The sequence below is a fragment of the Poeciliopsis prolifica genome, unplaced genomic scaffold (genome assembly GCF_027474105.1).
Source record: "Poeciliopsis prolifica strain line A6 unplaced genomic scaffold, Auburn_PproV2 SCAFFOLD009, whole genome shotgun sequence".
Classification (NCBI taxonomy): domain Eukaryota; kingdom Metazoa; phylum Chordata; class Actinopteri; order Cyprinodontiformes; family Poeciliidae; genus Poeciliopsis; species Poeciliopsis prolifica.
The window spans coordinates 5,860,072-5,992,905 of NW_026562384.1; the positions used below are offsets into that span (position 1 = coordinate 5,860,072).

Here is a 132,834-nt window from a genome sequence, read left to right on the forward strand (position 1 = left end):
GCTCTAATCTGAACTCTTGTGTTGTGGCTCCTGTGACGGACGCCCCGCTGGGAGGTTAATCTCTGTCACAGGCTCAGGTTTTCTACGCCCCTCTCAGGTTTTCTTCCAGGAATAGCCTGTTTTCAGCTCTGTCCGTTTTCCGTTCAACTGTGACCGACTTCCCTCTGCCTCCGGTTAGATTGCAGCCCACAGTATGATGCTGCCATCCTTCCAGTGAGGGTGAAATGTTGAGTTAAATTCTTTTAAGTTTAACGTTTGTGCGTACAGACATTTCCCACATCCCCGTTATGCCTTACGAAAAACAACAAATTCTATTTCTTTTTGTTGCTTTTGCATAAAATTAATATGTGTGGCATTAGTGACCATTTAAACTGTGGATCTCTGTTGACTAATCTCTAAAACAATCACCTAGTAGACATTTATACAAAGGAGAACTCGACTTACCGACTGCTGGAGACTGCACTGGATTTTATTTTATTTGGTGGTGTCAAAGATAAAGGAACTGAATAAAAAATGTCAGTCAAAAAATTATTCGAAAACCAGACAATGCACGAGAAGTGGCGTTTTTGACGCTGTACACCGGGTACCTCCTTTGCTCCCTCCTTCCTGTTGGCCTACTTTCAAAAAATACAAACAAAAATCATCTGAGGAAAAAAATTACAAAAAAAAAAAACAAGTAAAAGATTCTCCTTAGCATACGAATAGCCTATCAAATGCAAAGGCGCTTCAGCAGATCAATGTATATTCTCAGTCATCGGATGAAAAACAGTGACATCACAATTCATCACTGACATGCAATTGGTTGGTTGATGTGTCCCTATTTGACAGCACACGTCTTTCTAAATAAACATCTCCATAAAGAATACACACTGTATTAAAATATATTAACATGATATTGCTTATATGCAACATGTTCAGATGTGAAATCCATAAATGAGGCACAGGATTTTTTCCTCTTTATTACATTTGATTTTTTTCACTGTTTCCACACAAAAGAAAACATAAATGCTTGTCCACTTCTGGACCGTCTGGTGGTGTTTTCAACCAATCAATCTAATCAATCAAATTTTGTATTTCGTTTTGTCCAAACATGATCCATCTTTGTGGTGCGTTCGAGGCCCGGCGTCTCTCCTAGTGTAGACCTGAGGTCACTGAGCTCCTGGATGGGGAAACTTGGGGTTGCCACCTGACTCCCTCCTCATAGGTACCATCATCGCAGAATGCCACCTCCTCTGCTGCCGGCGCTCTGCCTTTTTCCTCCATCAGCTGTTAACACAGAACAATCATGATGAGATGAGCTACAGCCATCTTTGTTGTCATTATGAAACCACGGAAAAATTTGGTGGCAACTCCCAGCTTTGAATGCACACAAAAGACAATAAAAACTGTTAAAAAACAAACAAACATCCTTTTACTAAATTCTTACAGAAAATAATCTTCACAACAGTCCACTGCTATTTTTTTTGTCTAGCACATAAAATCCCAATGAACACTTTGAAGTTTGCGGTCGCAACGTGACGAAACGACACGATGTTCGTGGATTATGGATTCTTTTGCAAAACGCTGTTTTCATTTCTGACCGTGTTTCCTCCACGTTTATCTGAGTGCAAAGCATTGTGACAAACACTCTCTGCAGCGCTGCCTCTCATCGTTTCACAAACTAAATAACGTCTTTTTTCCTTCTCTGCTCTGCAGGCATTATAGGCACATTAAAATTTTCCAGAATTGCTTTGGGCAAGTTGTATTCTAATTCATCCAGCTTAAACAAACAGGCTATTTAAAGGACATCAGCCTAACATAAGCTGCTTTATTTTGAGTGAACGAAGACGGTATAAATAGACTTTGAATAGTGCAACAAGTAAATGCTTCATGTGAAATGGCTGGCGTTACATCATTGCCTGTGAGAGTAAAGTTCTGGAGAGGCACTGGGTCTCTTTGGGCCAGCCATTATGGTTTGTACTAATGTTCTGGTTTCACAATCCAAACATTCTCAGAGCTGTTATTTGGTCTCGTTCCCCCCCCCCCTCTCTTGCTCAGTAATTTGCCTTTTTTTCTCTCTCTTCTTTTTTAGCAGAGAAAAGCTGTCAATGTGAAGCAGAATCTGCTTAAACATAAAAGGGATAAAGAGGAGAAAATGAACTATGGACGACTAATGCCCCCCCGTAGGTGGACAATTTCAACAATAATGAGATTTTATATGATAGACAAATGCATCGCTGCTGCTCTACAACTTGTCTTTTAGCGTCTGGAAAGGAAAAAAGAAACAAAAAAAACAAAAAAGAAAAAACAAGATGTTTGTTTCAACCAGAAAAATCAGTGTAATAGTAAGGTGTTTCTCCACAGAGATAGCCAGAGGTCTGTGTGGATCCTGCCGGTAATGTAGCGTCCACCGTGCGGTTTGCACTGCAACTCATCATTACTGCTGGCTGGAGTTGGCGCTGCCGAAACGACTTGTATAAAATATCTGTCCTGCTCTAAGTGCTTCCAACTGGTAGCTTAATCATGGGTCAAACCATCATGCGTCTCTTCTGCATTTATCTTCTGTCAGGAAGAGTTCCTTCTCTCTCTCTCTCTCTCTTTTTTTTTCTTTTCAGATGCAGGCCAGTATGAGCAGAATCAGCATCTTTCTAAAGCCAGGGTTGAGTATCTTAAGTTTTCCAGGGCTGGGACATTTGCAGCCTTTTTTCTTATTTTTTTTTTTTCAAACAAAGTGACAGGGATCAATGAGCTGGTCTCCTAACCTGAGAAATCTGAAGCTCGAGAGAATCAGAAGGGATTGTCGTTGTCCTGTGAACATGTGACACGGACCTGGAGCGACTCTGAGCATCTGCAGTTGTTTACAGAGAAGAGGGAGTGTCATGGAGCAAAGTTTTCGGTTCGTTGCAACCTGTTAAGAATCCACAGCGTAGCGTTCCCTTCGCTGGCCATCGCAATTTTAGAGTCTGAGTTGGTCCGCGGTAATGACCTCTTGATGTAAAACACAAGCAGCAAAACAGGAACGGCCCCGTGTATTTGCCCTCACGGGGAATCTGATGAAACAGTGAAATAGCTTGAATCTTGATAGCAAGCTCTAAGGCCAAGCCTCTTCCATTTCGTTTTTATGTTCCACACCAGCAAATCATTTGACCAACAGCAACCTCAGGTTTTTTGTGAATAAATACCTTGTAATGTTTTTTTACACTAATTGCTGTGATGTGTTTGAGATTGGAGTATTTCTGACATAAGCCTGCTCTTTTTTTTTTTTTTCTAAACCCTGCTCTGGTTAGCCGTTAGCTCTGTAGCTAATCCAGGTTTCATTAAAGTTAAGCAACTGACTGCTGCAAGTAGTAAGATATTACTTTGAAAAAAAAAAGAAAAATCCCACTAAATGTCTGAACTTTATTTTAATGGCCTAACAGTAGAGTTCACCAAAAAATACACAAAAGCTCCACATGAGTTGACATCATTGAAGTGATAGTTTCCATCCATTTCATTGAAAGTAGCAGCTCTGAGGCCGCATGCACAGTCTGCTGACGTTGTGATGCTGCATTTGGGTTTTGTTAAAAAAAAAAATAAAATAAACAGCACTCACTGAGCAAATAAAAAGGTAAGATTGCGACTTGGGTTGTTCCCGTTTATAAGGGAACGTGGAACCACCTCCGAGCATCATCTGTGTGAGCCCGGTACAAGAGAAGCGTGTCGGAAAGGCGAAAGCTAGAAAAAGCAGTCGGGGTGGCTGTGTTCGTTTATTGCTGTTCTTTAATCAAAGCTGGGTGCTCTTAGTTGTTAATTAATCTGCAGTTGTACCGCACTTGTAAAATTAGCTTGTTTGCGAAGGCATGAGTGTGATTTATTTAATTTTATTTTTTTCCTTTTTATTAGGTGTGGTTGTAAGAAGCAGAAACAACATGCTAGCTATCCCTGCATCTGTAATCTGACTGTTTTAACATCCTGGGCGGCGCTCAGAGTAAAGAGTGACACTTTTCTCATTAAGAAAACGAAGATAGCTCTGAATCTATTATCTCACTAATAAAGCTTTGGCTTTGAGTCCGCTTGCAGAGCCGAACCGGTTCTTGATCTGCATTCCAGTGAAAACAGCTCATTTGATAATTGTCCTGCAACTCTTGTCTTTTTTTTTTTTTTTTTTTTGTCTTTTCCTAAAGCCTTCCCAATGGCTGTGTTTTCCAACAAGACACAGCCCATCTGAAGAAGAAGAAAAAAAGATCAAATAAAACAACAAAAAGGAACAAGTAATGACAAGGAGAGAGAGATGCAGATAAACAGGTCTTCCAGTTTATCAAGCAAGGCACGAAAGTGTAGCAAATCCGGCACGCTGCACGAAGATCCAGGCGTGAGTGCCTGGCATGGTTGGCATGGTGCCACGGCAGAGTGTGTGTGGGGGTCTGAGGGTGGGGGGAGGAAGCCTGACGCATGCCACACATTTCTGTGTGTAGCTGATTGCTGTCGCCACATGGGCAGCTGCACAATGCAAACTTCCAAATCCCTCTCCACGGTTAATAAGTTATAGATGCTAAAAGTCCACAGACCTGCATCGATTCATCCCTTTTCAATCAAAACCAAAGGACGTTTGTGTGAATACCAAGAAGCTGACCTTAGAGCCGGTGAGTGGAAAAAAAATCACACCCTCCGGCGCTTGACGGCGGTGCAACAGGACTGTCCCGAGTTAAGATGAGCCTGCTTTCAATCACCGCACATCAGGCTTTATAACAGGTCTAATTAGCGCATGTGGGTCTGCAACACAGAGCTTGGTTGGAGACATGAGTTTTCGTGCGCCGCTAAAGTTCCCCCCACACGGCACCAGCAGACCTTATGCTTACATGGCATGCATTGCGTGGGACGTGACGCACAACGTTTTATGGGTTCTCCATTTCTCATCTTAAAAGCACATGTGTCACACTGTGTATAAAATTCCACAAGATCAAAAGCACAACATGCACAGATATCCATTTCCGTGTGACCCCGGCACAAACAAAGCGGCGCTTATCGCCGCCAAAAGTCGTCCGACTTTTCTGTGTTTTTTTTTTTCTTTTTCTTTTTGTCTCGTCTCGGCCTGAGTTGGTCCGAAATCTACGAGACGAGAATCGAGGATGATGAAGGGGAAAAAATGAAGGTGAGACAACTTAAACGCCCTCTACAGAAGGGAGACGTGTGGCAATCAAAAGACCAAATTACAGAAAAAAATTCTTAATTTTAAAATGATTTTTAAAAGAACATTTAAAAAAAAGACTGCCTTTTTTTAAAATGTTCTTTTCGTTTTGGAAACCATGAATCCATGTCATTCCAGCATCTCAGAGCCGTACCTGGCACCGCTCTCACCTCATCATGAAATGCCAGGAGGGTGCAGTGTTTGGAAGGCTGTATTTTACACCAAGCAGTGATCCTGCTCTAACCAAAATGAAATATTTTTGGCTCCTAAACGCAATGATACTTTAGCAATGGGACCAAACCTCCTCCAGCCCTGAAAGTCCTCCAACATATGGCCTCTTGCCGGACCAGCAAGGGCATTGTATGTGTCTATAAAAAGTCAGAGTCAGAAACATTCGAAGAAGATACAAAAGAGGCAAACAAATGAATACTGCTGACTCAAGTGACTGCAGTAATGGAGGATATTACAGTCTGCACATGCAGTGAGGTTGTTATTATCAGGTATAGAAGCAAAACCTACCAAAGATTTAGTCATTGCTTTCGAACCCGATCCGAGCCCAGACACCACTGAGGGATTACTGTGACTTTTGACCTGCCTAGCAGCGTTACACAAGAACCCCTAAAGCTGAGGATAAGACATCTTCCATTTCTGAACAGAGAATTGTAATCTGCAAGATATGAGAAAAGAGTCATGTCTAGGTTCTTTGTGAAAATGCCTCCAGGTTCTAAATGCTTTACAAAGAAAGAAAAGCGGCGTCGTGAGTTTAGGACTTTCATCCTACGCAGCTTCGTTTCGCATCTCCTCTGGTTATCTTCACCCGTCTTATCTCTCCGGTCTGCAACTTGCAAGTGTGACGAAAATGCCAGAAGAGAAGGAGGCAGTGAGGAGGCAAGTACTCTGTCAGAAGAATGGGACAGTCAGAGGCTTCAGCATCAGGACAAAATAAAGTTTTACAGCCACTGTCTGGGCCCCTAAAGTTAACTGACCTCAGATGAAAAATCCCTTGTTAAACATGATTTGATTTATACAAATTAAACTAAAATGTCAAAGCAGCTTTCAAGCTTCCTTCCAAATTAAATGCGAAGCACATGTGAACCACTAATCAAGCATTCCCGAGTCATTGATTAATAAGACGAGGAACAACCTTTTGCATAAGCAGGCTGGTCCGGAAGCCTGATGCGTTGGCATCATGGCTGACGCATCAGCCTACCTCCCCGTCCAAGCATTCAGGAACATTAAAAGGTCGTTTGCGAATAACACAGCATCAATCATTTTACACTTAGAGAAATTATTCAGAAATGGACAGTTTTCAGGACAGCTGCAAGTTCTCCGAGGAGCGATCACCACTTCCAGTTCACTCTGAGGTCACATGCTGCAGTGTGATAAAAAAAAAAAAAAAAAGTCAAGAGCAATATCGCAGACGCCTCGGGCCTCACTCAGCATGTCAAATGTTTTATTTCATGACTCTACACTTGGAGGGGGGGAGAGCATGATTTCCAGAAGAAGTTCTGAAAGAAAAGTTGTTGCACAGTTTGTCTGCAAAAAAGCGCTCAAAGAAAAAAAAAAAAAGAAAAAGAAAAACTTGAATGGACGAATTTGGTACCAAAAGCTAAAGTCACAATATTAACACGAACACTAAACACATGTCAAACAGAGTTGGTGGGCTGATGATTTGGGTTTGCGTTGCCTGCTTCCAGAATGCGAACATTTAAAATTGTTCCTGCATGTCACAGTCTTCCAGGGGAGTGGTTCTCCGGTTCCGGTCCCCCGGGTCCATTGCATGACTTAGAACAAGCCCTGCCCCAACACATCTGATGCTAATGATTGCATTACCTTCTCAGCATGCAATAAAACATTGCACCTTGCATTGACCCCCGTTTCTGTTTTTTTGTTTTTGTTTTTGTAAATCAACACGGTAACAACTCCTCCATGCAGTAAAGTCCTGCCCTTAGAATCAGAGGCCACTGTTCACGGGTCACACGGCAACAGCGGCTGAAACTGGGTCACATGGCAGGGCCGCGATCCCAACCACACTTGAAACTGTTGGACAGAATTGCCTGGGAAATCGAAGCATCAGTATGTTGAAATGTCCCGCTCAGACTCGAGACCTAAACCAGATTGAAATTCCGTGGTATTTTAAAAGACCTGTGAAAAGAAGAAATGCCAACAAGCCTCATTAAAGTGAAGCAACGCTGTAAAGTGAAGTAGAGCACAGAATGATGTGAGGGAGCAGCAAGGTCATAGGGAAGGTAAAGATGCTGCTGCAAACGACTTACTTTTTGGTTAGACGTGGCTGTCGCTGTTCAGAAGACCTGAGACAGGCTAATTATTGCTTTGCTAAGATTTGAGCAATCAGCTGCTAGGAACATTCTTCTGCAGGTTTATTTGTCATTTATCAGGGTTTTATAAATATTCATAAAACTTTTTTACATTTTTTTTTATTTCTTGGAAATCTATGTGACAGACCAACACAAAACAATGCGCAATTGTATCCACTGCAGTTCTGCTCAATTCTCATCGCCCATCAGCGCTCCACCCGGGATTTGAGCTGAATTTCAAAAACGGCCAATCGGCGAACAGAACGAGGAGTCGTGAGCGACTTTCCTCCGTTTCCCATGCCGGTTTTGGGGATTGTAGTCTGCCTTTGGTTATAGTTTGGCAACGGCAGTGGAGGAAGTGAACGAAGCCATTCAAGTCCGGTGACTACGCATCAAACATTTTGAGAAAATAAAGTGGGAGCCAGAGGAATGCATGAGACATTTTTCATTTGCTGGCAAAGATGCTATGGTCGTACTCCGCACGACGTTCCAGTAACGTTCCAGTAAAGCTACGATGTACATCGAGCCGGTACATCACACACACATCACAGGTAAACATAGACAATTTTGTAAAATCAGATCAGATCATTTCTTGCAACACCTCCAGAAAGAAGTAATTTCTCAATAGCAGAGAGTCTAGACCCTCTGAACGATTCTCGAGCTCTAGGGGTCATTTTCTTGCTGGAAGGTAAATTTCCACATCTCCAGTCTTTTTTACTGTCTTAACGCTCTTTTCCCGGTGTTGCCCTCTACTTACAGCCCCTACCATCTTCCTATTAATTTTGACAAGCTTTTCTGCCACTTCTGAAGAAAAGAATCCCCACATCATAATACTGCCACCACCATGTTTTGAAGTGTGTTTGAAACATGGTTCTGAGTAGCATCACTCTTAGCCAGATTTCTGGCCTAGATTATCCCAGAAAGCAACATTTGTGTCCTATCTGATCAGAGACCTTCTTCCTCGTGTTTGCTCTCTCCCCAAGCAGGAATTCTGATTGCCCTTTTTCTTTTTTCTTTTTTTTTTTGCAACAAATTACAGCCAGACTCAAGGAGGACTAATGTTTCCCACCGAGGGTCGGAGATCTCTGCATATTCTCCAGAGTTGCAAGCCTGTCCGTCAGAGTTTTCCTGCGCACTAATTCCTCTGGCCTTCTTGAAGCTGATCGACCTTCTTTCCATTTTCACACGGCAGATTGACCAGCATTCTGAGATGTTCACATCTCGGGTTATTGTTTTACAGATTAACCCCGCAGCCTCAAACTTTGCCACAAGTGAATCGCGGCTTCCTCATGTGTGTCTCTCGGACTTCGTGATACTGTGTGTTCACTTTTTGTTTCCCATCGCAACTTCTGTAGCTTTGACAACTGCATTCATGCTGAGATTCAATTGCAAACAGGCAAAGTTATCAAAAAACTAAGTGGTGGCGCAGAACTTTTCAGGCGTTATTTGTTTTTGTAAAAAAAGCAAAAAAGACGAACAAGAAGAAGAAGAAAGTCATGCATCATTTTTCTTTACAATTCCATTGAAATATTCTGAAGCCTGCGGTCGTAATGTGTCAAAATGTGTAAAATGTAAGGAGGCTAACACGGTATGAATACTTTTGCAAGGCACCGTAAATAAGACTGGCTTGTCAAGCGTATTTCATATGATGGCAGACCAACCGCATGGTGCATGCAAGTGAGAGCGCATTACAATGGAAATGTTTGTGTGGGTCTGGTCTTTGAACCAAACCGCTCACCATCATATTGTCTATAAAACGTTTCTTTTTTTTCTTTTTTGAGTAGATCCTGGCTGGAGGGCAGAGACTGGCTGAACTGTGTGACTTTATTGGGAAAATTAGAGTAAGTGGTGCGGTGTACAGCATGTGTTACTGACAGCGGAATTTATTTACTGGCCTTGGGGAGACGTTCCTCAGTTACGTTGTGGCTGCTGAAAAGCTAATCCTCGTAGTAAATCATGACATTATGCATTCACGCAGCTAAAATTATCCTCTGAAGGTCGGACACTAATTGTCGCCGGGGTTTGGCTGAATCCTGACAAAAGTCCTAGCAATCCACAGGCGGACAAACATCCAGAAAAACATAGTTCCATTACTCTGACCACTTCACACGGCCCCTTGACAATGTCCAAACGTTGCAATTTCAATTTGCATGCTCTGAATCATTACACAAAATGCAGGTATTTTAGGTAGGTTGAGATTGTTTTATTATTTTTAACGCAGTAATTGCAAGGCAAATGATCTTAATTGTAACCCCAGCCTCTGAAATAAACAAGGCTAAAAAAACGAAAGTGGTGATTATGGTTTTCTTCGGGCCTGATGTGGGATTTGTGAAGCCGCTGCCAGCTGCCTTTTCATGTCACTGTTTTCGAGCTCCTGCTCAATATAGACACACTGAATCACTCATCAGAGCACATGCCTTAATGGAGGACAGTTCTGTGCAGCTCAGGAGAGATGCTGGATCCATCTACCCCTGCCTCTCCCCCCTCCAGTCCCCCGTGGAATGTTTCCTAGGCTGCGCGCGCCGCAATTACCCAAAGTACGGTGATGAATAGTGGAAAAACTGGTTTTAACAAATTATATTTATCAGTGCTTCTTTTTTTTCTTCTTCCACCCCACAAAACAGTTAAATCACAGCAGCGAACCAGGAGACATGCATAAATGCCATTATACGACATAAAGTGCTTGGGCTGGTTCGTACTCAGTAGAAAGCAAAGCCAGCGGTCTCAGATCGCTGCTTCTCCTGATAGGAATCTTAAATGCCTTGAGGTCCTTTAAAGTGTTTACTTTTCTTGAGAAATTAGACCTAATTGGATGATATGAGCATAAAAGTAGTGCAATTGGACATTGACTAAGTTTATGGACAGGACTTGGATACCAGGCCAGGATTTTAATGCCTTCAACATTAAGATGTTTATCTGTCAGTCAAGTCAGAGTTTGATGGATTATAGAGGAAAAGTGAAGTTAAAGCTCTCTAATTAGGGGAATGCAGTTGCTTGGACCAATGGCTCCTGAACCAATGTAATACTATGGCAAGGCTGAGGAAGAGCTTGGCTGATGGAAGTAAAATACATTATTTGTTCCACTTAATAAGCAGCAAGAATACATGATGGCACATATGTTGTACCTGAAACCTGAAAGAAAGACATATTTCAATTCACAGTCCATTTCTAGTCATCCATTTTTATTCAATCATATTTGTCATTTTTATGTATCTCTAATAAATTGGTAAATGGCCTGTACTTTTATGTACGTTGCGTACAGTTATTCACAGATACACTCTGCAAAATTGCAAAATTTTACCAAGTAATTTTTTCTGTCTTGCTTCTAGTGCAAACAATATCATATTGGGAGCCTGCACTACCTTAACTATTGGCTACGACACTTGAAATAAGACAAAACTATCTCACAATGAAGTTTTCAGCAAGGTACGGGACATTCCAATTCCTTAATACTGATTTTTGTTTAGCAGGGTTTTTTTTTTTTACATATAAAATGGAAAAAAAAAAATCTGAAAAACAATGAGACAGACCGATCCATGGCTTCACATTGAATCTTTCAGGATCACAGTGCTAATTTTGAGGGTGGCGTTTGTCGCAGGGTGCACAGAATGACCAATTCTTTGTTTTTGTTAAAGGTACTATCAATTTGGTTGGAAATAGAGATGGTGGCAATAAGACTCACCAGGACATTCCAGGAAACCCCTCTTCCTGCAGAAAACTGGTGTTGCTCGCACAGTCAAAACCAGAATACTTTAATTTGTGAAATATCTGCTTTTTATCTAGACCTGGAATGAATCTGTTATCCGTTTGAACAACATCCAAGACATATTTTTTTTTGTGTGTGTGTGCAAAGGATTTGAATACATTTTCTTTTATTATTTAGCATAGCACTCTATATTCCTTGAGCGCCAAAATAGGAAGCCAAATTATCACAAGCTGATCCCATTTCCTGAGGTCCAATTAATAGTCTGTGACATCCTTCGGTTTTAAAACACACTCGACTGAATGTGAAATACCTGGCCTGACAACTCATATTTGCACGCACTGGAAGCTGAGTAACTGGCATGTTAAAGCTCATATTCTTTAATTACCCTAGGACTTCTGGTTCTGACAGTACGTACCGATCTCTCTGTCAGGCGCAATCTCATCAAAACGAATCTGTTAAAACACGCTGAAGTTCATAAAATGCTATGCCAACAAAACTGGGGAACCTTGGCAAACCAGTGCAGATTTTCTAAAAATACCAACTGCATTGGTTTGAGTACCAACACTGAAATGATTGAAGCGTCATAGTTGTGGGTAACGAGAGTCCGTTCAAGTAAGCATGCGCTACCGTTTTTGGTAACCACCTCAACTTTTCATAAATACTCTAGTCACTGTCAGAGTGGCGAGTAAAAGCCAAAGGTAAAGTTAGCATTTCTTTATTGTTTACAAAAGAAAACTGGTATATTGAGCACATGTTGCTTTATCAAAGAATAAGCAGAAGCAGAGCGGCCTGGCTGTGGTGATTCAGGTCTTTGGATTCCCTCCTGTAAAGATTACCTTTCCTGAACTAAAAACTAAGATTTTAAACCCTTAATCAGCCACATATTTTCCTGAAATAATGACAAAACTCGCAGTAATAAGCACACATTACCAATTGGCTCCACTGTATAATTTGAAGAGAGATGGATATAAATACACAATAAGTGTGTTCTCGTAAACTACAAGTTTACAGTTTATTTTATAGTGTACTTCCAATTATGTGCCGCTATTGCATTCAATGTGAACTTGAACTTCCTTCGAGTAGTCATGTTATGCATGGCTTTATTGGTTCACATCATTTGTCTTTACAACATCGTCTTACCACAACATTTAGGATTGACTCAACCAGGACAATTTCAACAACCCAGTTGTATTTTGCAGCCATGATTTTCTGTTGCGTTTGGTCCTGCACAGAACCCACTTCAGACTGAGCTAAGTTGTCAGAGAGATGACCCAAATTTGACTCCAGAATACTTTTCATATGTAGTTCATTGTTTGTGTGTGATGTAAGATGTTTAGGCTCTTTGTCTGAAACTCAAAGCATCAGTTCTCCACCACTATGCTTGACAAATGGTAAGTGGTGTTTGCGATGAAAGGTTGCGCTGAAGTTTGTTTACATCCGACATGATGTTGTACAGTATTTCCAAACATCTCCGCATTGGCCCTGGTCTTGTGGTTCATTGGGAGGAAGTGTGAGGTCTGTTCTATGGGAGTCCACCGTCATCTCAAGAAGTCTCAAGGAGACCCCCCGCGGACACCGGCGTCCTCATGGACCCGTAAGATAACATGCAGGTGTTTTCGTGATGAGAGTCAATTAAACTCTCATGCCAGAATCACGTGGTCCGGAGCAGCGGAGCATCTGATTCTCCTCCTGCCTGTACGCAGACTCAACATTGTCCCAAACAGCAGTGGTGTCATCTGCCAATTTCAAGAGTTTCAGAGAGAGAAGAGGAGCAGAGAAAGGACACACACCTGGGGGGAACCGCTGCTGATGGAGAAGATGCTCGGCAGCCTCACCAGCTCCTGCTGGTCAGTCAGGAAGTTGGTGATCCACTATCAGATGGCACTGTGATTTCGGGGAGCTTCTGGTGGAGGATGTTTGAGTTTTAGCTAAAGTCCATGAACAGGATCCTGACGCACATCTCTAGGTAATCAAGCTGGTGCAGGATGAAGTGTAGTAACAGGTTGGTTGGTTGGTTCTATCAGCCAGCGACCTGCTTGTTCAGTAAAGAGATTGCAGAAGTGACCGGGTGGAGAGCGGGTCAGTGATGTCCTTCAAATGGTTTGGCAGCCGTCGCTTATAGGATTTCATGACCTCAAAGGTCAGGGTTAATGAGCAGGGCTAGTGACCTCATTTAATCTTGTAATGCTGTTTCTTGGGTGATGGTGGAGCATTTCAAGCAGGAAAGAAATCTCAAAACGCTCAAGAGAGTTGGGAAAGATCTGAGTAAGGATGGAGACAAGACATTTGGCTCTGAAAGAGCCTATTCAGGTTTTCCTCAGAGATCCTCAGCGCAGTCTGGGAGTCTGAAGAGAGGAGATTGGTTGGTGTATGTATAGACGTGAACGAGTTTGTGGGAAGAGTAAAAAAAAAGAAATACTAGAAGTTGTTGAGGTCATCTGTCAGGTGAAGAAAACAGAAATCGTTCTCCTGGAAACGCTTAACAGCAAACCAGGTTTAATTGTCCAGTTATGAACATTAAGTTAAGTTTATAGAGTAAAAGACTTCAGAGGAGATAACCTCTGTCTTAAGCAATTTCCATATGTTAATATTTTAATTTTTTTTACCATTTCATTAATGGACTTCCGATTAGTTGGAAAAGCCCTGATTGTTATTTAGATTTCTGACTTCTGGTGAATACAAGATAGTTTACAGTCGGGAGGACTGTCGTTCATCGTCTAGAGCATTAAGTGTGAGGTAAGATTAAAAACCAAATCTGAACCTTACATTCTTATTTAAGTTGAAGGTCCCCCCAAAAAGTGGCAAATTTATTTATTTTTTTTCCACTAGCTTTTAACTTCCATATGCAAATACGTAAATTCAACCACAGCTAGTGATACAAAAACACCTCCATTGACTGAATTGGTCATTTCAGGATCGCTTAGCAGCACAGCAGACTCCGCTTCCAGGAACCCAAGTCTAATCTGGATTATGTTTAGCAGTGTTTCCAGTAACTTGAAGCAAAAATAATAATGAAAAAAAAAAAAATTACCTCCCAATGTAAGTTAAATTTGCTTTTCATTCACTCCTCTAAACAAAGAGTGCATACAGCAGTTTAACTCTCTCTGGTCCTATTGAGACAGGGGAAATGTAAGATTAATGGCTTCGCGATTCTGTTGAGGAGGCTGCTTTTCGTCATTCAGACGGCTCCTTTTTTTTATCTCACGGCTTCATTCAAACACTTTATGAGTGACAGAGATTCAGAAATCAATGCGGGAGCCTTTAAATTTAATACAGAAGCTGTCTGGGCTAAATTAAAAGCAACTTAATTTAAATCCATTCGCTTTATGTTCAAGCTAGTACTTATTGCCACATAAAACGTAAACCAATTCGTAGGATTTAATTACAGTAGTGGAAATCTGATTTTGGTTCAGATGTCTTTTTGAGCAAATAAACAAAAAATGTTGGCTGTGTCATTTCATGTTGAAAATCTCATACCACTTCACAGCAGCCATTTTTGCTCCTCTAGTGCAATTATTTCTGGCTACAAGAACCCAACGTGGCTATTTTTTAGTTGGTCTTTGATCAGCCATAACCTTTGATAATGTATGGACCATAAAAGACAGTGAACGCAGCGAGTCCTCGGGATCCGTGGGGGTAACAGCAAAACTCCACAGCTACTGCCCATTTTAACAGTTCAAACACTAAATGTATCCGGACATACTTTAACACACACACACACACACCCCCACACACACACACACACACACACACACACACACACACACACACACACACACGCACACACACCCCCACACACCCCACACACACACACACACACACACAGTGAAAACCATATCTACTGTTCAACTTTGCCAATCAGCACCTGTGAAAATCAATGGCTCCCCTGGATTGGCTGCTTTTCACGTCTCATCCAACAGCTTAACTAGCATCAATTAGCATTGTGTGCAGACATTCCAGCTTCCTCACTTTCTTTTTTTCTTTATACTTTTGTCGTGCGCTACAAAATTATTTGCAAACAGGCGGATTTTCAGCAACTTAAACTGGAATTTTGTTCCACAGAAAAATCTGTGAATAGGTGAATCTGCAAACCATGAAATAGGAAGTGTCCGCTCGCTAAAGCACAGCCATTTGTTTAAAGGGCAGACTCCGAATCAAGTGGGAAGGCATAAAATGTAGAGAGCAGAATATTCAGTCGAGCTTAACTTGAAACGATTGCACCGCCTCTTATTTCTGCCAGTTATCTTCATTTTAATAGAAAGGATGAACAGAAGAGAATGATGATCATTTACTGCTTCAGATGAGGTTGTAGCATTTGAATTAGAGCATAGCTGTGTTTTTTGTTTTTTTTTTCACTGGCTTCACAGCAACGTCTTTGAAATCAAAGGGACAATTTAGCAGCACTGGTAGCTGGGATCCATCTGTGCTGATGAAAATACACCGAGTCGTTGTCTTACATCTAAGTGTCCTGGATCTGTGACGAATCTTTGGGAAAAAAAATCAGAAGAGGTTATGAAATGGACGGGGGTTACCATAACACGTTTCGCTACGGCAGGCTGGAGGAATCACTGATTTTTTTTCTTTCTTTCTTTCTTTTTGGTAAGTTATGTTAATAAAAGAGATGTCATTATTACATAATGACTCCCAAAAAAGAAACTAAATAAAACATATGTTTTATGACACACTCCTTTCATGTGTTTAGTAACAACAAATTGATCATAAAATAAAAATAATGTCTTTGTTGTATTTATTTTCTGTCAGCTGACCTCCATTCACCTGGTGAAAAAATTAGGAAAATTTAGAAGCCAATGAATGACAGAAACGGTCGGAGCTGCGATACGTTCTGATGTGAACCAGGAGCTCAGATCCAGGTAAGGTTAGACGAAAGGTAGCGAGGTCATCCTGGACCAACAATTAGAAAAAGACCGAGAGCATTTGAGGGCTGTCCCCTAAATGAACTTTATTCAATCAATTAACTCTATTATGTTCATCTGGGATTCGCTCCATGTTCCCTGTGGCTCAGGAATAAAGCAATCGGCCAAAACACCAGGAAAACTGGGAGACACATTCATTTCCTGCTGACCAGAGAGACTTTGTCCTCAGCTGGGAAGCCCAGAGGCCAGAGATTAACTAATTATTTGACCACAACAATAAGTGACCACATATAAGATAGATACTTTTAATACAAAATATGTTAGTATTCCTTTTCCTGGCCAGGCTATGCAAGTGGATTGTCCTTAGCAAAAAAGTCTAAAATCGTACATTCAAACAGACCCTTACCCAGTTTTATCTGGGACAAATAAGCATTGAATCATTGCATTCTTGCTTATCAAGAACACAGTAAAAAAACAAAAGTATGCTTAGGGACACCTTTTTCTCATCTGACCAAAAAAAAAAAAAAAATGAACAAAACAACTCAATGACAAATTTTGAAATTGAATTCCGATGACAGGTTTTAAGAGACATTTATTTTTAAGATATTTTGGTATTAATGTGCAGAAAAGTGACTTTATGATCTGTAAAGAAACCTTTGTGATGCTATAAAACTATTAATGTTCAGATAACAAGGATACTTACTAATCTAACCGGGATTTTTTTTGTTTTTCCTGCCATATCCAAATGACACCGCTTGCATCGAGTGACATCACAATATCCACAATGTTTTCATTTTGAAATTCCAAATCAAAAAGTAATGGAAAGCTTCCTTGTTTAAAAATGTTCTAATAATATTGACAACTATGGATGATCTCACTTTCTTTATTTACAGCGTTTTATTTTCTAAATTCCACATCAGCAACGTTTGAAACTTGAGCGATTTTCACTTGGGGGTGTCCCGCATTAAACTGCTTTTGGATGCAGCTTCGCTCTTCTGCTTTTTCTGCAAGCCTGCAGTAACCACAGAGCTGCGGTGCAGAAAACAGGAAACCATCTTCTATAAGCTGCGATGATTGCACTATTTGTATTGAAAGCAGGGGCCTTTGGGGACTGCGCATGATTTGGGAGGAAAACCGCTTTCTCGGACTGTAACTACCTTTTGTCAGGTAGATGCATTTAGAGGATTTCCTCGACTCGTGGTCCATGTAGGAGGCAGAGTCTCAAGAGATTCAGTGAAGGTGAATCCATTAATATGCCAGATATTAGTGAGATAGTTAAAAAAAATAAATAAATACTCCCTTGTGGCAGAGTGATATAGGCAGACTTTGAAAGCTGATTAGACTCAGGCAAAGGAATATGGTGAGGACCTCCATGGAAGACCAAGACAGACCTTGAACTTGAACTTCTTGTGTGCATAATACATTACAACTTGATTCACCGTAAGGCCGATATCAGTGCACCTTAAGAGAAACTATTCCCCCCCTCCCGCCGCCCATCGCATTCAGGTGAGCATCAACATCTGGTGCTTTTAAGAGCAACTTGAAGCAGTTTTTGTTTTGCCCAGAGAAGATTGTAAGTGCAGTGAAGTACGCATACCAGAGGTGATTCACGACAGCTCAGAACGGCGGGTCCACTGCTTCAAGCTAACATGCCACATCAAGGCCAGTTAAATGACCCAGAGAAGTTGCCCTATCTAAAAATAAAGAGACAGTGAGGCCAAGAATAGCCTTGGCATGAGACGAGAGAGTGAATTACGGCTGCAATAAGCCATGATGCCTACACATGCAGTTGGATCGCAATGTGGCGAGGGAGCGCAAATTGGTACCAGCTGTGTGGCCTTGGAGTATGCCGCTGCACAGACAGGAGACAAGCATCCAGCTATGCGGATTAATCATTTACTCATATAACACAGCCACGTTGGTAACCTCAGGCACTCAGTGCATTTATCTCCATTCTTGTGTGGTGGCACTCAAGCTCGAGGCGGTGTGCGCCTGTGTTATGAGAGTGTGCGCGACTAAAGAAAACAACTCGCCCCATCCAGTCTGTTCATGTTGAAGTAGGGAAAACTGCTCACTCATCTGAGAACTCCAGACCACGGGCAACATAATTGTTTCGTGACACCTCCTTCTTCCTTTACACATTTCCTACCATGATATCCTCAGCCGAGACAATCGAAAACGCCTCGGCGTTGGTCTGTTTCCGCGTTTGACTTTCGCACAAACCATCTGGCCCACATTTGGTTTCAGCAGCATTTCTGAGATTTAGCAATAGGTTTTCTAGGAACGACATATTCTGGGAAAGTTCAACCATAAGATATTTCAGAGAATTATATTTCACTAGAGGCTTCTTGGTTTTCAGGAAAGTGTGATTTCGACTCTCGAGCCAGCTGGAGATCAGGCCAAGCAACTAACGTTTAATACCCTCAAAAAACGCAGCCCTTGAACAAAAAAGTTGAGATGTCAGTAAAGTTACCACAGACGCAGTGTTTAAAAGACTCCGCCCACCGGCTGTGGGAGTGCACCACATACGGCAATTCCTTATGACTGTTGACTTCACATTCATTAAATCACACACCTAATTTTACACAGCGAGGATTATGCACCCTGCGTCATGCGACAGCATGTTAAAGGCTAAAGACACGCACCCACTAAAGCCTATGCCTTGATGAGTTGTTGGTTTACAGGACAAGACCCCCAAGAATTAGTGAAGCCTCTGTTTATGGTGCTGTTTTTATAGGTCTGTAAAATATTAGTCTGAACTGCTAGGCACTTGTGTGTGTGTGTGTGTGTGTGTGTGTGTGTGTGTGTGTGTGTGTGTGTGTGTGTGTGTGTGTGAAATAAGCCACATGTGTAACCTGCTGGTCTGTCATGAGTGGCTGTGGGGAATAAGAGCTAATGGTGTGGCTTGGGTGCCTTCCTATGACAACTCTCGCCTGGCATCACAACACATCTCATCAACCATGGAGTTGTGCCATAAAAGTGAAGAAAAACACCAAAGAAAATGCATGAGATACGTGTGTGTCTTGAGGCCCTACCTGTGGTATTTTGCAAAAACCTTTCTACAGCCTTTGCACCTGTCAGTAATTTTGAACTCATGTTTTTGGAGAGAAAAACTGAACAAAATGCTGTTTTGATTAAGTTTTTTTTTTTTTTTCAATGAAGAAACTGGCCAAATCAAATCAAATCAAATCCACATCACATCACATGGAGTTCATCTATAAAACACAACATGCCTCAATTTATTTTACTGCTTCTTTGTAAATTGTCATTCAACTGGCTATTTATGCTTGCAACATCCAGTCTTGCACATTTCGTAGGGACTTGTAGAACGTTAGAAAACAGGTTAGATTAGATTCAAATGGATTCCCGGACAATTCAGGGAAAAAACTATATGAAATGGCCAAATTTGATATTCAAACAACTACCGTATATTTCAGTCTAATCTGCAAAACAATGGCATTATCTGCCACAACTTCCAGAAATCATTGGCAAGCTTTGCCTAATCCCACATGAAACATCATCCAAGGTATATTCTTGACTTCAACATCAATATTTTCGGTACATTGTAGCAACTGAACGATCAAACATTAAAGCAGGACTTTTTTCAATTTGTGCGCAGAATTACATTTTCTCTGCTTGCTCAGAACAATGCTCTTTGTAGTGCACAGGTGTCCAACTCCAGCCCTCAGGGGCTGGTGTCCTGCTTCTTCCGGATATGTTTCTGTTTCAGCACACCTGGATCAAATAATTAGGCCATTAGCAGGTCTGTAGAATATGACTGCATGCTGAGGAGGTGATCCAGTCATATGGACCAGAAACACATCTAAAGGTGTCTAAACGATTACTCTGCAGAGGACTGGAGTTCAACAATCCCGGATTGTTTTGTATTCTTTCCAAAACCGAGGCAATAGAAGCCAACTTCACAATTTACATAGTAGTGAATATGTAAAATATGTGGAAATAAATTCCTTCAGGAAGGGAATGAGTTTTATCCTCTCCAGCCCATGTTTTAGCCTCGGCATCCTGGCTCCAACATATAGATAAAGTTGCAGTTCTTTTAGCTGGGATGTTCTCTATATTGTCATTGCATTTGTCAGGGAACATGTCTCTGGATGCAAATGATTCACAGAATTTTCTGGAATAGTTCGAAGATATTACTAAATATAACAAAATTTAATCTAAAGCCAGCAAATCACCTAAAATTCTTGTCTGCTAAGTCTTGTTGTTTGCAATTGTTCTCTCCCTCTTTTGTTAAAAAAACACAAACAAACAAAAACTATCATTGGTGACCTGGATGTTTACGAAGCGGAAACACTGTTATTATTTTTAGCGCTTTTTAAAGGCAAGATAATTAAATCTAGTTTAGTTAAAAATGGTGTCTGATTTTGTTCAACCTGCTGATTCGTTTTCTTTTCATTATGATCGTGAGGTAGCAGAGAAGGAAACAAACTCCTGGTTTTCTCCGTGAATATGGCGACTGCTGTTTTTTTTTTCTTTTCTTTTCTGTTCAGTTCCCCATCTCTCGGTATTGGTAAATTGAAACCGCATCTTTATTGCTGTCAGGAACTGGAAAGGTCAAAGATGAGAAAGTAGGGAAAATAAGCGGGGTTTATTCACCTCAGAATTGCAAAAGATATTAAACAATTAAACTCGAGCAGAGCTTTGAAAAGGTCAAGTGAATTGAATTAAAGCCAACCACGAGCAGCAACTTTGCATGAGTCCAAACCGAACCAAGCTGAACTCACACCCCAGAAACAAAGCAGACCTGAAAGCTGACTGTGACACAGAGTTGTCACATATTATCAAACAGCAGATAATAACGTAAAAGTTACATTGGACCAAACTTAAGGCAAAACAAATAAGCGACCTTTTAATCATTTATGTGATATGTTTAAATGACACTCAAGTCGTCCCAGTTAGATAATGAATTAATTAGAATGACCAAAAACTAGCTCAATTTGCTCAAATTATTTAGAGAATCTTTTAATATTCTCTCCAAATTTGAAAATTTACATGCTTATGGACTGCTCTGCCTTCAAACGTTTTTGGAAATCTCACATATGACATGGCTATTTTTAAACTTTTGATTCGTGGGATTCCTCAAGGAGTATGTTTTAAGGAAACACACACAAAAAAATTACAAAGAAATCAGGCAGAATAAATTTATTTAATGTCAGAAAGAAAATAGTGTTCCTCTATAGTTCTGGTTCATTTAAGTACAGTGTCCAGATGCCTCAAAGTGCCGCGTTTGTCCGTTCAACCAACTATAAATATAAAAGTCATGTGGATTTTCAGACATTACGTTGCTCTTTTGGTGGAAGCTGCCGATAAAGAAATGTTCAATGTTGGGTGAGCTGGCAAAGGACTGAAATATAGGTTCAAAGGTCACTTGAAGAGGAAGAAGCTAGAACATAAAAAAAAGCCCAGTTATAGATACGAATGCACCCAGTGAAAAAAAAAAAAAAAAAAAAAAAAACTAAATTTTGGAGATATCTTGTGTTGGTTTGATGAAAATAAAATGTTTTTACAAAACAAAACCCGCAGTGCAAAAGGTTCCAGCAAAAGTTTAGCTTTTCCAGAGCTGACTTCTCCTTTTGCAGGTAAGACACTGCCTACAACATCTGCCTTCTTTGGTGCACAGCTGGCAGCAACCTAAATGTCATTTATGTATGGCAACAAAACGTCTACATTTTCTCCAAAGACAGACACAGCAAATATTATTTATTTTATTTCCTAAACATTTGAGGGGGTACACTGCAAATCTTCCATACACTCAACATATAAACATAGTAAGTTGTATTTGTATGTCCAATAGATAAATGTATCTCTAAAAAATGTAAGCAACTCAGAAAGACAAATTGAATCTGTAGACGGGGTATAAACATGGACAAAATAAGAAACCAAGGGGAAAGGGATGCAATTGGACAATAAGTTACAACAATGGAAGATTGCCCAAGGCTTTGAATCTGGTGTGCACACCATATGCATGCCTTTGTGCTCTGGATACATGCATTTATACGAACACACAAATTCTCACACTCGCTACAAAGTGCATCTAATCCAATAGGGGGGGACGCAGGTCCAGGAAATATCTAGAAGGTTACAGAGTTGACAGATGGCAGTGCTGAACACAATAATTACCACATACTTCCCACCGCTGTGCTTGTCTGCTGTATCCTCTGCAACTTGGGCCGACTCCCTCAAACCCACAATGCGCATAAAACCGCCAAACAACTCGCAACGCAACGGCATCCAATTCATCTCACAAAAACTGGTGGTTGTTGGGGTTAGCGTCTCGACACAAGCCGCAGCACACATTGTCAGCCGAGCTACTAACCAAAGGCATTAGCCCAAAGACGTATAGGTTTAAGCTAATTTGAATCATGTGGTATGGCTCCTGAATATATCTCTAACCACCGAAGCCTTGAACCACAGCAGCACCAGAGGAGCCATTGTCTGCCTGGCTCACCAAAGCTACCGTGACAGACTCCACTAAGACCACTTTCAGACCCGGGCTTGCTTCTCACACCATAAACGCTCAATTCACTGGCTGCCTGAATTTTTCGCCCAACCCACAGGTATGACTGGACACACTGGAATGGCCAAGACAGTATAATCACCAGATTGAGGTTCTGAGTCCACAACCATGAAGATGAGTGGCGCCCACCAGCGCAACATCCTGAAAGCTTAGATGTACAACAAGAAGGCTCCCTGATCTTTGGTGTTCAGTGTTGTCTCCCTTAGTAGACAGTTGAAAGCCACAAATCAGGTCCGCTGTGACGGAAAACATCAGCAAGTACTTATGTTTTCAATTTACTTCAACTTTGTGCCCAAGAGCGTGTTGCTGAAATAGCGTCTCATTTGTAAGGGATTGAGTTTAATTAATGCATGAAAAGAACATGAAAATTTGTCAATTTACTAGACTTTGAAAACTACGTTGAAGGTTTTCACTAAGGACTGGCAGCTCTTGCATAACGTGGCTTCTGAAGGCAATCGTTTTCATCTAATATCATTAAGGGCTATCAGAATAAAAGGAAATGAATCCAAATGCACAAAACACCTCGGATTTATATTTGTCAGAATAAAAATGGAAAATGTGTCACTTTCATAACCACACAATACTTTGTGACAGTTGATCTATTTCCATTTTTTTGGAAAATAAAGTTACACACATGCACACGCTCAAACGTGGCCTGCAGACAAGATGCGGGTTATGAGACATTTCTGTCCAGAACATGTATAATATGGGGAGGAATATGTAAGATGTTAAAAATAAAATAAAATAAAACTCACTCAAATTGTCTATGTTTAGATTTTCTGATGTATAACATTTTTGTTTTGCTGCTGGTTATTCTTTGCAGGCACAAAAATCACAAAAGCATCATTCTTAATTTGATAGGTTTTAGTGACACATTCACTGTATGTGTGTACAGATGTAACCTACGTGTTTTGGCATCATCAGTTCAGTCAAGAAGTATGAATGCTTTTGCAAGGGAATGTGTGAACCTTCTTTGTTCATTAAGAGGTTAATCTTATATGTAATCTAATTGTGTGCCTCAGATTATTGGGTTTTCTGTAGATGTGATGAACCAACCGGCTATCAAAGGACATAAGAGAAGATCTAAAGACGTGTGTTTTAAATGGAAAAATGCAGCTTCAGTCGTGAGTTTACCCAGTTTATGACTGATGTAAAAACTGCAATTAGTTCATTTCCTTAATATTTGGAGATTAGGAAATTGTTGCGAAAATCCATTTTTCAAAATGATGTGCATCATGCAATCTTCCTTTAGGGTGGAAGAAGCAGAAAATATGTGTGAAAAGAATTGTGGAGTTGCTTAGTGCAGCAAGTCATAAAGCCAACCTTTACTGCACGTTGGCTAAGAATAGACGTTTCTTCATTTCTTTGTCCAAACACCCCCCTTGTGAACTTTTATATGAATTTCATGGTCTGTATCCAACTGCTTCTGTGCGATTTTGGTCCAGGATAACATTTTCTTTTCTCCCTTCATTCTCAGTCTTCAAGTTCTGCGTTTCTTGTTCCATTATTTTGAAGGGAAATATAGAGTAGGGTGGGGTGGGGGAGACTAACCCTGCTAACCCCGTGAGATTGGACCCCGTCACCTATGAAATGTCAGTAATGGAACCATAAGCGCCGGTAACCTCAATGACAAATACTTATGTCAGATGTTAAAAAGTTGTCTATGTGGGCCTCATGAAGGATCCCTGTGTGCCATCTCTAATGAAGGGCCTTTTTATTCCCATGGCTGCTCACAGACCGGTCTGGGAAAGGAGTCCTATAAATAAAGCCATGCATATGCAATTCAGGGGATAGGTATATTTTTATCATGGAGAGGTTATGCACACACATTTTATGTTGAACCAAATATTTGGAAGAGAACAATTTTCTTTTTTTTTTTTTTTTAGAAAAAAAAGGAACCATTTCATGACTTTTAGTCGAATCTATTCAACACAAAATGTATGTAATATATATAAATTTAAAACAAGTCCTCTGACCCCATTTCACAGACAGCACTTTGGGAGAAGTGGGGAATAAGTTGGTTAGCAAAGCTGTTTACAGAACAGCCAAGGACATAAATTCATCTTCCCTCCCAGTGAGTTGACATATTGTCAAAATAGTAGCACTTAATCAGTGAGATTTCCCCAAGGAACAAAATGTACAGAGCAAACAGAAACACCAAGGCTCAGCTCATACCTCCCACGATTCACACCAAAGAATCTGTGTCCAAAAGTATTTTTGGCACTATAAATGAGGGGGTTGTGTATGGAGCCAGGTTTATAACACAGAAGAATGGTCCTATCTTGAACATTGATTTTGTGTCCCATTTTAATTTCTCTTCTCTCAGACGGAGGGATTTCGAGAAATTACATGTTCTCACGTGAAGAAAATGAATCCAGATCCAAGTGGAAAACAAATTGCGCCTCTTTGTATCAGAGCCCAAACATTGCTTTGATCAAATAAAATGGAAATAGTTGAACATGTGGACATTTTCAGGGCTTCATACTTTAGATGCCATTGTCTGGGAGCAGTGCCAACAAACCTTTAGCTTAGTGCTTTTGCAATGCTTTAACACCCTCTCCTCGGTTTCTATTTTTTGTTTCTGTGTAGTCCAGCTAAGACTGAAGCTGCTTCTGCTGGATATTTCTTACAGTTACCTCAGAGTTGTTTCTCTCCACTGACGCCACATGCTTGCTCACAAAGAGCGATTGCTGTGGCTTGCCTGTCTGCCAAGAGGTCGGATATGAACAACTTCCCCTTGATTGTAATGTGTCATAGGAACGAATTGTATCGAACTGGATTAGAGCATGACACCATGAATTCAACTGATATGAAGTGGACATCAAGCAAGAATGTTAAGAAACACCAAAAAAAGAAAATTTTTAGATGTATGAGTTGACGTCAGTCATTAATGCTGATGCTCAGCTCTGTTTAATTTGGATTCAGTTCGACAAGTACCCAATGAAAGCATTTAATGCAAAGCAACAATAACTTCCTGAATAAGTGCAGTAAATGATGCCGCAACACAGCATGCCGTGTGGGACCCAACACACAACGTCAAACGAAAGCTAACATTGTTCCTGATTCTCACCCTCATCATAACATATGCATCCTTATCAGTTTCATGATGTCATCATAAATGCCTGAACAAACTTAAGTTTTTATCTCCATCTACAATGCGAACAATTCTTGCTCAAATCATGCTAAGTGAAAAATCTGGAAGCCTTTTAAAGTATTATTCTAAAATGTTTCTTTTGGTAAGATCACCTGGTTTTCAGCTCGGTGTCGAGTCATAAACCAACCATATGAAGCAGGTCATTATGGCTCTTTGTTCCTAATTTAGCCTGTAGAAACAAGCCCTGTGCAGACTTGGAGACATGAAAAGAAAAACAGAAATGATCACAAGGACTTTTGCTTTTCTTCTGAAGATGATTTGTACACATCACCTTTGGGTCACAGAACTCCTCTCCTTTATGAACAATACAATGACTGGACATGCCTGGACTGGACTCTGTGAATAAATCAGTCTAATCAAAGTCCACAATTCTCTCCCTGATACTAGCTGATTTATTTTTATGTTTCATTCCACTAAAGACATCAGTATATCTGAAGCATGGATCTGTTTAATTCAAATGAAGTGAATAAACCAGACCCAACAGGGCCATAAAATCCTCATTTGGACTTCCCCAAACTAGTTACGTAGTCATCTTGCAAACTACTAAATGTGAAGAAAATTGAAGAGTTAATTAAAAAAATTTACTCTACCATTTTATTAGGCCAGTTATGATCATCAAAAATATTACTTACTAAATGCCAAAGTCTGAAAATTAGAAGAAAAAAAAGGTTAAATTACTTTTATCTCAGTGTGTATGAATATCTGCTTCAAACTGTAAAAACATGTAGAGTACAGTTATGGATATACACATAAAGAAAATATATTCTAAAAACGATAAATAGCTCCAATTATTAAAAAAAAAAAGTAACAATCCATAAATTGCTAGGCTGACTTAATGGTTTCCTGAAGATCTACAGCTTAAACCAGCAGACCTTCAGGAGTGAGAGCCTCGGCTTGATTGTTTCACTTTTCTGTTTCCATTTCTGCATTTCTTCTCATTTGACGTCTGTGACGATGGCATCGCGGCAGTGCAAGGAATGTACATGTATGTGTGTGCGCACACGTGTGTTGCGGCGCTGCGGCTGTTCAGTCTCTGCTGCACGGATGTCATAATTAGGGAGCCGGAATTCTGAAAATTCCTGGGACGTTTAGACAGTACAGAGGCTTTTCATCTGTTGCATCGGCCCTGCCCCCGCTAAGCCGCTGGCCTTACGGAAAAATACAATGTGTTCCAACACACACCATCACAACAATCAATTACCTCTAACTGCACAACACACATCGTAAACAACAAATATCCCCAAACATCCTACAATTGTAACCTCATGGCACTGAGGTTCACAAGCATCAGTGACATGTTGGATTAATCTCGGCCCAACCACTAATTCAAGAGCTGGCTAATTAACCTCAACTATTCTAAATATATCGTGTGCTTATTTATACCCCCATCAGAAAACAGTTCCTTTCTTGGGTGTTTTTGTTTTCCAAACAAGGGGGCAGAAAAAAAAAAAGTAGTGAATGCATATGGAACTTCTCAGCTGCACGATGAAAGGTTTTCTCCACAGACAGGTAGTCGCGCAACACTTGTTTTTATCGAGCAAACCGGGGATAATTATAACTCACCATTCGATTTTGTGCACGGTTCGATATTTCTACTCTGACTCGTCAAATAGAAGCCTGGATATTTCTGCCTATTTCTGCATACCAGTAAATCTAAATTAAGGAGCTTGTGGAATGTACATGTAATGGTGTTATTGTGAGAGCTGAGACGCAGCGGGGAGTTGGCCGTGCGCGATACTTTAAACATCTGCTTTGCAAACCATGATTAAAATTCTTGAAATAGGTTGGTAGTGGTGTAAAGTTTGTCTAATTTCTTTTTGGAATATTTTGTTGTCCTTCTGAATGTTTAAAATTTTACATGGTGCCTGGAAGCTGGAAGATCTTCCGGTTATCATGACTGTTCAGACAATGCCTCAACAATCCATTGTAAAAGTGAAAAACCACCATAAACTTTCATGTATTTTATAGGGGCTTTGTTTTCTGTCTTGCACACTTCATACACAAAGTTGTGGATTACAGTGAAGTGGAAGGAGAAGTATTTCTGACAGATGCATTTCAATAAGTGTTGCATACATTTGTTTCCAGAGTGCTCAGTCCACCAACACTTTGCAACTCGTGTTTTACTGCAGCTGGTTGTTTTGAGTATGTTTGAGAGTTTGACCTTTTCGGAAATGCAAATAGTTCGAGCATTGTCGTACCGGATGGAAAGAATCTGCTTGTGTTCATTTTCAATCAACTTGACAACTTTTACAAATTTTCCTGCCCCTTTGCATGACTTTCACAGGCAGATTTCTTTGTCCTGCTTTTTGCATTTCTTTGATATATCTCATATCTGTGGAGTTCTTTCTTTTGTCAAGATTGTCTGCACTACTCTGGAGTTACTATGGGAGTCTTGGTTGCTTCTCTCAATGAGGCTCTCCTCGCCAGGTCAGATTAGGTCAGCGGTCTCACACTGCAGGAGTCGGGGGCTGGTGTCCTGCAACTTTTAGATGCCTCTCTGCTTCAGCACACCTGGCTCCAATATTAGCTCATTAGCAGAGCTCTGTAGAGCTGGACTCCATAATGGTGAGGCAGTCTGGCCATTTAATTCAAGTGTGGAGGACAAAAGTTGCAGGACTCTGTTCCTTGAGGGCCGCAATTTGAGACCACAGGTTTAGGTGAAAAAGCATGTCTTTGTTGCTTTACAGTTGCCATGCTGTTTTTGTTTCCTGATGAAGGGATTTAAGAGTACTCTATGAGTTATCCAAAGCATAGGGAAACATTTCACAAGCTGAGCCTGCCTTTAACTCCCAAATAACTTTCTTTCTGATCAGTGAGGTGTGTTCACTAGTCTTAATGACGCCGTTTGTTCACCAATGTTTTCAAGCATTACAGAACAACTGCATTTATACTTAGATTAAATTCCAAGTAGACAGATTGTACCTTTGCAACAACCTTTGCCGCCATCCCCTGCACCTAGCAATGATACTGCACTTTTTCTTTCCGCCGCATTATGCAGAAAAGTTCATAAACACATAAACGTATATGTTTTCTTTCCATTTGTGTGCTATGGAAACAGATGGCAATATTGTTTATTGCTGGTGGCAATAAGCAATATTCTCACCAGCTGAACAGTTAATAAAGATACATGTGAATTTTAAAACGTGAAGTATGAGACTGCTATATACCATCCTAAGTACACCTTAGTACCAGAGTTAAGGTTTTGGTCGTACAAAGGGATGATGTATTGTTCCACTACAAGAATACTGTGAGCCAGCTTGTCTTCTAACACAGTCTAATGAGGCAGGAACAAAAGAGTATCCACTCTAACACTCTTTCTGTACGTGCACTTCTCTGAATTTTGTCAATTATCCCCCATGTCTTGGCTGACCTGACTCTGAATATGGGTCATGAGCGACACAATCACCTGGTAATTACCAGAGAGTAAACAAGCCAAGCCAGGGGAGAAGTTTTAATGATTGTCAAGCTGCCACAAAGAACCCTTCAACTCTAATGAGGGATAAGTGTGTCATATCATCTTGCACAATTGTTGGACCTGATGAGCTTGATAAATATAACATCCCTGGTTGCGGTATTCCAAGAAAAATAAATAAATAAATAAATAAAAAAAACTTGTGTGTGATCAAATAAAGGCATTACCTAGAAACAACACTTTTGCTTGAACGATGATGTCAAAGATGACCTTACATAATAGGCACTTTGGCCAGTTCTTGAATGTGACGATTAATTGTCCGGTGGTCTTTTCAGTGGCTATGACACTATGTGCCACCCAGGGAGTCCACGCTGGCCTCATGTCTCACCCTCATTAAAAGGGGCCTTTGTGTCCCGGTTGCTCTCGTTTGTCCCAGCATCTCAATCTACCACAGAGGTCGACCCCTGTGTCTCCGGCCACTATGACATCACCTCGGACCTCATGGAAGCGGCCAAGGTGAGGGCTCTTGGGGACAACTACGTTCCATCTCTTTCCCCTTGTCACTCAATGACTCCTTTGTCTTACGAGGCCCGCAAGCGTATATGGACAGTAATGAGACGGATCTGCAATCTGCCGGCGCTGTAGCAATATAACCCATACGGAGTAAAGTCTATAATAGCACATTGTTCAAGCTGAGTTAAGTCTGACATGTGGCGCTTTCACACCAGTTGGAATCAGAGCCCAGAGTTGGCCTGCTGAGCTGGGCCAGTAAAACCTCTCTTTTCACGAGTCAGGTGAGTTAACACACCAAGGAGTGCATTAATGTTCAAGGCAGAGAGGAGCCATACACCCCCTTCCTCACCTCGCTCCGTCCCCTACACCCAGCAATGAGTCTGCACTTTTTCTTCCTGCCGCATTATGCAGAAAGGTTCATAAAAACATATTTAACAGTTCGACATTTTCAAATCGCAATTTTGTTTAAAGGCCCATAAATGCCCAGTTGTTTTGCATCTACACTGAGCACACTGTGCATGCAGATCTTGGCTGAGTCAAATTTAGAAGCTAAGATGTCGTCTTCATGTTCCTCGAAGACTGTGGTATTTGATATTTCGCAGCTTCTGCTTCTCAGAAGCCAACACTGCTGCCGTCTCATGCTCATTCTCTCCTCTCCTCTGTGGGACTTTTTAAGTTACAGTGTGTTTACACAGCAAGACCCAGAACTCGGCCGGGATTTACTGCACTGATATTTTCTCTTCACATTATGTTTTTATGGCTTTTTCCAACACCGTTTGAAACTGGTCAGGATTTTGTGATGACCCTCTAAAAACACTGCGGAGACTAAACATCTGTCATACTTAGAAATGTCCAACTGCAAGGGAGGCTGTATGCATTTCACAACTCCAGTAGGTTGTATGCTTCAGGCTAAAAAGACATATTTCACATTTGTTTTTGCCTGCATATAATCTTAGAGATAAAGAAGTGACCTTCTTCTTTTTGGTGGCAAACCAGTGGCTCAAGTTTTACTACAAAATACGAATTAAATTGAGAAAAAAGTACATACAATGCATTGCAAAGATTATTATTATTATTTTTTTTTTTTGGACTTGTGTTTTTTTCCTGATATTTTATGATAGATAACACAAAGTGGTTTCTATTTTTTTCAGTGGAATGGAAGTGCATGGTTGTACAAGTTAATTGTAGCCCGACATATCATTCTCTGGAGGAGATGCAGCGATCCAAAGCTCAGGTGGAGCAATATGTTGAGAATCTATCGACGGGACACGTAAATCTGGTGTCTATGGAAGAGTGACAAAAAGAATACTGTATTTAAAGAACTCCTTAAGGTGCCACAAGTCAAGTAGCACTTGTTTGCCCCAGGTGAAGTAAGGTACGCCCAAACCCAAAAGAAGTGGCTTCGGTCACATCAGAACCAAACTGAATTTTTGGTCTTCATGCTAAAAGTGATTCTGACAACTAACACAGCAAACATGGTGGTGGCAACATAATGTTGTGGAAAGAATTCCTTAAGCAGAAACAGGGAAGCTGGTCAGAGTCTATGGAAAAATGAACGAGCTCAATAAAGGGAAACCCTTCAAGAAAAGTTATTAGGAGTTACAAATCACTTAACAAAGAAGTGGAGGTTCACCTTTTAAGACGAGGGGCCTATGCAATCAGAGCGACAACTTACTAGTAGTACAAGATAGCTGTGGTAGGAAAAGTAACATGCTTTATTCTTGACTGTAGTGACCGCTTTTCTGTTTCAATGTAAAGCCACTATATTGCTCAGTGAGTGTCAGTGACCTTTTGTTAACCTTTGTTAGCTCGGGTTTCAGCTAACTTTCTGTTCCTCAATACGCTCCGGTGCATCTCTTAAACCTATTTACAATAATTCACACAAAATCTGATGAACGGCAAACTTTACTTTTCTTTGAGGAGATATCAAAAAATAATTGTCCCACATATGACAGTCAAAAAAAAAAAAAAAAAAATGCGTAGAGCCAAGCTAAACACGTGACACAGCACTTTTCATTTATTTTCAAGCACTTCCACTAGGTGGCGCTTTTCCACAAACACATACTAAAAGAGAATTTCACTGTTAAGAAAATATCTAAATATACAAAAGGCATACACAACAATAAACAATGACACAAATTGTCAGTTTTGGCTCTTGCACTGACAGAAGCACTGAAAAACATGCATCCAATTTAATATTCGACTGGCGAGTCTTTAATTCCCTTAGTGTCCACTAGAGAGCGTAGTTTTTCTAACAACCCAAAACATAAATGATTAAAAATAGGAATATGCCTACAATGTCCCTGTGAAAGTCAAGAGAAACAATTCATCCTCATGACTGAACTTGAGCTATTTTGAAGGAAAAAAAAGTGAAAAAACAAACGAAAAAAAAAACCAAACAAAAAAACAGAATTACCAGCAATTCCAGTCGCAGGATGTGCAGCTGTATTGCAGTGAAAGGTGGTTTTGCAAAGCCCCAGGGGCGGAAAATGTTTTCAAATTATATGACAGGGTTCTGTTCTGGAAATGGCTTTAAATATGCTTTATGGACTTCTTTGTTTTCTTGTTGGTAGTTACATAAGAAAAAAAAACTGATTCTATTTATGCTCATGTTTGCTCTGGGCAGGAAGGAATAAATAAATGAATTAATGTAGTCAAGACACACTTACTGTATATAGATTCTGAACACTACAACCACACAATAGCCTTTTCTGAACAACAAGAAAAAAACTCAACAACAAACATATTGTTTGCAAATATACTTTCCCTTTTGCCTTTTTACACATAAAAGTGGTTGCAATATTAGTGTGGTATTTTTAGAAAAGCTGCATGTGGGGTCACTCGCCAGTTGTTTTACTGCTGCTTTGTACTACAAAGTCTTCACTTGTAACTAAATTACACCCACATACTTCCCGTAAAGCGAAATAAGAAGTCTGTAAATTGGTAACATTAATAGCTGTTACAGAAGCCTCCCTCCAGGAGAAGCGTCTCCCCTCCCACCCACAATTTACACACAAACATGCCAGCACACACCCCAGGCTGGCCTCTCTGTTGTGGTTTCATTGGTCCATCACTTGCCAGATCCCCAGGGGTCCCAACTCAGAACACATGTCTGCTTTCTGTATGTTTACAATGCAGCAGTCAATGGGAACAAACTTTATGCCAGTCAAAGCTTTGTTCCTGCAACGATGTCCCTGAAAAGTGGATAACACCGACTTGCTTTGTATGCACAATATATATTTTTAACAGGAGCAACATTTGATCCATTGAAGGGACTGTTCCAATATTTTGTAGTAGTATTTTCTAGAGTTGTCATTAATTAATTGGGTACTTGACAGCGCAAGTACCCAATAGTATTGCATAGTATTGCAAAGCTTTAGAAGACCATCAGCTTGCATGAAGGGGTCAATTACACAAATGTCTACAGACCAGGTTGGTTTGCAATCAGTTGAATATATACCAGATTATTTGACCAGGAGTCACCAGGGCCTGGTGCCTATTACCAGCTGTCATTGGGCGAGAGACAGGCATACCTGCCGTGTGTAAGTGAATCAAAGGGCAGCACAGAGATTCATAACAATGCATGCTTATTAAACTGACATCTAACAGCAATTTAGAGATCTATGTAGACAGTGGAGGAAGCTGTCATATCTGGAGAAAACCCACTCAACTTCATGCAAGAAGAACAAATGCCAAGATTGAACACACAATATTTTTTGCTCCAAAGCACCACTAATAACCTCTGTCCCTCTGTGGCAGTAAAATTAACTCAACTATGAGTCATAGTTGAGTTCAGATGGTCACTGAAACCGAAAAGGGCAGAGGATGCTGTGGATTTATGGGTGGCCCAGGCGGACCATAGAAAGTCGTTACACTTGCTGATCCCCAGTGACTCTGGCCGCAGTTGAAAGGCTGGTGAGGTACAATGTCAAGATAATGATAGGTAATCAAAATAAGATCAAACTAGAAGATCTCGATTGGAAGAGGGAGAAACATTGACGAAGGTTCTCTGGGTGAGCATTGCAGCTGAGTATCAAATCAGGAAGAACCTTGAGGACGACTCTAGTGGAAGCTTGAGGTCAGAGCCACATAGGCTCACCTAGACAACTATTGTTGCCTATTGCATAACAAGCATAACAGATAAGAGGTTCCTGAGTAGTTAGTCTGACTAACTGGTGACGTGTCTCGCAAGTTAAAATAAGATTACCTATCAAAACTACACAGATGATACACAGTTCTACATTATGATGTTACCAGGTGACGCTGAACTCATCCGTGCAGCAAACAGATGCTTAGACAACAGAGTATGGATGAGCCATAACTTGATTGGTTGATTGATATCTTTGCACTTTCCAAACAGAGATTGCTCAGAAAACTGCATCCTAGAGGTAAGTCATTGACTGATGATGACCTCACTGTTTGGTTTTAATAAAAGTGTCGGGAGGTGGCGTGGTGGACCCAAAAGCAGCAGTTTAGTGGTGCGGTTTAGAAAATGTAATTAACAAAGTCAGAGTCCAACTTACAAAAAATGAACATCCAAAGAAAACACAAGAACAAACCAAAGCAAATCCACAACTGAGACACGGAGAGATTCTGAGGAACATGGCGGAAATGATGAGCTTAGCGACAAGCAGGGTAACAAGACAGACTGGCGAGTTGCAAATGAAAATGAGGAGCTTAAGTACTGGGAGGTAGTAGTTGGAACGATAGCCTAACTTGATGAGATTAGTGTTTGCCGGTGTGAGTAGTTGGTGCAGGAGCTGGTGACAAGAAGGTGGCACAGGGAAACTAAGGAGATCTGCTGGGGACACAAAAGGGAGGAAACGGGGAGCTGAAAAATACTTCCTATACAAAAGACACTAAGAGTAAAGAAAATCTGATGAACTGGGAGAGAAAGATATGAGGGAAACCATAATTGAACCTAAATGGAAACAAGGCTGATCTACCAACAATAAAAACTACAGAACATAGAGCTAGAGAAACTTGAAGATCTAGAAATAACCTCACTAGAATTGCTAAAGAAAGACTAACTAAACCAAGTGACAAAATAAGAACTAGTAACCCTGCGGGGGGAGCTAAAAGGACTTAAGAAATAACCTAACCAGAATTACTAAAGGAAGACGTACATACACTCGGATATGGAAGAATAACTGAACCTTAGGTGATAAAATTAAGAAATAAACATTACTAGAATCCCTGCAGAGAGGCTGAAATAAGAAATAACTAGAAGGATAAAATAGAAATAAACTATTGTCATTAAAGAAGGCTTGACATGGACTCAGACAAAGAAGGACAGAACCTAAGGTAACTAAACCTAACTGGAAACACTATAAAGGATTGAAAATAAGGAAAGCAATAAGACAATTCTAATTTCACTAAATAGCTCAAATAATAATATCAAAAGGACCACAAAGGGCTCCATTAAAGTGAACTAAAACATAACACTAAATAAAATGAAACACAAAACCAACCCAGAGTCCTGACAAAACGAAACGAAGAAACTTCATTGAATCCTAGAGAACAGTCAAGTGAATTGTCTCCAGACAAAGGTAAGAATTGCTGTGAAAAGAAATCTTGTTGAATTGCTTGAAAAATGGGGAATAGAATTTACTTATTGTTAGTGGAAAACAGAACTTGATTCAACGGTAACAACTGAGTGAACAGATTTCAAGATTTATTCGAAAATTCAAATGCGGAAAATAAATCTGGATCCGATTTATTTCCTGCATTCTGCACATATGTACCATATCTCAAGTATAATATTAAATCCCTATGATCAACATCTTTGACATTTCAATAGATGAAGCTTTTTCACAGCCTAGCAGCTTTTTGTATTACCAAAAGACTTATTGCATAGCTTCTAGGTATTTAATGACGTGCACGACCCAACAATTACTGCAGGGACAGTAAAGCCCAAGCGTTACAATCAGACCTCTTCTGGATGTTAAACTTGGGTTGAAGGTCTGCAGCAGTTGTTTCCCACACAACCTGAATGCAACAACACAGGGCAGCACTGACACTCAGAAACGCACGCGCGCACACGCACGCACACACTCTCTCTATTACAAGCCTGTGGTTCTCTGCAGCATGGCGATTGGGCCAAATCAAGGGTGTGTGGAGAGCGTGGGCTGTGCCTAACAGACGTCAATTGAACTGGAGATTCCAGCTTGTGGTCAAGGCTCCACTGAATACTAAGCTCATCTCCAGACGTGTGTCACGGTGTGCTACACCCCCCTGTGTGAGCGTGATGGAAATCCAAACGGCTGAATACCCAGATTAAGATAATGCCAACTTTTAACCAAAGATTGGAACAACTTTGTTTCTTTCTTCTGGGAGTTATAGAAAGCCTCTAATAAGGGCATTTTAAATGCAACGCAATATCACAAACTTAAAAACAAAGACGGAGAAGATAACCAAATGGCAGAGAGGGAATGAAGTCTAACATTTCTATAATAAGAGCATAATAAGAATATCAGAATGCTGAGGGGATTTTTTGCTGCTCTCCTTATCAAAATTCTTTGCATTTCTGAGCCATGGCTCATTTTGCTGACTACTGATCTCAATTAAAACGACTGATATTGCAGCCCCAAGATAATAATTATCTATATTTAGAGCTTGGAGTGATCACCATTTTGGTTAGGATGGAGCTGCAGTCCAGTTCCCGCTGTAGGCTAATTTCAATAACGCTCTAAATATAGCTTTGGTTTAAAAGCTTTTTCCGTCAAACAGTGCCAGATTTTCTCATGAAAAAAGATTTTATGAAAATAAATGAAATGTTATCATAAACAGATCTCAAAGTCACTGATCTATGAAATCAGAGGCCACAGTCAATCAGAGGCCTTTTTGTTTGTCACACACTAAACCACCAATCGTTTCCCCATGTTCATTTATGGGGCGCCTGAGCAGCGGCGCGTTCCACTCAGACTCCAAACCACGTTCCTGCTACTCGTTACTATGCTGCCGAGTGATGGAGGTTAAACTGCGGTTCACACCTGAGAGTTTTAGCAGTAAACCACCAGCTGAGGTTTTGAGAGTTTGCATGTCACGTCAATGTTGCTTTCCCTGAGGTGTGCCCACAGTCAAAAAGACATTTAGTGTGGATATAAAGAAAAACTAGGCTGCCTGAAGTACTGGAGCGCTTTGAAAAAGTCTTCACATCGCTTTGTTTTTGCTGTTTTACATTTTGTTGCTGTACAGTCACAAACTTTGATGATGTTTCACTGGGTTTTTGTGATAGACCGACACAAATGAACAATTTTATTTGATAAATGGAAGAAAAAATTATGCAAGGTCCACTTTTTTTTCTTTTACTTTACAAATAGAAATCAGAAATAGGTGTGTTTTGCATCTGCATACTTTGTAGAAACACGTTTTAGTGCAGTTAAGGCTGCAAGTCTCAAGGGCGTATGTCTGTGACTACCACATGACTGCAAATGAGACTCCTTAAAGTTTTCTGTCCACATTGGCTTTACTTTTGCCAAGCCTCTATAAACGGCAGATTTGTTTCGTGCAGTAGCAGTTGTCCTTATAAGTCATTCTTCCGCCTGAGCTATAGATCTCTGGACTTCCTCCAGAGTGCTCTAATTGCTCGAGCCATCGGTGGAAACCACGTCTCAGACAACAGATGGGACAGTGAGACATTCACAGGACCCACCTTAGGTTTCTTAACGGCATTATCTCTGACCTTTCTGCTGTGCTCCCCGGCCATGCTGCTGTTTGTTCATCAATCTTCTTGAACAAACCTTCAGACCACATCTGTGTTTGTGCCGAGATTAAATCACGCACAGATGGACTCTGTTTTCTAATTAGGTGGATATTCCAAAGGAAGTTTGATGCATTGGGTTGATTTGGTGGTTTCCAAATGAGGGACTTAATACAAGTGCAAAAGAAATAAAAATAAAAAAAACTGAAAGCTTACATTTGCGCTTGTGACGTGACAAGATATGCAAAAGATTAAGGTGTATAAAGGATTTTACAAGGCACAGTCACTGTGTGTGTGTGTGCGTGTGTGTTTGGTTGGGGGTGGGGGGGTGCGTGTGTGTGTGTGTTTTTCCTGTCATTGCTGTGTCTCTGGTTGCTCAGGACAGTAGCTTGACTTCTCCATTGTGACGTTGTGCTTGTGCAAAAAAAAAAAAAAAAAAAAAAGAAAGAAAGAAAGAAAGAAAAAAAAGAAGATTTTAAACAATTAGTATCAGTGGGCCCCCTTGAGGCTGGAGAACTTAGTGCAGGCTCCCATCTTTCACCCTCATGGCAGTCAGAACTTTGGCATGATGAATGGTGTAACAACACACGGGCATTCCAGGGCAGCTTGCATTGCACCTCTGGCTCCTATAGACATAGAGAGGCTTTCACCCAAAAAGCACAAGTACCTTCAAGTCACTGGAAACACAACGTTCCTCCTGCAGAGTCATTAAGTTTACCCTTTTTGCCCCTGGCACCTTTGAATGTTGCTCATGAGAAAAAAAAAAAAAAAGAAGAAGAAGAAGAAGAAGAAAAATAAAAAAAATCTTTGACTTCTCCCAATGTTTGCCTTCTGTTCTTGGGTCACTCCTTGTAGTGGTTTGCAGACCCCCGTCGTCACAGAATAAACAGGGCTTTGTGCAACAGAAATCTTGAAATTCCTCATAAAATGCGAAGAAGAAAAAGAAGAAGGAAAAAAAAGGGGGCCTTCTAATTATAAGCATTCTGTTTTCAGTTAACTGTTATTGCAAAGTCTTAAAATAATTATATTTGTTTGACCAGATTGCGTCGTAAAAGTATAATTTCTCCCTCCTGAGTTTTTTGTCTTCGCAGAACTTGCACTGGCTTCTCTGGAGTCACTGTAAAAGCTTTGTGGTTGTTTTATGAGTGATTTAACAGGCTGCAGAGTGCACAGCTGAAACGTTACAGGTACATGTTGCCACCACCACCACCTTCATCCTAAACAAACCAACTTTTGTCAGTGTGAGATTCTTAAAGTCTCGAATGTAAACTCGATATCCCATCACTGACAGACAAATTAGTTTTTTTTTTGTGTGTTTTTTTTTTTAATCACTGCGGATCATCAGCGTCGCCACAAGACGCCGGTTTTACGGCAAAAAAAAGGGACACTTTCAAAGTGGACACTCCCCTAAAACCTTGGACGCGGATTTCTTCGACTCCGATTGGCTGCGATGCCCCGACCGACAACACCTGCTTAACTCCTTCATCCAAATTGACACCCGGGGCTCTGGAGAAATATAGGCAGCATCCCTTCCAGCTCATGCATTCAGTCCCACACAGCTGCTCCATGACACACCGAGTCGCAGCTGCGCCGATCGCTGATCCAAGGTGAACCCTCGCAGACACACACACACACACACACGCATACACGCACAGAGACAGAGACACGCACTCTCTCTGTCGGATCTTTGCCGGGGAACAGAGGCACACCGCCGGAGACGCAATGCTGGTCAAGCTGGCCGTGGCGCTGCTGGTTTTGTCAGTGCTGAAGCAAGCGGTGGGATCGGATAATATTGATTTTCACGAGCTGCCCCCGGAGAAGCCCGCCAGCCAGAAAGGACGCCTCTCCCTGCAGAACACAGGTAAGACGGGGAGGTACCCGCAGAGAAACGGGAAGGGGGGATTTGGAGGGCGGGGTGGTGGTGGTGGTGGCGTGGCGTGGCGTGGAGGGGTTTGCCCGGGACACGTGTTTCTGTAGCCGCAAATTAAAGCGCGCCGGGAGGCACGGCGGGGCAAACTCCGAGATCCGCAATTTTTTTGGCGTAAATTCTGTCGCTTCACGTCGAGCGACGCTCCCGGACTCCCATGAAAGGCGATATTTTGTAAATACTCCCAGACGGAAATTCAATACGTTGGTAAACTATTAATAGAATGGCACAAGGTGATAGGTAATCCATACGGCTGCACATCTAGGTGAGGGCGCGCTCCGGTGGACGTGCGAGCGCGCGCGCGCGTGGAACCAAGGTGTCCTAACAGTTGTCAGACGAAAACCTTTTTCTTTTGGGGAAAAGAAAAAAACTGATGAGAGATTTTAGCGCTCTTGAAGCGGATCGCAGCTAAAGAAACTAATATAGCCTATCTCTAATCTCCATAAAATACAGGTGGGAGACCTCAGTCTTGATCCTCCCGGGGAAAAAAAACAACCCCCCAAAAAAAACAAACAAACTGTACTTTCGCCTCGGGCGTCCTTCAGCAAAGCTGATCGTGTGTATCAGAACATCAATGCTGTGTTTCCTCTTCCTCAAATGGGGGGGATAAAGGTTGTAGGGGGGGAGACAAACTCCCAGCGCGGGTCTCGCGGCAGCACAGACCCCCGGTGACGCCGCGCTGTAATTCAACGCACGTTTGCGGCCGAGCTCGTACAATCCGAGCGCATTCTCGCGATGCCAAAACAAGCATTGCTGACAGCGGCTCACTTTTCCTGCGCACTAAAGTTCAACTCCCTGCACACACACATACACACCCACCCACCCACACACGCACACACACACACCATACTACTGGTCACCCGGAACAGATAATCTTTACTGACAAGCTTGATTTCTATTAAAATCCATTAGGACGCGAACGGTGCGCAGTCTCCTCTGACACATCGGCATCATCACCATCATCATCCGAAGCTGTGTCAGTTGTGCGTGCCGCTCTGCGAGCGACAGATTCCCTGTTCATTTGTTTGCATTAAAAAAAACAAACAAACAAACAAACAAAACTAAATCAAATTTGGTGTTTTTGGAAAAAAGTCTCGTGTGTAATTTACTCCGTGGGTTGACCGCTCTGTGCATTGCGACACACACACACACACACACACACATATATATATATATATATATATATATATATATATATATATATATATATATATATAGTAGGAGGACGTCCTGTTGCAAAAAAAGACTAGGAGCTCTCTTCTTTCACAAAGATTGGTCCTATAATTGACCAAATGTAGAACTTGTACTTTAAGCCCATGAGTTGCTACCTGGGTGGGGCTGACTTGCACACAACTGCTTCAATATCTGTATTTTTTTTATTTTTTTTATTGTGTGTGTCAATGAAGTCCAGGCACTCCAGAGGTCCCTATGTGACTAGTTCAGGAGTTTATTGCTCACCAATATTTGCATTTGTTGCTTTGCAGGCCGATTCATGATGATGAATTCAACAATACAATTGATATTGACTTGGCATTGCAGAAAAAGCAACTGGAGACCTGTTTGTGCTTTACTGATAACTTTATTTTTATTTTTTTTAAACCCCAAGTGATTGTCTCGTTCCCTCGATTCCTTTCAAAAACTGCCACTGAGCTGCACTGTAATTGTAAAATATCCAGCTGGACTGTCCACAGTGACAACGGGGCAATTGTCATAAACCCGTTTGGGTCTATACGAATTGCAGCTCGTTTTCAGAGCACAGCAGGTCTGGGTTGCAGTTATCGGCACAACTAGGGTAATCCTGAAACACAACAGTTTTAAGGTCTTGATCAAATGTATATTTCTGGCAACATTTGCATTTGAATGCCGGTGAGTTTCTCTTGCCGCTTGTGCATCCCCAACTGTGTTATTGTGACTTTTTCAACATGCAACTTTCCTCTCTTCAAAAGCAGAATTAAAGTACTTGTAGATACACATTTCTCAGAGAGAAAGACATAAACTGGTATGGCTGCATTTGTTGTAAAAGGAATATCTGCAATGCACCATCCCATTTCAATGCCAGACAGTGCAGATGACTGTGGTGCAGAATGACACTATATATATATATATATATATATATATATATATATATATATATCTCCCACCAAGTGTTTCGCACCTCCTGATGCCCATCTTCCCTCAGCATCCTTTCGCCCCCCTCTTAGGCTCCATGTCATGAAGACACGAATGACCGCCCTCGTCTGTGCAAATAGTTATACGCCTCACACGCCTTGTGATTAAACCCAAAGTGAAGTTGTGCCTTGAAGCTGTACTGTCTTTGTAGCCATCACCCCTTTCAGCATGTGTCATCTCTGCTGTGAACACATGATAAGGTCCCTGGCCTAACCTGTTCTTCTTTTTCCAGCTGAGATCCAGCACTGCCTGGTGAGCGCTGGGGATGTTGGCTGCGGCGTGTTCGAGTGCTTCGAGAATAACTCCTGCGAGATACGAGGGCTGCAGGAAATCTGCATGACGTTTCTGCACAACGCTGGCAAATTCGACTCTCAGGTACTAAGCTAGTCTGTCTGTTTGCAGACATTTTGCTGCACGGTTATTCTCTAAAACAGCAAAGTAAATGTTTGAGGGGCTTTTTTTGTTTTTATTTTTTTCAAATGTGCTATCTGAAATGCACTTCACACTTAATCTCTTCGGTTTTGATCGGAAGGCAAGTTGTGCCAGCTGGCCTGGGGCCCAGTTAGCTTACTTTTCATTCATAGCAGAGGCTTGACTACAGTGTTAATATGTCTGCAAGGTCACACACTAGGAATACACATCTACGATTGCCAGTTACATAAATTTAATCGAAACCGGATCATTTAACCACTGACTCCAGAGTTCATTCTTCACATCATGCTCCTGCACCTGTTTGCTGCACACTTCCAGTCAGCTGGCTGAAAGAAGACTGCCACTTTTTTTTTTTTTTTTGTTCTCACAACAAATAGCAATTTGGCTGCACGGGAAAATTTCTAGTTTAAAAAGAAGGTTTATTTTGTAGATGATATTACTATAAGTACAGAAATTTAGACAACAATTTCTTGTGTATTCCAATGGAGACAAGTTAAATCATATTGTACGTTTTGTTAAACAGCGTTTACATGCAAGGGCTAAAGTAAGGTTTCATTCGAGGCCAGTTTTGGGACCCATATGGGTAAATTTTTGTTGCAGTATTTGAACTTAATTTCTAAATACCCATTTAAGATCCAGCAAAAATCTACATATGGTAACCAAAATACTTTTCTGATTAAAAATGGTCTTTCACAAAGTCAAGTAGGTCCATCAGAGAAACTCATTGTGAACACTGAGTAAAATCTCAGTCTGAGCAAAATCCACAAGTACCACATGCCCATGTTGGCTGGGTTACACCAGCCCATAGATGGAGGCATTTATCCTTCTTTTTCTGCTAGCTGATGACGCATTTATCCAAGGGTACTTCAGTGTCTTTGTCTTTGTTATGCATGCAGGGAAAATCCTTCATCAAGGATGCTCTAAAGTGCATGGCCCATGGTTTACGCCACAAGTTCAGCTGCATCAGCAGAAAGTGCGTGACCATTAAGGAGATGGTGTTCCAGCTCCAGAGAGAGTGCTACATCAAACACAACCTCTGCTCTGCTGCAAAGGAGAATGTGGCAGTCATGGTGGAGATGATCCACTTCCAAGATCTTTTCCCTAAAGGGTAAGCAGCTGCACTGTGTTACCTCTTCTCTCTTGTCTCACTCTTTGCAATCCTGGTCTTCCATTGAAAGTTATTTCAAGTCATTTCAGTAGCCTCATCACAGTTTTTCATCCTAATGTGCAAGATCATGATCCATTTTACTTCCAAATGTTAAATCACAGGATTCATGTGAGTAATCCGCCTCTCTCTGCCCAGCCCATACGTGGAGCTGGTGAATATTCTCCTGAGCTGTGGCGAGGAAGTCAAGGAGGCACTAACTCGCAGCGTCCGACTACAGTGTGAGCAGAACTGGGGTGCACTGTGCGACAGCCTGAGCCTCTGCTCCTCCCTCGTCCCTTCTCCTGCCAGCGCCGTTGTTGAACACCACCACCACCACCCCTTCACTTCTCCCCATCTAGAGCCGGAGCACCCGCGCCAGCCACGCCAAGGCGACAAGGAAAGAGCTGGTAAGGCGGCCCTCAACGCTCACCCGCGCAATCGCAGTCAGGGGTCCCGCCGCCACAGTCCAGAAGTGGCAGCTGTGACTGAGCAGGAAGACCCCAAGGCCGACATTCGAAGGTGAAACCTCAAGAGATCTTTGTACCTCTTGCACCATTTAAAAAGCCACATTTGCAGACTTATGCACACATCCATGCCATCACAGGAAGACACACATGCACACAACATGCCTCCACACAAGCAGAAACTCCCAGACAGACTGAGCAAAAGGAAATGAGTCCCAATCTTTCCTTTTCTCTTCCGCCTCTCCAGTCATTCCAGCAGTCCCACATGGTAAACTTGCAGGGTAATTGTGGTGTAGACTTTAGGCCACAGGTTTTTTTTTTTTTTTTTTTTTTTGTTAAATGTTTGTCTTTTTCTTTTTTCTTTTTATGAATAACAGTTGTTACCATAACTATTTCAACTGTTAGCTCTTTTTTGACTCTAATATAGCATTTCTCAAATCATTACTGACTGTAAGATTTGATTATATTTGTATTATTTATTTTATTCTTTATGCAATGTTGAAATATCAAAATGTACATAGAAATAAACTTATCTATATTTATATGACCATGTATAAATATAGCTACAATATGCAATACTGAGATACTATTGATGACAAAGTATACAGTGTGCTGTCGTTCTCTTTACAGTACTGCACCAATCATATATTGAAGTGTAGATATGTAATATACAGCATTTTGCTGTTTCAGAGTCAGAATGTTTATAATGCCCTCATAGATACTTGATTGAACAGAAATTGTACAGGTTTTGTCCAGTTCTGGCACATATGAATCTTCGTGCATGATGCCCATAAAGCCGACAAACTTGTACATCTTTTAAAAGCAAAAGTGCGCTCTTAAGAGGTTATAGATGGTTCAGAAAATAACAATGGCTCATCTGCATAGAGATACATAAAAGCTAAGACTGATCGAGTTTAAGCTCATCGACTAGAACAAAGCACGATTTTTTCTTCTTTTTTTTTTGGACCCTGCAACCTCACAATTATTGGGTAAGCTCTTGACATGTGTCTTATTTTCATGCAAAAATCAATCTCTTTGATTGCTAACGGCGCTTCAGAAACTCGGTCTCAGAAACATTTCGGAGTCATTTGTGTCGTCTCTTCCAAAAGTATTCACACTCGTTAAACTTTTTCACATTTTAGTTATGTTACAATCACAAACTTTGATCTAATTTGTTCAAATTGTATGCGATGGAGCTACACAAGGTAGTGTGTAAATGTGAAGTAGGAGGGAAATGGATCGTTTCTCTTCCAAACTGGAACCTCAAAAATGTTTCATTCACAATCATTTAGCCTGGTTGAATGATGGCCATTACAATGTTTTGATGTGTGTTTCGACCATCTTTACACCGCTATAGAATGAATATTCTTCATATTGTTCGCTAAATAGCTTGAGCTCAATCAGATTGCCTGACTAGTCTTTGGGAATTTTCAAGCCCTGCTATAGATTCTTACTTTAGATCTGGGTGGCTTGGCGAGGGGAATTATTTTTGCAAGAAGGCGAACTTACACCTCAGTCTTTAACTGGTTTTCTCCAGGATTGCTCTGTATGTAGCTATATCAGTCTACTCCTCAACTATGGTCATGATTTGCCTCCCTGGCCTTGCTGAAGAAAAGCCTCCCAATTTCTCCTTCTACCAAGCTTCATATGTTGAAAGTGTTTTCAGAATCAGGTGGAGTGTTTGTGTTCTACCATACATTGTATTTTGCAATTTGGGCAAAAAAACTACACATTGGTTTTATCTAGTAGAAGTACCTTCTTTAACATGTTTGTGTGCTAAACATGGCTTAGGACAAACTTCCAAAGCGACTTCCTATGACTTTGCTTCTGCACCGTTTTTCTGGTATTAGCCACCGTTCAGTATAGACTACACTTATGGAGTGCACAACTAACAGTTGTCCTTATATTAGATTTTTTCCACCTGAGCTTTGAATCTCAAGTTTTACTTCACAATTAATCACTTCCTTGTGCTAAAGTATTGCATAAAATCCTATTTTAATACAATATAGTTTGTGGCTGCTACGTGAGGTGAAAAAGTTCAAGGTGTATGAACACTCCTGCAAAGCACTGTATAACTTCAGCTTATTAATAAATAGTCAATGAAAAGTAATTCATTCTCGGTCAGCTATCAGTGAAGTGCAGCCAGGGGAGGGTGTTAAGTTTGAAATGTAAAAATCATAAAACATCACCGTGCCTAAACTGGTTAATGTCCACAGTGACCGCTTCTCTGTGATTTAAGTGAATGGATAATTGCTTTGTCGTGAAAAGATTTAATGTCGAGTTATTTTTATATTGGTGTTGAGCCACAGAAGTCTTAGATTTTGCACTTTGGATGATTGTCGGTTTGTGCTGGACAGCTTAGCCAAGAGATCCACATTAGCACAGCAGTCACCCTCTAATCAAAAGCTATATTTTATCTGAGCAGCCTGGTTTCCTTATCAAGCACACCACCCAGTCCAACATCGCCGCACGGCTCCTTAAGACCCGATTTAGCCCCATTCTGTGCTTGGGCCATACCACTCTCTCTGGCATCTCTGAGGGCAGGAAACAGGCTTAACAGAAACCTTCCAGATCTCTGGCTGCCTCTAAATTAGCCCCTATCCCTCTTCGGACTCTGGGTCAGACGTGAAGGCCTGTTATTTTACCCGTCAGAGCTGCAGGCAGCGCAGCAAGGACCCAGGAAGTGGGCTAAGTCCACACACAGGGACTCTGGCGTTGTTATTGTAAATGTTATATTTACCGAGGCCACCAGAGAATTCCTCTGGGCCGCGGCCAAGAGCCAGCAACACAGGGAAGGCAGAGAGGAGTGAAAGCGCGAGGGAGATGGTTGCAGTCAACGTCTTATTTCAAAACAAATTGTTGATTCACTCCGTCACAACGCTCCCTTTTACTCTTTTTCTCTTACTCCTGAAGATCAAAAACACAGAGTCATGCTTCAGCTCTGGAACCACAGTACTTGAGCACAATGTGCCTCATGGTCTGGAGGGGGTGGTGCAAAAAGCAAACACAAATTCAGGCTCAACCAACACATTTTCTATTTTCTCCTTAAATTTATTTCCCTATGGACATTTAAAGACTGTAATACTAAAGGCTTTCAGGCTGTTGATTATTATGTTTTCTTTTTGTTTTTTTTTTAAAGTTGATTGTTGAAAGTTGGGATTGCTGTGATAATCCCAACACAGGACATAAGCTAATCCTCTGGAGAATGTACTGTATGTGTTTTAAAGTGACAATCTGTTCAGCTCTCTGTCATTAGGTTTAAAATATGGCTTTTTGTAATGATGTATTGTGGCTTGAATGGCTTTTCTTGTATGTGCTCTGAGGAAAATAAAACTAACCATGCCCTTGTAATCCTGGTTCTCTGCTGCCACTTCACGTTGCTCTCCTCTGTTAAGCACAAGGTAAAAGAAAACAGTTTATCACATCAGGCCCCGTCACTATCCTTGGCTCCTTCTAAGCTGTATTGTTTTTCTCATTAAAATATTTTGTGTCATAAAACAATTTGTGTCTGATTTTACTTTTCTGGAGGCAAATCTTCCTTCTGGCTCCGAGCGGGGCATCAATGAAGGCCCCGGTGTCTCAGATGTACCCTGAGGTTAGAGGACACCGTATTCTCACAGGACGTGCTGCCTCCTTTTTCTAACAGCGAAACAGAGGCCGTGTTTCAGGTTTCACCGACTGGAAATATCTTCCCTTTTGGGAGGCCTAAGCGTTTACGTCACCGGATCTGGACTGCGCGCAATGCGCGAGATGGGTTTTGAATGTCAGTTTTTATGAGTTGCCCCAACAGTGTACATTGCCTCACCAAACATTTAGACAGGGTTCTAATGTGAAAGGGTGCCCCCCGACTGCTCTTTTTTTTTTTTTTTTTTGCAGCCTCGCTGGTAGTCTTGGGTTCAAGTGTACGGTTTTCCTTGTGAGGCACATTTAGATCTTTGTAACACAAATCCGGCCCTCTTTTTTCACTTTGTCTGCACTCTGACAGAGAGGGTACATACCATGTCATGCCATACCAAGCAGTTTCTGTAACAGCAGCACCTCTGCAGTTCAGTACGTCCCTCCGCACACTGTTGCAAATCAGCTCTCAGCGTGCAGCCTTTCTAAATAACCACTAGGTGGCGGGATTTCCTCTGAAACCCACATGGGTGCTGGAAGCAAGTGTTAGATTTTTAACGACAGGGTGACAAAATAAAGCCACAAATTCTTTAAGAGCCCCGAATAAAGGTCAAATAGCTCTTGGTGCAGATTTTGCTTGAAATTTCACTTTAATGTTGGCACATTTATTTTATGGGTTTACAGATGACCAGCAGGACAAATTCGAAAGAAGCAAGTTTTAAAGCGCTGGGATATTATGGTAGGAAATACAATGCCTTCCACTAATATGTGATTCCATTGAACTTTGTCACCATACAACCACAAACCTTAATAATAGCTTTTCATGCGCAAACAGAAAGTTGTGTATAATTAAGTGAAAGAAAATGTATGGCTTTCAGATCAAAACTAGATGAATTTAACTCAGCCTTTTACTCTGACACCCCTAAATGAACTTCAGTGAAACCAGAAGTCCCCTAATTGGTAAATCAGTGCATGATCTGTCAGTATAAACAAAAGTGTTCAGTAAAGGCCTCAGAGGTTTTGCCTGAGAATATTAGAGGAAAAATTAGTAACGTACCAGATGGGCCAAGGATAAAACAGTTAAGTTGTTTAAAGCAGGGTTGGGCTTAAGCACAAAACATTTAATAAAGAACTGTTCAATAAAATACAAAAGAGAAGGGCACAACTATAAACCTACTTAAACATGGCTATCATGAGGCCCAGGGTAACTCTGGAGGTGCTGTCGAGATTCACACCTCAAGTGTTGATGCCGAAAGTTGTGCACTATACACAAAATATGTTATTTTCTTCAAAGGGTATCCATAATAAAAGTCCTGCTGGTGGTTTACTACAAGGCATGTAAGGGACACAGCAAACACATGAAAGAAGGTCAGATGAGACGATTGACCTTGGATCTTCATGGCAAAAAAGTGAAGGACGCCTACCACTGCACATCACCCTGAACACAGCCGATCAGAGCTGATGGAAAGATGGATAAGTTAAGTTCTGTTATGGAGGTGAACCTGTCAGAGGCTGCAAAAGACTGAGTCAAAGTAAAATCCAAAATCCAATCAAAAATTTGTGGCAGGTCTTAAATAGCATTGTTTACAGATGCTGTCCGTCCAATTTTGACTGACCTTTCAGTCTATTGGATAAAATCCCAGTGAGATACCCTGACTGCTGAGGTAGTAACATGGCCAAAGGGGGAAAAGCGGATATGAAAAATTTGAAAGCTGGAGTACTTTCTGTATGTGTATTTTAGTGAGAAAGCAAACAAAAGGAAAAAGAAAAACACCAAGGCCACAGTGTGGTGCAGCGCACACTGTCTAGACCACAGAGCGTGTATGAGGGAAAATTATGCTGCGTCACTCTCTGCTACTTACAACAACACTTGAGTCTGAGATGGATGACCTCGTGGGCAAAACAAAAGGCGGCTGACTCTAAGCGAAGTCACTGACTCCCAGCTCACACTTGGAAGACAGTGACACAGCTTTTTTTTTTTTTCAACGATATGGTGAAATTAAACAGAAAGGAGGCTGGACCACAGACTGTGTGTCAGAGCACAGAAACCTGAGACAGCTGGCCCCAGGCACTCTGTGGACGTCTGTCCTGTCCTCCATGGCTACCTAATGAATTAATGACTGGGTGCCTAAGTTACACAGATGAATCATTTAGGATCCATTTGGGGGTGAATGCATGCTCTGCACTTTTGTCTGCTGTTGGGCCTTCAAAACATATTTATATAATACTGGATGCCCTTTATGTATTTTGCTGCATAAAGAGTCGCCCTGCCTTCCCTGGGGAATAAAGGTTGTTGCTTTTACAGACAAATTATGCTGACACAGCTCAAAATGCTTGTGGCATGCAGATGCACACACCTTCAAACCCCTATGCCAATGCTTTCTCTTTCTCACTTGGAAGGTCACACTATTAAACCTGCAACACCTGGACTGGCTGTTTGGTAATTCTAAGGGAAACCAGACGCTGAAGACACATCGTTGTGTTGTTAAACCAACCCAACAGGCCCTGCAGAGAGTGGGATGGGCTGGTGCCTGCCACTGCTACTCCAGGATACAAATGAAGGGTGGGTCTGCCCAGGGGGACTCACAATGCCACAAAGTCTACAGAGGTGAAACCAAGCAGTTTCTCACTCTCTGTGTTTCTTGAGTGCTTTTTTTTAAAAGCAGGTATCAATTTAATGTATGTGTATAGATTTGTCTATAATAAATATCTATCAATCTTAGGTTGTGACATGGAGAAACAATCCAGATCGAAGTGGAGGACAAACCATTTGTTTACCCAAATCATCTGCATTTGCATTTGCAAATACTACACCATGGTATTGACTGCGAGGATATTGAAATTTATAACTCATTTCCTTCTTTTCTTTAAGCTTTAAGTAAACGTTACCCAAGTGCTGCCTGGGTAACTTTGGTCAAAATTGGTAGAAAACTTTTTGTGGCAAAAAAAACAAAAAAAAAAACATGGCACATCATTTTCATGTTTAAACATTATACTGAGTTGCTTCTCTTCACCGGGGACAGGAAAACTGGTGAGAGTTGATAGGAAGATGGAGTTAAATACAAGCTAATCTTGGACGAAAACCTGTTTGACGGTGAAAAAGACTTTAGATGATTCACCTTCTGGCAGGTCTTAACGACTAACTAGAGCAACAATAGAATTGTTTAGATTAAGACAAATTCATGTTAGAATGGACACCTAAAATTCGCTGTTGACTGATGATCTCCATTTAGTCTGATAAATAAAAGGTTAAATATGTGTGAATACTTTTGTATACCTTTTCAAAGCACTGAAGGCAGAGAGCTGTATTTTTTGGAGAAATTACTATTTTATATTGAATGACCACAAAGTTATGAATGTTATAAAAAGTTTAAAAAGCTGTGTTGAAAACCGAAACACACATACACATATATGGTATTTTTAACCTTCATTAATCTACTTTTCCTACAACTGCTATTGATTTCAAGCCCTCCTTATTTGGGAAAAGATGGAACTGCCATTCATTGACAATATGTGATGTGGGCGTGTGCTTACAGCAATTATCCAATCAGACAGCAGATTACAGATAATATGGGCGGGGCGATGTGGAGGAAATCCTTTCACTGAGTGGCTGGCGAAGGCTGCTGGAGGCGGGGAATGGAGACGGAAGTGTCTCCCCACTGGCCCAGCTGTCATCTAGAAGAGAGAGAGAGAGAAGACCCATTTACACCGGCTGCTTAGGAAACCCAGAAAAAGGGAAAACGCTAAAATATGGCAACATCTTAACGATAAGGTCATGACGGCGAACTGAAGGTAGCTATATCTGAAATAATGCAAATTCAGGTTGTTGGTTCGGTGGAGCTGCGGTTAAAGGCCTCGCTGCGTTACTTTGATATGTAAAAAAATGATGACAAGGATTGGTAAGTGTGTGTGACATTGAACGTACAGGACACGAAACAGACGAGGTCGTTTAAAGAGCCACGCACCGTTTCCAAACTTGCCGCTGATAAGGCTGTCGTGAACGCTGGCGAAATTTCGAAAGACGTTAAAGCGGTTGAGGTCGTTTATTGCCTTCTGGGTGGTTTGCAAATGCGCGACAACGTCTGCTGGGTTATCGACCATTATCCTAGCTTAGCGGCTTGGTGAAGGGAACTACCCTGGAGACGTCAGCAACACTTTCCCCTGTATTTAAACGGGTGTTTTTGAAGAGGTCATTGCGGTAGAAGGGACGTTAGACGGTGGGTGTACGTGCTGTTCGCCTGAGTGGGGTTTAAAATGGACTCTGCGTGATTAAAAGGGCGCATGAGCAGCTGTTAGCTTTGCTGCTAGCTGCCTGACGACCTTTGGAGACGTCAGCCTGAGCACAGCAGGCGTCCAGCAGCCTGAGTTGGTGAGGCTGGGTGTTTTCCGAGCCTGCCTGCCATAGTGTTATATTTCATCCAGGCCTCCCATGGCCTGGCCAGTCAATGATTTAATCTCATTGATTGCATCACAAGACCAGGCAGGCTGCAGCAAAGACACATTCTCTGCGTCTGGTGTGGTTATTTATTTATTTTTTTGTATTATTATCTTTAACAGTGATCGAATGAACGTGATCATGTAATCTGGCCTCTGTCTGCCTGTTCTCTACCCACGTTTTAGGATAAAGAAGACTGTGAAAGCTGAAAACCTACAGGGCGTCCTAAATGGGGGACTACGGCTTTGGAGTTCTGGTGAAGAACGGCAGTGGTAACAAATCTGCTTTCCCTGTTAGGATCCCTCCTCACCTCCAGCCACAGCACCTTCAGCACTCCTCCAACCCCCCCAGCCCTCCTTCCTTTGTAAACAACGCCTGCTCTACCAATGGAGGCAGTGCTTGGCTCTTCCCCACCGTAGCCCAGCACGGTAACATGCAAGATGAGATCCTGGAGTCAGACAAGTCAAAAGCCCTGGACCTCCAAGACATGCAGGAGAAGTCCCAAGTTCAGACCCAGCCTCAGAATCTATCTACTGGCCAGCAGGAGGTCGGAGGAGGCCTAACGGGGCTTGAAGGGGCCCATCCTGAAGATGGCTCCTTGGAGAAGGGTTCCCTGGAAAGCAGCGTTGGAAAAGAGAAGTTAAGAATCGAGTCTCCGGTGTTGAGCAGCTTCGACTACCAGGACAACCTTGGAATGGCTACAAGCTGTGCACAGTCCACCTCTTCCCCATCTTCGCTGACCAGCTTTAACAACTGGTCCCCTGCTGTTCCATCGAACCAGTCTCCTGTTGTCGGGGAAGATGTTGGCGCGTTCTTCGGTCCTGCTGGCTCCAACACAAATGGTCCTCCTCTACTTTTCCAGAACTTCTCTCACCATGCTGGGCCTAGCTTCGGTGTAGGAGGGAGTTTCTCACCACAGATTGGACCAGTCACCCAGCACCACCCTCCCACACCCCATCCTCATGGTCAAGGGGTTCCACAGCACCGCCGCTCCCCAGCTAGTCCTCATCAACCCCAGCCTTCCTTCCCACCGCACCCCCATCGTGCTGGACCATTCCCCCAGCTGCCCCATCTTGCTCCTGCTCAAAACAAACCCCCGTCTCCTTGGGGAAGTTACCAGAGTCTGTCCACTCCAACGTCCACCTCCTGGAGTCCAGGTGGCTACAGTGGCTGGGGAGGCACACAAGGGGTTCGAGAGTACCGTCGGGGTGTCGGGGGAGGGGTGACGAGCCTAAACTCCTACTCCCCTTTGAAGAAATCCTTCCCCAACAACCAGGTAGATGATTACTGAGATCAAATTTGTGAACCTTCTCAGATATTTACCGCCATTAAGAAAAATAACACATCTGGTAATCTATTTTGCAGATTCCCTCGCAGAAGTTCCCCAGAAATACCTCTGGTATCAACCACAAGGGCTGGGTTGAGGACAGCATGAACCGTAATGACAGCGTCTATTCTTTCCAGGTTGGCAGAGAGATAGGTTACTGTATATCAAGTGTGTTAAGAAAGGGTTTTAAAGAAATTGGGAGTCAGTAATTCTTATGTAAACTGTCTTATGTGGTTTTCAGGAACAAATGTTAACCCTGTTTAGCATGCTAGTCTGTGTCGAATGCAACAAACGGGCCTTTTTAGCAAAACAGGATACGTGACAGCCAAGCCATTTAATTGAATGAATAGAAACTTGTTGAGTGTGTGCTTATGTTCTTAGGCCTTATCTAGATCATTTGGTTAAATGAGAGCAGTCTTATCATCTGGTCTGATCACATGTGCTTCCTCTTGTCCTGATTTAAGAAGTCTTGTGCTCCTGTGCTGCTTTGAGTGCCCTCAGCTGTCATACACTTAGTGGTGCAAGTCTTGCATGGTTTGTGTTACATACTAGATGAGTTTTAGGGTTTTTATTAACCTTTTCGAGTGGGATATCTTTCAATGTGGTATTACAAGAAACAGTGGATGGATTCCTTTTTTTCCCTCCTTGTTATTGTACTGTCACAGGAATTGTCACTGATGGGTTTTTGTATTTTGCCATGCCAGCTTTTGTAAGCTGCTGTACTTGAAGTGGGAAGCAGCAAGTCTAAATGTTGTGGTTTTCTCTTCCAGCAGGATAGGACACGGTCTTTTGATGGTTTCAACATGCACTCTCTGGAGAACTCCCTGATTGACATTATGAGGGCTGAACAGGATTCCTTAAAAGGTTGGTTCCCACATCAGCAATTGTTTTCCTTGCAGCTGGCTGTAGACGGCGGTTGACGATTGGCTTGAAAATAATTGATTGGATTTAATATTTTCATTTGCTTTTGCTAAATGCAGCTAGATGCAAGTTCTTTTTTAGTTTAGGTTAAATCTCCCAATCTAGATTTAACCTAAACTAAATCTAGATTGTAACAATACGAATCATACAGTAATTGAATAGTCAGAGAACATTTCTTTAACACAAAATATACTTTGAAAATATTGAATATTATTGCCATGCAATTAATTTATTATAAATATTCATTATAAATTTGTAACAACACCCAAAACAGACTTGAAAACTATTTATTCCAAGTCATGTCATTATTGTGAAATTCACAGATATCAGCATGTCTAACTTGTTTTTCTGATGTCAAGCAGCAATAATGGCTACAAGGATTATAAAACGGTAGTTTTTATTTTTTAAAATAAAAACTAAAAGTGTTGCATGACACTGTCATTCCAAGTGGGAAGGGAATGAATCCAATGTGGCTCTCTCACATAAAACTTAGTGATAGCTGCAATAAAAAAACATTTATTGCACTTCCAGCTCTTTATATCAATAAATCTTTTACACACAGTACAGTGCAACCTTGAAAACACTGCTACAGCATTTTAATGTCCAAAATGCCAAAAAAGAAATAATGCTTTAGTCTCTCACTATTAGTGATTATCCGAGTTGCTTAGTACATTCTGTGAATACGACATAACCCGACTGGAACTTGTTCCTGATTCATGACAATCAAATTCTTCTCCTGTTTTTGTGAACTATTAAGAGTATTGATATTTACAACTAATCCTTGCGGTAAGATCAGATTTAAATTAGTAGCAAAACATTAAAACGATTTTCAGTTCAGCCTTTTTTACAGCACATTATTGGTTGGGTGAAATATATTTTTATCATTGCTGAATGTTGTCGGGACAATATCGATTGTGGTTGAAAGATATGATGTAAAATAACATCACATCTGTGGATATCAAGGACCATGACCAAACAGACTGAAGATATTATTGACTGCATGGTACTTAATATTTAATATCTTACCAAATATTGCATCTAGGCAGTTTTTATATTGCAGTGGATATACATGCAGTGTAATCTGCATTTGCAGGTTACACTGTATTTTACAAGTAATGCTTGAGAGGATTTTGGTCAGCATTTACTTTTTTCTGAAATTCTTTGGGCTTTTTTGTTTTGTTTTTTGTATTTTCAAGCAACTTGATTTTTCCCCCTCAACATTTAACTAAACTTTGATACGAACATTTTGGGAGTTCTTTATTGTGTAAATTTGAATCACAATTTTTATTGCCATAATAAGCATACAATGTTGTAGTATTTCTTACTCTTTTAAAACAGTTCAGACTTTTTACCTTTGCAGCACAGTACCGATTTGAAAATATTGTCTGTAATCACTGTTTTGGGTAGCTTTTTCCAAAACATTCAGATCCTTGCGGCAATATTTTCTGAGGTCTCAGATATTTATTCACTTTTTTTCTGGTTGCCTTTTAGGACGCTACACTTTCCCACACCAGGGTGGAGATGTACCTCTACCTTTGAATGGTATGCAACATAATATGTAGTGCTAAAGCCAAGCTGGGGCTTGAAATTGGTGCAAGCAAAAATCTTATTTCTTTTAATTCTCGTGTTTTCTGCATCATAGTAATGTCATTTTAGTTTGTAAACTTAAAAAAAACAAAACAAAGAAAACCCGTTCTGGATACGACATAGACAATTATAACCTGAGCCTATCCTAGATTAAGGAAGAGAACAACTACAAAAAATACAGTGTGTTGTAATTTAATCAATAACCTTATCAGGTTTTCTGGGAGAGTTGAACAAGCAGTCCAGTCTTATTACATGATTTAAAAATATGCTGATTGTTCCTTCAAGTTTAAAAGAAAGCTGGAATTACTGTAAATTAAGCTTATTTAGCAAAAATATGCAAAATATTCTGTAAATTCCGATTGAATGTTGCTTTAAAAGAAATTTTAGCTGGTGATCAATAACATTTCAAGCCCTGGTTGCATTTTTTTTTTATTTTTCAACAAACTTTTTTTTTTTTAGTGCCTTAAAACTTATTTCAAGAGTGTTTTGTGTTTTACATGCAGCAAGAAGTTATGGCAGAAGACGAGGTAAAGCTAATGAATGTGTCTTGTTCTCCCTGATCAATTGTTGCCCCCTGTTTTTTGTTGTTGGCCTCTTGTTTGTCTACCAGATCTTAATTTTCATCATCCTTTCCTCAAAATAATGTCAGGGAGCCTTTCCATTGGCTTTACAGATTTCCTACCTTACCAAGAATTCAACCAGTTTCACAAGAACTAAATGATCAGTTCTAACATTCACTTTTATCCTATCAAAAAGATGAATAATCTGAAATAACAAAAACACGTTAAAACACGTTTTCTCCGCTTTCTTCTGCTGGTTCCTTAATATTTCATTATTTTTCATTCAATCCAAGCCTTGCCCTTTATTTCTCTTTCTTGTTGTTGAAATGGTTTTGATTTCTGTTTAACATCAGTTGTGTCAAGCCAGCATTTTCACCTAAGTGTTTTTCTCTGTCAGGCCACTCATCTCTGTTCCCCATGGAGGACGAGCGGTCCTTTGGAGAGGATGAGTCCGGTGACCAGGGGCTCGCTGGCCTCGGCTCTGCTCACTGCTTCCCACACCTCAATGGTGAACGTGTGGAGCGTTACTCCCGCAAAGTGTTTGTTGGAGGCCTCCCTCCGGACATAGACGAAGGTAAAAGCGTTTTTTAAATATGCAAGTACATTTATTTGTTAGAAAGTGGTAGTTGTGCTGGAGATTACTTCTGACTTTGAGTTTTGTTTTCCCAGATGAAATCACTGCCAGTTTCCGCCGATTTGGTCATCTCTTTGTTGATTGGCCCCACAAGGCAGAGAGCAAGTCTTATTTTCCACCAAAAGGTGAGTTAAGTGTGCCTTACTTCTTTGATTTTTTTTTTCTCTTTTTTTGACCAAAAATATCCATTCATTTAAAGCACTCTCCTGATTGTGGCTGTATAAATCCTTCCAGGATATGCGTTCCTGCTGTTTCAAGATGAAAGCTCCGTCCAGGCACTCATTGACGCCTGCATTCAGGAGGATGGGAAACTGTACCTGTGTGTCTCCAGTCCCACCATCAAAGACAAGCCTGTGAGTGTTTGGCCATTTTTTTTTAAACACCTGGTGGTTAGATATACACTGTTAGACTGGACTCAAGACCCATTTTTGGAATGCACCTGGACTTTCTGGTTTTCTGCTAGAATTTAACCTCAACCAACTAAATAATATCCATGTTATTTTTTTAAATATATATATAGTTTGCATATTTTTCCATCACCATTTTTGTTTTTCTCCCAGCTGCTGAATTTCCCATTAATATGCTTGAGAACAGCTTCCAGAGCAATAACCGTTTGTGGCTCACTGTAACACTGAAGGCCCTCAGTGACTCTTTCCTTAACATGTCAGCTGTCTTTCCAGTGATTATGTAGAGCTAAAAATAAAACTTCTGTATTAAAAGTCCTCTTTTTTTCTGATTATTATTCTTAGTTTTATGCAATCTGTAAACTATCAGTAACTTTTTATTTTGGCTCATAAAGATCTGTGTCCCTTAATCATCGAAATTAGCTGAAATATCCACCTGAAGTATTTCACTGTGTAATAAAATTTGAATAATTGCCTTTTTGATAGTTTAAATGTATTTACATGCAGCTTTATTTGCCCTGTGTAGGTCCAGATTCGACCCTGGAACCTTAACGACAGTGACTTTGTAATGGATGGCTCTCAGCCGTTGGATCCAAGGAAGACTATCTTCGTAGGAGGTGTACCTCGCCCCCTACGTGCAGGTGAATGAGCGGAGTTTACTAGGCCTAAGTAAAAGGCACTTTTAAAACATGTATTTAATTGTTCTTTCCAGTTGAGCTCGCTATGATCATGGATCGTCTGTATGGGGGGGTGTGCTACGCTGGGATTGACACGGATCCTGAACTGAAGTATCCAAAAGGCGCGGGGAGAGTGGCCTTCTCCAATCAGCAGAGCTACATTGCAGCCATCAGTGCCCGATTTGTTCAACTGCAACACGGGGAGATTGATAAACGGGTCAGTTGATCCATCTCGTGCTTAGCCATAAAAAGAAAAAAGATCTGAATCTGCCTTTTTTTTTTTTTTTTTTTAATGGTGCAGTTTAGGTCGCCATCTTGACAGTTCTCCTCTCCCCTCAGGTGGAAGTGAAGCCATATGTCCTGGATGACCAGCTGTGCGACGAGTGCCAGGGCACGCGCTGCGGGGGGAAGTTCGCTCCTTTCTTCTGCGCCAACGTGACCTGCCTGCAGTACTACTGCGAGTACTGCTGGGCAGCCATCCACTCCCGGGCCGGACGGGAGTTCCACAAGCCGCTGGTGAAGGAAGGAGGGGACCGACCGCGACACATCTCCTTCCGCTGGAACTAAGGCTAGAGGGAGGGAGCAACGCATGATCAGGGGAGGGAGTGTGAGAAATTAGGGAAGGGGTATAGGCTGTAGTATGAAAAATAAATGCACTTTTCTTTTAAGTTAAAAAAAAAAAAAAACTAATTTATTATTTATTTTTTTTTTTTAAATTTGGCCGTCTAAAAGAAGTTAACAGAAAAGAGTCGAATCCCATTTATGTTTTGACATTAAGTGTGCATGAGCATATGGATGCATTAGATTTGAATTTAGGTGTTTTTTTTTTTGTTTTTGTTTTGTTTTTTCCTTTTCTACCCGAGTGTACCTTTTTGTTTTCTTGTTAGTTGGCAAAGCTGCTTACATTTGTTGTTGAAAGTAACATAAGATTTATCTGAGGTTTGATCACACCTGAATCAGTATACAAACTGTGGAAGTTGAGTTTATGAAAAGGTGCATTTTTCCTTACTTTGTGCTTGCAGGATTTAAGAACAACTGTACCATTTACCAAAGGTTGAGTGCAAATGGTTGGAACTCTTGTTTCGGATGGATCGATTTACTTTTTCCAAGTTGATTAGTGAATAGCCTTTGGTCACGGTAAAAAAACAAAAAGTCGCAAAACAAAAATCCTCCCTCGAGTTTGGCACACGTTTAAGATTGTTGGCATAAACTTTTAGGTCTTGGTTTAAAAGTTAACACTTGGAACCAGAAAGAGCAAACCAAAGAATGGCCTAAATCTGTAGTCCAAACAGTCATTGATCTGGGGGTTCACGTTGAGGTGGTCCTCTTGTTGGTTAACGGAGGCAAGGCTGGGGTTTCAGTTTGTAGATTTCAACTGATAAAGACACGGCCCTCAGGGCTCAGGTATTGGCAGTAGTATTTATTCACTTTATATCGTCAGGGATCTTAGCACTGGAAGCTAACATGCTAATGTAGAACTAACTAATGGGAATGCACAGTCCAGTCTCCCTGAGCTATCCTCATGGTGTACCACTGCACGCTCTACCGTGACTGGAGCTCTCTATCACAAGTGTTGTGGTTGGATTATGGTAGTAGCTTGAATTTGCTGTCACAGAGATAAAGATATTATTTTATACATGGCCTGCTGATTTTTGTACAGTGTTTTATAGCTGATTATTTTGTCATGAACATATATACATTTATTATGCACTACTTTTTCTAAATATTTTTTTCAATTGTCATTTTAGGCACATTTTTCACAAATGGGAGAACTCCTTTTGCAATACCTCATTTTTTTCACTTTGTGGAAAAATAATTTTGTACCTTTGTTACTAAGAGATCTGCATTTATGGTAAATTTCATTTAAAGAAAGTGATTAATATAATTTTTCAATTAGCTTTTATATATTTAAGTGCTGGTAAATCTGAAAATTGTCTGTTGCATTGGTGTAATTCTGTAGATAAAAAGAAAAAAAGTAAACAGAAAAAATGAGGCTTTTCAGAAGCCTGTCGTATACAGTTCTCTCTCCTAATAAATATTATTACAGGATCTTAAGGCATGGCAAGACCTTTCTAAACTGATTTTGATAGTATTGAGTATAATCTCATATTTTTCTCCTTGGTGTAGTCGATAAGAGTCTCATAAAACTAAATGTTTGGCTTTGAAAAATGTAAAATCTTCCCTTTTGCCACTAGAGTGGATATCATCTGTTTTCAATCTTTAGATCTTCTTTCTAAAACTGCCTGTTAGTTCTACTTATTCCCGGCATGCATTAGAGATAACATGGCTAGTCATAATGCAGGACCTAACGTAATGCACTAGATCTCCCTTTCTTTTTTTTTTTTCTTTCTTTTTTTTAAATAAAAAAAAAGAAAACTTTTCCTTATCTCGTTGAGATTGCCTCTCTTGTAGCGTCTCTCTACACGATCGAGTCTGCCTTCCTTTACACAGACATGTTTATGCAATATACACCGTAACAACACTTTGGATGTGTTTTTTGTAATGTATTGGACACTCAGTAGGACATAGGTGAGGAGACATGATCACTTGACTCCCCCCTGACCCTCTCCTCCTCCTTTGTGATGTGGCATGCTTTGGGACATAACCTGAATGTTATTTAATGTTGCAAGTTAACTTTGAGCCATTACGTGCAATACTTCTTTCCAGAAACAGTTCTCCGCAGTGTACATCATTCAATCATATAAATCATGCAGTCTTTGACTTTTTTTTTTTCCTATTCATGCTGGTGTCTGAAAATAAAAAAAAATAATAATTTATACCTAAATTTATTTTGTAAACATTAGTTTTGTGCTTCTTGTTTTGCTACTACCATGCTACTGTGATTGAAAACATTGTATATACAAGGTTGATGATGTATTTGGCATTTGCTATATTTTCAATTGAAATGTATAACATCATTTTTGATCTGAACTTTTGTTATCTTTTTATTTTTGGGGTGAAGTGTTATACTCTATCCAGTTTGAATTGCTGTAACAAGCTTCACATTTTCACATGGGGAAAAAAAAAATATGTCTTAGTATAGCTTGATTGCTAAATTTCAATAGTTTTTAATTGAATGCTGGGAAGGTTATATTTATTAACTTTTTTTTTTAACTGATATTTTGATTTTTACTAAGTCATTTCACCTTTATATGTAAGTTCCAATTTTTATATTTTCTTCCTGATTAATTTTCGCTACAATGCAGACGTCAGTTTTTATAGTTGGTTTGTAGTATTGAAGTAAAAGACCTAAAGTCATAAATTAATTTGCTGCCAACTGTTTGTAACTGTATGCATACATTTGAAGTATTTGTAATGTGAGATGTTGAATGAATAAAACAGCTGTGAGGAAGAAAATTATTTAATTCTTTAAAGAGTTCTTTTAACTCGTCTCCCACCATTTTATCGAGCCAACAGTGCCACCTGCTGGTTTCCGGTGGTAGCGCGCCTTTTATACTCGGGATGCCGCCCGTTAGGTACATACCCCGGTTCGGGTCTCAGCTGGGCTCCAGTCAAAGAACCGAATTCGGACCGGTCCAGTTGGTTGCCTCAACTCCCTCCGAGACTGATGAGCGCGGAAAGAAGCGGAATAAAAAGAAACGTGAAAAAGCGGAGAAGCCGCTTTTAAAAGTCAAATTTCCAAATCTCAAAAGCCGCGCCGAGAGTCCAACGGCCACCAGGGATGCAAAAACAACGACAAAATGGATGCTAAAGTCGTCCTCAAGTAAAAACAACCTTTCCCTAAACCAAGAGAAACAAACTGAGAGTGATATTAATATTCTCTGAAAATGGGAAGCTAGTTTGTATTAGCTAGGTGACAAACATCAGCGCGAGAGGAGTTAATAGCACTAACTCTTAGCTAACGCTAGGAAAACTAGCATTAGCTTAGCCAGTCATTACTAAAATGAAACATTGTAATCAATGGAAAAACATACTCTCAAAGCTAAGACATAGCTCCCGTGTGTGTGTGTGTGTGTGTGTGTGTGTGTGGTGTGTGTGTGTGTGTGTGTGTGTGTGTGTGTGACATAGTAAAATGAAGTCTAATGTAGATTTAAAAAAATAATTTTAAGGTTTTGAGTGGAGTGGGAGTCTTAGCTTAAAGTTCTTAAACAAGTAGCAATTTGATGTTCAACACCAAAAAAACCACTGTATATATTTTACTGTTTGCTGTGTAAACTTCACAAGAAATCTGGGGTTTCGTCATCAGGTGCCAGCACATCCTCTGCTCTGGTCGATGGAGATGTCTTCTCTTTCACCCAAAGATCAAGCACAGAGCCTACAAATGAAAAGGAGAAGGTGGTAGGATTTATTAAGTGTATCAGTTGATAACTATCCATCAATTAATGCAACATCAGCCGGTAAATCACAACGCAAAAAACACAATGTGAATGTAAACAGGAGTTAGTTTAAGAAAGAAGACAAGTTGATATGAAAGTTACACTAATGTATTTTGAGTCACTCTCATAAAGCTAAATAAATTGAGTTCAATTTATGAAGTGTAGATTAGTTGTAAAAGCTACTTTGAGAAGATGAATAACTTTGAGATTAAATTAAATTGACTGCATCATTTGACCACAATAAAATGGAATGCATATGTTAAAAGTGTGTAAATAGTTCATCCTTTTGTGTTTGGTAGGCCAAGCTCTCAGTTCTCCGAACCATCTCCAAGATGCTGGAGGAGAACCGATGCATCAGACAAAGGCTTTCTGCCCTCAGCCAGGCCGACTGAGGATGATGACTGGTTCACAACCTCAGAACCTCTTCGTTAACGTCCTGATGTTAATATAGAGGATGTATATGGATACATGTGTTCTTTAAGCATTTAAATGGTTAGATCTTGGAGTAGTTTGGTGCTTCTGATAGCAGATTCCAGGGAATGTTTTTCAAACTAAAATTATTTTTAGGAAATGTTCCAAAGGCATTGCGGGGGTTTTGCGTTAGTTTCTTTAAATGGGCTCCTGTTAATATCTGTTTTTATTTAGCTTCTTTTTTTAGTGGACGAGAAGCGAACCCACAATTACAGTCCACTGTTAAGATAAACATAATGGTCTCAGGTTGAGACCATTACACTAAAATATTAAAGTATGTCAGCATTGTTTTGTCCTCCTCAAATACATTGAGCTGTGAAGAAGTTTTTCTCATGTTTCGTTTAAATAGCAACTTTGCAGGTTCTTTCTTAAATGTCAATGTGTTCCATGAAGAACTTGTAACAGCAGTTGCACAATATATCCACGAGAGGGCAGGCTTACCTGCATTAAAACAGCTGTTTGTCAAGGGAACAAATTTGCATTGCATTTTTTAAAAAGGCTATTTGCACGATGAAGCACTAACACCACAACAAAAGTTACTTAAATAAAAAAATTAAAAAGTGTTAGCGTAATTATGGTTTTATTGAAATCTAAACATGAACGACATGTTTGGGTATTCTACTCAGATATACATTCAGTATATCTGAATGCTACATAAATTACTCAATAACTACAGCTGCTTCTAGTCGATATGTGCTGGCCATGGCCCACTAGATCCAGGATTGGCAAATAGAAACTCAGAATAAATAAATGTTATCGCTAGAACAGGACAGGACTGATTTGTGCTCTTTGACAGAAAGAGCCGGCGCTTTTGTAAGCTGGCAACTTATTTTGATGATAAGTTGCCAGCTTATCCTGTAACTTATACATTAGCGTGTGTGGTTATCATCAGTAGAGCAGGCTGAAGGACCTTCAGAGATGCAGTTTATTAGAAAAATTGCAGCTGTTTGCTCTAATTACTAAGGCCGTGAGATGTTATTTTCATAAAGTGTTTTAGGAAGTAGTAGCCTGTTGAAAAGTGATCCTTTAGTCTAACGTTTGCATAAGACACGTCGAACAAGTTGCTAAAAGGCCGTGAAGTGACTGATTTACATTTTTCTGTAACCTTGGTTTTACATGCAGATATTTGCTAAGTCAGACAGCATTAAAGCTGTACTTCAGCTTTTCTTGGTCTCGCTCGACTGATGCTTTTAACACCTTTCCCGCCACATCCTGAACAAAATGGCTCATTGTGAGAAAAATAAGTGATACTATCAGCATATACAGTACACACACTGCAGACTTTGGCAGGATGGAGAAAAACTGAGATCAAGGTGCAAAGCACCCAGAGCAGAGTTTCAGAGTGAAGAAAAGTGACTAATGTGAAGCATCTTGCTCATTTGTAAACCCAGACATAACAATAGCCATGACAACTTTGATGCCACGTCAAAGCGTGCTTGTGATTTATTTTCTAGTAAATTTCAAACAGACCTTTGGAATGTCTACAAATAATATAAAGGACAATTGTCAAAAAATAAAAGTGAGGGAGAGAGCAAATCCTATGAAACAAATCCAGTGTAGCTGGACTGGATTGGACTTTCTTTGGTTGTTGGGTGAACTTTATAATTCAAAAGATCTCAATAAATCATAATGAGAAACATTGATAAATGTGTTACAACATGAAATTAGCAAAAAACAACAACAACAACAAAAAAAAAACACCCCAAAAAACAAACAACATTGGATTCTTGTTTCCTGGAGATTATTTGCAATAGCAGCACAATAGAGATGATACACAGTGACATATAACCTTACATATAACTTATAATGAATGTCTTTTGACAAGACGTCGATTTGATTTGTGCAATTTGTGCTCAAGTTGACGCAGATCCCATTAAAAAGTTACAGTACTTCTCTGAAACAATCGTTAGACAGCAGCATCAGAGTTGTTTCAGGGTCAGAACTGCATCCAGTATTATGTTTAAAAACGATATACATTTGCTGTTGTTTCATCCCTAGAAGTTCCTGCAGGCGTTTTAGTGTGTGCAGCGAGTCTTCATCCATAGCTGGAGGAAACTGGTGTTCACGGCTCTGCCTGGTGTTGTTACTGAGACAAAAGCAGATGCACATCTCTCCGTTTCCCAGTTTGCTTTCAAGCCTCACGCTCGGTGCAGTCTCCTTTTTACATTTACATGTTGAAAATCTTAAAAAAAAGACACCAAACTAGTAAAAGAGCACAGCAAACAGCTATTTCAATTTGCACAATTTCTCCTGTTTTATTATTATTATTATTAACAGAATCAACAGAAGTAACTAGTGAGATGTTCCCGATTAAAACTTAATATACAAAATATCAGCAATAAATAGATAACTGGACCAACCTTACACCTGGTTTCAAAGGTTTAATCAATCAATCAATCAATCAAATTTTATTTGTATAGCACATTTCAGCAAGGCATTTCAAAGTGCTTTACATCATAAACACAAGAACACAAAGTCATGCAACATATAATAGACAATACATTGTTACATATTACATTTCAAATGAAACTCTAAACAGGTGTGTTTTTAGTTGTGATTTAAAAGAAGTCAGGGTTTCCGCTGTTTTACAGTTGTCTGGAAGTTTGTTCCAAATTTTTGGTCCATAGATGCTGAAAGCTGCTTCTCCTCTCTTGGTTCTGGTTCTGGGGATGCAGAGCAGACCAGAACCAGAAGACCTGAGAGGTCTGGAAGGTTGATACAACAACAGCAGATCTTTGATGTATTGTGGTGCTAAACAGTTCAGTGATTTATAAACTAAGAACAGTATTTTAAAATCTATTCTTTGAGCTACAGGGAGCCAGTGGAGGGACTTTAAAACTGGTGTTATGTGCTCTATTTTCCTGGTTCTAGTGAGAACGCGAGCAGCAGCTTCTGGATCAACTGCAGCTGTTTGATTGATTTGTTGGACAGGCCTGTGAAGACGCTGTTACAATAATCAATGCGACTAAAGACAAACGCATGAATGAGTTTCTCTAGATCTGGCTGAGACATTAGTCCTCTAATCCTGGAGATGTTCTTCAGGTGATAGAAGGCTGACTTTGTAATTGTCTTTATGTGGCTCTGGAGGTTCAAGTCCGAGTCCATCACTACTCCCAGGTTTCGGGCCTTATCGCTAGGTTTTAGTTGTAATAACTGAAGCTGTGCATTGACTCTAGATCGTTCCGCTTTAGGTCCAAAAATAATGACTTCAGTTTTGTTTTTGTTACCCTCGCTCTTATGAGTTATGTTCCTGTTACAATGATAAAGAAGTATGACAAGATAAAATAATAACAAGAATAATAAAACAATGACACTGATTGCAAATGTTTTTATTTGCCAACTCTCAGGATAAAGAGCCAAAGGTTTCTCCTTGGCTGGTGCTCCACAGGGCTTTGTTCTTGTTTTAAACCTTTTCAGTTCCCCTGTTTTCTCCACATGGATACATTTCGTTCTTGAACTTCTTCCAGAAACATGTATGTCAGCTCTGCTGATCTCTCCTGGTTCTCTTCCGGTCCCCACTCTGGGTCACAAAACTCCTAATGAGCATTCTTGAAGTTTTCTCCATAAATCCTCATAATTGTGCCGAGGCTGCAGCAAAAGGTGAAGGCAGATGTCAGAAACATGTAAATATGAAGTATTTGGTTTCCTAGGCTAGTTTTGTATGCATTATGTCTAGGCTTGGTTGGCTGACACATTGCTTTATACAGAAGTAATCACTGTTTCTCTGGTTAGGGTAACTGCATTACTTTGTGGGCTGGACGCCGAGCACTGACTCTAAATACAGAGGTGTCGTCATTTCTAAAATGTTCTTCTAACATTTTTTGATCGGAAACAAATACATTTCAGTGCAGTCTAATCCAAACGGTGGTTCTCATTTCTTTATTTTTGTCTTTTAAGCCATGCAGCAGTCGAGAGCTGGGCGACTGGGCGCAGCTTTGGCTGCTTTCTCATCAGTTTTCATGTCCTGATCTGGAAGAGCGGGCCGAGATCCACCGGGCCTCTGGAGCCGGACACGATGAGCTCCGCGTGACAGCCGTCGTGCTTGGGCGAGACTGTAAAAACAACAAAGGAGTAATCCTTTATTCTTGCACTCTAGAATATGGGCTGTGTGTCCTGCGTGACTGCTGCGCCGTTTGCCTCCCTGTTTTTTGGAGAATGAGCTTGTGCTGCGAGAGCTTTCAGGATCACGCAGCGGCTGCTGAGCTGGTAAAAAGTAGATAACGCCGTAATCCTAATGAGAGAGAGGCAGAGAGAGAGACAGAAACTTTTTCTCTGAACCAATCAGACAAATCTGGGCAGCGTACCAGGGTGACCTTATTACTGTATGTGTGGACACCTGCCTGTGTGACCACAGGTGCAGAGAACAGCACATATCCCCCCAATAAAAGAAGATTAAACTGAATTGCGAGTTGAAGTGAAACCTTCCAACCTCTCTCTGTTTTGAACATCTGTGGACTTTTAAATATATTCTCAGCATTTGCAGCATCAGTCGAGAGACATCTCTTTCTGGTGTCAATGATGGCAATGTGATGTCATTTTAAATCCTTTCAAAATGGTAATGATCCACTTTCACCATTTACAGTACGTCTAGATTTCAACAGCAGGATTTGAGTCTAAACTATGTTGTGGTAAGAGTTTTAACAAAAGGCTACACCATTTTTTTGCAAATTCATTTTAACCCAAATTGGCCCCTGCAGGTCCGCCAGGCTGATCTCACAGTAATGTGCTAAATTTGAACAGACATTCTGCTTATGTACTTATTTCTGTATGATTTTGCATGTCTTCATTTAATGAGAAACTTGCTGGATAAGGCAGATGTGGATGCTGCTGATCCAGAGTGTGATCACATCGAGTCTGACTGAAACTCCCGAGAAACTTGTAATTTTCTTCCAGGTACAACTTGTTAAAAAAAGAAACCTGTACATTTCTTATTATATTACTCTAAATTATTATTAAGTTTTCTTATCATCATGCAGATCAGGAAGTCTAAGGATCTTATCTGTGACAATAAATCAGGAGCCTCACAATAAAGACACCAATAGGAACTGAACCACAACAACATACACTGCAGCGAAATCTGTTTTTAGCTGTTATTTAGTGACAAATCTTTATTTCCACAGATTGAAAACTAATAGGTATTAACTAATATAAAAGTTAATACCTACAATTTTCCAACTGTGCGGATACAGACTTTCATGTTTATGCAAGGCGTGGATTGGTTAAATCAGAGGTTTCCAAAGTGTGGGGCGCGCCCCCTATGGGGGGCGAGGTGCCATTGCAGGGGGGTATGGATGAATAATAATAAAAATACACAAAAGTGTTTCACTCTAAAGATGACTTGCAGCATGTTTTGTTGCAACATGAAGTGTGAAATAAACTTCAGTGGAGTATGAATACAAAATATGTGTCTAGGTTTATGTCTGGCTGAACGACATGTGTGCCCAGTTGATTTTTTTATTTATTTATGTTTTGGATTTTATTGTAATCCGTAGAAGAAAATCTTTGGGAACCACTGAGTTAAATGAAGATGAAAACAATCCTTTTCCTCATTTAGTAGCACCAAACTTGTTTTTCTTTTTTTTTTCAGAAGAGACAAAGAACACCAGCACTATGTGCATGCAACATGTTTACTGAAAATCAACTTGCGTAAAAAGAAAATAAATTAATAAAAGATCAGATTTTTACCCAATTCTGAAACGATTTACATATAGGCATGCAAAAGCTCATTTTTAAGGTTTACTCCTGTCTCTCAGTAGTTGTGCTGGAAAGCCACCAGGTGTCGAAGTTTCCTGTCACTGCAGAGGCATCAGCAGAGATGGCTCAGTTTCCGTCAGTATCACATTTAAACTACTTGTAGGCACTGTCCTGTACTCACAGTAACAACCAATCGCCCTAGTTGTTAAGTTAATTAACCCGTTGATCTTCAAAGCTTTTAGATGTCTTTTTAAATGTTGGTGAATAATGATGGTTCTCTCAATCACTGCCCTGTGCTGTTTTGTAGAAGTCAGGAGGTTTTCAGAGTCGGCTGTGCCGAAGGAGAAGCTGACAGATCCTTAAGCATCTTTTTTAATGAGACAAAACCAGCTCAGAAATAAGCATCTCCTAATTTATTATTCTGATGGATTCCCAGTCATCATAAGCTGCATTTTAAGAAGCTGCCATTTTCATTTGCAACAGATGACCAATTTGTTTTTAAACAAGGTGTTTTTCTTTAATTCCTTTGGACGAATCTGTGATGAATTATGACAACTTCTGATCTGAGAGTCCGTTTTTAATGTTTGTGAAAAATAAAAGAAAAAGCTGTTTAACAGAAAGCAAACCCAATCCCCCCCTCAGGAGCCTTTCTGCCGAAAGAAAAGCAAAGCCTGTTTGGACATTCTCGCTGCCCGTCTCCTCTTCTGTCCCGGCCTGTTGGGCAGAAACTGAGACGCAGAACGTTGCAACATCCGACTGCACGCATCCAAGATAGGATAGCCTGCGCGCTTCATCACACAACAGTAAAAAAGAAGTGGAAACAATATAACAAGTCTCCAAAGAGAGAGAGAGAGAGACTGCAGACAGAACTCTGAGGAATATTGTGTGAGGTATTACTCAGTTTGGCCACATCTTTCTATAAATAAAAATGCTATGAAGTGAGAAATTGAAAGCACCAACAATAATTGTGAAAAGTATTACACTTGGTAAGTTTTTTTTTTTTTTCCTTTCTTATTTTAAGACTTTGTAGCTGAAACCATTGGATACTTTGAAATTTGGGAAAGAAGGTTTCAAAATATTTTTACTAATAAAAATTCAAGACATGTTCTGAATAAAACAGTCAGGCAGGGGAGGATCCAGCAAGCACACGAAAGCCGAGCAGTGAAACATGGTAGCGGCAGCATCATGGTGCGGGCTCCTTTTTAATCGGTCAGTGTGTGGCTTGTCAGAGGCTGCTGAAGATTTAACAAGGAGAACGAGTTTTGGTTTCCAGCTCGAGAAACGCCGTTCATAGACTGACCTTGGGCTATTTTGGAGGTAAATATACATCCACAGCACACCAGTCAGTATTCTTATTTAGAAAACAAAACAAAACACACACACAGAAAAAAAAAAACTTGTGCTTTTTACTTTTGATTTATGTATATTTTTTGTCAGATAGTGACAAAGAAACTTCTGGATCCCATTGGGTTCAAAAGCGATGAACATGTAGACTGACTGCCTGCTGAGGTTTTATTTTATTTTATTTTATTTAGCTGAATGTAAATTGGATGTGCAGTAAGTCGATTCCTCAAAGCCACTTATATGTTGCTCAGTGTACTGTAATAACTGAGAGGACATGCTTTCATCTTGACTTTAAAGCTGTGGAGCAGGTGTGTTCCCCCCCCACTGAAACAAACCGTCCTCCATCTTTGCTGTGAAGGTTTCTGACTCATTTCCCCCCACCTCCCCCTCTCTGCCTCCATTTTAATGAATGTCATCCCCAATGAAAGGCAGAAGGTGTTATAAGGAGTCTCGTTATAATTACAGTCAGAGTCGGCCTTCCTTTGCTTTGCTGTTGCATTCAATTTGTGTGCTCATTATGAAGGAATGAGCCTGAGCTTCAGGAGTCACAAGTTCACGGATTCCTTCACCGAGGGAACTTGATCTCAACCGAGACACGCGTGCGCTCCACCGTGCGCCGATTCAGACCTTGAGTAATTCCACCTCCAGCACTTTCTATCTTTTGTTTTGTCCTTTCAGCTGGTTTTTCAAGAGACATCTCTCCCCCCCCCAAGCCCGGTCGGCCAAAACAACGTGACCTATTTAGACATAAAGACACACCTGAAAGCTCCAGCTTTGAGCTCATGTGACGGAGCGCCTCTATTGAATCACGACTGTTTCCAAGAGGATCTGGGGCGACAATCTGAGGAAGTCACGACTGAAGTCAAAAACATTCCAGAGTATTTTCGTCTGCTTAAAATTTGACACCCGATTTCAAATAACTCTTGAAAACGAGGGTGTTTTTTTGTATCTCATTAGCTGTCTGCTTTATTGCAGCATCTCCAAAGCAACTGACCTCAACGGTTCTTATGAGAAAAAATGATAATACCCAACAATCGGAGAGGGGGTGCTTTATAGAAAGCTTTATTGTAACAACTACAAATTCATCTAAAGACTAAATAGGCCAAATGTTTCATTATTAGTACAATGCAGTGATTCTATCAGCTGGTTTAGTCCCAGGTACTAAAACCCATGCATTTTTATGTAGGTGTTATACAATATATCGCCTATCCAGTCGTTTTTAAAGCGTTGCTCTCTGTATAGCGTTCGCCTTTGACTCTGTCTCTTCGCAAATCTGTGTCTGCTTTTGTCTCCTGCGATCCTATGACTCATTACTCTCCCCCATGGCTCCTTTTCTCTTAAAAGAGATCCAGATTCTTTCTAGTATTTTGATCACACACGCTCATGAGAACGTACTAGAGTTGTGTACTCAGGCATTAAAAAAAAAAAACGCTTCATTTAGGTGTTGATGCATTTTAATTTTATAACTGTATTCAAGCTTTTAGCCATCAAATGTATGAAAAAAGAAAAGAAAAGAAAAAAAAGTCTGCTCAATGGCCACACAGGGAAAAAAAGTGGTGAAGTGTGACGTCACTACAAAAACGTTCATCGAGGACGGGGATGTCAGCATTATCTGAAATATTTAAAAGCTCTCTAAACTGAGCACAACATGTAATTGTGGCAGCTTTTGATAATTGTAAAAATAAAAAAGTAAAGCTGGTGAATTTCAAATAGATTTAATTTCTGCTCCAGTTCTGACCAGCATTTTCACTCTGATGTGTCTGTGGTTCGCCTCAGCAGAATAAACCTGGCACCAGAAAACGTTGGCGTTCTGTGGTTCGATGGCAAGTCATTTCATTATTGGTTTTTTTTCTGCAAAAATTGTTTTCTTAACTCATAAAAGTTCTGTGGTTGTTTCACAATTCTGGGGCAAAAAGGGTTTTTCAGCAGAGAGACAGTTTAATGAGGAGAAAATCTACCAAAAAACTTAATCTTATCTATTCATGCTTAAATCTCTCTGACAGTAAAATATGATTAAGAGTGAGATTTTGGGGGTTTTTTTGGTGTTATTATTTTTCTCCTCAATGGAAATATAATCAGATGGTATCAAAATGAAACTCGTGGTAAGAAGCAAATCTTTCCTATCATGGCAGGAGGTGTGTGAAGCACCACAACATGCTCCGCGCCTCCTATTGGGTCACATTTTGGAATATTATGAACAGCAGATGGTTGAAGCAAAAGAGCAGACTTCCATTTTGGATAATTAAAGGAGATTAAAAAAAAAAAAAAAAACATCCATGCGTACTTCCCCTCCTGCACTCTGTGGTGCTCATGCACTGTTAAATCTTTGTGTATAAACAGGACCTATATTGATTTCTCTTTTTTTGTTATTCACATGAGCAGCTTGACTCTTAATGTCAGGGCTGTGCTTTATTTTCTGATCGGGATCAGGATTTCCCAGCCCAGAAAGATTTAAGGTTTTATTTGAGCTCTGACCTGCTAAATCCTCTTTTGACCGGCTTGGAGTTTCACTCGTAGGACAATGACGCACAAAAAGACAAAAATGTGCAGGAGAGGTAAGGTAGAGGCACCGGTTTTGAGCCCAAGTAGAGTCGATGCATTCACAGTCCAAAAAATGACTGAATGAATAACTAAAATCTCTTGAATTTGGCAGTTTGGATTGGTGCAAATCTGGTTTGTAGTGGTACGAAACCATGAAATCAACCTCATTTAGATGAATTGAAAGCCACTGGTTAGACAATGATCGCAGCGAGACACGCCTTACAGTAGAAAATAATAATCCACTGAAAGATGTAGGCTGAAGCTTCGAAATAACCACTCGCTTCCATCAACCATGGAAGCGTCCATAATCCCCGCAAGCTGCAGGCCGGCTGACTTCTGGCCTTTTTACGAAGCAATGCAACTTGTTTTCCACGAAGACTTTTGTTTGAGCAGCCTTGCGGCACATCAATCAATAAATTGCTGCGGTTTTGCTACGTTCCAGTCCGATCTGCTTCGTGTTTCAGGTCTTTTTGTTCCACACTCAGCCGCACGGCCTGTCAGGAGAATGTCTCTGAGACACTGACAGCTGTACTCCACTCGCTGATAACTTCACTGACAGTGGGAGAAAATGGCCTGGGTTCACAGACCGCTGGAGTGCTACGCTCGATTACACGGTAATGTGGAAATGATAAGATGTGTTCTGGTGTTGTGGCCGGACTGACCCAGACATCCCAGATGTTTATCTATCCATTAAAGGTGAGTGTACATGTGTGTGTGTGTGTGTGTGTGTGAGAGAGAGAGAAAGAGAGAGAGAGAGAGAGAAGAAAAACAGAGCGATTAAAAGAGAGTGAAAAGAGAGAGAGTCTCATCACGTGTGCGCTTGCTCCCATGGTCCCAACTGAGCTCTCCAGTGGGTAATAAGGGACTCCTGCTGTGGGCCTGTTTGACAAGTTCCTCCTAAAATAGACCCAATTTCGTCCACTTCCCATCCCTGGAACTGGAAAGCCAACACAAATATCCTGCTCAGACCTCAACACTGTAGCACAAAGTCCTCCTGTCTGCACCGTGCTCGCTTGTTTGTTTTTGTTTTTCTTTGTGCCAAGTATTCACATACATTTGACAGAAGGACAGTAAACAGTTGTGTCGGCTTTCAAATAGTTTTTCCAGAATAATTTCCTCCTGAAAATGTTTTTTTTTTTTTCATTTTATTTTGCCATTGCACTAATTTTGATCTTGCCAAATTACATTGATCTGTATGAAAATCCTGCTTGACTTCCACAAAAAAAAGTTTTGGTGTATTATCATTTTGAAGTGGCGTTCCAGTCTCATTCACTGTTTGAATTTTCATACAGCAGACGTGAAAGACGTCTTCACATTGTTGGAGTGGCATGAAATTTTGAAATTGAAAAAAGAAAAAAAAAATCAATCATTTCATTTCAATACATTTACCAACCAGAGGGGTGAGGCAGAACCCAACATTTCCATCATATTCACATCATGCGTTATTCCTATTTCTTCAAATAACCAAGTTTGCAAATCGAAAATTAGCATTAATTTGAAATTTTTCACTTTGACTTCCTACTGCATTGGGGGGTAAATATCATGTGACGCAGATGCTCACTTCTCTTGGGGAAGGCGAAGGAACGAGACATTTGTGTTGATCTTTTTTTTTTTTTAGAAGAAGAATATAGAGAAATACATAAAGTTTTACCAATATCAACAGTCCCGGCAATAGTCAAAACATTAAAGAGAGCAGTAATGTTTGAGTGCCTTAGTGTACTAGCATGACATAACACAGAGACCACGATTTGACTTTTTAACCTCAACCACTCCAACGAATGTCTCGCACCTTATGCCTCTGGTTGGCATAAAGTGCTACTTGTGGACAGTGGAGGCGGATCTGTAACGCTGTAACGTCTCTGCTACAGGCTGTGCCACCATGCAGCCTGTGCTGTAATATCAGTCACTGAATATCATTAGCCAAAAAAAAAAAAAAAAACTAAATCCAAACTTCAGAGTTACACGAGAAGGTCGAAGACAATTATTCTGTATTTGGTTTTGCAAATTCTAACCCTTACAACTTTATTTTTTCCTAACTCCCAAGCAGTCTTTCTGTTTTCTTCTCATCTTAATCTCCCTCCCGCCCGTCTCCTCTCCTCTGTTCCTCCCATCTCTCGGTTGGGGATGTTTTCTCAGCTTGTCCCTGTGCCATCACTCAAGTGGGATGTTGTGCTGCTGAGTGCCCTTCTGTAATGTCCTCCCAGTTTTTTAATCCCCTTTTCACATGCAGTGAACAGAAGCGGAGAATGATAGCAGGAATTTAGTCTCCCTTGAGGGAAGCAAACAATGATTATAGCTTGTGCCAGAGTCTCCAGTACCTGTCTGTTCCCTTCTTCAGGATGCCTGCAACTTAAAAAAAAAAAGAATAAGTAAAAAAAATGACTGCTCGTCTTCCATAGAGGACCTTTCTTGTAAAAGTTGATACCATGTGTATCAAAAGCAGTGTAATAAGAAACTCCATGTGACATTTGGCGTGTTGAATGAGAGCAGGGCTGCAGCCTGTGAAACTTAGAGCATAAAATTGTGGTGCGTTGCTAAACTTCTTTGGTATTTATAAATGCAAACACAAGTTATTTGCAACTGAATGAATTTTGTTTACTTATAATGTGTCGGTTTTTGTTTTTTTTTTACTTGTTTACAAACAGACATAACACAAAATCAGAAAACTCAGGCGTCTTAAAACCAAGTGGAGAAAAATAGAAACAGAGTGGCCCTATGGGGATCACAGAGAAATATATTAAATCGTTAATTTCTGATAAGCTGCTGCTTGATTAATGTTCAACTAAAAGAAAAAACAAACTTTTTGTAAGCCTTTGATGAGATGCAGCCATCTCAGTCTTACTCATCTCCATTGGTTCAAAAGCATCAGAAATGGATTACTATAGAAAAGTCATTGATCCGAAATCTATTTTTGGAGGAACTGATAACTTTGTGTTTCAAACAAAAAGATTAAAAGATCCACCATTTGTCCAATCAGAGTCCAAAAGGCAGATTTTGGTGTAGTGGGGTTGCTGCAGCTCTCCTTTTCCAGAAATAGAATTTCTTTATTAAAATGTAATTAATAGATAGATCGATTTGAAAAATATTTAAAATATTTAAGTGTGACAAAAAAAGAAACAAATCTAAATCTATAAATTTCTGGTGCTATATATTCGTTCAGGATTTGGCAAAAAGTGCATATATCACCTCCTGTGTCATTTTGACCAATCAGAATGTCAGAGAAGGCCGTTAGAAAAAACAAATCAGTCGACAAAAGCAAAGTTTCACAAGCAAACATGTCAGAAATCACAGTTTCTCTGTCATCTTCCTGCTACGAATTACGCGCTCTTAAAGAGATCTGACACATCTGTCCAGATCCACAAGCTGGGCTGCTGAACTTTGATTTCATCAATAGGGCATGCTTCCGGCATGAACATTAACACTGGCATAATTAATGCAATGTTCTCTGCTGAGCGCCGTCTCGGGCAGACAGCACTTCTCTGCGGCTGAGCTGCGCGGTGCGGCTGGAACAGACATCACCCCTGTTGAGATCACTATTCATCTGCCAATCTCATTAGCACCCGGCTTATCATTCATTGTGCAATTTGGTGAGTATTCGCTGTCATAATTTATCACTGAACCTGCGGCGTAGGGAGGTTTTCTCCCCGGTTTCACGGGTCAGTTTGTGTCAGAGACGAGAGCGACATGAGCAGCTCACACAGCCAATCCGTCACATCTGTCCTAATTTCTCCAACAGATGTGGCCGGGTCGAATATAGCAAAAAGGTTAACTCGTCTCCAGTCGGAGTTCATTTCCACTGGCTAAGAAAATTATATCTTTATTTTATTTTTTTTGTCGTGCGAACACTGTAACGCAAATTCATTGACATTTTCTAGAAAATATGCTAAAGTTCTTGTATCTGTGAGCACAGTGGGTTTACCTATCATGATTACGCATTGCAAGCGTGCTGCCCCTTTAAGACCACTCTGTTCTATTATTACACCTACCCAGGTTTGCATCCTGTGACTGAATAGCATTTGAAACAGAGTACACAAATATGGGTCAAAATATGAGAACCTGAGATCATCATCAAGACGATAAACCCAAGCGTCTTCAGAAATGGTGTCCACACCTCTGGTTTGACAAATTCAGAAAACATAAGACTCCGGAGTGGCTGTTGAAGATTTGTTGCTGTCTCTTCTCATACAAGTGTGAAATCTTGTTATTTACTTCTTGTTTCTTTTTGCTGTCAAATTACCTACCTGGAGCTTACCTCGCGTCTGCACCGAAACCCTCTATTGATTCTTTGGTCCGCTGGCCTCTTTGATTCTCTTCTGAGACGCTCAGAGACATCACTGTGCTAAAAACAGCTTTTTACCAGAGGCAAACACCACACTTGTCTTCTCCGGGGCTCGGAGACACAGGGACGGACTTTCGTAGACTAACACCGGCTCTGCTTAGTGAGACGTGGACACTTTGCGCTGCTGACATGAAAAGATGAAAAAAGCTCAATAGCAAAAAAAACAACAACAACAACAAAAAAAAACAGGCTTTCTATTTGCATGAGGTTGTTTCAAGTTCTCTGTTGTAAAGATAGTTTAGATTTAGGTTAAATTAGCAATAAAGGGAAAAAGAAATGATGTGATTTCAGAGCAGCATGTTCTAAAATCACAATATTTAAGAATGTAATTTTACATATGGGTGAACATATGTTTTTTATATCACCCATCATCCAATGCCAAAACCTCCATAATTGTTCCTTACATCTTCTATTGTGAAATATACCTTTACCTACCAAAGGCTTACCTTGTGTCTCCTCTAAAATGCCAGAACTTCCGCCTGGACTTTTTCTGAAAATGCACCACCAAGAATCTCACTGCCCTCCCCAGGAGCTTGTGGCGACTCTGACAAACTCAGTCTTCTAAACACATCTTATGTAAACGATTCATATTTCTATTTTTAACACAAACTGTACAATGCTAAACACAAGACAATAGTCTATCTTGAACGATTTAGGACGATAAATCCTCATGCTCACGACTGAGAATTTTCCTTTAATATATTCCGTGTGCAATTAAGAAAAACATTAAGGAACAACATCCAGAAAATACAGTATGTGCGAAAAGGGAAAAAAAGGCCTTTACACAGACGCTAAGCAATTATTAATACATAATGGAAGGAAGTAACAGGGTAATGGGTTCTTGTGCAAAGCAGATTGGCCCTGATGTGCTCATGGGTGTGTAATGCACTGCTTCACTAATGTCCTCGACGAGAGATTGGGTGTCCAATCTGGAACCCAGCCACGTGCTGAAGTGTCCGCCAGGAGCACTCTTAGCCGCATCACTGTGCATGTCGGTGCTTCTGTGAGAATAACACGTCGGCATAGAGTAAAAGGGGAAAAGCGCTGAATGAGTGGGTGCATGTGATGCGTTGTGTTTAAGTTTTGCTGCCACAGGTGTCTGGATTCATATATGCATATGTGGTTTGCTGTGATGTCTTGGTTTTGTTTTTATCTCTTTCTGCAGGTTTGGAGGCCGACTTCAAGCGTGTCCATTTGTTTTCTCTCTATCCCTCTATCTCTACTCCTATCTCTCTGCCTTTAAAGCCTTTTCATGACCTTTCTCCTTTTCTTTTCTACGTTTTTTTTGTGTGCGGGTGTCTGTGTTCATCACATTTGAAATGAACCCAGATAAATTTCTAATAAAGTTATATAAACATATCAAGTGGAGGGTTATGGTGAAAGTAAATATGTTGGGCCTTAACTTGACCTGCAGACCACACTGGCCAGGAAGCACAAGTTAAAAACAAGCTTTTCATCTAGTATGAGAGTTTTGGCTAAGAGAGACGTCAACAGCCAATGGCCAGACTTCCTCACCAACTCTGAAACCTCATCATTCAGTCAGTGTAGGAGCTGAATCAGTCTTTAAACCTCACCAACCCATTAATTGGCTCTCATTAGTTTCGTGTGAAGCATATGTCTTGATTCTTTACTAAGAGTCAAGAAGCTGCTAGTGTGTTTCTCCTCCTCCGTCTCATAACCTCTCGTTTCAATCAAGCCTCTATGACTCTTCCTTCCCTTTTCTCCTCGTTCTTTTGCTTCTTCCCCAGTGGTGAGGTCAAGGGAGACGGGGGTGGGTTGCACGGTCTGTCCTCTCCACTGGAGCCACTTGGAGTGATGAATAGCAACACAACGCTGCACGAAGCCCCCCCTCCTCTCCCCCTCCCCCCGCCCCCCGGCTTAAAGCTGTAAACGGAGTGAGGAAGGAGAAAGAGTGCGAAAAGGCAGGGGTAAGAATGAACAATGAAGAGCAGGAGTAAATGAGGAAGAGCAGTGAAGGGGGCTTGCCGCAAAATGATGGACACAAAAGGTCAAAATATTTGCAGAGCAATTGCCGGCCATGGCTTGTGTGGCTATTTTTTACAAGGATACAATACTGTAGCCCCCGTCGCTGAGATCAGATATGAGTTCACATGTTTGTTTAATTTATACGCCCCCCTCAAAGAAGGAATTTGTGTTTGCTGCCATAGTTTTTTTTTTTTTTGTTGAGGAACATCTGTTCATTTCTGCATTTGAAGCAAGCAGGGGGGGAAAAATACAACAATATACACAAATCTATTGGACCTAAACTGATGCGGTCTGAGTGGAGTAACCAACACCTTCACTTCCAATTATGAGCATATTGATGTGGGTTGTGCATTAAAAATGCATCAGACTCAGGTGTAATTATGATAGCGCAGCCTGTCGTCGGCTATACATATTCATAGGCGAGCAATGCAGATAGCTACAGACAGTTTTAATTGCATTTTAATTCCCCAAGATTCTGGACTGAAGAGCAAGACGGTGAGAAGTTAATTTCACCTGGAACAAAATGTGAGGCTGTGGTAAACAAGGAAAAATGCAGCAATTCAATAATTAGAAAAGTGGCAGCAGTGTGACACGTCCAGTATGATTTGATACTTACAAAGCTTCATCGCTGGCTCTTTTTTAAAAAAAAAAAAAAATGTTATTCTGCCATTGCCTGATTCTTACATAAGACCTTGCTTGTCTCCGTTACGCTTTTACTTCTCCCTCCGTGTCTGAGTAAATCATTTCCTCGGGGCATGTCATTAACATCATCTAAGGATGCCACATCTAATATCAGTTCTTCTGACATGCCAATCCAAACACACGACTTGAACGACGTTACAATGTAGAAAAACAAAAACAAAAAAAATGAGGGGAGAGGGAATACTTCGTGTTGTTCCAACATGTGAAAGACATTGTAAGGATGACAGAGCAGGTGAATGAAGCTCTGTGACTCCAAGACACACGCACACACACACACACACGCACACACACACACACACACGCACACACACCCCCCCCCACACACACACACGCAGACACCCACACACACAGGCTGATATTCACCCACACATGCGCACATGCTCTGTCTTATCGTCATCATGGCCATCACTCTGAGTGATGTCAGTCAAATTAATTGCTGTTCCCTTCCTGTGGCATGCTTGAGGAGATTTCAGAGGCAAGGACAGTCCGAGTCCTGCTGACTTTAAAGCACAACTGTGCTGGTGCATTAGCGTGTGAGAGGAAGCGCTGTTGACATGCTTCTGATATCCTAAAGACGAGGATTTGCTTCGCTCGATAAAAACAACCTACACCTTTTTTGAACCGAGATTACGTTGGGGTTATTTTTTTTAATGCAGTGATGATTATTTGACAAAACACCAGTTTTCACTTTTGTAATTAATCAGATTTAGACTCTCGTGGGTGTAAAAGTCTCATTCAGCTCATTGGTAATTTTCAGCTTCATAGCGTTAAACTGGCTGGATATAATTTGATTTTAGACAGTAATAAAAAAGGTTTGTGCATTTTTTTTTTTGTTTTGTTTTTTTAATGTATGTACAATTATGGTTGAAACTCTCATTTTCAAGATTTGTCCTTTTTAAAACACTAGAAAAATCTGAATGTTGCTTTTTTGTTTAGCTGCTTCACAAAATCCACAACCTTTTGTTTGTCAATTTTGAAATTCCTAGTAAGATCCACTAAAGTTTGTGGTCTCAATGTGACAAACGTGTGAAAAAGTTGAAAGAAATACAGATACTTTGCAAGCTACTGTAACCCCTTAAATTAATTATTAAGCTAATTTAGTGTAGCTCATGACAAAAAGAGCGCTACCATAATTCAAAACATGTCACTGCTCTCCTCTGCCTTCACACTTCAGGTGCACTGTTTAATTTCCTCTGACAAGGATGTGAATGAATAACAGCACATTCTTTATCCACAGTTTTATTATCACCTTCACTTCCCTTTTTCCAGCATAGTAGGTAAACAAGGAGAGGAGAGCGTCCACGGTCTAAAACCCAGGCTCATCCGTCATGTATATTTTTAAAGTGTGAGAGTGAAGTATTCGTGGAACAATAAAATCACACACAGCCACCAGATCCAGAGGTGGCACAGTGGTTACACCGCTTTATTATTGCCAGCTGCTCACAGGACCAGATGGAGCACTTCACTTTGCTAATGATGGCAATACATCGCCAGATTCAACAGACACAAGAACACCGGAATAATGAGATGGTGGAAATGAAACACAGCTGATCCCATTAGGTTTTATTCCTCGCACGCTGGTGTGAAGTTAGCCCCAGGGCTTTTGATGTAAAGGGTCCAAAGCTGAACAGCCAAAAACACGCAACACGGTGGACCTGATGGAAAATGACCTTCGCATCAACAAATTCGCTAAACATCTGGTTGGGCTCTAATGCAAAGAGACACTTGGGAGAAACGTGGATCGTCTTTATCTTTGTTACAGGACTAGAAGGAACTCCGTCCAAATCTAAACTGAAAACTAGGAAACAACCAACAATGCAGAACACATTAAAACAGGTTTCAATGTGCAACTCTGAATCCATTTAGTAACACTCGTTTTAAAAATGTACTGAATTTAGAATCAAATCTGGAACTGAAAGGGATGATTTTGGATGTCAGACAGAAACTGCAAAATTCATCCACTCTATAAAAATCGTTCTCCTAATTACATGCTTTTTATTCCCTTTTAGAAATAGAGACATGCTCATTTTTGCAAATTGTGAATGTATTATATCCAAGAGGGAGGACTGGTTAAACCAAATAAGCACAAGTTTGTTTGTTTGTTTGTTTTTTTTTTCTAATCTTTTCAAATTGGTCATCTTTTGTTATTGTTAGTTGTAAAAAAAGTTCACTGCTACTCAATCGGAAGTAATTAGAACGGAAAGCAATAAATTGTGGTTTTTCACCTTGCACAGTATTTAGATAGTTTTGAAGGCTTTACTTCTGCTGCTTCTGCACTTTCCTCAGCTTCAAACAGCTCATTGATGTAATCTGTGGCTTTTTCATTTCATCGCATAAGACAAACTTAAAAAAAAAATCTAATCTGACTTGCTTGCACAGTGAAACAAAAGTTCACAAAGTGTAACCATAGCAGGAAGTTCATTATATGAGCACTAATCCAGTTTATATCCTGCTATGCAGACAACGTTATTCGGTTTCTTTGCCTGAAACCCAACATCATGCAGGACAATACGTAGTTCCAACCATAAGATTATATACACTCATATATCATGAAGGTCATGGTAGTTTCTGTTGATAACAATATATTTAAGCAATTTTCCAGGTTGGAATAGATCATGCAAAAATCACCTGACTGATAAAAACTTGGTGCACAAATTTCAATTTATTACGGATTTTCTATAAACCAGAAAATTGCAGAAGCTTCTGTCGTAGATTTAGCAGCAAATTGCCCACTCGATTTGGTGGAGGTCATTTTAATTTGTTTATTTTCTTACTATTAGCTTTGGTCTTTGGAAGACCAGAAGATTGTTAGATCTGTTTCATCCATTCCAAAACCAGTTTGGATGTGTTCTTAGGTTTACTGGTCTGATGGAACATCCAATTTTGTCAACGTTTCAATCATATAGAGATCATCTGAGGTAATATTGAAAGGTTTCAATCAATTATTTCATCCAGCTTGTGTGTCTCATCACTTCTAGTAGCAGCAAAACAGCTTCACAGGATGAGGCTACCCATCTGAGATTTGTTCAAGCCGGCCAACATTTCTAATTCTAACACGTTTGCAGAAACAGCCAAATTATAAAACACAACAATTTTGTGGGACATTGCTCAGCTTCTCTGATCAATGACAAAGACCTGCCCACATAAAACACAGATAAATCTCAAATTTGGAAAAATTACATTTTCAGAAGTTTTAAAAATCTTTCTAATAGAGATAATAGACAAATTTGAGTTAGTCTTGACTCTACTTTCTGCAGTAATAGTTTCTACTTTGAAGAGTGTTATCAGTACAGAGACCTTCAAGTGCTGGTATGGAGTATCACCGATTGGAAAAAAGACTGGCTGATTAAGTTTAAAATTTGTCCAGCCGCTCCAAGGCAATTTTTGGTGCACTTTTACTTCAAGCTTTAACATGTTATACATTAATATGATATCAATTTCTAATAATCCAACAACTGGCTGAGGTAAAGGAACATCCTACTAGCCTACAGTACATCATCACACCTTCATGTTACTTTCAAAAGGAATTAGGACCAGGGTTTCCCTTTAAAGAGCCGTCACAGAAATCATAAATGCATCTCATCCACTCTGTTTTGCATTCTGTCTGTAATATTAAGTCACTTTTGGATGTATTGTGTTCCTGCACCTACACCTAAACGTGATTTGGTTGGATGCATGACCTCACTCTTTGAAGACAATTTTAATCTCGTGTAACAGTAGATCTGTGAGCTGTCATGTGATTTGGTAAAGTGCACAAAGCTGTGCAGCCATTGCGCTTTATTCAGCGGAGGATGCCTTGACGCCGAGATGTCAAGGAGGACAGCAGCGTCTGACACAGTGCATGCTGCCTGATTCCGTGGATTATCCGTCCTGGAGCCATGTCAGAACCGGTACACGCTCAGAACCTCTGGCACCACCAGTACCATCTTAATCTCAATCCCAAATCCACTCTGCTTCCAGACATGATTCTCACTTCGGAGGGTTGTGTAACTGCCACAGAAAACACAGCAGGGTCACACTCACCCGATGCAAACATGTGCACACAGTGTCGCAGTATCATTCAGTCACACTAAGCGTTAGCTCAGAAGCGCAGACAGCAGCGTCCTCTTCTCAGCCAGTCCGGATGCACATTAAGCTCCTGGACTCCTAGAATAAAGAGATGAGTCAGTGAGGGAGAGTCATGAGTCACTTCTTGTTTAGACTGGCCGTCTCTACGTTGTGGCCTCCTGGATACAGTCTGTGGCAGCCCAGCAGGATGGAGAAGGCCTTGCGGAAATCGGCATTGAAGGCATAGATGATGGGGTTGAGAGAGGAGTTAGCCCAGCCGAACCACACAAATACGTCAAAGGTGGTGGGACTTATGCAAGTGAAGGCCTCTCCTCCGCTTGACTGCTCGCAGAAGGGTACCATGCAGTTCAGGATGAAAAATGGCAGCCAGCAGCACACAAACACCCCCATTATCACCGACAGTGTCTTCAGCACTTTTGTCTCCCTCTTGAACGTCATTTTGAAAGAGCTCTCGGACTCTGCGATGCTGGAGCCTCGGCCCACACTGTTGTGTCTGTTCTTGGCACTCTCCGCAGCACGCTCAAGGGCAGAGATCCTTCTGATTTGTCTGTGAGCAATGCGGTAAATCTGTGTGTATGTGGCGACCATTATGGCAACGGGGATATAGAAGCTTATGAGTGAGGTGGAGATGGCGTAGGTCCTGTTCAGGCTGGAGTCACAATTTTCAGAAGTGCGGAGGGATGTAGTGTTTGATCCCAGTGACACTAATGCCTCAGTGAGCGGCTTGTAAGGTTTACTCTGGGCTTTGTGCCAGTTGAGCTGCACGGGGATAAAAGAAATGAGGACAGATAACGTCCAGGCCACGCTGATCATAACATAGGCCACTTTGGGTGTCATCTTCCTCTCATAGCGAAAGGGGCTGGAGATGGCCCAGTAGCGGTCCAGGCTTATCACACAAAGGTTCAAAATGGACGCGGTGGAGCACATGATGTCAAACGCCACCCAGGTGTCGCAGAAGGAGCCGAACGGCCAGAAGCCTGCGATCTCCGTCACCGCCTTCCACGGCATCACCAAGATGGCCACCAAGAGGTCACTCACGGCCAACGAGATCACAAAGAAGTTGGTGACTTTGGAGCGCAGGTGACGAAACTTGGTGACGGCAGCGCAAACCAGTGTGTTCCCCAGCAGCGTGGTGAGGATGAGCAGCGAGAGGAAGCAGCCGGTCAGCACGCGGCTCGACGGCGTCTCGTCTAAGAAGCCGTTGTCGATGACGGTCGTGAAGTTCACGAGATCCATCCCTGATCTCTGAAGATGTGTAGGCGGGGGGGACTGAGGTCTATGTCATACTGAAGAGTCCTGCTGCTTCTCCTCGGGGATAAATAGCACAAGATCTCTGTTGTCGAGCCTGCAAGCAAAAACGAAAACAAATCTCCATCATTGTCATTGCCGCAATATGAAAGATGAGACGTTTGAGGCAAATGCGATCTGGAACAGACTTTTGGCCCCTGATCCTGTAAATTAGAGTACACTTCATTTGAACTGCAGATGGTATTTTACATCCCACAGGCAACATTCTTCCATTTAGATATCCCAGACTGGATTCAGTGGCTGCTAGGAAATTGCAGTAAAAGAAAAAAAAGAAAATCTATTTTGCCCTCTGAATGTGTACGTTAGCACCTTGTGTGCATCAATGAGAGATTCCTGGTATGAAAAGAAATTGACAAATGTGTTTTAATAATGGATGGACCTCTGAAAGGACTGTCCAGAATACAATATTTGTTTGTTGTTGCTTCCAGTTGTCATTAGCACTCGCTTCGCATGTGAATCAGACATTCTGAGCGTCGGATGGTGTCTCACTGCAATATATGCCCACAACTAACAAATGATGGTCTAATTGCAGAGTGATGGAAGCAATAACAGCCTAATCTCATTTCCGAATATCATGCAGCTCAACTCTGCATTCATTTGCTTAAGTCAGATGTTAGTGGAGAATAAGCAGCCTTTAATTAAACTAAGCCTGAACATAGAGTAGCAGAAAAAAACAACCCTATTTGATAGTTGTCTAAAAGACAAATATTTACAGAAATATGTATGTTTTTATGTTCCGATTGGCACATCCGATTTCACAATGACTATCTGCAGCCTGCAAAAATATTTACCATTTTATTTTGAATACATATTTTTAGAATCCATTTGAACCAATGATCCTGACAACATGCACATACTTTATTATGTCCATATGGGTAGGAAGTGAGCTGGAAAATAATGCCCACTCAGGATTATCCCTATGCTAAATATATACTTCATTGTCCAAAATATTGGGCCGGCCTTCCAATTCATTGCTTTCAGTGTCCCAGCCCCTTCCACGGTCACATGTGTACAAAATTAAGCGCCTAGTCATGCAGACTGTTTCTGCACACATTGTAAATAAATCGTCACTCTCAGGAGCTCAGTGAAATCCAGTGTGACACCTTGAGAGCATGACATGTGCAACAAATCCAGTTATGACGTTTCTTTTACTGCTTGCGCAATTTTAACAAAGTAATGACAGCAGCTGAGCCTCAAACTGGTAGGCCCCGTAAAAAAACCATCAACAGTTCACGGGATGCTTCAGTGTGTAGTGTGCCGTTCATTGACTAAATGCTGAATCGACAGCTGCAGGTATTCAAATATCACGAGATGTTCAATTCAGCTCAAGAAAAAAAAAAAGTAACTTCAAGGGACAGCAAACAAACAACAAGAAGAAAAAAAGAAACTCCTAATCTCCATCTCTACTGTTCTATTAACATTGTTGTTTTCTATCACTTAATTAAAAAAAAAAAAAACCTGAGTGCACCTATGTTATATTTCTTGTTAAACAAGCATTACCTAATTTATTTCTGACATGGGCCGTCTGAGCGCATGATAATTGTTGATTTAGCCGATCTTTACTGCTGTCCAAACAAATTTTTGTGATCGTAACATTGTGATAATCACGAATTTGCGATGCTTTCTGCAAACCTCCTCGATACATAAATTTCACTAGCAGTAACTCCTACATTTTGGAGATTTTTCATGCGCCCACCTTTGTGGGAACAGCTCGGGTATGGCCCCTATCTGTTTCAACATGAATGCACACCAATGCGCTAGGCAAGGCCCATAAAGACATGGATGAGCAAGTTCGACATGGAACAACCTGGCTGGCCTTCACATAGCGCCGACCTCAACCAGATCAAATATGTTTGGTGTAAATTAGAGAGTAAGTCGCTATTACAGAGAATGTAATCGTGACAACATTCCTGTTCAAATTCAGTGCCTGACCTGAAAAAGAAATTGCATTCTAACAAAAAGAAAAATTTACAAAAACATCTGGAAGAATGGTGCAGAATTTCTATAAACATACTTCTATATTAAAGCAATAGTTAGTAACTTTTACTGAAAAATCTAAAATTTTTATGCATGTTGGTTGAAACTGTCATGCTGTCATGACAGACAGAGGCTAAAACTCTGTGAAATGATCAGCACCCTCATCCTACTCCTTGTAGTCCTACTGCCATCTGCAGAAATACACCACTCATTCAGAAACAACCAATGAGACCCATAAAGAAGGTTTTGACATTGTCAATCATCTTTCTGTTCATGCTGCTCACTTGCTGCCCCGCTCCTTCCCCACGGGGAAGTCTGTCACGAATGCACTTGATTGTTAGCATAGCCACCGATGGCGGCGGATAAAAAGTTTCCCTGGAACAAAAAGTTGCTGCTCCGCCATTGACACATTGAGCAACGCATACATAAGGGTGACTGACCGTGCTAAGACACTCGTCCTGGCTCTGATTGGTTGTTTCTTAGCTGTATGTTTCTGCAAATGGCAGTAGAACCACAGAGATGAGGCAAAAGAGATTGATTTTTATTTATTTATTTTAAAAAATTTAATTAAAAAAATCATTTTAATAAAAGTTACATACTGAAGCTTTGTGGAAAGTTGGTCAACAATTACAAGAAAGGTTTAGTGCCAGTAAAGATTTACCAACTAATTACAGAAAAGGGTATACATCATTTTTTAACATGTAAATAAAAAGAGAAAATATTTTTATACAAAACTGGTCATTTTTTACACTTTATTAATTCTTTTTGTATTTACTGAGAAGACATTGTGCACTGGTTAATATTTTCATGGAGCAAAGGTAAATGCGCCAAATTACAGCCAAGGTTGTAAGCTAACACTTTTATTTGTTTAAGTGTTTGAGCAGAAACAAGTTTCTTGGCTGAATTAAGATATTTTTAAGTATGAATTTACTGGGGGTATGAATCATTTTTGGCTTAACTGTATATAAGGAGAACATTGTGGGTCAAGGCCGTCTTATGACCCGTTCAGCCCATGCAGAAATCCTCATGGGGCTCAAATACAGGTGTTGGCTGGGATCCTGACCCTCAACAACAGTCATGGTTGTTTATCTTTACGGAAATAAAGATAAACAACATTTATGAAAATTAATCTGGGAAACAAAAATCCACTTTAAAAGCTGAATTTACAAACTGTTTTGCAGATAAACAATTTAAATAAACGAACCAACAAAAACATAAAATGTGCATTAGTGTTGGATTATGTTTTTTTAAATAAAAGTATTTTTTTTATTATATATGTATATTTTTCTGTATTTCTTCAATCTCAGATTCAAAACAGATTGTTCCTGCTTTTATGCCTCCAATAAAGAGTGATATCATCCTCTCGCTGCTTTCCATTCTAATACACTGACTGCTCTCTTCACACAGATGCTCAATGCTTTTTACGTGACCCATAAAAAATAAAACAAATGTCTCACCGCTTCCGCGCAAACTTCCCCGCGCGGGGTCCATCCAGAGCGCGTCCGCTCTCCATAGCTCACCACCACAAACCAAACAACGTCCCGAATCATGTCCTCCGTGTGCACATCACTCTGCGTGCTGATTCAAAGCGAAACGCAACCGCACACACGCACGAAACACCTGCACTGGAGGCAAACACCACAGGAACGAAATGACCCTCTCGCCGCGTCCTGCTGCAGCCAGAGTGCGTGCGGCGTCCACGCAGAAATCCTCACGCCAGACGCCTCAAGTTTCACATGACGCTCCCATTCAGTAAAAAGCGCCGCCTGCTCACTGTGGGAAGGGGAAAGCAAATGACTGTGGCATTTGCCCGAGCAGTCTCTCTGCGACGGGGAGTTATCTCGTGGGTCCTGCGTGCCAGTGGGTCCATAGCAGTTGTGATGGCTGTGTTTTTCTTGTGAACTGACCCGGTTCGGGCTGCGCTTTGGTGGAGCTTAATGAAACAAAGACAGGTGATAAAACCAGGACAAGGGTCAAAGCTTCGGGTTCAAAAGTCGGCTCAATGACTCCACCTAGCGGAGGAAGCGACTCATTGCACAGCAGCGCCCCTTTCAGTCACAATTTAAGTCAGACGGGTTTACTGCCAGACTTGACGTGTGCAGAGGTCATCTGAGTGATAAATCATGTAGAGCCTGTAAAAAAATAAAAATAAAATAAAAAATAAAACCTTTAGACTGTATCACTCCAAACGTAAAACGTGCTCATGATCCGCCTGGTGTCTCTCGCGCTGCATTGTGGTCCCTGATGTGGCGCATGAAAGATGCAGAGGGATGCAAAAACCCCGTCATGACATGTCAGCCGTCACCTTGCACTGATGTGAATATTTCTGACAGGAGGAAGTGGAACAGCATTAACCCATTTCCTCCACAAATATGCCCTCTGCTAGAAGGGCAACGACACATGTGCAACGCAGCTAACCTGTTTTTTTTTTTTAACCAATCATTAATAATCTTAACTGAAATGACTTATGACTGTTTCGAGTCATGAATATTTATCAAGGCGCATTGGTGGTTTTGAATGGTGCGGTCCTTTAAAAAAAAAAAAAAAGAAGGAAAAAAAAAACCCACTCCTTCCTGCATCTCTTTGCAGGAGTTTTTGTCCCTTTGGTCCATCACGGTAATTCACTGGGACTGTTTTCTGAGTGCTGCCTGGCTGCAGGGACATGAAGTAACACAGCAGACCGGGCGGGGCTGAGAGTGGGAAAGGTCTCAGAGTTGAAATGCGACCGCCGTCCTGTATTTTATAGAGCTGCTGCTGCTGCTGCTGCTGTTCTGTGTTCAAAGGTGCAGCTGCCTCTGTGTTGCTGATTCCAACTTTCACACAGAGATGCTCCAGTTGGTGTTTCATTTTTTTCTCTCTCTCTCTCACTAGATAGGCTACAGAACGCCTGGCAAAAATCACCCTATGAACTTTCCCACAAACTTTAGTGTAATTAGTGTGTATAGCTATTAGCACTGCCTTCACAGATCAGCTAATTACTAAGTGGTTAGTTTAAGAAACAACATCAGCAAACAAACAGCGTCTTAAACACCAGAGCAGCTTGGTTTCAATGTATTATTTAAACTTGCTAAATATTTCCTTGTGTACTGGGACACTGCATATTCATGGATGCTCACATGAATATTATACCAGTGTCTATTTTCCTCCTATAGTATCTTGGAAGAGTGATATCAAAGCAAACCAAAAGATGTGGATATTACCTTAAAGCCCAATCTCTCATCTCAACATTCACTTATACATGTGCTAATAAACACACACTTTTGAACGCCAGAACATTTGTAATAAAGCTATCATAAACACAAATAAATCCAATAAATCTATTACAGATATAAGTAGCAAAAAAATGAAAGTATTTTTCATGAAATCACAGAGTCAAATGCTGCTTAAAAGCAACCAAACTCGAGGTTTCTCTCACTGAGTTAAATGTTTACAGATTCTAGTATTCCTGAGCAATGGGACATTCTGACTGAATGTAGAAAAGAATAATTGTAAAGCTGAAAACCTCACCAACGCCTACCTGCCCCGCAAGAAGATAAGCAGCTAGGCTGCAAAAGGATCACGGTGCAGAGTCGGAACGGGAAACGAGTTTTCTAAGCTTTTGATGGAGACTGTTTTCACGCTTCAGGGATTCATTGAGTTCTAAGCAAATTTATGTCCTAACATGTTCCTACCTGAAGTTCACAGCCATGATCTAGTGGTGAGTGGAGAAAATGCAGCATGAAGCTCTGAAGCACAGAACCATATCCGACTCTGTGGATGAAGGCAGAGCCTCTCAATGTTTTTTTTTTTTTTATCGCTCAAGCAGTGAAAGAAATGAAGCCCGACCAGAAACCTCACAGCAGCTTTTAGATTCCTGATCACTTTAAAGCTGCAGTCTGTCACTTATATAAATAGAAAGTATTTGTCCGTTGATATGGACAGCTGTTCGCCTGTCCAGATGAACGGAAATGAAATGAAAGGCCAGCTATTGATGCATCTCCATAAATCTGGGCTTTATGGGAACTTGGCAAGAAGAAAGACCATCATCATAATTCCCAGTTAAAACTTTTCAACTGAGAAGAATGTGCTCTAGTCAGATGAGACTGAAAATGAACTTTCTCATCTGCACCATTTTCCAAATTATTATTCAAATTGGATCTAAGGGTCATAAAGATTAAAATTTTGGTCGTGCTATTAAACTTATTTGGTATTGTGTGTCAGGACTCTTTGAATCGTTAATTTCAGAGAGCTGGTTGATTAGTTTGATTCCCTTTAATTGATCTGTCCAGACAAAAAAGGGGATAAACTCATGTGGTCACCATCCTCTGACCTCAACAACATTGAGAACCTTTGGATTATCAGAAGATCTGAGGATGCAGTTCATATCAAAACAGCAACTCTGGGAAGCTATTCTGACATCCTGTAAAGAAATTCAAGCAGAAACTTTCCACAAACTCACAAGTTCAATGGATGCAAGAATTGTGCAGGTGATACTAAAGATGGGGTTCCTATGTTAACACGTAACTCAGTATGTTAAGATGTTTTTGATTGAAATAAATTTTGATTTTAGTACATTTGACCACTTAATGCTGCACAGTCAAAGAATGACCGTTTGCAGTTCTTTATAATCCATAAAATGTTTAGAAAATCTGCTGGGCATAATAATTTGGAACAGTGCATTCTGGGGGTTCTCATTGGGAGCTTTGTTCAGTAAAATTTAATTTATACTGTAACAGTTCATGACTTGTAAATTCTGGTGACCAACATTTGCATTGACCATTTAAGAAAATCTGAGAAAAGATCACTTGCATAATAATTTGGAGCTAGGTGTACAGTCTAAATGCTTAACAATCCCCAGTCTGAAACATGGCGGTGGCAGTATTGTGTGTGGAGATGCTGCTTTCCCACAAGGTCAGAGGTAAAAGGAAAATCAATCCTGACAAAGAATCAGAGACTGCAAAACATTTCAGACTGAGGCAGAGATAGACAGCAATAGATTGACAGCTGATTTAGATGGAAACGTGTTCATGTTCTCCAAAGTATTGCCTCTGAAGGACTAGGAAGAAAAAGATTTGCATTTGTTAAAACGTGTTAAGAACTATTTTCCGCCTACTTAATAACTATTTTCCATTTTGCTCTGGTTTGTCCTACATAACCTACTTCAAATAACGAAACACATTGAAGTTTCCGGCTGTAATGTGACAAAATCTGAAAAAGGTTAGAGAAGGGAATGGATCAGGGAAGCGTCAAATGTTTCTCTCATTACTTTAGTAGTAATAACTCACATGTCTCTGTTATGGATAGTTGCAGGCTTGGGTACTCTTTGTGTTAGCATATAAAAAAGTCACCTTGTTTTCTTTTGATGACAAACGCAGATAACTGTTGCTCTCTGCTACTTTCAGTTCTTCTTCTGCACTCAGGTTGAATAAAAGGTGTGGACCTATGAGCTTCTTATCAAACGTTACCATCACCTACAAAGGCACATCTAACCTCTGTTGCAGAATAAGTATGACCTGCAGCATTTTGTACAGACGTCTCACAAACATTTCATATCTGCGCTCTGGGTGCAATGCCTTGGAGATGAACAGGTAAGAGAATGTTCCGATCTATCTGCGAGTCTTCTCGAGGGCTTACATTGAGAAAATGTGTGCATGCTTTTTATTCTGAACAGTTGAATTTCCAAAGACTAAATCTAGTTTTTTCAGTGGAATACGCATTTTTATAGGAGCACAAAACTGCTTTAGCTCCAGCAAGTCTCACAGCACAAATTGCTGCGTTACGTCAAGAAAAGGCTTGTCATTTATTTTCTTGCAACATTTGTTCACACTGTGATTTGAGTGTCCCATTTATGTGGTCTCCAGGCAGGTCATTCATGCTGATCCTATCATTTTGATCCGTTTATTCTTTCTCGCCGGGCCATAAAACAAGTTTATAGACTGTTAGTTGCTTCTTCAATATTCTTTTTATGTACAACAATTTTGTGCCGACATTCCACCATGAGTTTGAAAACGGTACTAAAAGGATGATCCTACCCCAGTACTTTGTCTATCAGACTGTTATAAAAAATAAGTTATGTCCGGGGCTTCAATAGGTTAATTTTGATGAAATAATTACATGGATACAAATACAAAGGTTCCTGCCTGAACCTTTGCATTTCTGCTATTCTGGTACGCCCGTTGATTGGATGCACAAAAGACATCTGCAAACAGCAGCGATGGATGACAAAGCTGCTTCTCTTGGGCCTTGGTGGGTTTATATTTGTTTCCAAAAATGACCTGATAGGGATGCTGGAAAATATTAGTATTGTGTGCACATTGCGCAAAAAAGCAGTTAGTCTATCACCAGAGCTACTTGAGCCTGAAGTGCCATCTCAATAACAAACATGTTGCAGCAAGGACACATGTCCCTAACGCTAATGCCAGCCTGAAACGCTGAAACACTTGAAATCTGATTGGGTGTAATGATTAGCCCTTTAGACCAATCTGATGGTTAGAAACAATAATTATCTTTGTTGTTGAGCTCACGTCTACTTAAGCCATAATTTAGCAGTAAAAAAGGGTTTTTGAATTGAAAACTTTGCTGATTTTTTGATGTACGATTTTTGATTAAAACAGGATTAATTGGGATTAATTACTTACAAACCCTCCAATTAACTCTGTTAAAAATTTTAATCAACACAAAGACACCGAACATGTTGATGTGTAAAGTTACTTTAACTTTTTTGAGTGTGTGTCATTAATTAAAAGACCCACCAGGTTGATGAATGAAGGTAAAATGTAGGAAGAGCTCACAATGATTAAAATCCGGCGACACGAATCGAACCAAAGAAGACATGTTTTATGAAAGTAGAAAATTTATTTTTAAAAGCAGCGTCACATCTCACTTGGACTGAAATATTCAGTTGAAATTACAAACGTTTGAATGAAACGACAGTCTGCCATTACGTGCAAACTCAAATAAATACGAATTTGAAATAAATACATCAGGAAAACTGACGTGAATAAATAAATATTTTTTAAAAAAGACAATAACAACTAATAAATAGTAAATATCTGAAACTCTTGAGCTGCCTTGCAGGAATCAGGGGTGTGTCTTCATCTCCTGCTGTTTAGCTTCCTCATGAACTTGATGTGATTTTTGAAAGGGTTAGTCTTGCCTGGTGCCTCCATGTCCATTTTGCATTTGCTGTCATTCTGTAGGAGATAAAGACAAGTTGAATTAATTTGGATATCAGCTTCGGGGACTGCATTTACCATGTAGTATTGTGTTTTTAACAGTTTCCTTTTCACATTTACCTGTGAATGTTGTGGTAGAGATTTCAACTTTAGCACAAGTGTTTCAACAGTAGCCTTGACTGCGCCCTCCAGTGTCATATTCTTAAGAAACTTTCTCAGCTCCTGGCTGAAGACACCCACACATGTGGACTACAGAGAAAGCAAAACATTGGCTTTATGAGACGACATGCATCAAAACTGCTGGTAGTACGGACAACAAAGTTTCATTCTGACTAGTAAAAGCAAAATAAAAATGCAGAAAAGATGTGAAACTTACAGGATCGTCGAGCATGTAAAATCCAGGAGTAGGAATGGACTTTAGTTGTGACTGGAGAAAAAAAAAAAACACAAGTGATTAATTAGCTCAAATGTTTTAAACAGAGTCATACTAGTGAAGTTGTAAATGAAACATCACGTAACATCTTTTATACTTACCACATTGTGGCTGAACTCCTTGTTGAGAACCCTTAGGGCATCTAAAATCTCACTGTTCAGGTTAGGGTTTGGAGTAAAGCTGGCCGGGGTCACCGTTGTAGGAACGCTGTGGCAGACCTGCAGCAGGACCACGGCAAATATGCATTTCATCATTCTGCAGCGATGGCCTTCTCTGTGTCTCAACAGTGTTTTTTGCTGTTGCACAAAGGATGAGCATTGAAATGATCTGAGTCTGCCCTCACGCTATATATAGAAGGAGCAAGAAGGAAGTCTTTTCTGATGTCACTTTGTTTACGAATGGAAACAAAATCACACTCTTTTTTTTTAAATGGGTGAGAATGCAAGTCACATGTTATCAGAATGCCAACAATAAAAATAAAAAAAAACAGAAGAGAACAATTGGAAGAGAGCCAGAAACTACTGAAACTAGTTTACTTATGTTAAAACCAACAGGCATGCACAAATAATTTCACTGCAATTGTTGTATACAATCCTAATATAATATATTAATACATGAAGATTCGTCGATAGGTTTCATGGATGGGTGGCTATTTTAAGATAGGGTTGTGATTGGACAGGGATTTTATTCTTTGCTAATGACTTTATTAGAAATGTTTCCTCTAAGAGTTGTAAAAAACAAAAACAAAACAACCTCATCTGATAGTGTGTTCATTATAATTCATTCCTTCATGCTGAGTGACATCAGGGAAATTTTAATGTGGTTTGTTTCATATCAATAAGAGCGATTAAAATGACACTTTAATGTAACACTAATCACAGGCCACAGACTGGGTTGAGCTGCTGTGCGAGTGACTGTGAACACAGAAAGTTTGTCAGAAAAAGGAAATTACTTTGTAAGTGTGAATACAGTGTGAGACACAATTCTTCTGCATTTTGTTCTCGAGTATGAACGCTGCTCAGCTATGAGCCCACAGCAACCATAACCCCAAAGCTGATTTTGAAATGGTTTCCAGCATTGTGATGTACCTCAGTTCAACGCCACTGACGATTACTGAAAAGAAAAAGGGGGGTGGGGGGACTGCGTTGCTGAAGGGGATCAAAACTGCAGAGTGTGGGTGGAGAGAGTGTAGTCAGTGTCGGCGAGAGAAAAAAGTTTTGTAGAAAACCCCGTCAAAGGTTGTGAACAATTATTTGCATAATTATCTTAACCATCATTGATCGATTTCCAGATAATTTTCACACATCTGCAGAAAAATTTGTTGATGCTACACCAGCTTCAGCTGGTAAAGCATTGATTAGCATTGAATCAATATGGGAATATGTGGAGCACTGTTCAGCGTATAGCTCCAAAATGGAAAGAGATTATTACAACTACAAACCTACCAAGACATGGTCGTCCACTTACATGGGCCAAGCAGGAAGTGCTTATTTTTGTAAAGTATTAAATGAGACTAAAAGTAGATGTAACTGAAATTAATTACATTAAATCAATCGCTGTTGTATTTGACATTCAATTAGAATTATTGATGATTAAGTATTACTGTTGTGTCGGCTGCACAGTCAGATACTGTAATTTTTACAATAAAGAAATTATGGTAACTTTACAGTAACCTTTCTGTAATCTTTTACAGTTTTACTATAATTTTTATTGCTATCTTACTGTAATTTGATTAGTGTTACTTTAATTTCTTTAAAATAGCACAGTAATACTCACTACAAGTAAGAATGGGACAGCTTTTTATAGCTGTTTTATAATAACTTCAGGAAATTTTGTACTGACTACATCCACCACTTTTCAACATTTGGTTACTCTGTGGAGTAACAGAGACAGGACAAATCCCCCCCCCACACACACACACACACACACACACACACACACACACACACACACACACACACACACACACACACACACCACACACACACACACACACACACCCACACACACACACCAAGGGAGAATTTAGAGAGACCAACTAACTTGACAGTCATGTTTTTGGACTGTGGGAGGAAGCTGGAGTACCTGGAGAGAACCCACGCATGCACAGGGAGAACATGCAAACTCCGTGCAGAAAGAATAGTTTGCAGGGCTGGGAATCAAACCCAAGACCTTCTTGCTGCAAGGCAACAGCACCACCAACTGTGGAGCCTTTATATACATATTGAAGAAGTACTTCAACCATTTTATTCTGGTTTGTTGGTTATAAAAAGTCCAGGACGGTGCTTCACAGGAACTGGAGTTTGATATTCTTGAGCAAGATAATGACCCTATACTCATTGCCAATGTTAATGTTTTAAAGACCAAATTATGAATAAACATTAATACGCACAGTGGAAACGATCAAAGCACTACTGCAGAAGCTAACATTCGCAGTATTCTTTATTTCCTCTCGTGTTACAGCCAAAAGAGCTACAGCCGATTCCCCGCCACTGAAAATAAATGGCGCTCATAAACTGAATGGTCTTAAACGCCAGAAAAAAAGCGTGTCATCTTGCATTGTGCCCATGTATTTCAGCCTCCCAAGTTGCATTTTCTTCAAAATGTTTAGGGTGGAGTGAATCCATAACAAATGACAAATCCATTTTGATATTCTTTGTTCATAGTTTTGAACGTTAATCCGGATTACATTTCCAGACCCTGGATGTCAACTATCTGGACTGCAGTCAATTACAAAAAATGAAATATATCAATAACATATTTCCTTTCTATTACTTTATATCAGTGTTTGCTTGCCCAGGGTTGTACTGTTAAAGCAAATATTTTTCAAGAACTAGCTCAATAACATTTTTAAAAGGCAAAAAGTTTTGCGTTAAACAAATAGAAAGAAGTGGATCCTTTTTACGCAGTTACCATTTGAACATGACATGTATATGTGACAAACGATAGGAGCATCTGAGTCAAACCAAATGGCACAGAAGGGAACTTTGAAACCTGTCTACCTGATGTATCACTTCCGAACACATACTGCTTCGTGATGTGGGCGAATCCACATCACGGAGGCAATCCGCTGGCTTCTCCCAGGCAGAAAATAAATTCTCTTTAAGTTTGAAATCTTTCTTACGTCAGAAAAAGTGTGGTGGGAGGGGGCTTTAGATGGGGTTTTTATAAACAGCTGACAAAAGCAGATGTCATCTTGGTGGCAGAAAAAACCGACAATATCGAAACTTGCAGAGCGGACACATGCTGGTGATTTCCTTTCTGGGGTTTCAATGATTGATTCTATATTAGTTTTTGTCACAGCTCTTTTGCTGTTACATAACACAGGGGTCATCGGGTCAAAGATTAAGTTCTGCATCATGAACTTGTGAAACAAAAGACATGCTAGTGCGTGTAACTATAGCTGCGTTGACTCTTCTTTTGAGAGTAATTAGTAACAGATGATAAAGATGTGTTATATTAAGACGTAAAAAAAAATTAAGAATAAAAGATCGTGGGAGTTTCCGCCTGCTTCGAGAGAATGAGCTACACCACTGGTCAGTCAAAGAAAGGTCGAGGGGAAATCCCCTTCTTGGAAGCTTGTAGGCTTGTAGAAAGATAAAACACGCCTAGAGTTGTGACCGAGTTCTGGTCTCTCATGGCCCACTCAGTGAGTCTCTTGAAAAGTTACAGACTTTAGACATGTCTGATGATGTAGTAACAAATCGTTATGCTTAGTGAAATGTGCATCTCAAGCCATTTTTGTTTGAGGAGACCAAACCCTGCCACTTGCATGATTTGATTCCTGAAGGTGAAATCACTGACTGTAGCCAAAGTGTAGCCAGACTACTTGAATGAACTGCTTATGCTCTATTTGAGACAAATTGTTCACCAGTCAATTTCCAAAAAAACAGCAATCAACCAAATCTACTTCTCTTAAATCTTCCCTGTCTCATCTCTGAAGATCTGAACATGACTCATGTTCTCTCTGATATGGGGATGCTTCTTACACTGTATCGCACTCGGCGACGTGCTATGTTTGTCTTGACACAATCAGTGGGTTGTGAATGAGATGACTGTGCACTGTAACAAACCAGGAAGCTGTTCTTTGCACCGTGGGGAAATCTTCAAACAATGACAAGAAAATAAAAAAAAACTGGTGCTTAATATTCAAAATCCAAACATCAAACTTGAGCGTTTTCTCAGTTGCTCAGTAAAGTACAGTTTCACCAGAAAGCAGCTGTTGCCTTCACTTTTGTCATTTTACACACTTCTTCCTTCAATAGATGTGAATGTGTTTTGCATTTCAATTGATCTACACCAAACAGGCCGTGAAGACAAAGAGAAACACGTTTTGTTAACGTATGAAAACAGCTGTGACCAGCTTCTATATTCACATACTTCACAATCACTCTCATAACTCGAGTGCATCTGATTCCCACTCATTCTCCTTGGCAGGTTTCTGCAACCAAAGTTGTCCTTTTGATGTAAATTCAGTTAACTGGACACAATTTGAGCTAAAGGACACTTGTCTATGCAAGATCTCACTGTTGACACCAGATTGTGTTAAGGGACCATCAAACTGGGAAAGTATGAAAAGATATTTGGTTAATAAAGTTGGGGAAAGCTCCGACCTTCTGTTGATATGACAAACTGATGAAGCTAAGAGCTCCATTGTTTCCATGTGAAGAAATTTACCTTTGAGATTCTCAGACCAGGAAATGACGACAGCAAGACACACGTGTCTGATCTGAACTACACGTCTACAGAACATGAGATTTGGAGATGGCAGCGTCACATCGTGGGGGAGATTTCTACCAGATACATGGTTATCTGCTCTATGTTGTGCTGTGATAATATTACAGAATGTCTAGAATGTGTCCCACCTCCAGTCCAGTTACCATTGAAAGGTAAATAATTTTGAGTAGGCATGTAACAAACCTACACAGATAATTTGAGCACATTTTTGCCATGTCAATATAGGTTCCCTTGTGTAGATTTTTTTTTTTTAAATCCCTATGTTAGAACCGGTCCGTAATGTAACAAAAGAAGAAAAAGTGAAAGAGTGTGGATTTTTTCTGCACTCCCTATTTTTGCAATAAGAGAGCAAGAGCTTAGTTAATTCAGCAAAGATCTTAAAAAATAAGTTATGAGATCAACAATAAGAGGACTTTGTTCAGTCTTCTTTCATGAAGCTGGAATTTCTGACCCTGGTAGTCGTCTACTTTGGGCAATTTGCGAACTTGTGAAGGAAAATATGATCTTTTTTTGCAATTAAATGTGGATAATTAGTTCATGGAAAAGGCCTGATGGGTCTTTTTCAGTGGGACTTCTGTGTTGAACCGCTAACGGAGGTAAAGTGAGGCAAGTTGAGAGTGCTGACTGCAAGAAAGGGAAAACTTTGGTCAACTCATGAGAGATGGTGTGATGATAAGGCCCTGAATCTGCCTTTCAGAGCCTATCTTCCTCTCATCATCATCGTGATGTAGGTTCAGCAACTTAACGGCAAACATGATTTCTTCTCATGAATTTTCTGTAACAGCTCATGGAGATGATCTGTCACAGAGCACTGGCAGGAAAACTGCTGTCACAGGCTTTTTCTGCCACGCAAATAAGAGAGAGGCGATTGGTCGCCCACTTAAATTTGTCATAGGTTTACTTTTTACCGTTGCCTTTAATTTAATAATAGATTTAGTACGGTGAATGAACAAAAGTTGAACTTAAGTTGACATTTATTCCTTGGTGTTTATTTTTAATAATCATTGACCATCTTTTGACTGGTTTCAGCAGCAAAATCACAACAAGATAGGGTTTCATTTATTAAGGAGCACAGATTTATTGAACTGTAACAAGAGACATATCTATTTTATTTTGGGAATATATGCAGCACACATGTAAAAAAATACAAGTTGTAATGTTTTTGTTTTTTTAGTTAAATATAGTAAAACACAACAGTTTCTGTTTATTTATCATTTTTATTAGTTTTCTAATAGCTCTTTTACAGGCAGATAAACAAAAATGTGTGGCCTGCTTAAGGTTTGCATTGAATGAAATGTTGGATAGTTTGGTGCTCCATCTTCTTTTTCAGATCATTGCCTTCATTGTCAGACCCTTGAGTATTTTAAATAGCTATGGGTTAATTCTCCAGTGGCCAATTAATGTCCCTTTTATTTTAATGTCCTTCTATTTTGCACCTGTAAAATAAATTCTCACTCATGCATGTTAGGACATTCTTGGAGGTGATTGCTATGAAATAATTACTCAAGAGTACAGATGGTGAGATCAAACACATTTCTTAAAGCTCTTGCATAAGGATCTCAAATTTCACATCAGTGTGTCTGCTCTGACCAAAACGTTATCTGTCTCTCTTGTTTATATAAGGCTTATAAAAAGTATACGTCATGCAAAGAACAACCTATAGAGGAACAAATCATCCTAACAGTGATGGTTTTGGGAGGAAGTCAGAGTTCCAGGAGAGAACCCATTTCTGCATGGTGAGGCCATTCAGAGAGATCCCAGGCCAGGATTCAAACCCAGAACATTCTTGGTGCGACTTCATTTTGAATGGGTTTATTGCACCTCACAGGTCATTGCATGGCCCATAGTGAAACAAGTAGACAAGTCATCCACTTTGTGAACAACGCAGGTGTCAGACATACGGTAAGCCCATCATAAAATGTGTCCATTTATCAGACAGGATTGTGTGTAGGTGGCAGCATTTTCACCTTAGTTTGTCTCATCACACCAGTTTCTAATTAAGGTATCTTGGTTTTGGTATTGTTTTGAGTCATTTGCTCAAAATAACGGCAACATTTGTGCGTCTATTTATGCATTCCACACGTCTGTTATGAATGAGAATTCATTCTGAACGTCGTGCTTTTATGTCATGTTGAAACAAAGATAAGAGTGAAATGTAACGAATGCAAATTAGTTACATTTTAATTTCCTACTCATTTAAAAAGTGAATGAAGGTTAAGAAAGTATGTTTTAGTTCAGCCAAAAGGACATTTCAAACGTTCACTGTACTTTTTATTATGTAAGTAATAATCCAGGGACTTGTTCTGAACATGTTTTTAGATCTCTTTTCTTATGAAAGTGAAGATTTGGATGCATGCGTTCTCTCTGGCCCCATCAAGTGTTCATTTTGAACCCATGTCGTGGAACATCAAGCAAGCTCTGTTATTCTGCCTGCACAATGGCAACAAATGTTTTCCTCTTATGGAACAATTCCTGAAAAATGTTACTTTCAAAGTGAATTGCATGATATTGCATAAAAATCGTCTCCTTCTAATCTAACCTGTTTGTCTCAACTGGTTTAAATCCTTTAATTATTGTTTCATTTGAAGTTTCATTGTGCTCTGTTCTCTTTTGCGTTTTTAAGACTGATTAACAGAAACAGGCCTTTGTGTCATGTCTTCTCGACACGCAGGGGAACAGGAAGTCATGCGATCAAGAGAAGTAAAGACGTCACAGAGCTTAACGGTTTTAGAAAAGTAAAGCCCAATTCTAAAAGTAAAGCTGGCATATTTCTTTTTAGAGCAGAATTTGCTGAAACAATAGGCAGGACTTTTTTTTTTTCCAAATTTTTTGATAGCAGTTATTTTTTATGACATACATCATTTTTCTGATGGACGATTTATACTGGGAGCACCTGAGCGTATCTTGTTACCTGTGAAGAGAATGGTCACTGTGGGGTCAAAGACTCAGCTTGAAAACTGCTATATGTCATTGAATGTGAAATTATTGCTATAGTTATGAAAGATTAATGTACTTTGCACATTTTTTTTTACCAGTGCACTTTTTTTCCCCAACATGAGGTACATGTCTCTGTATGACATCACATTGACTGAAAAGCATATAGGGAAGAACAATCAAACGTGACCTATAATAGAAAATTAATGCAAAGAAAAAGACCTAAATATTACAAGCTCTCACGTTTGACTTTTGTTTCTTTTTACCAGTTTTACTGCTAATTGGAAATGTTTTTTTTATTTGGCACAACATGGCACACACAACAAAACTGATCTTTTACTTCAGCATGCTTCAGTACGTTTATCTTTTGTATGGAGACACAGCATAATGTGGATGAAAAAGGAAACACTGTGATATAGAGGGTCATACTATCCCATGGTAACCCTATTAATCACACTCGAGAGATCTGGAGTGGCTGCTGTGAGAGAACATATTTTAGACCAGAGGCAGTCCAGAAAATACCAGACGTAGAGATGACATCATGTTTGGTCAGAATGTCTTCATGCGTATTTAATCAACAACCACAGTGACCTGTGAGCCACTCCATTACCGCTTCTTCTGTGAAGAGCCGCTCTGCTTCCCTCCATTTTACAGCTCCTGTAAATTAATCTCAGCTTATTGTTGACCTGTATGACACCATATCAAAAATTCAACAGTGATTCAATGAAGTGTTTGAAAAACGACATGTCTTATTGTCTTAAACATTTATTCATATCAGTATAGATAGTTCATTTAGAAACTGCAATAGACAAAAAATGGATCTGATTACAGCACAACAAAGTATGACTGCTGGAATCATAAATGGTATGCTCTCACCAGATATGGCTTTCTGGCCTGTATTATCAGGTTACAATAGAAATGACAAAATAAAACAAAGATTAGAGGAATTAGGTAAGAAAACACATGTTCAGCAGGGCAACATGTAGAAATTTTCAGCTGTTGTTGCTCATCCCAGGTCTGGAGGACAAACCTTCCCAAAGGCTCTGAGATGGTGAAAAGTGGAATTACAATAGGCTAAAGTACACCAGGAAAATGCTTAATGTATTATTTATGTTAGTGTTTTACAGCAGATGAAATCAACTTTTGGCTAGCGATTGTAGGAAGACTGCCACTTCAGGACTGACACACCTGAATACATTTCATAGATACAGTAGTCTCTTAAGCAGAACATCCATTAGGTAGAAAGCTTCTGTCGGACTTCAGGGTTTCATATGGTTGCCGGTAAAATTAATAGATTCCAGTCGCTTCAAAAAAGAAGAGTAGTTTAGATAATCAATCTAATTATAGTATCAGACAAAGATAAATAGTATTTCAATGCTTATCTCATTAAGTAATGAAATAAATATATATATTTTAAAAAAATTTATATATATATATATAACAGCAAAAAAAATGTATTAATTCTATGTTCTAAATTAGAAATTATTTAATGGCAGCTTTTGGTGCCAGTAATTGGCACAACCATATAGGGGTTAATTGTTTTGGATATATGAGAGAACATATATATATATATATATATATATATATATATATATATATATATATATATATATATATATATATATATATATATATATATATATATATATATATATATATATATATAGGGGCCAAAACAATTGACCCCTATGGTTGTGCCAATTACTGGCACCAAAAGCTGCCATTAAATAATTTCTAATTTAGAACATAGAATTAATACATTTTTTTGCTGTTAAATGTATAATAATAACAGAAACAAGACAGAACTGAATGTCAGAGTGAAAATACCAGTACACACACAATGCAACACAGAAAATGCGAATAAGTTACATTTTAATTTCCTACTAATGCAGAAAGTGTTTGTAACTATATATATATATTTTTTCTGCTTAGATGCCTTAAGACAAATGACCACAGAGCCATCGGAGTAACAGTCTCTGTAAGAGCATGCTAAACGTATTTGTTACAATTGGTCTCAGCATTTTGAGTCATTTATTATTTACACACATATTAACAAAAGTTGGAAACTTTTTAACATGAGGCCTGGTTAGTTTGAGAAGCCCTTCCCTCCTTAATAAATAAATGTCTCACTTGATAACTACTGTGACCAAATATTTTTTGCAATGAATTATTATTATTATCATTATTGTTATTAGATTTTGTATTCCTTTTTTCTTTCTACTTTTCTTTCCTTCTTCTTTCTTCTTCTTTCTTTCTTTCTTTCTTTCTTTCTTTCTTTCTTTTTTTCTCTTCTTTCTTTCTTTCTTTCTTTCTTTCTTTCTTTCTTTCTTTCTTTCTTTCTTTCTTTCTTTCTTTCTTTCTTTCTTTCTTTCTTTCTTTCTTTATTTCTTTCTTTCTTTCTTTCTTTCTTTCTTTCTTTCTTTCTTTCTTTCTTTCTTTCTTTCTTTCTTTCTTTCTTTCTTTCTTTCTAGGGGTTAATTGTTTTGGATATATGAGAGAACATATATATTTGGATATATGAGAGAACATACATATATATATATATATATATATATATATATATATATATATATATATATATATATATATATATATATATATATATATATATATATATATATATATATATATATATATATATATATAATTAACCATATAGGGGTTAATTATATATATTAACACAGACATAAACTTCACAGGGAGACAACAGCCTCACCCTGGGCAGCGTGTTGAGCTGTAAACGCTGTACATAATTAGAAATACATCTGCTCCACGAGTGAAAAGCTCACAACAGAGACGCCTGCAATCCGGCTTAAAGATTTACCTGAGACAAACAGAAACAAAGTTTCTGTTTGTGTCACCGTTTGCTGGAAAACAACACCTTCTGTAAATAAGTGCAAGGTAATAGTACTGAGTGACCTTACAGTGAGCTGTTAGTCATGATCAAAACATGAATCTAAGATTCTTGACTGCGTCATTGCTGACAGCTGCTTTATTTATAAATAAATAAATATTTATTTATTTTTTATTTATTTATTTTTGGTCGTCTGCATTTGTAGTTTGATAAAGATAAAATAAATGCATTGGGTTATTTGAAAAATAACTATGCAGAAAATACCCAACAAGTTCTTAAAAATAATATCAGGCTAATGTTACTGTAAGATATATTAAAAATAAATACATACATTTAAAAAAAAGTTACCACCCAAGTGACTTTGCACAGACGATGTTGAACACGAGATGGCGCTGTGGCAGTGGCTTGTTTTAGTCCGCTACTAACGACAAGTCAAAGAAGAAGAAACCAAAACAGTCCTCTGCAGCAGTTTACTACGCATGCTTATTACTACACTCGAAACCACGTTATCATTTGCTCGTTTTCTGCTTAAATTTCAAACCCACGTTTAGCAGAAAGAATGCCACCAAAGGGAAAAGGTGGAAAGGGTGGTAAAGGTCAGTGTGCCGCAGCGTACCTCCTGTGTATGATGTGGTTTGATCTGATTTTGTGAGCTACAGGTGTTAGCCTGTAGATTAGCATACACTGATGTACTTCAGTGTAACGGAGGAGTTTACAGTAACATTACTCTGAATAACGTGTTGCTCTCCACTGTGGTGTTATCTGTGTAGGAGCTGCTTCAGGAAGTTCAGACGCTGACAAAAAGGAAAAAACGCCTAAAGGAGGCACAGCTGTTAAGGTAGCCACTAAATACACTTTGACCCCTGAAACTCTGCAAAAACAATGACAGTACACATGGTATTTTTGAGGGTTTTTGACACATTTTGTCTGACCCCTAAAACTTTGCATTTTATTTGTGCATCATTGGTGTAAAACCTGCACATATTCCAATGTTATTATTGCAACATTAATTGCATTGTCTTTGAGAAGTGAACACTTATTTGATCCTACTCCTCTTCTTGGTGTTGGTCTGTCACAAAATTTCCCCTAAAATATACATAGGAATTTATATTGTGACAAAATCTGAAAAAGTTCAAGAGGCATGAGAGGAATGTACAAAATATCTTCTGTCAGGACGTGGCCGTACTTTGCCAGTAATACCGAAGAATCATCAGTTTCAGCAAATTGTATTTGTAAACCTCCCAACATATTTCTCTCCCCAGGTTCGGCACATTCTCTGTGAAAAGCATGGGAAATGCATGGAGGCCATGGAGAAATTGAAAGCTGGAGTTCGTTTCAGTGAAGTAGCAACACAATACAGTGAAGACAAAGCAAGACAAGGAGTAAGTATGCGCAAGCCAGCTGATTCTTTTTTGGATTTTTATTACCAGCTATGTATTTTTGCATCTCGATTCAGACAATTCCAGTAAGTGCTACGCATACATACTTCTTGTAGTTAAGCTCACAATTACTGTCTTGGTTAATTTTCCATCATATATTTGCTTGAATGAGGTCAGATGTACTTGAAGGAACTGCCATATCACATCTTTTAACAAAGTTTCTGTTTGTGTCACCGTTTGCTGGAAAACAACACCTTCTGTAAATAAGTGCAAGGTAATAGTACTGAGTGACCTTACAGTGAGCTGTTAGTCATGATCAAAACATAAATCTAAGATTCTTGACTGCGTCATTGCTGACAGCTGCTTTATTTAGCATCAGCTCCTCTCTATTCCACCTGCATCAGAGACCAGAACACCTACTCATGGTTTCCTCTGACATTGAAAGAAATGCCAATGAAGTGTTTAATTTAGAATAAATATATGTGTCCAGTTTTGGAAATCTTAATATTTGCATCACACTTCTACTCATATCAGGAATATTGCTCTTCCATGACAGGGTGATTTGGGTTGGATGACGCGAGGGTCCATGGTCGGTCCGTTCCAGGAGGCAGCGTTTGCTCTACCTGTCAGTTCGATGGATAAACCCGTCTACACAGACCCACCTGTCAAGACGAAGTTTGGATATCATATCATTATGGTTGAGGGGAAAAAATAGAACAGACTTGCTCTTTTGGAATAAATATCACAATTGTGCAGAAACACTGAAGAGGGGAAAACAATATTGTCCAGTTAATAGATTGAAATGTTCTCTTCTACTCTAGGCCTGTTTTTTCAAAATACACTTTTTCATTTGTTGTTTTTAGACTTGACTTTAAGACTTCTGCAATGCAAATGCCAACACAAGCGAATTAATAAATTTCATTTATGTTGTGTTAAATCTGTATTATTCATTTTGTGTGTGAAAAGTGGTGGAACAGAAAACTGAAAATATGAAAATTTTAATATTTTTTGTCATTCATTTCAGAAGTGAAACCTAAGACTTGTGCAGATTCATTACATGCAGTGAAACATTTCAGAACTTCATTTATTGTCATTTTTTATGGCAATAAAAAATGCCAATAAATGGCATTTTTTGGGGGATGACCGATGGCCTTTGATGAGGATGACTCATCAAAGGCCATGGGCAAATTCTGCCCATGGCCTCATACAGCCTGGGACCAGCTGTTGGGGGAATTAAATGTGCTGCACTGCGCAACAAATGGTGAATTGAATGACAGCATTTAATTCAATGCTGTCATTGTGGCTTTAGTAGCTCTTCCATTTCGTGTCTGTTGAGTTTTTAATAAAAATCACAGAAACTGTTGTGTCGAGCGCAAAAGCTCGACACAACAGCATAAGGTTAGCGCTGGTTTGTTTACCACTAATGCTCCGGCCAACCGGGAACACAGACATAAACTTCACAGGGAGACAACAGCCTCACCCTGGACAGCGTGTTGAGCTGTAAACGCTGTACATAATTAGAAATACATCTGCTCCGCGAGTGAAAAGCTCACAACAGAGACGCCTGCAATCCGGCTTAAAGATTTACCTGAGACAAAAGGAAAATTTGTGATTTTTTTTGTCAATTATTAATTTTTCTAAAAATGAAATCAAGCAACGCTTAGCCTGGCGGGGGGCCTAGCAAAGCATGGCAGGCCACCAGGCTTATAATGCACTGTGGGAAACTCTGACATGAAAACCAATATTCCAGTGTCTTATAGCTTAGTTGTATTTTAACAGACTGAAACTTTCAAAAGCTATGGCACACAAGCCCATATTTGGTTCAAGTTTCTAGAATTTGCCCAACTTTGCACAGGATGACTCATCAAATGTTATGTGGTCACCACAAAGATAATCAGACAGCTATTACACAAGTTTTTTTGTTTTTTTTAAGCATGAATGCGACCCTAAATGGTGCACAAAAAGGCATATGAAATGGTTTTGCAACATTTCGTGCTCTTCATATTAATGTACGAGATTTTAAGGATGACTTTTATTTTCTCCCAAATTTTTTGCCTGTTTTAGTCCTAGAAAATATTCAGATTATTCAAGAACTGCATCAGACTTTTTTGGTTACTGCTTGGTATTTTGTGTCCTCAGTGCTCCAAGATATAAAAAGCAGGTCAATGTCTGGATAATGCAACTATTACTTTCTGCTTATACACAGACAGATTTTGTTTATAATATAATATAATAAAGTATAGTATGTCATGATAACTAGGTGGATCAAAAATACATTTAATTTGATAAAAAGCAGTACTTTCAGGAAATATGTATTCTTTTAATAAGAACTCTCACTCATCCTGCTGCTGAAAAAAACATTTTAAACAAAGAAAAGTTTGCATCTAGTGCCAGGTGGAGCAATAAAAACAAAAGTCATAAAAATGTGTTTCTTCAGTTTAGTAATGCAGCCAGTCTTAAACTGAGCTGGGGCCATAGATCTGCTGAAACAAAAGTTAATACAACCCTGTATGGTATAAAACCTGTCAACTATCGGAGACATCTAGTTCCAATACTCTATTATTTTTAGCTTTGTTATGAACATGACTATAATATTGCCTCAACGGCTTTTTTCCAAATGTTTCATCATTTCTGGGGGCAGAAATTAAATCACAGTTTTACTCAAGTTATGTTCAAAGATTGTAGAAACTTCCTGTTTGTATCCATTATTAATACTAAGAAGTGAATACAAAATCTGACTGACCTCACCCAGAACTGTTGTCTTATCAGCAACATCACGAGAAAGATATTACTCAAGGTCTCTAGAGAAGCATCAAACTGAAGCTGATGGTTTAGATTTCAGTGCGTAACCTCTGCATAGTTTAAAATTATTAATCTGCAATTATTTTTTATAGACACTTTAATATCTGACTCCTAAGGGTAAAAAACTTAGTCCAGCAGCAATTATTAGAGAAACTGTCGGTTTGAGCCTGTGTGAATTAGATGCACAATATATTTAAAATTATGATTCTATTACTTAGTTTTAACTTCATGAAATTTAGAAAGACAAACAAAATTAGTGAAGCGTTTAGTGATTTATTAAGAGTGTAAAGTACATGGAAATCATATCCAGAAAACAATTGTAATACAATATCCAAAACACTAGGCGGCAGCAGCGCTCGGCGCGTGCGGTAACGCAACCAGCAGCAGGAAAAGACGGTTGACGTTCTTACGCCTGGCTAGATGATTGGCGAGGTAAGATGGCGGCGCCAGAGGAGCCAGAATTATCCCAGGCGCAGACCGAAAAACTCCTTCAATTTCAGGTAGACAGCCAAAAAATCCTCATTAACACCCTTCCATTTGAAACCTCCAATGTCGATACGTTTCCACTCACGGCTGGTCGCTGTGAGCAGGTCGAAGGGTTGTGTGGAAAGCCTTTTTTCGTACACTTAACTTCGATAACGATCCCCCAACGGCAACTGGAAGCAGAGCTACCAAAAAGGAGCTAAGCTAACCAATAAGTTAGCAGACTTTCTGGGACGTGGCTGGGCTAAAAAGGCGTCAATTTTGTCATATAATTCTCATAGACACAGACTCGGCCTAACTCTGTGAATCAGAAACATCAGTGTTCCGACTGTTAGGAATATTAATCTTGGATTGTGTCTCCATTTATCGTTGGCTACTTAACATTTGCTAAGTCAACATTAGCACAGCTGTCATTCTCAGACTGACACTGAAGTTTGATGACGATTCAGTGTTTCAGATTCGTTTACTCAACGTGTTAGGATGTGACAGCAAGACCTGGCAATGTAATTTTATCCATTTAGTCTGATGTGTGTTGAGGAGACTGTGTGCTAGTCGTGTTAATCAAGTCATATTTAGCTCAGTTATACTCGAGTCAAATTTATATTCTCTTCTCTTTCGATTTGGGTAAATAATCTCGTTATGGCAGGCGATCAACTGGTTTAATCATCTTTAGGTAGCTGTTTACAAAACGCTTACTTTAGTTTTTGTCAGATCCAATCATATTTGGAGCTAAGTTAAAAGCTTATGGTGGTTGGACAGGATTTCTTTTTTGTTATTTTTGCAATTATTTTAACTTATGCTTTCAGTGAAGGTGTTGACATATTCCATTGAGCTCAATTAATTTTTTTTTTAATATCGCCATTTGACAACAGATCCCAACTCGTTGGGCTGAACTGGACCAAAGTCAATGGTTTTACATATCTGAATGTAAAACCAGGATAATCTACACATCTAGAGAACTTAAGTTACTATTGATGTTAATATTGCTTTATTATTGTCACACATTATTCTATATCTTCTCAATTCTAACCAAAAGCTTGTCATGCTAAATAATATGATCATCTGTGAAAAAAAGTTTAATTTTATTAGTATGAGAAATGTTTTCAGTGTTAAAAACAGTAAAAGGAAAAATTTTCCTTAGATCAAAGAGGCCTTCAATTTGGCACATTTGTAGTATTATATTTAAATTCGAGAAATTAACCAACAAATATTTACTATTTGATAATTTCCCCATCTTTGATCTGAACTTTACAGGTCCTTATTTGATATTTGGTGTATACTTGGAAATTAAATCACCTTTTTTTTAATTTAACGAAAGAGAAAAACGTCAGACAAATCAAATAGTTTTGACTGATCAAAGGTTTTTGAATGCAGCTTAAATAAAGATGAAAGGTCGGTTCACAAAGGAATCACGATTCGTGTTTACTTTGATTCAGAGTTGACAATAAAATCCATTTTAAAAAGATAAAACAAATCCACAGGCTTTCGGCCACCATTTTGTAGCTAGGCAGGATGTCCTGCGAAGCATGGAAATCACAAAACCAAACAGGAAATTACAAAAATAAAAGCGAGACATTCAATGTCTTTGGACTCTTTTTAGCTTTTAATCTCGTGCCAGAGATGATTGTGCTTCACCGAATGTAAAGTTTAAAAAACGATGATCAGGCCCTTCAAAACTGCAAATGCGCGGAGCTCAAATGTGCCAAACCCTCAGTCATTTGAAATGTCAGCCTGAAATGGCCTTTAAGTTGTCTTTCAGCAATCATTGATAGTAGCCTGTTTAGTATAATCCAAGTTATGTGAACATAATGCACAGCAGCATTTCTACTCATTTTATTGGAGACAACAAACATTATTCCAATCCTCAGTTAGCTGCAGCTCGAAGCTGTGGCTGAGGGGTGAAATCAATTAGTAGAAAAGTAGAAAAAACAGTTTTTCTACTTTCACTTCCTCCTGACTTTCTGCTTTGTGTCCAACAGGACTTAACTGGGTTAGAATCAATGGACCAATGCCGCCGAACATTAGAGCAGCATAATTGGAACATAGAGGTAAAGCGGTCGCATTTTATTGTCGCTCTGTCTTTGTTGTTGTCAGTCGTTTTGCACTTAATGCTGTAAAACTGCGTTTTGATGGGTTTGCATGTGTGTGTTGCAGGCTGCAGTTCAGGACAGACTTAATGAGCAGGAAGGAGTTCCCAGTGTGTTCAACCCTCCACCATCCAGACCTCTCCAGGTCAACACAGCAGACCATAGGGTATATAGTTACATCGTCTCAAGGCCTCAGCCGAGGGTACATCTGTTTGATTTAAGAAATAAACAGTAAGAAGCACGTTTTCAGTTGGAATAGAGTTAATCAGTGCTGTTTTTATTTCCCCCCAGGGATTACTAGGATGGGGTTACTATTTGATTATGCTACCGTTCAGAGTTACATATTACACACTTCTGGATATATTCAGGTAATCATAGTGGATTTAATTACAAGCTATCGCAAATCAGGAAGAGGACTTTGGATGACATGCTGTCTTTTGCCCCAAGGTTGGCCCTGCGATTCATCAGACCAGATCCCCGGGCTCGCGTGACCGACCCTGTCGGAGACGTTGTGTCTTTCATTCAAAGTTTCGAGGAAAAATACGGTCGGTCACACCCCGTGTTTTACCAGGGCACGTACAGCCAGGTGAGTTCATAGCTATGAAAACCAAAAAAAAAAAAAAGATTGGTGGAAAATCTAATGCATTGACAGTGTTTACTGTAACTCACGCAGGCACTGAATGATGCCAAACGGGAGCTCCGCTACCTATTGGTGTACCTGCACGGGGATGATCATCAAGACACTGACGAGTTTTGCCGGTAGAGTATTTGTTTTTCAATCAGTTATCTAAATGTCAGAAATGTAAAACTAAAATAAGCTTACAAAACAGTCGATCCATTTGAAGGTTTTATTTATCCGTCTCGTAGCTCCACGTTATGTACAGAAGAGGTCATAACCTTTCTCAACACAAGAATGCTCTTCTGGGCATGCTCAACGAGCAAACCAGAGGGTTACAGAGGTAAGGACTGTTATTCCTAAGATTAATACATGTTTGATTATTTATTTACAGAACTGTCAGTTTCTTTAAATGTTACTGTGTTCCTTCCAGCACTCCCAGTTAGAAGCAACCAATCAGAAGTTTTATGTTTTTTTTTAATTACAGGTGCTTCTCTGCCATCATCATTCTAACTAGCAGGCATGAGCAGCACATACACATACATGATTGGCTGCACTAAGTCCCTCCTCTTAGCTCTGATTGGATGTTTCTGAATAATCAGAATGATAAATATATTCTGAGTCTTATAATCTTTATCGGTGTCAGCACTTTGAGGCTATTTGTGTTCAACATTTCACCTCTTGGCGTTCTACGTAATATTTAATTCAGTGCAGTGTTGATTGTGTGAATACAAACATATAATTTAGAGTTCTATAACAAGAATTTTAAGAAACATGCTTATTATTTCTCCTGTTGCTTTTAACAACACGTGGTTTAAATCTTTGAAAATTGAAACACATTTACCTTAGAGTTAAAATAACTGCAGTAGCAACTGTTTGAAGCGTTTAATCGAGACGATGCAACGTATTCCGTCATGTTTTAGTGTCCCAGGCGTTGCGGGAGAACACCTACCCGTTCCTGGCCATGATCATGCTGAAGGACCGCAAGATGACTGTGGTGGGACGGCTGGAGGGCGTCATTCAGCCAGAGGACCTTATCAATCAACTAACTTTCATCATGGATGCCAACCAAACATATCTGATGTCGGAGCGCCTTGAACGGTACAACAGGATGCTTTTTCCTAATTTATTGTCATAGTGCAAGTTCACAGTTTCGTCCCCAGGGTATCAATTTGGATGTACATCAGTTTTATCAACTCATCATACTTTTTGTTTTAGGAGACTTAAGTTTTTTATTAACGTGTTTTACAACTTCTTCCTGTTTTAAGTCTGAGAACAAAGTCATAATGTCACCAAAATAAAGTTCCATTACTAGTAGAATGAAGTAATTCAGATAATTCCAACGTAAAAATAAAGTTCTCCAATGTAACAAAAATAATTGTTGAGCATTTTATGAAGTTATACTTTGGTATACGTTTTACAGATGACACTTAGTACTTCATAGAAATACTTTCTCTTTTAACACATCGTTTTTCATATAAACACAATTTTTTCTCATAATTTTAAGATGCTTTTTTTTCCTGCTAAAATTGAGTCTTCCTTCTGCTAATACTAAGACTACATTCTTGTAATTAAACAAATTCTTGTAGCAGTTATTTGCAATACTTTTTTGCAAAAGCAAGTGAGAGAATTTTTTTTTAAAATTAAAATCAAGTCAGATCTGGAATGAGAAAAACCTGAGATTTTATTTTCCAGCCGCCTGGCCCAGCGCAGAGACGTCCGAACATCATTTGTCAGGAAACCTTGACTTCCCAGAGCATCCTTTTACTGAACTTCAAACATTTTTGTTTCAGAGAAGAGAGGAACCAGACCCAAGTCCTGAGGCAGCAGCAGGACGAGGCCTATCTCGCCTCCCTGCGTGCCGATCAGGAGAAGGAGCGAAAGAAACGGGCGGAGATGGAGCAACGGAAGCAAGAGGAGGAGAAGGTCCGACAAAGTGCTCTTGCAGAGGAAATCAGACGAAGAGTGAGTCGTTTGGGTTTCTGTTTTTGAAAACTGCTCACCGCTCGTACAGTCCCTCCCGATTTATAACCCACATTGTCTCCAGACACTCGAAGAGGAGAAGGAGAGGAAGTCGGAGTGTCTTCCTCCAGAGCCGCCGGCTGACGATCCAGAAAGTGTCAAAATAGTGTTTAAGCTGCCGAACGATACGAGAGTAGAGAGACGATTCCTGTTCGGTCAGTCTCTGACGGTGAGTAACTCCCGTTTCCATGCCCAGCAAAAAACCTTTCACTTGCAGACGCCAACAGGAAATGCTCAAAACTTTAGCAAATAAACTGCGCGGCACACGCTGCATTCAGCTGCTCTGAGTTACCCACTCAACTGTTCTCTTTTCACAGGTAATACACGACTTCCTTTTCTCTTTGAAAGAAACTCCGGAGAAGTTCCAGATAGTCACAAACTTCCCTCGCCGAGTCTTGCCCTGCCTTCCGACCGAGGAGCAGTCCAACCCACCGACCCTGAAAGAGGCGGGACTCAGCCGCTCCGAGGTCCTTTTTGTTCAGGACCTGACGGACGATTAATAAATGACATACCTCTTCCACGTGGAAACGCATTTCGTCTGACACCCACCCACATTTATTTTATTTTATTTTTTTTTGTTTGTTTTTTCATATTCTGTTAAATGGCCATTATGTGTAAGGGATCATTGACATAAAATTTTCTCCTGGAAGATTAAACCATCCTGCATCCAGTCCACATTTAGTTGTTTACAGGGTTCCCAATAGCCTGGAAAGTCTTGAATTTTATCAAATAAATATTTCTTCAAGTTGTTCCATGAACTCATCTTATGTTGAAAATACTTTTTTTTTTCTTCTTCTTCTTCTTCTTCTTCTGTCCTTTACGTCGCTGTCAGCAATTCTCCCTCTTCAACAATAATTTGTCTGAGTAGCTTACTAATATCTGCTGACAAAAAAGCAGTACCGTAACTGTTCACATTCATATCTTCGAATGATCCGTTTGGGCGACAAAGAGGTTGACCTTTTTTCCTTGTTTTTTGTTCAATATATACAGCAGATACAGCATGGAGAAGAATGCTGTATCTGTGTGAACGCCTTGGCTTTAACTGCTCCTAATATTCTGTGCTCCATTCGTCTGAATTCAAAAACCCATTTTGCCAAACGTTTGTACAGTTTCTCCACGTTCGTTGACAAGCACAACTAATTTTATTCGAGACGAGTTTGCCGTGGAGGGGCGGACGTATTGCTAGCGTAGGAAGACCGTGGGAACCCTGGTTTTGAACGAGCCATTACCTGTACATAAGTTCAATATTTAAAACCCCCGAATTGACCTTATTGTTTTGTTTTTTTCTTTTGTTTGCTTTTTGACTTCAGTCTGTCATTAAACGACCAAATGCAGGTTTGTTACTATGTAAAGCAGACTGCCTCAATCGTATGAAGTTTAAACACAATATTTAACAGACGCCACAGCTTTTACATGTGGCTGTAACTAGTGTAGTAAAAGTCTGCCCATAGTGTGCCTGTGGTTACTCATAGATGCCTGTTTTTTTTTTTCCTTTTCTTTTTTTTTTGCCTGTAACACCACAATGGGCTCATGTAAAAGATGTAATTTTCCAGCTATAAATTAAAAACCTTTTGAAAATGTGGGTTTATTGAGATTGTACAGCAACGTTGTGTGGCGCAAGCGTCTTATTTCACTGATTCTGGAGGATTGAGAGAATTTTCCAAAAATGCGAGGGTTTTTAGTAATGATTCACGTGTTGTTGAACTTTTCACTGTCATAACTCCCACATCTTTTCAGACTCAAGATTTCTAGTTTCGGAAATATTTTACAAGTAGAAATGCAAAACTGCTGGGACAAAAGAGCTAGGATTTTCTACTGGGATCAGATTTAAAAACAGCCCCAAACAGATGCGTGATTCAGTTTATGTGTGTAGACGGCGTGACTGGGGGATTTTCCATCCTCTACTTCTCTGCTTCTGTTTCCAGACATTCAAGTCAGAATGTTTATTTCAGCAGTTCTCTTTCCATAGTAAAAGATTTTTAACGTCCTTTTTCTTTCAGAGGAACTTGATTTGCAAATTTGTAATTGTTCTCAATCTTTTATCCATAGTCATAATTATACATAAAGTTTTAATTACATTCATACAGCCCTACCTTATATTCACTTGAACATCCTTTGGAAAGTTGCACCTCTACATCAACATTCAAGATAAAATTTTTTTAAAAAGTTGGGATTTTTCTGTCATAAATGAACTGAATGATTAAGTTTTTAACTTGAATGGCGTCATTGATGTGATTTCGTTTCTTTCCTGACACAGGGCCAGATTTTAGACATAATCCAGCCATTTGTAATGGGACTGGGACCATTTTAAAAGCTTACTAAAACTGCTTGGGGTCGTTCTCTTGTTTAAACACTCAGCTGTCCCCAGGTTTCAACAATGTAACTGTTGTGGGGAAAAAAACAAAATTATTTCAGAGCACTCCACCTCCTTCCTTGTTTAACTGTTACTGTGTTGCAGCTAAACGGCCCCACAGCCTGATGCTGCCACAACCACGTCAGGCGGCTGGAATTTTAAGCTTCGATTTCCCTGAACGTACTTTTTAAAAAATGTGTTACATGTTTTATGTAACTAATGAAAGGTGTGACTGTGTGCTGTTAAGGTCAGATTGGACAATCGGATGTTTTAACAAGACATGATAGTCACAAAGTCAGGCGAAAGCTGGTTTTGAAATTGAAGAAGTCTAACGTCAAGCCTTTTGAAATCCTTGCCAGAACTCCAGGCTGACATTTTTCCTGAACGTCAACTAACTTATAAACTTGATGAAGAAATGTAATCATCGATCCCAACCAGGAGCTTGTGCAAGTGTGTGACTGAGGTACAAGCTGCTAAGTAACAATTAAATAGAAGTGGGTGTCTGGACTTGTGCCTATATGCATAATTATAATCATGGATTGACAAAATATTCTTTCTAGCTGTCTGGAAATCATAATTTCATCTTTTTCCAGGCTTCTTCTGCACTTAGTCGCTGTCGGTAACGTCAAACTGTTTGCTTTGAAGTCAGGTGAGGCGAATGCCACGTTGGTATACATCATACATTTATTAGTGAACAACCCTCTCAAATCAGCCACAACAATTAAAAAAAATGATTGCACTACTTGGTAAAGCATAACTAGCAACTTTCATTTAAAAAAAGTACAAATCTTAAAAATTTCAAACAGTATACAGATGTATATATAATACACTAACTAGTTATGTTAAATGCTACAAACAATATGATTCCAATGGAATGGAAAAAAAATTATATCATTAATAAGAACCATTTCCTATATATAATATATATTAGTCGTTTTCTCCCGCCCACCCTCACAAATACAAACATGGAAAACAAATGAGGTAACTGTAAATGTGCAAGTACCAAAGCAAAAAAAAAAAAAAAAAAGTATATCTGCCTAAACACAGAACACATGCCCCCTGGCTCTGTGGGTGGGTGGGTTAAATCTGATGTTCAGGCAAGGACCCCTGGAGGCCGAGGAGAGTAATAACAGTAAACCACGATCCCACCACAGCAAAAATATCATTGGTAAACAATAAATGGTATCTACGGAGCAATCAATCACAATTCCTAAATAAACTTTAGCTGCTTATTGGAGAATCTTTTTTATTCCTTTAATTTTTTAGTTATTTATTTATATATATATATATATATATATATAATTTTTTTTGCACCACACAAGCTGTGAGATTATTCATTATTCACTCTTAACAGAAAGACTACAAGACTCTATTTTGAGTTATCGTTAAAATTAGCTCATTAACTAGGCCTTAAATGGAAGGTTCTTTTTTTTTTAACAAAGTTGCTGGATACTGTCAATTAAATATACTTTTCCTCCATAAAGGAATAGTGCTAACATTACCATGAATTAAGGTATCTTCTATAAGTGAACAATACATTTTTAAAGATATTCATACACTGAGAGCAAGAGCCTGATAGGCAGATACAGTACTACACTGAAATAAGTATGACAACACTTTTATTCATTCTTTTTTTTTTTTTGCTTTTTACTTAAATCCCTTAAAACTATATTGATTTTCACTGACATTGTTTCGGGGTATTGGTATAACATGCTTTAAGAATACATGAGATCCATGACAAACTATTGCATTCACGCGTGTGAGTTTTCATACCTAAAAGCAGAACATCTAGCACCTTTTTACTATGGCTTTTTGATAAGACTACAGTAGTATCAGAGCATGTATTTCTCAGTCGTTAGGGCAATAACAGTAACACAATGTATGTAAGAATTAACCTCTTCTTTTTTTTCCTTCTTTTTTTATTTTTAAATATGTCCCCCTATATAAAATGAAGTTAGCGCAATAAAATCTTGTAGTCATTCAGTTCTATTACAAATGTGTGCAGTACAATGCATGGCAGTTATCAGCTGAGCGTTAAGATCCAAACTTCCAGAACCCCGAGCCAACTAGAGCTAAAAATCAGTTGGGATCTGGTTGACGAGCATGCATATTGTGCACCATTAAATAGGTCCCCCACCAGATTTTATTATTATTTTTTTTAAAGACATCCTCCACTGTAACATTTGTTTTACCCCCCCCCCCCCCTTTTTTTCTTCTCTTTTTAAAGTCATGCAAAAACACATCTGAAGTCGATTTAGGAGTGACTTAGGTAGGATAGAGTGCGCTGTGGCACATTTAAATATGGGATCACAGCTGCTATGTGTGAAAATATGGTCAGAGTACAAGAACAGAAGTCTAACAGGTTTGAATAATACACTTGTAATGAGCTATCTTCTTCTCAGTGAGTATTGTTAACATACGTATTGATTTTTTTCTTGCATGCCTGTCTTCAAGTGGTGTAATATTTACTATTTCAGACAAAACAATAGTATAATCAGTTACAATAAATCATTTATGGTCTAAGAAAACCAACCAAACTGAATTCAGATATACCCTTTTCTTGGCATCCGTTCCATTTGGGGGTTAAAAAAAAAAAATGGACTGTTCATCTTTATTTTTATGTATTTTTTTTATATATATATATACCGAGAGGCCCTGAGAGATTTTTTTTTTTAAACTTACAATATATGCCAGCAAATAGATATGTACACATAGGTTAATTCTCAAAGCTGTGGGTTTAACTCATTTAAATGGCTTTTTTTTCTCTTGAAGGTGGCACACGTCAAAGACTCACATTCACTTAAACAAAAGTAAAGAAAAGGCAAGAATCCTTTACACGTCAAAGCAAAGGTCACGACTGCCTGTTAGTGCTCACTGGGGCAGTTAAAGAGACAAGAGTGAATTCCAAGCAAAAGTTCATTCGTCGCTCTTTCCCTTCCTAACCCCAATTATATGTCCTGTATTTTACGCGTAACACGAGCGGAGGGGAGGGGAGGAGAGGACCAGAAGTCTTACAGTGTTTCTACACAACTGAACACTCCAGCTGAATCTTCTGACTGTGGGAAACAAGACAGCTGGTGTTAACACACGGAGCGTCACCAGAGACTTCTAACATTCGTCTGTCTTCAAACATTTATCTAAAAGCATCCACACTGAGGCTGTACATACAGTTGCTCTTTTACAACACCGTTTTTACCGTAGCCTAAGACAATGACCTGACCAAGTTACCGGATTAGAACAGACACCTAATGCAAACATCATTAGTGCTTCAACGGTTTCCTTCAATGGAGTTTTCTCTTGAGGATAATAAAACCAATAAATAAAACACCTTTTTTTTTTCTTCTTCTTCTTCTTCTCCTTTTAAAAACTATTCAAAGAAGTGGAAACGACAAAGTACTTTTCAGGATTAATAACAGGTTTGTGCTTGTCAACGTCATAAAAAGGCAGATCTGAAATATTTAACAGTAGGCTAAATACGTATATTGGATTTGGCTCACAAAGAAAGAAATAAAAAGCCAAAGTCTTCCTAAAAGGGGAAGAAAATGTCCGCTCACAGCACGTATTGCTTCCTGCACGGGCTTCCAGAACTCGTCGGTATCGGCGGCGCCTTTAGACGAGCTCTTCCTTTCTTTTAAAACAACCAGAGTGTAACCACATGCTATTCCCCCCCCCCCCCTAGTGGTGCTTTTCTTTTCTTTTCTCTTTTTTATGTTTTTTTTTTTTTTTTTTGCTTTTTTTTGGGTGAGCAAGCAGTTCTTTTTAGTATGCTTCTACGTCTCATCTTTTCTTAAAAGTGAATCATTTTGGTGGCAATACTTGATAATATTGCTAGTCTGAATCAACAGTTCATGCAAATCCTAGCATGCTGCCCTGTATCCAGTGGTTACACAAAATGCATTGGCTCTGTGAACAGGACAAACATCCACACACACACACACACACACGCGCACGCACTTGCTAGAGAAACAATGCTGACGTGAAGAAAGGATTGTAGCACTTGTGCAGTTAACGGCGGACGACCCCACGACACCCCCCCCCCCCCCCCACCCCCCAAAAAAAAAAAAATCCATCACTGCTTTTGTACAGATCCCTGTTCCAGAGAAGATTATGAGGGCTCGGAGACACCCCTATAAGCCGCACGTCCCATCCGCTTGCAGTCCACGACCTCGGGCTTAGCAGAATCTGTATGCCACCGCAGCAAATCACACTTTCACAACAGCATTGGCAAAGTTTAAAACAATTCAGGAGGAAATCTATTAAAAACAATCGATACGTTATTGCAGAACATACATTATTAACAAGTCACTTTGCCATACACCAACACAAACATGCATCTCCAATGGTTAAGCGTCGCATCTGAACACAGAAACCCACGTTGAAGTACTCCTAATATTTTTTTTTTTTCTGCTAGTTGCACAAGGCGTCCAAGCCTGCCATCCTCCAGGCTTCCCGACTCCTCTCCTCCAATGCAGGACTCCTACTTTTTTTGTGAACACTACCAAAAATCCACAAATAAAAAGAGGAAACCCTGTAAACAAAAGCAGCAAATAATGCATTGTAGGGGAAAATCTTTGGAATCTGCATCGTGGGAGGCAGAGACAGAAGTGGCTGGCAATCCCAGAACTCTGGCTGTAGGCAGTGGGTTTCGTGACACTCGCACAACGAAGCACAGCGGAGGAACAACGCGCTCCAGAAACAATCCTGGGTTTCTTTATCGTCAACTGAGGGGCAGGAGTAGAGGGTTTGTTAAGCTATATTTACTGGAGGACGCAGGTTATGTGGCAGGTGTCCCCAGCTTTGAGACAGACTCTGGTGGGTGCAGCATTCCAGTTCAACACTCAGAGACCTGCCTCACTCCGCCTCCCGGTGGACGTCTGAGGCATCCGCTCGACAGATTGGGCAAGTGCGATTGGTCTGGGGGAGAAACGGTAGAAACGCTTTAGCATCCAGAAAAAAATTTGTGCTAGAAACTAAGCTTTACTGAAAAATCCCAACTTACCTTTAACCATTTGTCCACACATTTAGCATGGAACTCGTGGTTACAAGGTAACACTCGAAGTAGCTGCCTACACTCAAAGTCACTAAAGCACACAACACACCTGTGGGGAGAAAATCAGACAGGTGAGGGATTGCTAAAGGACAAACCTGCTTGTGGTGCTGCAAACAGCTTGAGGAGAGGCTTACAGCGTTTGTTCAGATAGATGATTCTCTGAGTTGAATCTGTAGGACGGAAGTTGCTCAATATCTGCTTTTGTGAGTCCACGTGGTTTTGCTTCACCCAACCTCTCTGCCAAATTTAGTAGTGCCTTAAAAGACAAAAGAGGAAAAGGTGCCGTTAAGAATTCTGTGAGGCGCTGCTGTATCATTCAGAGAAAATGTCATTACTACATTTCTGACAACAAAGTAAATGACTCAGCAGTGAGAAGTTATTGATTTACTGCCTTAGCTGACATAATCAGCCAGTCCCGGTGTTGCTGGTGCTCCTAATAAACAGATGACTTTATCCACATGCTTTGACATCTTCTAGATAAAAAAAATCTCTCAAAATGTATAAATGTAACTTGTGGTGTAAACCCAATCAATTTATATAGAAAATGCAGTCTACATCAAGAAGAACTTAACATGGAAGATTAGTGAAGAGCCAATGCATTGCCTCTGATTAATTTGATTTTTCTTTTTGTATTATTTTACTTGAACTACCCAAAATACACACGAATCAAAATTTCCTTCATAAATTTTGAATGAGAAACATTAAACAAAAAACACTAACTTCATAGTTCTCCATTTCCACATCATCCACATCCAGGTCTAAGCTGATGGCTGGGCCCACTGCTGTTGGAGGCACAGGAAGCATTGACCTGAACAGAAAGAGAGGTATTAACCAATGTGCACACACTGAACCAGCCATATCAGCCTCAATGTACCACTACACGCTCTGCAAATTCAAACCAGGTGAAGAACATTTACCCATGTGATAAATGTAAGCAAAACTATCAGCCTTTCACTTCTTTTGTTCTAGAAGAAAAGCGTATTTGTGCTCTTGTACATGTGAGATATGCGAGCACTGATTGGGTCCTAAATGTAAACAGCATTTCTCTAAATTTCATTAACAGAGTGCTTTTACTGCAGGTACTTACAGGAAGTAAGGGAGGAAGCCAGGGTAGTAAGACGGAGGTGGAGGAGGGGGAGGGAGAGGCTGCTGCAACCGAAATCTTTGTCCGTTCACTCGCCGTGGCAGCATGTGGGGATATGGCTGCAAAATGGATGAAAAAACCCAGAACATTTAGATCATTTAGCTCAGGTAAAACCTAACCCTGTCACTGGACCATTTATTGTGCTTTTTCGATCAAACTAAAACAAGCCAACATAAGAAACTAACAAAATATCTTGTTAGTACAAAAACAACCTGGCATCATTTTTACAGTAATCTGGAAAAACTAATGCAAAAACAGTAGCCTAGTGTAGCTCAGATTTATGCTTTAAATAAGAATAATTTGCAGTTCTGCAAAAATACCTTCCAATCTGTTACAAGATTTTTATAAGAAAACACAAAAAAAAAGACTATAAAAGCAGAGAAACTAGAATCTTAAACATCATCCAGATGGTGTTGGTGAACCTAGAAGAAGAGGACTATTACATCTGAGAAACCGGCTGATGCCCAGAACTGGCTAATTTACAACTCCATCAGCCCTGACCGATGACCCACCCATCAGAATCTCAGAAATACAATCTGTCCCCCCAGCAGCAAATGGAAATACCAAGCATGAGCACAACTAGGCCAGGCTAATATGTCCACTGCTGCTCACTCTTCTTATATCATAGGTGTTAAGCTTGAGAGCATCAATAGCTCTGACTTTTTCGTCTCAACATCAAACTTAAAACCATCAGATGCCATGAATAAGTTACAAATCTTTTTAATCTCATTCGATAATTACTATAAATAAAAGCAATAAGAAATAAGGCTCTTGTTTCTGAACCATTTAAGCAAACTACTTCAAAAAGCTGAGCACTATAATTAGTTAGAGCCATGATTACCTGTTAACCATACTAAACACATCACTTGCTTATTGCAAGCTGCGTTATGGGTATGAAAAACTACCAAGATGCATTTAAGCAACTTGCTTCTGCCAACATTGCACCAGTTCAGCTGCTCAGAGGGCCCCTTTATGAGACCGTGGATGTAATGAATATTTTCCAGCTGTGAATGTGGGTTTCTGAGCAAGTGTTAAATAGGTCAGGCTAAAAAAAAGTGACGAGGGCACCGTCAATTCCCCTTCAGAAAAAAAAAAGAAAAAAAAGACTGGCAAGCCATCTTACCACTCCGAAGGGAAGCTCCTGATGCAGAGGCTCTTGAGGAAGATACTGTAGGGGCAGTGAAGGAGGCAGCGCTGGTGGATGATGAGAGGGAGGGTAAGAGAAGGTGCCTAATGGGTGCTGGTCCCCTCTTAGGTCAACTTCATTGTCTACCCTCTGTAGAGGCTAGAAGGACAGAAAGCCTTATTGTCAGACTCACAGGCTCATAAGATGTTCATACACGCCAAGGCTTATTGTTTGTCGTGTTAATATTAATAAGTGTTTATAAGACTTACCATGCGTGGGTGCTGAGGCTGTAAAGGGACAAACTGGCTCAAAGGAGTAAGGTGCGGCGGCTGGTGGGGGGGTACAGATGGGCTCGGGTGCAATACAAAATGTTCGCTGGACATCAGCGGTGGAAAAGCTTGATAAGACACAGGTATATGCTGCATGGTACATGCCTGTATGAGCTGGGGAGAAAAGACAGCAGAGGAAAAGTACCAAACGTGACTTTCAGAGAATCAGACCCACAGCTGAAGAATCCTCCATAAAAGTAAAGCTAGTTTTGTCCTGATATTGACAACAAGCTAGCTTGAATGACAGCATGTTGTAAGCATGTAGTGAACAGAGGCAAAACAGTGCATAAAAACCACACCACTGACAGTACAACCACAACAACAGGCTAACAAAATGACTATTTCTACAGCAGCACATACAGTGTCTGGCAAAAGGACTTAGAGCTTTTAACATTTTGTCACACTACAACCAAAACCCTGTAGTTTATAAATGTGTAGCGCATAAACGTGAAGTGGAAGAAAAGACACACTGTTTTCAAATTCTCTTACAACTCGAAATCTAAACAATGTCATGTGATTTTTATTTTGCTGAGCCAGATTAATATTTTGCAGAAACACCTTTCTCAAATTAAATTCCAGCTTGTCAGTTTAGGTGGATGGAAAAGTCTTGATACGTTTACAGCTATTCTGTAATTACATGTTTAAGTGGACTTTATTTAATGGACTTCTAAAATAAATTTTGCTTATAAAAGTCAAGAGTAAATAAAAATTGGCATAGTTTTGCTTACACGTCACTATTATAGGACATTTTTGATTAAACCATAATATAAAATCTCAATAAAACACTCAAATTTCTGAATGTAGTGTGTCAAAGTGCAAAAAAGTTCAAGTGTTATTGATTCTTTTGCAAGGCAATGCATTAAACTTCCCCACAGAAAAAAATACCCTATATTTTACTGAGCTGCTGCCAATTACTGTCCAAATGTGGAGACAGACATTTTTAACCCAAGCAAATAGCTTTTTTTTTTTGTCTTATTTTGCTGTGAACAGTGACAGATTGCATGGCTGGTATGGTGTGCTACATGGATGCCACTGACATTTAAGCTCTTCCTTTTCAAACTCACAGGAGGAGGAAGGCAGCAGAGCAGAGAGAGCTGTCCGCTGAACATTACCGAGCATGCTGGGAGCTGCTGAGTGTTGCACCCTGGAAGGGGCTGCCCAGTGTGAATGGGAAATCCATGGGTCGTCACCGTCGTAACAGTGTAAGATATTGGAACGGATCCCTGGTGCATCTTTTAAAATGAGACACAACGAAGGCGGTCAGCGAGAGGGTTTCACAAAGTGGATAAAAATTCTGTCTTTCCCTGGCGCTGCGTTACCTGGTCATGTAGATCCACCATGATGGGGCTCTGCTGGGGCAGGTGGGTCGCAGGGTGAAGCATGCGTGGTGCTGTGCTGGTGTGGCTGTACTGTCTGGACTCATCTAAAGGAACCTGTTGGGGGTGTTGGGAGAAAAACAGGTGGTGGAAGTTCTCATCCTGGACCTGGGAAGTGTGCAGAACAGGTCTGTCTCGTCTCCCCCACTGCCGTCTCACTGGTGGGCTTTAAAGAAAAAGAAGAAAAACATATTTATTCCCTGCTGCTGGCTGCAAAAAAAAAAAAGAAGTTCCAACACAAATAATGCTATCCAAATTTGTTTGCAACATGCAAACATTTTGCCCTGTTCACACACTGGTTTAGTCACAAATACATCAACATGGATGAAAAAAGAAGTGTTGTGTCTTGTCTTGTTCACTAAATTTAATGGAGCGCCTTTTCTACTTTGCTCTCTCATTTTCTCATAAATTCATTGACTACTATGCTTTGCTTGTTTACAAGCAGCCATATTTACAGATCATGTGGCCACACTAACTCAACCAAATTCAACAGGAAAAAATGTGATAATACACCAAAAATCATCACGTTCCGACCAGACCGCACACATTATAAATAAACCATGACTGCACACATAAAATCCATGTGTGAATGAACAGCGCATATATTTTCAGGTTTTGACTTATTTTTAATGCAAAACATTCTCAACGAAGATCATTTGAAATAAATAAAATGAAAAGACAAGAAGAAACGTCACCTTCTCCTGAGATGCACTGGGGCGTTGCAGGGCTCTCCGAGGAACCTCCTGGGGTTTAAGGGGGCTGTTGGTGGCAGCCTATTTACTGCTAATTCCCATGGTCGCATTGGTGACGTCGTGCAGACGAGTCACACTCTGGGGAAAGAAAGCGTATAGTGGAGGCACTTGTATGTGGCCTCTGATTGTCTTAACCCTGTGGGAGAGAAAAAAAAAATCAACATCAAATCAACAACCATGCTCTATGCATGTGATCTTTAAGCATCCACAGAAAATTATGAGCTGAAAGAAAGTTTTTTTCTTTAAAAAAAAACAAACCAATAGCAAACCAATTGTGACTATTGCATTTAGTCACAATTTATAGTAAAACAGGCACTTTTTGAACATAGCAGGGGCCATACTTTGAGAGTAATTCTGTCCTATAGCTAACTGTAGACGAAGAGTATTATATGTTAGATTTAGTGCAGATCGGCAGTGAACAATTGTTGCGTAAAAATATTATATAGAAGATTTGTTTTCCTCTTGGTTTAAGTCTTTTGCCTGTCCAAAATACATATTGTTTTCATTACCAGGTGATGATATTTGTTAATGTACCCAAAATAAAGCCTCTCTTTTCACAGTCTTTCAAAAGATTAAGTTGCATTGTGTTCTGCCACACATAGGGTAGCAGTGTGATGCCACACAGTGCCATACTTATATGGCACCAAATAAGTATAAAGGGAAAGTGAAGCCTAAATAAAGTCCAAAACATTAAATGTATTCAATTTAATCCAATTAGAAGCTTAAAATTATTATTAGGTTTATATTTAGTTGCTTAAAATCATTTAAACAACTAAATATAACGTGTATGACTTCAGCTATTTATAAAAAAATCCGTTCAACTAAAGCAAACATACATTTCAGACACGTTTCAAAAGGAAGATTTTTATAAAAAAAGATTTCAAGCACATTCAGGCACCATGGTATTAATTGCAGTAATGCATGAAGCCCAAATAGTTTGCATATACAGAAGTGCAAAAAAAAAAAGGAAGCCAACATATCTCCACTTCATATAGAACTAATTTGTATATTGTATGATATTTATTTGTTTCTATATATGTTTCTAAATGAACGCAATGGAATAAACAGGGGTCGCTGTGGTTTGCCTCACCAAAAACATGGGATGCCATGTGCTCATAGGACAAAGCAACAACAAAAGATGTGATGGGCATGAAGCACTGCTCGCTTGTGCATACTTTCTGAGACCACTGCTACGTTGCAAGAGTTTTCTTTCAAGACCACGGCAAAGCACTGTGGAGACTGTCGAAGTAGATACCTGCACTACGCTTTCGCCAGCTTTAAGTCTTACATTTTGCGAAAAAACCTAATGTGTCCTTTTAGCGAAGCTATGCTAATGCTTTGTCCAACACTCCCCTGCTTCAGGTGACCAGCAAGCTAATCATAGCTAAGTCACACGCGCATTTTTAGAGTGTTTACAGCACAGTTACAGATTACCCCAAGGAAAGAGCACGTCCATATCATCATGCTACTATAAGCTTAAGCAAAACACAGACAACAGCTTACTTTCTTAGCTAGTTTGCTTCCTTGGTGATTGGAGAGAGCTGCAGGTGTTTCAGCTTCCGAAATCTCGTATCCCATTCGAGTTGTTTATTTTCAAAGGATTTCGTCTAAGCGAATTTCCTTGTCCAACATAGAATGGTAACAGGCCATCAACAGACCGCCGTTTCTTCCGTCAGATATCTGACAATAAACGTCCCCCACCCCCGACTGAGCGGGTACTAGCTTGCTAACGTTAGCCACCTTACACGCGCTCTCGGTCGCTGCATAGGAGAGCCGTGCTCCCCGGAAACCATGGAAACGCTGACCGTTACCGACACCGTCTACCTGAGAGGGGAAACGCCGTTAACTGTCGTTCTACGCGAAGGTTATTTCCCCAACGACAGGAAACATCCCGTTGGCGCGTGTGTGATTCTTGAAGTGCATTGTTATGATAAAACCCCGCCCCCCTCATGTCAGCGACCAATGAGAGCGCAGAAATCGCAGACAGCAGACATCCCAGACAGAGTCTTAGCTACAATGTATCAAAACAAGCGGCGCCTGTTGTTACTGGCTTCTAAATAAAAAGCTCCCTCATACGTGGCAAGGAAACCAAAAAGTAAATAGAATTACACTAAATAACTTTAGGCTATATTTGTTTGCTCTTTTATTTTCTTTTAGAATAGAATAAAATGGGATATATATATATATATATATATATATATATATATATATATATATATATATGCTTATTCCTTACAGAAAGAAAAATCCAGCAGCAAATAAAGTGATATTAGCTCACAATCAAGACAATTCTATTATTAATAGGTGTAAAAATTCAGGTTTCGAATTAATTATGGATTAAAAGTAGATATAACCTTAAATAATTGAACATCAGTTCAATTTGTGCTTTGTGTATTTCTGCAAAACTATTCGTGCAAAAAAAAAATAAAAAATTAATAAATCAGGAATCTATGCAAGGAACAACAAAAAAAACAGCTATTTAGTTTGTCCGGAGCAGAGTTGTACAGGTTAACAGCGACTCTGGGACAGGTTTGCGATGACGGTGTTATAATTTAGCGAATATAACAGTCATAACACAAACAGACCGATTGAACCTACAAAGACTGTGCGCGTCTTTCCCTTTAAGAGAAGTTACTTTACTAATCAAACCGCGTTAACTACTAACTTCGCGTTTCAAAACTTACTTATGCAAGTCACAGCAAGCTCTCAGACAACGTAATGTTTTTTTTTAATTTTAATTTTAATTTTTAATTTTTATTCTGGCCAAAACTTTCACCGAGCTCTGTGCTGACTCTCACTGGAGGCCAGTAGCGTCCTGGTTATGTAATGTTGCACTTTCCTGATCCGGTCAGCTCCTCTTCGTGTCAGGAGAAAACTTGCATCTATGCCTTTTTTTTGCAGGCCGACGTCGGCCGCAGCCGCAAAAAAAATCTAACGTTGCACTTGATGATCATCGAAGTGAATTCGGTGTCATGTGGGAGGCCCGTTTTGTCTAAAGAGACTTGTGAAATTACGTCGTGCAATTTCACCTAAACTCCAACGCGCGGGAGCGACTGCGTCAACGCTCCGAGCGCCTCCAACTTTCTGCGCCTGTTTGAAAAAAATAAATAAAATAGGAGAGGAGAGGAGCCGCCGTGCATGCACCGAATGTAAACATTACAACATCGCTCTCGGTAGCAGCAAAACAAGGAGAGGATGACAGCTAGCAGTCAAAACCGCCTCCCCGCAACGAAATGTCTCGCAACTTTGCGAAATTTCGCCGAGCCGAAGCAGCAGCAAGAGGGAAGAGAGCATTTACCTGATTGTTAATGTGAGACCATCTGATCTGTGATATTTCCCCCCACCCCCTCCCCTTATAACGCTCTCATCTCGTTAGGCTGAGTGCGGCATCCTCTGGTCGAGCTGTTACCGTGTGGAACATTCCGTGGATTTCACCACTGCTGGGGAAAAAAGGTCCTAATAACGAGCGCCCCGCGTCCTCAGCACATGCTGAGAGTGGATTGCGCCGTCTTATGGCTTCCCAACGTCCAAGACTATACCCGTAAAAGCCACATATTTTTTGGTTAGGCAGCGCTAAATCAGCCCTGCGGATGTTTTGGGTTTTCTGCAGTTGTCAGTTACACCCCCATTTCGGCGTATTGCAAGGGCAGGGAGCGCACGGCGAGCGGCCATTTTTACCGTAATGGACAGAAAAGCGCCTCGGTAGCTGATTTGAAAGTTCCAGGCTCGTTTCACGGGTGAACCTTGAGGAAAGACATTCGCAAGATAATCTGCCTTGCAATTAAAATTAACAGGTTTACGCGAGTAAATCAGGCTTAAAAAACAAAATAATCTCAAATTATTTGGCTGTCATATTCATAGAGTTGGGCAGAAGTGTTTTTTTTTATATTTGAAAAGCATTATATTTGAGTTTGTTCAAAATTATATCAAGAACACGGCTAATCCAGTTCTTAAAATGCAACAATTCACGTCACTAATAAAATTGCATTTTAGAATAAAGAAAAAAGAGGCATTTGGAAGCACAGTTTCCTAATGCTATAAAAATGAGGAAATTTGATTCAAAGGTTACAAAACAGACCATGCATATGATAAGAAATATTGGTTGGCTTGATACTAATCTGCTCAGTTTAATACAGTCCAGCCAATCCAAATAAAGCTTGGGAGATGCTGATTTAATATCCAGCAGAGCACAGTCCATACAGTCACAAGTTATATGGCAGGATATAACTTCCTGAATCATTCACTGAAAAAACCCCCAACAAAAACATTTTTTGTGATATTCTAATTTACTATAGACATATTTTTGCTTAATGGGAGACAGGTTAAACGGTGTCTGCACCAACTTTAAGGAGTCTGACTGTTATCCTGTCAGATCCAGAATTTTTCTTGATTTTACAGCTGTGGAAAAAAGAACTGAACATTGATTAGACTGACAGAAGATAAGACAATATAAAAAGTTTCCTTTGTCTTTTTACAAAAGTTTGTTCATTATAATTCTTTTTTTGAAAAAAAAAAAACAAAAAAAAAACATAAGCCTCTACTGATCCTTAAAATCCCCTCTAGTCATTTACTTCTTTCATTGTTTTGTCTGGTCATGGCTTTCATGCTATTCCATAGATCTTGATCTAAATTTTCTGGCTGCTTCTTTGGCCTCCACCTTCTCCTTATCTTTATTGTATAAAAAGGCATCGTATTTTTTACATAACACATCCCTTACTGACGGGTTTACTGCAGTAAAGGATGACCTGCCTTGTCCGTTTGTCTTTTTAAATAGAGAACGCAGGTAGAGATCACGTCAAATTCAGAATCAATAAAAACATTGACATTTGTGCTCTTTAGAGCTCCTTTCAGTCTTATGGCATTGCAATTGAACCGTAGCAGATTCAACGTTTGAATCTCAAAATTTTGATACATGCTTAGAGTTGATAGTTTTTACAGGAAGAAACAATAACCTATTTTTTATTTATTTATTTAGTTACATAAGCACCACAAATATTAACTAAAATAAGGACATATATTCTCTCACATTATTTTCATGATCTTTACTTACAACTTGTAAGTCATGAGTCGCCATCATATACAAACTTCCATCACTGTAAAAAAAAAGTAGCTCTAAATCCCGTTCCGGCTTAATAAAGTCAGGCCTCTGTTAACACTGAAATAACTTAAAGCAACTATTTGCCAGTAAATATTATATGCTGTTACAGTTCCTCACTGGACTTTGCTATACATGGAAAAAACTATAAAAAATAAATTGCTTTGGTTGTTTGTTAATTGACTGTTTTTGGTACAAAATTAACAAATCGACAGTGACACAAAATGATTAAGCTGAAAAATGACAGCATCCCATTAAAATAAAAGCACCATAATCAGCAACAGCAGTTTGTAAAATGAAGAAGCAAAAAACAATAATAGCCTATCATTATTTGTTTAAAATCTTGCGACATGGCAAATATTCTAACAATTCCATAACTTTTCTTCATCTTCTGAAATAAAAAATGCATTTTTGCTCACATTTTTGATTATGAAAAGGAGAGCTCTTGATAAAAAGACAACTTGTCTTTTCGGACAAGTTGTTGTGTCGTCGAGCCGCCACAAGAGGGGGCAAAAAATAGTATTAAAACTCCTCTAATCCAACATTTTCTTTTGTCATCATCCTCAGTTGACAGAGAACGTGACCAATGGATTATTCTATGGTGTGAAGTAAAAAGAAAAGGAAAATCACCCACATAAATATTCTTTGTTGTTCATAAACATGTCTCAAGATGACTTCTTTATCCTTTTTCATTTGACTTGACAAAAAGACAAGCACCATGAACCTTTATTGAAAGGAGAGCAAAACACAGGTCAGGATTCATTTCTTCTTTTCTTGTCTTTTATCTTCTTAGGGAACAATAACAAGAAAAACAACAACACTATGTCAGAGTGCTAGTGAAAGAACAGAAGTCAGACAAGAAAAGAAACATGGCAAAACTAGATTAAAAGAAGAAGAACAGGGATATGCTTTTAAAAAGCATGTCTTTCCATAAAAAACATGAAAAGAGCAACTTCTTAGTGAAAGTCTGTTTAACTTGAGGCCTTTTATTCTTCAGGCATCTCGATGGACTCCTCAGCACAGCACATATCTCAAACTAGTGCCGCTGTTTGATTGTGGTGACGTCAAATATTTTCCATTTGGAACGTCGATATCGAGGCCTAACTGTAAGGTTAGAAACATTGTTTGTATGTTTCTGTTTACTGGTATATCGTATCAAAGGATTTATTACGTTCCTGCCCATTTATATCAGTGTTGTGTTCAGAGCTGCAAGTCATAAACCAAAGTCTATTCGGATAAGGCAGAAGGAAACATTTTTCTGACTGCTGTCATTGACACGCACTTAGAGAACTTTTACATGTTTTCAAAGAGTTATTGAATTTTACATCCACCAACATATTACCTTGTAACGGAAAATTGTGCGTACCAATCAGAATCAATTCTCTATCAAGTTTTGACTATCTTCATCATGCAAGTCACTATGTTACTGTTTAAACATGCCCCTAGGTTTACTGATAAATTGAAAGGATTGTCTTGTATAATCACCTCCTTGTTTAAAAACTTATCCCTCGACTTTTTTCTTGTCACAATAAGTCACCCTTATCAATTTGGTTGCCACACTGGATAATAACGAGACGAGTTTGCTGATTTTGATGAAATTACATGGTCCTATGTGAAATTTATGTTTTTTTTTCTTTTATAAGGTCGGACCTGAACTGCAGATTAGTGTATGAATCACA

The 132,834-nt window shown here is 39.8% G+C and overlaps 6 protein-coding genes and 1 long non-coding RNA gene across 13 annotated transcripts; 4 read left to right on the forward strand and 3 right to left on the reverse strand.

The window, feature by feature from the left end:
• Positions 1-973: 973 nt before the first annotated feature.
• On the reverse strand, positions 974-51,626 carry LOC129362577 (uncharacterized). The gene is made up of 3 exons (XR_008606249.1): positions 51,083-51,626; positions 50,652-50,792; positions 974-1,266 (listed from the first exon to the last, which is right to left on the reverse strand). It is a non-coding gene; the product is annotated as an uncharacterized LOC129362577 (long non-coding RNA).
• On the forward strand, positions 38,972-44,115 carry stc2a (stanniocalcin 2a). The gene is made up of 4 exons (XM_055034164.1): positions 38,972-39,224; positions 41,692-41,834; positions 42,788-42,999; positions 43,195-44,115. Exons 1-4 carry the CDS (start codon positions 39,086-39,088, stop codon positions 43,559-43,561), a joined length of 861 nt encoding a protein of 286 aa, XP_054890139.1. The 5' UTR covers positions 38,972-39,085; the 3' UTR covers positions 43,562-44,115.
• On the forward strand, positions 50,756-61,022 carry LOC129362575 (cytoplasmic polyadenylation element-binding protein 4-like). 4 transcript variants are annotated; one of them, XM_055034160.1, is made up of 12 exons: positions 50,756-50,909; positions 51,738-52,828; positions 52,918-53,016; positions 53,650-53,743; positions 55,292-55,342; positions 55,891-55,914; positions 56,345-56,521; positions 56,617-56,706; positions 56,816-56,934; positions 57,512-57,626; positions 57,698-57,879; positions 58,002-61,022. In XM_055034160.1, the coding sequence occupies exons 2-12, from the start codon at positions 51,782-51,784 to the stop codon at positions 58,227-58,229; spliced, it is 2,226 nt and encodes a 741-aa protein (XP_054890135.1). In that variant the 5' UTR covers positions 50,756-50,909; positions 51,738-51,781; the 3' UTR covers positions 58,230-61,022. The 4 variants fall into 4 exon arrangements, with proteins under 4 accessions (XP_054890135.1, XP_054890136.1, XP_054890138.1 ...); XM_055034161.1 differs by having other exon boundaries at positions 53,653-53,743; XM_055034163.1 differs by lacking the exon at positions 55,891-55,914 and having other exon boundaries at positions 53,653-53,743.
• Positions 61,023-80,470: 19,448 nt separating this feature from the next.
• LOC129362934 (D(1) dopamine receptor-like) lies at positions 80,471-88,350 on the reverse strand. The gene is made up of 2 exons (XM_055034758.1): positions 87,887-88,350; positions 80,471-84,489 (listed from the first exon to the last, which is right to left on the reverse strand). The coding sequence occupies exon 2, from the start codon at positions 84,378-84,380 to the stop codon at positions 83,262-83,264; it is 1,119 nt and encodes a 372-aa protein (XP_054890733.1). The 5' UTR covers positions 84,381-84,489; positions 87,887-88,350; the 3' UTR covers positions 80,471-83,261.
• Positions 88,351-104,994: 16,644 nt separating this feature from the next.
• Positions 104,995-106,857, forward strand: pin4 (protein (peptidylprolyl cis/trans isomerase) NIMA-interacting, 4 (parvulin)). Its single transcript, XM_055034481.1, has 4 exons — positions 104,995-105,137; positions 105,312-105,379; positions 105,804-105,923; positions 106,477-106,857. Exons 1-4 carry the CDS (start codon positions 105,101-105,103, stop codon positions 106,633-106,635), a joined length of 384 nt encoding a protein of 127 aa, XP_054890456.1. The 5' UTR covers positions 104,995-105,100; the 3' UTR covers positions 106,636-106,857.
• Positions 106,858-109,123: 2,266 nt separating this feature from the next.
• On the forward strand, positions 109,124-115,540 carry faf2 (Fas associated factor family member 2). 2 transcript variants are annotated; one of them, XM_055034622.1, is made up of 11 exons: positions 109,124-109,222; positions 111,185-111,253; positions 111,360-111,494; positions 111,584-111,660; positions 111,740-111,878; positions 111,966-112,051; positions 112,160-112,251; positions 112,832-113,009; positions 113,702-113,873; positions 113,956-114,099; positions 114,248-115,540. In XM_055034622.1, exons 1-11 carry the CDS (start codon positions 109,160-109,162, stop codon positions 114,428-114,430), a joined length of 1,338 nt encoding a protein of 445 aa, XP_054890597.1. In that variant the 5' UTR covers positions 109,124-109,159; the 3' UTR covers positions 114,431-115,540. The 2 variants fall into 2 exon arrangements, with proteins under 2 accessions (XP_054890597.1, XP_054890598.1); XM_055034623.1 differs by having other exon boundaries at positions 111,360-111,458.
• A 5,102-nt stretch (positions 115,541-120,642) lies between these two features.
• Positions 120,643-129,670, reverse strand: rnf44 (ring finger protein 44). Of its 3 annotated transcripts, none has more exons than XM_055034625.1 (11): positions 129,359-129,670; positions 126,004-126,196; positions 125,252-125,474; positions 124,997-125,164; positions 123,873-124,046; positions 123,601-123,762; positions 122,421-122,536; positions 122,054-122,141; positions 121,468-121,589; positions 121,283-121,382; positions 120,643-121,197 (listed from the first exon to the last, which is right to left on the reverse strand). In XM_055034625.1, the coding sequence occupies exons 2-11, from the start codon at positions 126,108-126,110 to the stop codon at positions 121,135-121,137; spliced, it is 1,323 nt and encodes a 440-aa protein (XP_054890600.1). In that variant the 5' UTR covers positions 126,111-126,196; positions 129,359-129,670; the 3' UTR covers positions 120,643-121,134. The 3 variants fall into 3 exon arrangements, with proteins under 3 accessions (XP_054890600.1, XP_054890599.1, XP_054890601.1); XM_055034624.1 differs by lacking the exon at positions 129,359-129,670 and adding an exon at positions 127,564-128,153; XM_055034626.1 differs by lacking the exon at positions 129,359-129,670 and adding an exon at positions 127,564-128,148 and having other exon boundaries at positions 125,045-125,164.
• Positions 129,671-132,834: the final 3,164 nt, after the last annotated feature.

What these genes read in the sequence shown, in the direction of transcription:
- faf2 (XM_055034622.1), top strand. Translation starts at nt 109,160, where the DNA reads ATGGCGGCGCCAGAGGAGCCAGAATTATCCCAGGCGCAGACCGAAAAA. An exon ending in AGCATAATTGGAACATAGAG is followed by an intron (nt 111,254 to 111,359) that starts GTAAAGCGGTCG and finishes TGTGTGTTGCAG; the next exon opens with GCTGCAGTTCAGGACAGACT. An exon ending in ACACTTCTGGATATATTCAG is followed by an intron (nt 111,661 to 111,739) that starts GTAATCATAGTG and finishes TTTTGCCCCAAG; the next exon opens with GTTGGCCCTGCGATTCATCA.
- stc2a (XM_055034164.1), top strand. Translation starts at nt 39,086, where the DNA reads ATGCTGGTCAAGCTGGCCGTGGCGCTGCTGGTTTTGTCAGTGCTGAAG. An exon ending in CCTCTCCCTGCAGAACACAG is followed by an intron (nt 39,225 to 41,691) that starts GTAAGACGGGGA and finishes TTCTTTTTCCAG; the next exon opens with CTGAGATCCAGCACTGCCTG. An exon ending in CAAGATCTTTTCCCTAAAGG is followed by an intron (nt 43,000 to 43,194) that starts GTAAGCAGCTGC and finishes CTCTCTGCCCAG; the next exon opens with CCCATACGTGGAGCTGGTGA.
- pin4 (XM_055034481.1), top strand. Translation starts at nt 105,101, where the DNA reads ATGCCACCAAAGGGAAAAGGTGGAAAGGGTGGTAAAG. An exon ending in AGGTGGAAAGGGTGGTAAAG is followed by an intron (nt 105,138 to 105,311) that starts GTCAGTGTGCCG and finishes TTATCTGTGTAG; the next exon opens with GAGCTGCTTCAGGAAGTTCA. An exon ending in AAGACAAAGCAAGACAAGGA is followed by an intron (nt 105,924 to 106,476) that starts GTAAGTATGCGC and finishes CTTCCATGACAG; the next exon opens with GGTGATTTGGGTTGGATGAC.
- LOC129362575 (XM_055034160.1), top strand. Translation starts at nt 51,782, where the DNA reads ATGGGGGACTACGGCTTTGGAGTTCTGGTGAAGAACGGCAGTGGTAAC. An exon ending in TGTACCTCTACCTTTGAATG is followed by an intron (nt 55,343 to 55,890) that starts GTATGCAACATA and finishes TTTTACATGCAG; the next exon opens with CAAGAAGTTATGGCAGAAGA. An exon ending in CCACCATCAAAGACAAGCCT is followed by an intron (nt 56,935 to 57,511) that starts GTGAGTGTTTGG and finishes TGCCCTGTGTAG; the next exon opens with GTCCAGATTCGACCCTGGAA.
- rnf44 (XM_055034625.1), bottom strand. Translation starts at nt 126,110, where the DNA reads ATGCGACCATGGGAATTAGCAGTAAATAGGCTGCCACCAACAGCCCCC. An exon ending in TCTGCTGCCTTCCTCCTCCT is followed by an intron (nt 124,047 to 124,996) that starts GTGAGTTTGAAA and finishes TTTTCTCCCCAG; the next exon opens with CTCATACAGGCATGTACCAT. An exon ending in CATCTATCTGAACAAACGCT is followed by an intron (nt 121,383 to 121,467) that starts GTAAGCCTCTCC and finishes TTCTCCCCACAG; the next exon opens with GTGTGTTGTGTGCTTTAGTG.
- LOC129362934 (XM_055034758.1), bottom strand. Translation starts at nt 84,380, where the DNA reads ATGGATCTCGTGAACTTCACGACCGTCATCGACAACGGCTTCTTAGAC.